General features: G+C 35.0%; 6 protein-coding genes across 7 annotated transcripts; 5 read left to right on the forward strand and 1 right to left on the reverse strand.

The window, feature by feature from the left end:
- Positions 1–14,991: 14,991 nt before the first annotated feature.
- On the forward strand, positions 14,992–17,058 carry LOC141386659 (uncharacterized). The gene is made up of 4 exons (XM_073955576.1): positions 14,992–15,163; positions 16,649–16,722; positions 16,791–16,902; positions 16,961–17,058. The coding sequence occupies exons 1-4, from the start codon at positions 15,142–15,144 to the stop codon at positions 17,056–17,058; spliced, it is 306 nt and encodes a 101-aa protein (XP_073811677.1). The 5' UTR covers positions 14,992–15,141.
- Positions 17,059–39,297: 22,239 nt separating this feature from the next.
- LOC141404809 (uncharacterized) lies at positions 39,298–109,413 on the reverse strand. Its single transcript, XM_073988529.1, has 4 exons — positions 109,385–109,413; positions 39,901–40,010; positions 39,690–39,828; positions 39,298–39,622 (listed from the first exon to the last, which is right to left on the reverse strand). Exons 1-4 carry the CDS (start codon positions 109,401–109,403, stop codon positions 39,465–39,467), a joined length of 426 nt encoding a protein of 141 aa, XP_073844630.1. The 5' UTR covers positions 109,404–109,413; the 3' UTR covers positions 39,298–39,464.
- LOC141387098 (uncharacterized) lies at positions 71,494–72,579 on the forward strand. The gene is made up of 4 exons (XM_073956235.1): positions 71,494–71,677; positions 71,802–71,899; positions 72,028–72,166; positions 72,236–72,579. The coding sequence occupies exons 1-4, from the start codon at positions 71,563–71,565 to the stop codon at positions 72,343–72,345; spliced, it is 462 nt and encodes a 153-aa protein (XP_073812336.1). The 5' UTR covers positions 71,494–71,562; the 3' UTR covers positions 72,346–72,579.
- On the forward strand, positions 100,446–102,083 carry LOC141404808 (uncharacterized). Its single transcript, XM_073988528.1, has 5 exons — positions 100,446–100,560; positions 101,156–101,355; positions 101,487–101,593; positions 101,729–101,867; positions 101,936–102,083. Exons 2-5 carry the CDS (start codon positions 101,241–101,243, stop codon positions 102,043–102,045), a joined length of 471 nt encoding a protein of 156 aa, XP_073844629.1. The 5' UTR covers positions 100,446–100,560; positions 101,156–101,240; the 3' UTR covers positions 102,046–102,083.
- Positions 109,414–109,531: 118 nt separating the features above from the next.
- Positions 109,532–117,248, forward strand: LOC141404807 (uncharacterized). The gene is made up of 4 exons (XM_073988527.1): positions 109,532–109,903; positions 116,482–116,588; positions 116,647–116,785; positions 116,850–117,248. The coding sequence occupies exons 1-4, from the start codon at positions 109,792–109,794 to the stop codon at positions 116,966–116,968; spliced, it is 477 nt and encodes a 158-aa protein (XP_073844628.1). The 5' UTR covers positions 109,532–109,791; the 3' UTR covers positions 116,969–117,248.
- Positions 117,249–126,284: 9,036 nt separating this feature from the next.
- Positions 126,285–128,113, forward strand: LOC141405280 (uncharacterized). 2 transcript variants are annotated; one of them, XM_073989462.1, is made up of 4 exons: positions 126,285–127,007; positions 127,075–127,478; positions 127,551–127,689; positions 127,760–128,113. In XM_073989462.1, the coding sequence occupies exons 2-4, from the start codon at positions 127,239–127,241 to the stop codon at positions 127,876–127,878; spliced, it is 498 nt and encodes a 165-aa protein (XP_073845563.1). In that variant the 5' UTR covers positions 126,285–127,007; positions 127,075–127,238; the 3' UTR covers positions 127,879–128,113. The 2 variants fall into 2 exon arrangements, with proteins under 2 accessions (XP_073845563.1, XP_073845562.1); XM_073989461.1 differs by having other exon boundaries at positions 126,292–126,525; positions 127,372–127,478.
- Positions 128,114–140,514: the final 12,401 nt, after the last annotated feature.

Consider the following 140,514-nt stretch of genomic DNA (forward strand, 5'->3'; position numbering starts at 1 on the left):
TAATTTAAGCAATAGTGGGAGGCAGTAGGAGTCTATCCATTGTCGAAAAGTTGTTCCACCTAAAATTGTGAAAGGACCCTAATTATTCCATTTTAATTAAGACTACTTTATGGTGGAGGGTATAAAAAGTTCGGCCCAGCCGAACTTAACGACTTTTTACTTGTTTTTTTTTTTTTTTTTTTTTATTTGAAAATTTTGCCTTTTTTGGGCGAAGATCATTTTTTAGTATTAATTTTTAATGAATTTCTCATTGGAATCGAGCTTGATGATCAATGAATAATGCAAGTGAAAAAGGAAGCCGACGACGATTCGAACCCACACACCCACCACTATGTGACATGCATGTTTCGACTTTGGTAAAGTCTCCTCAGACATATCGGATGTGGAGCGGCTTCGATGTCCTCGAACTTTTCTTCTTCTTCTTTTTTCACTTGCATTATTCATTGATCATCAAGCTCGATTCCAATGAGAAATTCATTAAAAATTAATACTAAAAAATGATCTTCGCCCAAAAAAGGCAAAATTTTCAAATAAAAACAAGTGAGCCAAGGCTATAGTCGGGTCGGGGCCGACTATGTGATACCCTACACCACTTCCCCTGTGCATATTCTTTTGACTGGTAAAATTCAAAATATTAAAATTGGGATAGCTTAGCGCCTTTGCTCTGAATGTCTTCATTAATACAGGTCAATTTTATTGAAACGCGTTTAAGTGCGCCGTCAGAATAACTCAAATAAAAAATGGAAAAGTGGGATGTATGCCAACCATCAACCATCACATTCCGACCCCTGAATATTATCCGACCATTACCAAAATCAATAGGTTTATTCCTCTGTGGGACCCCCATTAACACCCAAAATTTCGTGACGATCCAATCAAAATTACGACGTGTAGCGTGATTACAAAAAATTAAAAAAATAGGACTTATTACCGACTATTGCTATATCTCCGTTATTTGGCCACATACGCCAACATGCTTTACATCATTGTAAAGATGGGATTTTCTACTTTCATACTCGGACTTTGCTTTTGGAAGGTCCCCAACCAATGCTGTGCTATTCGTCATTATTATTAAAATCGCAAATATGAGAAGTTGTGTTTTAATAGCGGCTATTGCGATATTTCCATTGTTTTACCACCTACGACGACCTACTTTACATCGTTGCAAAGGCGATATTTTCTACTTTCATCAGCAGGTTTTGCTTTTGATATACCCCTTATAGAAGCGGAGATATTCGCTTTGAAATAAAACGTTGACTTTTTCTCCAAATAAGTTGTTTGCCCATTCCAACCCCTGAATATTATCCGACCATCACCAAAATCAATAGGCTTCTTCCTCTGTAGGACTCTCATTAACCCCCAAAATTTCGTGACTATCCGATCAAAATTGCGACCTGTAGCGTGATGACAAAGAAATGGAAAAATGGGATGTATTGACGACTATTTCGATATCTCCGTTATTTGGCCACCTACGCCAACCTACTTTGCATCATTGTAAAGACGGGATTTTCTACTTTCATCGTCAGACTTTGTTTTTGGAAGGTCCCCAACCAAAGCTGTTATATTCGTCATTAGTATTAAAATCGCAAAAATGAAAAGTTGTGTTCTATTAGCGGCTATTGCGATATCTTCGTTGTTTGACCACCTACTTTACATCGTTGCAAAGGCGATATTTTCTATTTTCATTAGCAGGTCTTGCTTTTGGCATACCCCCTATAGAAGCTGAGATATTCGGATTGGAAAAAACATTGTCTTTTTCTCCAAAAAAGTTTTTTGACCATTCCGACCCCTAAATATTATCCGACCATCACCAAAATAAATAGGCTTCTTCCCCTGCGGGCCCCCCCATTCAACACCCAAAATTTGGTGAAGATCCGATCAAAATTACGACCTCTAGCGTGATTTCTTTAAAAGTGGAAAAATGGGATGTATTACCGACTATTGTGATAACTCCGTTATTTGGCCATCTACGCTAACCTACTTTGCATCATTGTAAAGACAGGATTTTCTACTTTCATAGTCTGGTTTTGTTTTTGGAAAGTATCCAACAAAAGCTGTGTTATTCGTCATTAGAATTAAAATCGAATAAATGAAAAGTTGGGTTTTATAAGCGACTATTGCGATATCTTTGTTGTTTGACCACCTACGACAACCTACCATACATCGCTGTAAAGGTGATATTTTCTGCTTTCATTAGCAGGCTTTGCCTTTAATATACCCCTTATAGATACGGAGATATTCGCTTTGAAATAAAACGTTGAGTTTTTCCGCAAATAAGTTTTTTGCCCATTTCGACACCTGAATATTATCCGACCATCACCAGTTCCCCTCCGGGACCCTCATCAACATTCAAAATTTGGTGACGATCCGATCAAAATTGCGACCTGTAGCGTGATTACAAGGTTTAGACGGACAGACGGACGGACGGACTGACGGACGGACACACATAGCCAGATCGACTCAGCTCGTCGAGACATTCATTTTGGTATATATAAGTATGGGTCTACGACCATTATTTCGATGCGTTACAAACTTTTTGGCCAAAACCAACTTATAATACCCTCCCCACATAGTGGTGTAGGGTATAAAAAAAAAATTAAAGTTATTTCATTCAAATGTCATATTTGTAAGAGAAAATATGTTCTTATTCTCATAAAAAATCAAAATCCGCAAAATATTCCGAGATCAGGGGAGAAAACCCTTGAAAATATTGTTTAATGATAAATCTCTTGAATATCCCTATATCCTTGAAATATATATCCGTAAATTGGTCCATAATGGTACAGATGTGTGTGAAATATATTATGTTTACCGTACCTGATAAAAATTAAAAATATAAATAAGACATTTTTAATGGTAGAGGTCTAAAAATCATTAGAACAATTTTGTCAAAATACTTATGCCACGCAGTGAAATTTTGTTTCCATTACAAAAGTGCAAGCGTATATTTGCAAAGCTAGCTGTTTGCAAAACATGGTCCAAGCGGTTATTTTATTTTTTGTGTAATAATATTTTTAAATTAAGAAGTCAAATTTTAATCTCCAGCTTAAAACGTGTTTTTCTTGAAACCGGAGATGTGTCACTCTTTGAGTAAACGAACGATTTGTAAACAACTAAGTGGTTTATATTTTTACTGTAAACCAAAATTTTGGTCAATAACAGAACATATTCGGTGCTTATAAAACACGTATCGGAACGTTGTCACTCTTATCAATAGGGTCAAACGTGATATACTTTTTTTCAAAGCTATGGAACATTAATTCCAATTAAGATTTGAAAAAAACATTTAAGAAATTTTGAAACAAAGAAATGCATACATGAAAGCCCAAGGTTCATCTTCTATATTTCGGCATTGTTAAATGTTTAATTTTGCAAATAAGAATATAGTTTTAACAAACTTTGTGCAGTTTATTTTTAGCGCTCAGGTGGTATTGTTTACAGGAGAGTTTTCGTGTTTGTAATTTTCAAAATGGCAATGGGTCCTCTGTCTTGGCATTGTCTAATATTGGCAACAGCGTTCCTTGCATTCGATATATTTTCGGTGAAAGACTATTTTGTGGATCTTCAATATTATGCAATAAATGAAACCGTACGTGCTGTTGGAGATTTGGAAAAACTACACATTGGTAATAAATGGAATTGTGCATTAAAAAAAATTCTGGAATTTATTATTTATCTATAACTACCGCAGGCAAGCGGTACAAGGATAAAAGATATTTAAAAAAGAATACGTTCATCTTAGGCCATTAACTTGAATATTTTCTGTTTTTTTGTTGTATTTTCAGAAAGTTACGTACTGGGTGGCTATTATTTGTTTTCTAAAATATTTGTGCTGCTTATGATTTGGGGCATAGTCAAGGTACCAACAAAGAGTATATAATCAAATCAAAATGTTTCAATAATATTAATAATTTTTTTCTTTTATGGAATTCTTTAGAGAAATGTTCATTTGATGATACCCGTATTCTTTTCTCTGGCATTTGGTCTATTTTATAATGAATCATGGTATAAAGAAGGTTTTAACAAAAAAGTGCTGGTTGTTGCAGTAGGTAAATTGACTATTTATTTATTTATGTATGTTCACAATATTTATTTAGTCCACAATATTTACAGCCCTGTTTGTGATTCTTAATCCCATCTTCATTGAGATGTATCAAATCCACAAGGAAAATGTTAAAAAACGAAGGCGTCAAGTAACAGTATATAAATGAACACAAAAAGTGTAATAATTATGAAACGAAACGGAATGCAAAATGAAATTAAATAAATAAAAACGAAACGTAGATCTATAACTACAATTCTCTTACTAATATTTTATAACCCTATTTTTTGTATTTTTTTGTTTAAAGTTTGATATTTTTTTTTTAAATAACAAGAAACCTTAAAAAATTAAAATAATTTTTGCTTTTCATTTTGAAATAACATGCAACTTCTTTTCACTTTGTTATTCTACCGATATTCGTCGCTAAAATACTTGTGTCGATAACATTGTGTTACAGAATATCACTTTCGGTATTTCAACCGAACATTTTCGTTATCACGATATCGGTTCGGTAGAAAAAAATTACAGAATCCCACCACGGAGGCCTAAATATGTGATTCGATATCGAGTTGTTGTGAAATTGGGATGACAACATTCGTTATCGAGTAAAATTATCGAGTTGTAAAAGGAATTTACCCAAAGGAATGGACTAACATAGTCCATTTTGAAAGGGGCTATTATTTTGAGAGTCATTCCTCTTGATAGATATCGCTCCCACCCCCCATTTCCGTTGGTAACCATATAATTCAGAGCTTTTGGAGCATTATATCAGGAAACATGGACTTGCCCACGAAAAACATAATATCGCTGTAAAAACGGCCACTAAGAGTATCTTCGGTAAAAATTTCCCAAGGATCGTCGAACAGACCCTTAACCACACAAACATTTTGAACATTTTTGTGGATTTTACTCCAAGAAGTGGATTGATAGAGCCCACTTTTGAACATACACTAAGTATGGACAAAATATTTCGAGATCCAAAGTTTGGACCAAATCGATTGTTCCGTTCACGAGATATCGCGTAACATTTTAGCGAATATTTTCGAACTTTTGGTTCCGGAAGGAAGCGCCACCTTCGAATTTTATTCAATATTCGAAGAAATATTACGATATGCACAGTGTGTACCAACACAGTATTCGGTTCGAGAGTTGTCGTGCGCGTAGTTGGTGCTGAAATTCGAAGATGGTGCTTTCTGGCCGTTGGGGGTTCTTACATTTTTCGAGTCATTTTCTCGAGAAGTATGGACTTGCCACTCAAAAAACTTGTACCATCGTAATAGGGGCCTTACTGCAATATGTTGCAAAAAAAATCAAAACTTTTCGGGAGCAGGTCCTAAACTGCTCTTTTTCTCGAAATTTTGTGTGGGAGGTACCCGAAGGAGTTGACATATATAGCCATATTCTAACCAGATCTATGTTCAGTAGAAATATTACGAAGTACAAAGTATGAACCAAATCGGTTATTGCCGATAGTTATCGTTCGCACCATTATAACGTAAATTTTTGAACTTTTGTGGAGTAGATACCCAAGGAGTGGACCAATATAGCCCATCTTAGACTTGATTTAAGTTTGCGCAAGATATTACGACTGCCTAAATTTGTACCAAATCGTTTATCCGTTCGAGAGTTATCGTGCGCTCCATCCACTACACATGGTACCATAGCGGGTTTTTACAGCATTTGTGTCATTTTCTCAGGAAGTATGAGCTTGCCCCTGAAATAACTTGTTCCGTCGTAATGGGGGCAGCGAAACCAATTTGTTAACATAAAAATCAAAACGATTCTTGAGGATGTCTTAAACTGCACTTTTCCGAAATTTTGTGGAGGGAGGTACCCGATGGAGTGGACCGATATATTTCATATTCGAACATGATCTATGTCTGCTAGAACTATTACGATGGACTAAATCGGTTGGTGCCTTCGATAGTTATCGTGCGCGAGGGAGTGGGCCGATATGGCCCATTTTCGTTTGGACAAAATATTACGAAAGCTTTGGACCAAATCGGTTAATTCGTTCGAGAGTTATCGTGCACACCAGCCAAGCAAACAGATGGCTAAATCGACTCCAAATTGTAAGAAACGGATTTCGTTGGGGATGAAAGATACCAAGCAATGTGAATAACCGTTGACGATCCGATAAAAATTGGGACATGTAGCGTTATTACAAAAAAAAAATTAAATTGGCTGTCAACCTTGTTTGACCACCTTCGCCAACCTACTTTGCATCAGTGTAAAGGCGTTATTTTCGTTGGAATACCCTACCAGAAGTCGAGATATTCGCAACAGAATAAACCTTTGAATTTTTCTCCACATGAATTTTTGTCCATTCCCTGAATATTATCCGACCATCAGCAATAGGCTTCTTCCTTCTTCTTCAATTTAACTGCTCGTCTCGAATCGTTTTGATTTTTTTTTGCGCAAGTATTTCTTACAGACTCGGATTTTGTACGAATATTGACTATATTGGACCCCTCTTTTGGGTATCTTCCACACAAAGTTTGGAAAGAGTGCAGTTCAAGGACTAGTCGGGGAACGTTTTTAAATTGTTGGCAATATGTTGTGTACATGTTTCTTTTTCGGGACAAGCCCATACTTCCTCAGAAAAACTCAAAAAAACCTCTGTAGACTTCAGAGGTATTGTGTTAACTTATTTTTTTAAGGTCTGACGCTGAGGGTATTTCTCTGCCGACCAAGCTGACTGATGCTTTCTTACTTATACTATGCAACACTAAAAATGCAAACAACTTCTAGTATGCATTATTTGAAGGTACATACATATTGAGACTCCAAGAACCCTAGTAGGATTTTGTCCTGTCAGATCCAGTTCGGATTTTATGGCCTCATCTAAACCAGGCTAAAATACAGTTTTTTGCATTCATTGGGCCTTTATCTCAGAAACCATTATGAATTTCGCCATGCAGTCTTTGGGAATACTTAGCCCTAAAATAGTAGAACTTATCTTTTGAACAGGCCGCATAAGAAAAACTCCATCTAAAGCATTAAAATCTATAAAATATAGAAAATTTTACATAATCGCTAAAATTCTGGTCACTATCAGCTAAACTATTGGGAGTTGAACCAAATAACCCTCTGCAAAAATCGTCCAAATAAAGAACTCAGCAATTCTTCAGAACTTTCTGAAACCCTAAAATGCTTACTTCATGTGGTATTTTGCATCATAACTTTTACAACACGTATTTCAAACACAGTTCACATCAGCAGCTTATTCTCGCACTTCGGATATCACCTCATTATTGACATATTTATTAAATCGTCGTTGAAAACTGTACTGTAAACAACGTGATAAAGGCATTTTACAATAACGATATGTTCTGAAGTGTTGTGTATTACAGTTCAGCGAATATTTTTCCAAAAGAAAACATTAAGAAACAATTAAAAAAAGTATCAGTCGGCTTTGCCGACAGAGATATACCCCAGCCTATGTGAATTGAAACTTTAATCTACGGTCAGATCGAATGTATTTATGGTATTTTCATTACTTTGTGGCCTTTTTTGGACATTTGAACTTCCCGACGAAAATATGAACTAGAACTGAAGTTCAAAAGCGTTGCAGAGGAGGTACTTAAAGGAATGGACAGACATAGTTCATTATGGATCTTATTTTGGGAATCATAACTCTTCGATAGATATCGCGCCCACTAGTCATTTCAGTGGGTTATCGTACAACTTATGGACCAGTATGCCAGGAAGCATGGACCCGTCCACGGAAAACATAATACCGCTGTAAGCAGGACAAAAACGAACATCATCGGTATAAATTTCCATTGAATCTTCGAACAGACCTTAAACTGCACTAAGACACAAATGTTGAACTTTTGCGGAGGAGGTACACTAAGGTACCTCCATTTTAGAAGTTAAACTAAATTTGGACAAAATATTAGGAGATCCAAAGTTTGGACCAAATTTGTTCAAGAGATATCGTGTACACCATTTAAGTGGCATTTTTTAAATATTCTGGGAAAGTAAAGGAAGTTGTGGACCGGTATTGCCTATCTTCCAACTGAAAGTATGACAAAATATGAGGAAGGCCAAAGTTTGGTCCAAATCGGTTAGTTCGAGAGTTATCGAGCTCTCCAGTCACTACATATGGTTCCATAGGGGTTTTTACACCTTTCGGGCTGTTTTCTCAAGAAGTATGGACTTGCCCCTGAAAAAACTTTTACCGTCGTAATTAAGACAGCGAATGCAAGTTTTTCAAAATAATCAAAGTGATTCGAGAGCAGATCTTAAAGTTAACATATCCGTAATTTTGTGTGATAGGTACCCGAAAGAGTGGACAAACATAATCCATATTCGAACCTGGTCTATATTTGGTAGATATATTAGAATGTGTAAAGTATAGACCAAATCGGTCACTCCATCAAAAGTTATCCTGCGCACAATTTTTCCGAACATTTTTTGAACATTTGTGGGGGAAGTACCTGAAGGAGTGGACCGATATGGCTTATCTTCGAATTTAAACTATGTTTGGAAAAAATATTACTAAGGCCAAACTTTGGACAGAATCGGCAGATCCGTTCGAGAGTTATCTTGCGCTCTAACCACTACACACGGTGTCACAGGGCTTTTTTTGCAACTTTCAGGTTATTTTATTAGGAAGTATGGACTTGCCCCTAATGAAACTTGTACCGTCGTATGGGGGGCAGTGAATACAAGTTGTTTCAATAAAAAACAAAGCGATTCGAGAGCAGGTCCTAATGTGAACTTATCCGAAATGTTGTGTGGGAGGTACCCGATGGAGTGGACCGATTGAGTCCATATTGGAACCTCATCTAAGTCTGGTAGAAATTTCATGATGTGCAAAGTATGGATCAAATAGGTTACTTCCTTCAAGAGTTATTGTGCGCACAAATATTCCGAACATTTTGGAACTTTTGTGGTGGAGGTACCGGAAGGAGTGGACCGATATAGCCCATCTTCGAACTTAAACTAAGTTTGGGCATAATATTATGAAATCCATATTTTGGACCGAATCGGTTGATCCATTCAAGATTTATCGTGCGCTCCAGCCAGCCAGACAGACAGACGGACGGACATTGCTAAATCAACTCCAAATTGTCTGAAACGGATTTCGTCCAAACATACTTGGGGTCTAAAACCATTATTTCGATGAGGCACATTTTGCCCGTATGAAGGTGTATACACCCTCGTTAGCATAAATGCTGAGGGTTTCTTCAGCTTTCTAAATACAATCGTTGAGTAAATACGGTAAAGTGATTGAATAAATCAGACATTTGTTGATGAAGGTTTTAAGTTTTTGGGCTAAAGTTTTTGATATGAGCCATGTTTCACGCATGAGTTGAATATTTGTAATTTGGTATTCTGTGATATTTGTGTTGCTCTCCAGATTTTGTTTAAGCAGACCTGGCTTTTTTTCAGCAGGTTGTCAATCGAAATCATGCTCCCAGATAACAAAAACTTTTGACAAACTCGATAGGATGGTTTGAGATTGTGAAGCTGCAATCGGACGATTTGTTTATTCGCATTGCATAAGTTTTACCAATATTAATATCCAGCTTGTTTTGTCATTACAGCCAAGTCATTTAATTTTTGTTGCATATCAGAAAATTTGTGAGATAATAAGCAAATGCCATCTGCATATGCTAGGTATTCTAGGTGTTTGTGCATGTCCCATATTATTCCCCTTTTTGTGTGGGACAGCTTCGACATGACATTATCTAGTACTACGGCGAAAAGTAGTAGTGAAAGAGGGCAACTCTGTTTTATCCCAGTATTGGCGTTAAAAGGGGTCACTTATGTATTTATACTATATCTAAACATATATTTGTTTGCACCCAAACACACATTTGTTTGCTCCCAAATATAACTTTGTTTGTAGGACCCAAACATATGTTATGTTTGGAACTGATTGCAAACAAATATATATTTGCTGCAAAATATGTTTGGGACATATGTTAGAGAGGCCTTTTTTCCCTCAGTGTTGACGTCAGAAGTATTGTGCTTACTTCTTTTCTTTAGATCCGATGCTAAGGGTATATCTCTGTCGACACAGCCTGATACTTTCTTACTTGTTTATACTGTATTATACTGTACTTATCTTTAGAAACAAATTTTCATGTTCCGTTATATGTACTCTCCATATAACGGTACAAACAGATTTCAGGTTTTTTATCACTTTGTTATTTTTGTTTAGATATGTTTTACTTTCCATTTGTATAGTAATTAATCCTAAATTTAATTTTGTTGATATAAATTTAAAACAACAAGATTTTTAAAGCGAGTTGGGGTTGACGATTAAACTGAATTAATATACAAAGAAAATATAAAACAAAACTAACAAAGTGGATTTAAAAATAGACATAAAATAACTGTAAAGATTGGTGTTGTTGTTCTTGTTATAAAAATAAATTAAATTATGAGTTTATGTTAATTCTCTGTTACACGTAAAGGCATACAAATCAGACGATGTATTTAATTTGCATATACAGTCACGAGATTTTGTAAATATTTGTGACGAAATTCACCAATCACACTGTGTATAATTCTTTGAGTCTTGGAAAATTAACCATATTCTGACACCGCAGCGTAATAGAAGACGAAAAATAAGAAGACACGTGTCTCAACGTTTTTCCCTGTTACTTCGACTTTCGTGGTTATAGAACCCAAAACCCTGAGGCCTTGACGTCATAAAGGGATCATTTTGTCAGGCTCATATCTTCTAAAAAATTATAACGGAATTTTGAACTTAATTATTTTGACCTTGAAGATGAGGTTCATTGGATTTTATTTGTTCACATTTATTATTCTTTAATACAAGAGCTAAAACTTTGCTTCCACAAGTAAAACAAAATTTTTATCGTTTTAGAAGGCATGAGCCTGACAAAATGATCCCTTTTGATATCAAGGCCTCAGTTCTTTGGGGGGGCCTACAACCGCTAAAGTCGAAGTAACAGAGAAAACGCCGGGACACCACTTCGATGTTACCATTTTTTAACCACACTGCATTTTCAAATAGTTTCGAAAATGTTTATTATCATTTGAATGAACATTATTTGGCATTCATTTTTATACCCTCCACCATAGGATGGGGGTATATTAAGTTTGTCACTACGTTTGTAACTACTCGAAATAATCATTGTAGACCCCACAAACTATATATATTCTTGATCATCGTGCAATTCTACATCGATATAGCCATGTCCGTCCGTCTGTCTGTCTGTCCGTCTGTGGAAATCACTCTAGCGTCCGAACGGATTGACGTAGGTTGATGAAATTTTGGGAAAATATGTTATATTTACGTAGGACTTTTGGTATTGAAAGCGGGCTATGTAGGACCACGCTTTCGTATAGCCCCCATACAAAATGACGCGTGACGCGTCGTCGTTTTAAGGAATTTTTAAGATATTTGGCCCATTTTACCACCGAATTGATTGTAATTTGGTACTTTGTGTCTCCAGAGGCCAAAAAATATTCCTACCAAAGTTGGGTTATATAGGTCCACGTTTTGGTATAGCCCCCATATAAGGCCCCATATAAAGTACGCGTCATTTTAATATATTTTGAATGTATTATACCCATTTGACCACAGAATTGGTTTTAGTTTGGTATTTTATGTCTTCAGAGGCCAGAAAACATTCCGACCAATGTTGGGTTATATAGGTCCACGTTTTGGTATAGTCCCCACATAAGACCCCTTATAAAGTACGCGTCATTTTAATATATTTTGAATGTATTAGACCCATTTGACCAAAGAATCGGTTGTAACTTTGTATTTTGTGTTTCCAGAGGCTAAGAAACATTTATACCATAAAATGTTTATATATGTCCACGTGTTGATATAGCCCCCATAATACAATATCTCCCGATTTTCGATATTTTGAACGTTTTAGCCTCATTATCACACCGATATGGCTGAAATTTGGTATTTAGTCTTCTTTAGGCGTATAAAACTTTCCACCAGAAATTTTAAGGTATAGGTTGACGCCATCATATAGCCCCCATAGAACAGTACCTTCCGAATTTCGGTATTTTGAAGGTTGTGGCCACATTAATCCACCGAAATGGCTGAAATTTGTGGTGGAGGGTATAAAAAGTTCGGCCCGAACTTAACGCTTTTCTTACTTGTTCAAGTTTATGTCTGTCAAATGTTGACCGCGTCTACGTCTCAGATGGTTTGCCAGGACTGCTCATTGAAGTGTTCTCTTAATAAATCAATTGATTAATGCCATGAGGGGAAGTGGCGCCATCTTGTCGAAACCAAAATGTTGCCGGACCACGAGCTTAATTTTCAGGTAACAAAAAGTCGGATTGATGATTACTTTCTGACCGACATAATTTTTCAAGAAATATGGACCGATGATTCCACCTGCGGAAAACCCACATGTAATCTGGATGAAATGACAGCTCTTGAATTTCTTTAGGTTGCTATTCACTGAAAATGTGGCTGTTTTGGTGGATAAATTTTTGACAACTGGAAACCCCAAATACAAAGTAATAGCTTCAAAAACAAAAAAAAAGTTTTTGGATCACTGTTAATCCTAACTGTCAAATTGGGACGAAAATATTGATACAGCCACAATTATCGCTGGACAAGTTTTTTGGCAACTGCACATAGAACAAAAAGCCTCTCCAACATATGTCCCAAACATATTTTGCAGCAAACATATATTTGTTTGCAATCAGTCCCAAACATAACATATGTTTGGGTCCTGCAAACAAATATTTGTTTGGGTGCAAACGAATATTTGTTTAGATATAATATACATAAATACAAACCCAAAAGCCAAAAAAAAAACAAACACATGCACCAGTGTGCGCGTACTGAGAGCAAGCAAGCGTAAATTTCAATGTAAAACACATTGAAATATATGCTCACTTGCTCTCAGTACGCGCTCACTGGCTATCTCTAACATATACACACATTTATAAATGGTGGTGATTTATTGAAACGCATAGAAACAACAAGCACAAAAGCAACAACAGACACATACGTACATAAAAATTCCAAAGAAATACATAACAGACATTAATAAAAGAAAAACGGAATGAAATTATTTATAAAAAGTCATTCTTTTAAAAAGAAACAAGCAAGAACGGCGTTAAGTTCGGCCAGGCCGAACTTGTTATACCTTCCATCACAAACTGTATTGCAGTAAAATGGAACAATTAGTTTCCTTTCGTTTAAGACGAAGACTAAATGCGAAATATCGGCAAGTTCGGTAAAACAAAATACCGAAATTTCTGGCGGAAAGTTGTTAGACTCAAAGAAGCCTAAATACCAAATTTCCGATAATTCGGTAAAACCTCCAAAATACCGAAAATCACGAGGTACGCTTCTATGGGGGATATATGAAGGCTTTTCCCTTCAATATATGATCTGTTCTTTTACCTCTGAAAATGGTAAAACAGAGCTAAAGACTAAATACCAAATTTTAGGCATTTCGGTGAATTGCTGTGACCACAACCTTCAAAATACCGAAAATAGGGATGTACACTTCTAAGGGGGCTTTCTGAAGGCATGAACCTATACCAACAAATTTCATATGGAACCTTAAATACCCCAAATGAAGATCTAATACCAAATTTCAGCCATATCGGTGGATTATTCTGGCCACAACTTTCAAAATACCGAAAATCGGAGGTAGCGTTCTATGGGGGCAATATGAAGAAGTGGACCTATACCGACAATAGGAAGGTACCGTTCTATGAGGGATGTACTAAGGCGTGGACCTGTATCAACAAATTTCTGGAAGACAGTTTTATACACCCAACGAAGACTAAGTTCCAAATTTCAGCCATTTCTGAGGAATATTAAGGATACAACCTTCAAAACATCGAAAATCGGAAGGTACGTTCTATGGGGGCTATATGAAGGTGTGGACCTATACCGACAAATTTCATATGGAACGTTTAATACCCCAAATCAAGACCAAGTACCAAATTTCCGACATTTCGGTATACCTAAATGGGGCTATACAAAAAACATAGAGTTCTAGCTCAATTATTTTGGCCGCTAAAGTGATTGCAACAGACGGACTCGGCTAGATCGACTCAAAATTTTTTTCCTGATCAAGAGTACATACATATATTGAAATCGGACACTTTTTCAAAAAGTGTTTTTTGATGTCCTTTGTTTTTGCTGTGGTTTTCAGATATTTTTGACTAACGGTTCCAGAGATATCACGCCTTGAAGAAGTAAAAATCTGTAAAAACTATGTGTCGGTACAGGCCGACGCCTTAATATAGCCCCCATAGAATGGTACTTCCCGATTTACGTTATTTTTAAGGTTATGGTCACAATAGTCTACCAAAATGGCTGAAATTTGTTATTTAGTCTTCGTTTGGGGTATTCAACTTCCCCCTCTAAATTTGTCGGTATAGATTCACAGCTTCATATAGTCCCCCATAGAACGGCGTGGGGTCTTCGTTTGGGGTATTCAAGTTTGCCCCTTTAATTTGTCGGTAAAGGGACACGCCTTCATATAGCCCCCATAGAACGGTACCTCCCGATTTTCGGTATTTTGAAGGTTTTGGCTTCAATATAAAACCGAAATTACTGAAATTTGGTATTTAGTCTTCGATGGTAGTATAAAATATTCCAGAAGTGACTTATCAGTATAGATCTACGTCTTCCTATATCCGCCATAGAAGCGTACCTCTTGATTTTTTTATACTTTGAAGATTTTACCCACATTAGCTTTGTTCCTTTACTTTTTTAATGGTAAAAGTGGTAAAAGAGGAAAGTGTCAAAATTTCTCAAAATTGTTCTCTCATGAACATTTGTACCAGGAAAGTGAAGGAACGGAAAAATGATAGCAATGTCAAAAAGAAACATAAAAAATCAATTTTTATTTCACAGTTTTTAATTTAGTTTTGTCAGCGTTCGAATTTTTCTTCTGTTTTTTCGTCCATTTTTTTTTTCATTATTATGAAATAATCGTCAAACAAAAGTCGAAAAATCAGTTCTACCATTTTTTCTGCAGAAATTTTGCTGGTAGCCTGTGGTAGAAGAGAAAGGCATATGTGCTATCTCTCCTCTCTCACTCTCTTAAAAATAGCTGGCAGTTTTGCCACTTTTTGGGGTTAAGGAACGCTTTGCAGGTTGAAAATTGTAACAAATGATAAAAATGGAAAGCTCAGGTAAGTAAAGGAACACCGCTATTATCATAACGAAATATCGGAAATTTGGGATATAGTCTTCTTTGAGTCTGAAAAATTTAAGTCAGGAATATGTCGGTATAGATCGACGTTATGATATAGCCCCCATGGGAGTTCAGTTTTACATCAATACAACTCGCGGGTATAGGGATATAGGCAAGAGGTCATTAATTCGTGCAACAGGAAATAATTTTTTGAAAAGTCTTCGATATATTACAAACGGAATAATAAGATTTATATACCTTCCATCTTATTGTGAAGTGCATAAATTGAATAATGTGGCTAAGTGTTTAAAATAGCAAAATCAGGTGAACACTGTTCTGTGGGAAATACATTAAAATTGGGATCTTTGTAGTAATGTCGTATACTCAATGCCTAAAACCGTTTAGAAAATGAGGCTTAAACTTCAAAATTCTAGATACGGTGTGGTGCCATTGTACAGGTGGGGGCTACATTAGCCCTTTCAACGCCTAAATACCATCTTTAAGCCATTTTGGTTTGATAATGTGATAAAATTTTTCAAGATACCGAAAATCGAGAAATAGATTCAACGTGGACCTATTCCGACGTTTCTGTGTAGGCAAGTGTTGCATCCTTGGAAAATACTAATAACTAAATTTCAATCCTTTCGGTTGGATAACTTGCTAGAAACTTAAAAATACACATCCATTGCAAACGAGTGGTAGGAGACCCCATAAAACAGTGCCGCCAGAGAGTTTATCTAGAAGTATAAGTTTTTACTGTAAACGAAAATGCTTGTTCACAGCTTATAACAGAACATACACATTTTTTGTTGGCTATAAAACGCGTCTCCAAAAATGTCATTCTTATCAACAAGGGCATGCTAGAAAATGATAGCAATGCAATTAAACAATTTTAAAAAGGCACTTAAGAAATTTGAAGCAATGAAATTCATACCTGAAAGTTCAAGGTTTATCTTCTATGTATCTCGATTGTGAAATTATTGATTTTGCAAAATTAACAAAACACCGAAGTCATAAGCACGGTGGTTTAAAAATCATTCTGCAGTTTACTTTTTAGCTGAGGTGATATAATTTGCTGTACACTACAGGACAATCATTTTTAAAATGGTAATGGGCCCTCTCTCTTGGCATTGCCTAATATTGGCAACAGCGTTCCTTGGATTCAATATAGTTTCGTTGCAAGACGATTTGGTGGAGGTACATCTTCATGCAATGAATGAAACGGAAAGTGCTGATAAAGATTTGGAAAAACTTCACAATGGTAATAAATGAAATTGTGCTTTACAAAACGTGAAATGGGAAATTGTGAAATTTCCCAAGTTTTTATAGGGGAAATCGAAATCCTTTAAGTCTTATCCAAAAAAAAAAAATATCTGCTCTTTCCTGGCCACTTCCAATAGAACAAGCAAGTTAAGGATGGAAGAAACTCCGAAAAAGAAACGCACTTCTTGTTTAGTGGATTTAAATATTTTTTTATTTTCAGATAGCTATGTCATGGTCGGTTATTCATTGGTGTCTATAATATTTGCGCTTCTAATGATTTGGGGCGTAGTCAAGGTAAGCACAAAAATATATTTCAAATCAATATTTTTAAATATTTTTTTGTTTGTTTTTGAATTCTTTAGAGAAATGTTTATTTAATGATTCCCGCGTTTTTCTCTCTGGCATTTGGTCTTTTATATAATGAAGACTGGTATAAACATGGACTTGACAAAAGAGTGCTCGGTGTTGTAGGAGGTATATTTACTATTTATTTTTATTTTTTAGCAACTTTTTTATTCCATAATAATTTCAGCCCTATTTTTTGTACTAAATCCCATCTTCATTGAGATGTATAAAATCCACAAGGAAAATGTTGCAAAACGCAGGCGTCAAGTAACAATTTATGGCTGAATGATAGAATGTAAAATTTATGAAATGAAATAAACAACCCTATTGAACATAAGAAATGTCTTTTTATACCCTCCACCATATCAATATAATAATCTGCTGAAATCAAGATACAGCTCGCAATTTTTAAGATAGAGCTTTGTAATTTGCTATAGAAGTTTCTATTACTCCTAGGATGTTTGGTATTGCAAATGGTCTATATCGGTCCAGGTTTTGATATAGCGCCCATAGAACTGTACCACCAGATTTTCGGTATTTTGAAGGTTTTAGCTTCATTAGCCCACTGAAATGGCTGAAATTTGGTACTTAGTCATCGCTGGGGGTATAACACTTTTCCCCATTTTAGTCGGAATATATAGCCCCCATATAACGGTAACTCCCGATTATCGGTATTTTGAAGGTTGTGTCAATATTCCACCTAAATGGCTAAAATTTGGTATTTAGTCTTCATTTGGGGTATAAAACTTTCAGTATGAAATTTGTCGGTATAGGTCCAAGCCTTCATCAATTTTCCTCCGAAATAGCTGAAATTTGGTATTTAGTCTTCGTTAGTGGTACAAAATTTTCCCCCAGAAATGTGTCGGTACTGGTTGACGCCTTAATGAAATTGAAATTTGTTAATTAGTCTTCGTTTGGGGTATTCAACTTTCCCCACAAAAATTGTCGGTATCCACACCCTTCATATAGCCCCCATAGAACGGGGCACCTCCCGATTTTCGGTATTTTGAAGGTTGTGGCCACAATAACCCGCCGAAATGGCTGAAACTTGGTATTTTATCTTCATTGGAGCTATTCAACTTTGCCTCTTTAATTCGTCGGTATAGGTCCACGCCTTCATATTGCCCCCATAGAAAGGTACATCCCGATTTTCGGTCTTTTGAAGGTTTTGGCTTCAATATAAAACCGAAATTACTGAAATTTGGTATTTAGTTTTCGATGTTGGTATAAAATGTTCCAGAAGGGACTTATCAGTATAGGTCTACGTCTTCCGCCATAGAAGCGTACCTCTTGATGTTTGGTATTTCGAAGGTTTTAGCCACATTATCATAACGAAAGGTCGGAAATTTGGTTTTTAGTCTTCTTTGAGTCTGAAAAATTTCCATCAGAAATTTGTCGGTATAGATCAACGTTTTGATATAGCCCTCATAGGAGGGTACTTCCCGAATTCCGGTATTTTGCCACATCGTTTTAACGAAATTGCGGGAATTTGGTATTTAGTTTTTCATAAACGAAAGGAAGTTTTACTTCAATACAGCTGGTGGTGGATGGTATAACAAGTACGGCCGAGCCGAACTTGACGCCGTTCTTACTTGTTGGGATTTGAAAATGTACGGTATGCAAATATTGCGTTATTTTCAATAAGTCATAATGCTTTTTATTCCTAACACATTTTGGTTTCAACGTTGCATACAAACTTTTGCGACAGACTGTATATCAATTTATATCATATATAAGTTTATTCCATATATCATATCAATTGATATTTTGTAGACCTTTCAACGTCTAGATACAGCCTTTAAGCAATTTTGGTTTGATAATGTGATAAAATCGTTCAAGATACTGAAATTCGAGAAATAGATTCAATGTGAACCTATTCCGACATTTCTGTGTAGGCAAGTGTTGCACCCTTAGGAGATACTAAAAACAAAATTTCAATCATTTCGGTTGGATAATTTGCTAGAAACTTAAAAATTACTTAAAAATTCACATCCATTGCAAACGAGTGGTAGGAGACACCATAAAACGGTGCCACCAGAGAGTTTATCTGGAAATATACGTTTTTACTGTAAACGAAAATGCTTGTTCATAGCTTATAACAGAACATACATATGTATTTGTTGGCCATGAAACGCGTCTCCATAATTGTCGTTCTTATCAACAAGGGGCATGCTAGAAAATGATAGCAAAGAAATTAACAAATTTAAAAAAGGCACTTAAGAAATTTGAAACAAAGAAATCCAAACCTACAAGTTCAAGGTTTATCTTCTACGTTTCGCCATTGTTAGATTTCGGATTTTGCTAAATTAACAAATCACCGAAGTCATAAAAACGGCGTCTTAAAAAATTTTCTGCAGTTTACTTTTTTGCTCAGATGTTGTAATTTGCTGCGCTAGCTTGTTTGTAATTTTCAAAATGGCAATGGGTCCTCTGTCATGGCATTGCCTAATATTGGCAACAGTGTTCCTTGGAATCAGTATAGTTTCGTTCAAAGACGTTTTGGTGGAGGTACATCGTCATGCAATGAATGAAACTAAAAGTGCTGATGAAGATTTGGAAAAACATCACAAAAGTAATACATGGAATTGTGCTTTACAAAAAGTTATAATCGGAGATTGTGAATCTGATGCAAAAATATTTACCAGGCCAATTTCAGTAGAGAAAGCGATGGAAAAATTTAAATGTTTTTTTTTCTTTTCTTTTCTTTTCAGATAGTTATGTCGTGGTCGGCTATTTATTGGTGACTATACTATTTTTGCTGCTTATGATGTGGGGAATAGTCAAGGTACGTACTGTGAACATATATTTACATACATATTTTTAATTTTTTCTATTATTGAATTTCGTAGAGAAATCTTCGTTTAATGATACCGGTATTCTTTACTATGGCATTTGGTATGTTTTATTTGAATGAAGACTGGTATAAAGAAGACCTTAAGAAAAACGTGTCCGCTGTTGTAGGAGGTATATTTTCTATTTAATTTTTTTTTCTAAGCAAAATTATTTATTTATTCCACAATATTTACAGCTTTGTTTGTGTTTCTTAATCCCATCTTTATTGAGATGCATCAAATCTACAAGGAAAATATTGAAAAACGCCTGCGCCATGTAACAGTTTATGGCTGAATGAAAGAATGTAAAATTTTTAAAATGAAATATAATAAAACCAGTAAGGAAAGAATCAAAATCGGGCTGACTATATGATATTCTACACCACTGTGAATATGTAAAATATATACGGGAGCTTTATCCAAATCTGAACCGATTTGGATATAATTTGGCATATTTATTTCTAGACCAAATTTAAAGCGTGTTTGGTTCATCAAATACGTTAAATCAGCCTAAAATATGTATGGGAGCTATATCCACATCTGAACTGATTTGGATATAATTTGGCACATTTATTTCTAGACCAAATTCAGTCACTTATTCCAAATTGCATAGAAATCAAACATATATAGCGTGTTTTGTGCAGCAAATGCGTGAAATCGGTTGAAAATATTTATGGAAGCTATATCAAAATCTGAACCGATTTTCTTCTTTTAACTAAATCAGACAATAAATGCGACCTGTACGTTTCTAACGGACATGCATAAATCGACTCAGAAAGTGATTCTGTGTATATCCCCAAAGGAATAATGGGTCTATCTCGTTTCCTTATGCATGTTACATACAAATGTACAAAGTCATAATAGCCATTACCACAGTGTGGTGTAGGGTATAAAAATGTTCTTTATTCTATACTATTTACATGTGGTGCATGTTTAGGGATTCAAAGTACGAAACTTTTTTTTTCTGGAGAAGAAAATTTGGAGTGCCATGTTAAGCCATTTTTATACGATCTACCATAACATGAAGGGTATATTAACTTTTCCATTCCGTTAATAACACATCGAAATATTCCTCAGAGGTCCTATGAAGTATATTCTTTCATATTCCATTTCCAACAAATTTAAGTTTTTCTCTGCGCGCTACATCAACGATTTTTTGTACATGGGTTAAGAAAAAATTCCCCAGTACAAATGCGTTCGCAAGCACATTTGTGGTTTTGCGGACAAAAGTTATCGCGCTTTTACTTCTGTATTTAAGAAAAAATTGCTATAAAAACGCTAGTTATTTTAATGAGCACAATTGTCGCTAAAAAGTTATGACGAACAGACGTCAGTGAGTAAATTACATAATATTTTTAAAATGTTACTCAGTATTTGCGAAATTTACAAAAAATGTAAAAAAAATAATTAAATGTAATCCGACTTTTTTCAAAAAAATAGGTCCATTTACCCGTCAAAAATTACAAACAAAATTAGTTTTAAATCTAAACTGCACGGGGAACCAAATGATCGGAATAATAATTTGGATGTTACAGCCAAAATAGGCTCATATTTGGGTAACAAAAAATATATTTTGGTTTTAAAAACTAGTTTTCGCATGCATTCTAGAGTTAAAAGTATTAGAAAAAACTTTAAGGGTATTTCTTTTATTTATTTATTATTTATTTATTTATTATAATAATAACACTGTAGTAAATACAATGTTAATAAGAAAGGAAATAGCATTGGCTACAATGGCCATCAACTAAAACTAGTAACAAAATTTAAACTTAAAATTATGTTATAAAGTTATTTTAATTTGCTTTATGTAGTTATATATCTTATTGATGTTTGCAGCTGAGGGGCATTTCAGGATATTTAGTCCATCGTTGTTGAGGTATACGAGGCGGGCATTGTTGAAACAGGTACATGATTCCAAAATATGTTGAACTGTGAAGATATTTTTACATTTTGGACATTTATTGTTCACTTCATTGTTTCACAGGTGTTGATGGGTGGCGAAGGTATGTCCCATCCGAAGACGTGAAAATAGCCGAATTTGATTTTTATGGACATTGGTAGGGTATAAAGGTTTTATATTGTTGGGATTGACTTGGTTGTAGTGGGTGTGATTAAATAACAAATGCTCGTGTTTAGCTTTTTCCTTAAGTTCATATTTTATATATGTTTTCAAATCGATTTTTTCGATTATGTTATCGACCACCACAGGCGCTGAGCATGCATAGTTAGCAGTTTTGTCGGCAAATTCGTTTCCTTTCATTTATATGCAAATATGTATGTAATAGCTTATCATTTGCAACAAAGCCATACCTTCAAATATATACATATATATTTTTCGAAATAAAATTTGGCCGCTAAGATATAGCATGAAAATCTACATCGATAAATATCTATTTCAAGGCGATCAATCAGGAACCGTGGGTGTAGCATCACACACTATTTGTTGGCATAAAATGAATGTAGCTCCCTTATTACTGAAATTTTTAAATCTTTGTTTCCGCAAAAACGAAAATGCTGTACTAGTTTTTTCATTGTAGTGGAAACGCCGCACAAAAAACGCAATAATTTCAAAAACAATTTTAGGCGATTTTTCTACTTGGGAATTTCTCGTATCTCGCGTTTTAGTAGATGGATTTTCACGAGTATTGATTTATTAGATTAGCACCGTAAAAATCTAAGATATACAAAATACGAGGAAATTAGGTGACAATTGCTAAAATTAGGCACAAAAAATATGATTTTTAGAAAAAAATCCTTATTAGTATACAGAATTCTGTGGTTCCGCCCGTGGACAAAAATCGAAAAATTTATGGCGACAAATTTGATTTGACGCGGGGGCCCTTTTTAGACAAAATTTCTGCTTAACAGTATGTGATAATAAAGAAGAAAAATTAATTTTTGTGCGTCACTTAAAATTTTTCCTTATCATGAACGAAGTGTAATTGTAGCCCCTGTCTATAGGGTTACGAGATTATATTCACTTGGATACAATACAAATGTGCCTCATCGAGATAATAATTTTAGACTTCATATGAGGAAAAGTGAAATTTTTTTTAGTTTCCATCGAAAAAATTAAAGATACTAGTTTAGGTTGTCGCGTGCAAAAGTTATGCTGGTTTCAATTCTGATTATAAGAAAAAAACTTATAACAACGCTTCGTAATATGGTGATATATTGTTAATTTATGACTTCCTACGTACTATATGTTTACTGAGGCCCCATAACTTTATTGAAAATGTTATTCAAAAATTTGGTAGTTTGCAACTTGTTTTATAAAATTCAAGCTGTTTATGCATCTTAAAAATATGCGCGGAATCTAAACATCGCGAAGATTCAAATGAAGCCAAAACTATAAATAATCTGTTTAGCGGTTTGTATATTATAGTAAAAACAAAAACATATATTGATCAAATTTAGAAAATTTGTAAGAAAAAAAACCTTTTTTCAAATTTATTTTGTGAGATTGTTGAAGATGTTGTAGGAAAATAATTCGAAGTAATTTTTCTATTTTGGTTAATTTTCAGACAAAAAACGAACATTGTATCATATTGTAATCAATTTTCAGGATTATCTTTGGCGGCTAAGATGTAGCATCATCTACAGTCTAATGTGCAAAAATTTGCACTATCAACCATGAAAAAACCAGTAAGGAAAGGATCAAAGTCGGGCGGGGCCGACTATATGATACCCTACACCACTGTGAATATGTAAAATACAAATCGGATCTATATCCAGATCTTAACCGAGTTTGATATAATTGGGCACATTTATTTCCAGATCGAATTCAGTCACACATTCCAAATATCATTGAAATCGGACTAATATAGCTTGTTTGGAGCAGCAAATACGCGAAATCGGCCGTAAATATATATGGGCGCTATATCCAAATCTGAACCGATTTCGATATAATTTGGCACATTTATTTCTAGACTGAATTCAGTCCAACATTCCAAATTTCATCGAAATCGGAAATATATATCGTGTTTGGTACAGAAAATACGTGAAATCGGCCGAAAATATATATGGGAGCTATATCCAAATCTGAACCGATTTCTATATAATTTGGCATACTTATTTCTAGACCGAATGCAGTCAAATATTCCAAATTTCATCAAAATCGGACGTATATAGCGTGTTTGGTACAGAAAATACGTGAAATCGGCCGATAATATATATGGGAGCTATATCCAAATCTGAACCGATTTCTATATAATTTGGCAAACTTATTTCTAGACGGAATTCAGTCACATATTCAAAATTTCATCAAAATTGGACGTATATAGCGTGTTTGGTGCAGCAAATACGTGAAATCGGGCGAAAATATATATGGGAGCTATATCCAAATCTGAACCGATTTTCACCAAAAGCAATAGCGTTCTTCCTATGGCTAAAAAAGTTGTAGTCCCCAATTTTCAGCTGAATCGGACAAAAAATGCGACCTGTACGTTGCGAACAAAAATACATGGACAGACGGACAGACAGACAGACAGACAGACAGACGGACGGACATGCATAAATCGACTCAGAAAGTGATTATATGTATATCCCCAAAAGGAACTATGGGTCTATTTCGTTTCCTTTTGTATGTTACATACAAATGCACAAAGACATAATACCCCTTTCCACATAGTGGTGTAGGGTATAAATACATCGATTTAAACCTATTTCAATAAAATCCATCAAGAACCGTTTATGTACATTCATAATCAATTTTTGGAATAAGTCGGATACAGCTTCAGATTCCTTATCGCCAAACCTGTATTTCTGCAAAAAGCTCTTGATGTGTCGGCTTCTTAACTATGAAGGAGATGATCCACAGAAAACGCGATTAGATCCGCAATATTTTCAAAAATATTTTTGGCAAATTTGTCAATATTTGCAGTAGCCGTTTCCGCCGTTCTAGTGGATGGATTTTCATGATTTATGAATATGATCCGAACCGCGAAAAAAAACTAAAATATCGCAGGGTTCCAGGACAATCAAAAATATGTTGTATGTACTGTACCCTAAAAATAGGGTTTTTAGAAAAAAAAAATACCGCACTGAATTTTGGCTTTGGCAGTCGATTAATGTGATGCTACATAGTCATTACAGTATGTACTTATCAAGTTATCCGTAATCGCGAGTATTTTAATCCTATGGTGGATGCAGTGGAGGTTTTGAAAAGTGATACATTAGAAGTGGAATCTTAAAGTGGTATTCTTCTACTTTTATTTTTAATGGTTTAACCATCAATCGAAAAACAACCTAAAAAACCTCGTTAGCTTCAACGTGTTTCTACTTCCACGCAAATTAACTTTTTTAGCCAAATTATTGAGCTTTTTTAAAAAAACCTAATTTGTCCAGCAATAGTCTAATTACTGATAAGCTACTGTAGTTCGCGTATTATAATAATCCAAGCTTTGGCTTCAAGGAAACTATTTTTTTTACTTACTATTTTGCCTCGTAATATTTTGCCCAAATTAAATTTAAGTCATATCGGTACCTGCGACATAAAAGTTCAAAATTTTTAGCTTAAATGGTGCATTCGATATCTCTCGAAGGGAGTAAACGATTCGGTCTAAACTTTGTATATCGTAATATTTCATACAGACAAAGATCAAACCTAATATGGATTATATCGGGGCCTTCAAATATCTTAATATTACTTGCAAGTTACACCAAGGTACCTTCTAGACACAAGTTCAACATAACCGCATTCTAAAGACTGTTCGAGGATCTGGACATTTTGTTTGTATGGTCCATTTCCTAAATGGACTATGTCGGGGAAAATATTTTGGTTGTGTAGCCTGTATTCGATCTGTTCATAGTAGCAAATTCACGTAGGCTGAGGGCACATATCCGTCAGAAAAGGAGACTGACCGTTTACAAGTGGTAAATTGGAAAGGTTGGATTCCTTGTTGATTAATTTGTTTATTATAAACGAATAATTATGTGGGGTTCAGTAAGGATCGATTGTTATTTGTCAAAACTACGTGACATTTTAAGCAATACATTTAACTTTGGAAACATTTCAATTCCAGTTCCAATAAGTTGCAAGAACTGAGGTCAGCAAAGTGTTTAATGTCATCGTGTCCAAAAACTTCTAATCGTACAATTAAGAAAACTATAACTCTTCTCTTGTAACATTATATTAAAAGTAGAGAATACCGCCGGAACAATAATCATGGAATTTGTTCGACTTAAAGCATTTTGTCAGGATTTAGATAAGAGGTTGCCGATTGTTTTCTGATAAGAGGAAGCTGATCGGTTTATTCGTATTCGAACTACAGTGCAAACTGCTTTAGTAAAACAGTGTTTTGTAGGCGGACATTTATCAAAGAAACTAAGCAAGATTTTTCAACAGAAAAAATTTAGAAGGTAGCTAAAGGTGTAGCCTTTCAGTTAAAAAGTCTTCTAAGAAGTTTGGTAGATTTCTTGTAAAAAATTCATGAAAAATGTATTTTTTGATGCTTAATAAGTGGCCATAACCCATTAAAATAGTTTTCCGAAACGATACACAACATTTTAAATGTTCATGATTTTTGGTCAAGTTGGGCCGAATGATATTCTGCGTAAGTCGTCCCTGTCTCTAAACCAGGGACGAGCTTCTTTGCTTAGATCGTATAGTGAGGGCGCCCACTGAGTTGTTTTTGCATTTGCTACTCTCTCTCACGTAGAGTGTAAATAAATGAAAACAAACAAAAACATAATGTGGTTGTTGTTTTTTTCACTCATACTTTCATACATGTCTTCGCTTTGGTTGTATTTCTGTGGTCGTCGCTGCTCTAAACACATTAAATTTTTGATATTCATTATTATTTTTGCCAATTTACAGCGGTAATATGTCAAGTTAAGTCGAAGAAGTTGAGATTTGTATGTGGCGCCTTAAAAACGAAAAATCAACCCACAAATTATTCGTAGCTTATGAGTGAAATTATCAAAAATTGAAGAGGTAAATGTACAATTTCCAAAATGAAACTTACTAAAAAAAATCATAATTCGTTTTCTAACTTCCTTAAAAATAAATTCTTTATAAATGACTATTTGTGCTATTTTTAATATCATCGTCTTCTAACTTCCTTAAAAATAAATTCTTTATAAATGACTATTTGTGCTATTTTTAATATCATTAAAATTATAAATTTTTGTTGAGTGTTACTAAGGTTTGTCCCGTAAGGACAAGTCCGTATTTTTTTTTAAATACAGGGGAAAGTCTCTATTTGACGATAAAAAAATCCAGCTGCCCCCATCTGCTACACTGTAAGTTATTCCCCTTATACTACACCTGTAAAATCGCCAAAATTCCGAAAATCGGGAGGTACGTTTATATGTGAGCTATACCTAAACGTGGGCCTATATTGAACATTTTTTGCAAGGAGGTATGTTGTTCCCTCAGAACTCAAAATGCAAAGTTACAGCCAAATCGATTGGAAAATTTGGCTAAAATCGTCAACATAAAAAAGGGAGGTACCAAGGCCCGGTTAGAAAATCTTGCTAAAATCATCAAAATATCGAATATCGGGAGGTACGTTTATATGGGACCTATATCTAAAGTTGGACTTATAACGATTATTTTTTGCACGGAAGTATGGTGTTCCCTCAAAACACAAAATGCAGAATTACAGCCTATCGATTGGAAAATTTGGCTAAAATCGTCAACATATAAAAAAATCGGAAGGTACCAAGGCCTATACAAGGTCGGCCAATAAGCCCACCCAATTATTATGTTTGTTGTCAAAAACATTATTGTGATTTAAAATACAAAGAAACTCAAATCACAATAATTTAAAATCTATTATGTTTGTTGTTAAAAGTTGTTACAGAATTCTGAATAGCCGACCTTCTGTAGGCCTTGGGAGGTACCTTTATATGGGGGGCTACACCCAAATGGAGACCTACATCCATTAAATTTTTTTCTATCTTTTGGGCTCGTTTAGAACTATTTTTGGCACACCTTTCCATACAAGTGGGACCGCTTGCGTTGTCTTCAACCCATTTTTACCCACTTTAACATAAATATAGCCACTGCTTCCACGCAAGTTAAATTTTAAGGCCAATATATTTTACCAAGCCTAAAAACGTTTCATTTTATCCAAAAGCATTTAATTTGTTTAATATACAACCACAGTTCGCGAGTTATAAAAGGGCAAACCTTGGCTTCAACTTTGTTAAATTTTTAAAAATATTGGCCATATATATTCTTGATCAGCGTTACATTCTAATTCGATATATCAAAGCCCGTCCATCTGCTGAAATTATGATGCAGCTTTATAATATTTGGTACAGAAGTTTCTATTACCTCCATGGTGTTTGGTAATGTAAATGGGCTATATCGGTCCACGTTTTTAAATAAGCCCCTTAGAACGGTACCTCTCGAGTTTCGATTTTTTGAAGATTGTAGCTTCATTATCACACCGATATGGCTGAAATTTCGTATTTTGTCCTCCTTGGGACTATAAAACTTTTCCTTAGAAATTTGTCAGTACTGGTCCACGGTTTGATATAGTCTCCACCAGGGTTTCGGAGTCGAGCCATTTTTCCTTCGACTCCGACTCCTGGCCAGTTTTTTGTCACGACTCCGACTCCGGAGTCGACTCCGAAGGTAATTTCCTATACCACTAAAAATTAATAAAATTTGCTAAATTTTTCAACTTTTCCTATACTAGGACCCTATATGCTTATCTGTTCTTTTCTCTAAGACAATTTGTAATGCAATGCGATGTAAAATTGATGTTCCGTATTGAATCTGCTGTATCTTATATCAAAAAGAACAACAACAGCAGAAAGAATTTAGAAAGTTTCCGTAGATTTTGCCGAAATATATGTACGAGTATATTATCAATTTAAAACCAAAACAAGTAAAAAAGTGTCAGTCGGCTTTGCCGACAGAGATATACCCTCAGCCTGTATATATTGAAATAATTTTTCCCAAAAAACGTATGTATTTATTTAGGGGTTTTAAAAATATTGGGAATTTGAATCGACAAAAATGTTCATTAGGATTAGAGATCAAAAATTTTGCGGGGGAGATACTAAAAGGAATGGATCTACATTGACCATTATGGAAGTGATTTCCAGCCACTACATATGGTGCCATAGGAGGCTTTTACACCCTTCGGGATGTTTGCTCAAGAAGTATGGACTTGCCCCTGAAAAAACGTTTACGATCGTAATTGAGGCAGCGAATGCAAGTTGCTTCAACAAAAATCAAAGTGATTCAATAGCAGGTCGTAAAGTGAACTTATCCGAAATTTTGTGTGGGATGTACCGGATGGAGTGGACAAATATAGTTCATATTTGAACTTGATCTATATCTAGTAGATATATTAGGATGCGTAAAGTATGGACCAATTCGGCCACTCCCTTCAAGAGTTACCGTATGAACAAATTTTCCAAACATTTTTGAACTTTTGTGGGGGAGGTACCTGAAGGAGTGGACCGATATGGCTTATCTTCAAACGTAAACTATCTTTACACAAAATGTTACAAACGCCAAATTTTGGATCGAATCGGCAGATCCGTTCTAGAGTTATCTTGCGCTCCAACCGCTTCACACGGTGTCATACTCGTTTTTTGCACCTTTCAGCCGATATTCTCAGGAAGTATGGACATGCCCCTAATAAAACTTGAACCGTCGTATGGAGGGCGGTGAATACAAGTTGCTAAAACAAAAATCAGAGCGATTCGATAGATGGCCCTAAACTGAACTTTTCCCAAATTTTGTGTGGGAGGTACCCGAAGGAGTGGGCCGATTGAGTCCATATTGAATCATTATCTAAGTCTGGTGCACACTTTACGATGGGCAAAGTAACCAACTTGCCCGTATGAAAGTGTATATCACGAATATTGTCAATTATTTCATATTCCATTTCAGAAAAAAATTATAAATTATTTTCGCGCTACATCAACGATTTTTGATATGTCGGTTAAGAAAAAAATTCCCAGTACGAATCTGGTCGCGAGCCAATTTTTGGTTGTTGCGGACAAAAGTTATGGCGCTTTTATTTCGCTTTTTAAGAAAGAAAATATTATAAAAACGCTCATTATTTTAATGAGCACAATTGTTACAAAAAGTTCTCTCGAAGTGACTTCAGCGAGTAGATTGCATAATACCTGCAAAATGTTACACAGAATTCGCGGAATGTACATAAAATTGATAAATTATTGAATATAAGTCTACTTTTTTCAAAATTAAGGCCCACTTAGTGGTCATAAAATTACATAAAAAATTGTTGTGGATCCAAAATTTACGGCGAATCAAATGAGATTACAATCATACAGATTGGTGTTATCGTTTGGACTTTACAGCCAAAATAAGCACATATTTTGGTCAAAAAAAAATGTTTTGTTTGGAAAAATATTTTTTCACATGCATTATGTAGTGAAAAATATTGTAAAAATTTATAGGAATACTTCCTTCATTTTGCTTAAATCTCCCAACAAAATAGACGGATTTTGCTTTGTTGACATTCATATTAAAGCTTTCCTATTATGGAAGCTATTTGGGCTGATGAGGATATATGTTAAAGCTTCTGAAATGGAAATAGAGGTCAAATAACCCATTTTTATTTGTATGCTTTTTAAAATACGTGTAAATCGCATAATTATCAACATCATTTTGTCCGCATGAGATTTTCATGTACAGCAAGACCATATCTGTTAATTTGTATATATTTTTCGAATTTTAATTTGGAGGATAAGATGTAGCTCAGCTGCATCTTAGCATTAAATTACCTAGAAAATATCGGTAATTTAGGCAAAGTGCATACAATTTTTGTCCGCATCCGATTTCAATGTCCACCATGAAAATCTACATCGATATATATCTATTTCAAGGCGATCAATTAAGAACCGTGGATGTAGCATCACACACTATTTTTTGGGATAAAATGAATGTAGCTCCCTTATCAGTGAAGTTTTCAAATCTCTGTTTCCGATTAAATGAAGATGAGTTGTTTCAGATGAGTTGTTGAAGATGAATAGTTGTTTCATTGCAGTGGAAACGAACCGCAGAAAACGCGATATTTCCAAAAACAATTTTAGGTGATTTTTCTACTTTGGATTTTCTTGTAACTCGCGTTTTAGTAGATGGATTTTCACGGGGAATGATTTATTAGATCCGGAACGTAAAAAACTAAAATGTGCAATCAAGTACGAGGAAATCGAATGACAATTGTAAAAATTAGGCCCGAAAAATATGTTTTTTACAAGAATGTTCGCACAAAATATCCGCATTTAGATGTAGATTACTATGAAGCTGTGCAGACTACATTCACATTAGTCGTATCAAATAACTCAGAATCGCAAGTACTACAATCATATATATGATTTTTTGAAAAACCTGTTTGCGGAATGAAATTAGAAGAAAATTTCAAAAAACACTGTAAATCTGGCTTCAAAATGTCAGCATCATTTAATGGTAGAAGCAGTTCAAATTTTGAAAAGTAATACATTAGTGAGATGATCCTTATTTAGTTTGCTCCTATTTTTACTTTGACAAGAGAATCTAGAGACGTGTGGTTTACTCACAAATCGAGAGAAAACAAAAAAAGACATGGTGGCTTCAACCCATTTTTACTCATTTTTAAACATAAATATAGCCACAGCTTCCATGCAAATTATCTTTTAAGGCCAATATTTTTTGCCATGTCCAAAAACATTTAGTTTTATCCAAAAACATTTAATTTGTATAATATAGAACCACAAGTCGCGTATTCTAAAAGGGTAAACCTTGGATTCAGCTATGTTAAATTTTCAAAAATATTGGTGATATACCCTCGTTAGAATAAATGCTGAGGGTATAACAAGTAGAACTGACGAGTTTGATTATTTTTTTTTGTACGTCACCGTCACATATCTTTTTCGTTTTATTTTGTCGAAATATGAAGATGGGTATGCCAACAGTAATTTGTTACTTACAGATTTTACGAAAGCGAAAATTTTTTGCTGACTCATTTTAAAGTACATGTAGAATAGAATATGCGAACGGATAAAAATTAGCTGAGATATGAGCGTTAGAAAGAGAAAATTCATTGTGATTTGTTTGTAACATCGAAGTTTGAAACACAGTTTTCTCAAAATAGCATTTTGGGATTATTATACGTATAAAAAGATTGTACTTAAGCAAGAGACTTTTTAAAAAAAATTTGACGGAATTATTGCGCAAAAACTCTCAACTTTTTTAGGTAAAATCGAAATTTTGACTTCTACAGTTCACATTTTTCTTAAATGCATATTTTTTAATTCGTTTCGCTTAAGTACACGATTATTATGTTCTTAATGATCCCACAAAAACATATTCTGATCGGTTTATTCGTTTTCGAGCTACAGTGGTCACCGCAAACTGCTTTAGAAAAAAAGTTTTTCGTAGGTGGCCATTTGTCAGAAAACTGTGCAATATTTTTCAACAAAAAAAAAAAAAAAATTCTGAAAGTAGCTCAAGGTATTATAAATCAGATGAAAATAATATCTTTTGGAAAATATTGGTAGATTACTTGTAAAAATTCATGAAAAATTTCATTTTTCGTGCACAATAAGTGACCATAACCCCTTAATTGTGGACAAAATAAACTTATAATACTTTTTCCACATTATATTGTGAAGTATAAATATGTGAGATCTAAAACTAGTATTCCAGAGTGTATATAAGTTTTGTCATAAATGTGATGGTATATTAAGACATCGATTCATATCGAAAGATGCAATTATAATTCTATTGTCATGGAACATTACTGAATATAATAAATCCTTTGCTTACAAGTTTACTCATAGATTTCCTATAAAATGAATAAACGATTTATCAAAATTTTAATAAAGTTAATCTCTCTATCATAAAAAATAAAAACTCTTTTGATAAATGTAGAAAAAAAAATTTTGCCCGGAGTCGGAGTCGAGCTTTTTTTCACGACTCCAGACTCCGACTCCGACTCCAGCAAAATTTGCTAGACTCCGACTCCAGACTCCGACTCCGAAGCCCTGAGTCTCCACAGAACTATACCACCCTATTTCAGTTTCTTTTTTTAACTTTGATCGACGTTTTCGGTTCAATTTTGGTATTATTTGCACTAATGGAGGGTATATTAAGTTGTTATCACTCTAGCGTCGACAATAATTGAAATGGAACGCTATAATTTTACACCCAAGTGTATTTTTCTATAGGGAAAAGGGCTACATCGGTCCACGTTTTGTTCCAGCTCCCATATAACGGTACTTTCGGTATTTTGAGGATATTAGTTAAAATGTATAACCGAATTGCACATTTGAGGTTTCCAGTGGTCGCAAAACTTCTACACCAAAAATTTTCAACAAACAGGAGGTACCAAAACATGGACCTACTGATTTTAACTACTACTACTACCGAACTACCTATTACACTGTACAACACAACAAATAATTACAAGATAATTCGACCAGATTATGAAAGAGAAACGAAAAAAAGAAGACACATGTTTCGGCGTTTTGAAAGTTTACGTCGGGAAGTAACCTAAATAGGTATGACAAATTCCGCCCATTTCTACAGGTTTTGAAATATTCGACATCAGATTCTTTGGAATCCTTGCATTTTAGGTATAAAGTGTCTTTAGAAATATTACTGACAGCAGTGCGGGGAATCTTTTTATGAAAAAAATTAACCCTCATGCGAGTCACTAAAGGAGTCTTTTTAGTCTTTAAAAAAACTTTAAAAATTCCTTTTAAATGTAATCGTATTAGTTCAAAATACTCTATAAAATTATTTGTCATACAATTTTACTATAGGTCCCCGAATACACCTAAACTCTAGATCGTACCTAAACCCCAGGAATATGCCAAAAGAAGTTCTAAGTTTATTAAGTTTTGTCCCACAAAACTTCATTGTAGATAGAAGACGTCAACGACAAAAGTATTCTCCATCAAATTTTAATATAAGTCGCCGAATAAATGAAATATGTATTTGCAATATATATCAAGAAAATATATACATCAAGTTTGCCAACAAAACACTCAAATATTTTTTGAATAAATTTGTTTTGTTCTATTTTTAGACGAAAGGTCTTAAAAGTAGAAATATTCTACACAACATTTCCCTGTTAGTCCCAGAACAAACTAGATAACTAAGTAAAATACATACTTTGTTAAGAAAATGACGTTACAAAATTAGATATTATAGGTAGAATTTATTTTTTAAACTTTAAGACTCTTAATTAAAATCTCCTAAAATACCTCACATTTTGGGGATTGTGTCAAAAGAAGAAATGTTCCAAATCAAATTTCATTATGAATCTCTGAACAGAAGAAATTTTTAGCTATAATATTTAACATCTCCAAAAGCCTTCGCTTTTTATATATGATTTAGGGCCATATTCTACCGTTTTTATTCACATTTTCGATATATGCGGTGAGAAAATTTATTTTATTGATGTTTTTTCATAATAAATTCTTTCAGAAGATTATTTGAGTTCGATCCAAACTGTTTTTGAAATATCTATGGTCAATATATATGGGGAAAATATTGATAACCCAGATCGGACTTGATAAAATTACGCATTTTAGTACTATAAACTAAAATAACGTCATCAGGATAAGTTATAAGTTATAGGGGATAGTCCACGGCTATTGTCCAGTGAATATGTCCTGGGAAGGCTAGTTACGCAATTCCTAAGTCTTATCGTCCGATAAGCCTAACATCCTTCCTGCTTAAAACCATGGAACGAATAGTCGACACCATGATTAAGAGCAAGATTCCAAACGATATGCTTAAATACAAACAACATGCATACGTTAAAGGTAGATCAGTGGAAACCGCATTACATGAGGTTGTACACCACATCGAGAGCACCTTCGACAGGAAGATGTATACACTGGCGGTATGCATTGATATCGAGGGTGCTTTCAACAACGTCAGCACCGAAACCCTTATCCAATCCTTAGATAAGTTTCAGGTGAATCGGGCCCTCAGGGACTGGATAAGCCACATGCTAAGGAATAGATGGATAAGCTGCGGGCTACTTGACGTAAAAATAAAGGACAAAGTTGGTCAGGGTACGCCACAGGGGGGGATTTTATCCCCACTCCTATGGGTTACTACCATAAATAGTCTATTAAGGACTTTAACCGATAAGGGATTTGACCCAGTCTGTTATGCAGACGACGTTATAATACTTCTGAGGGGTAAGAATCCAAACTTGCTATGCAGAAGAGCTGAATCAGCCCTAAAAATAGCGTATAACTGGGCTAGACCAAGAGGTCTTAATGTAAACCCGGAAAAAACGGAAATATGTATGTTTACTAGGAAAACAAAACTGGGACACTTTGAAGAACCAGTTTTCCTAAACAAGACGATCAATATTTCCAATAAAGTCAAATATCTGGGAGTAATTCTGGATAGGAAACTTAAATGGAAAGACCATATTCAGGAAAGAGCCAATAAAGCTCACAGATGTTGGTCAACCTGTAGAAGGGCTATAGGCGCCAAGTGGGGTCTTAATCCTAAGATGACACACTGGCTATACAAAAGCGTAGTTAGACCTATTCTAACATACGCTTCAGTAGTCTGGTGGACAGCTATGGATAAAAAGTGTAATATTAAAATACTACAGAAAGTCCAACGAATGTGCTGTCTAAGTGTAAGCGGCGCAATGAGGACAACATCAACGAGGGCTTTAGAAACTATTCTATATATACACCCAATAGAAATCCAGATAAGGTATGAAGCGGCTGTCGCAGCTATTCGACTTAAAGCGATGGACGAGTGGATCAGTAAGGACCACGTAACATACCATCAAAACATTCTACAGGTAACAACGGGAGAGTCAATGGATAACATTGCATCGGACCGTATACCTGAAACATTTGTAGCTGCCTCATGCGAGGCATTAATTCCAGACAGAGACTCGTGGATCGGCGGAAATCTAGCACAAATGCCGACTGGAAACTGCTGTTATACAGACGGCTCAATGCTAGGTGGGAGAACGGGACTGGGTCTCTTTATTGAAGAACCAGAGACCGAAATATCTCTTCGTTTGCCGGATCACAATACGGTCCATCAAGCGGAGATCCGAGCGATCACAGAGTGTCTGAACTGGCTTAATGCCAACACGAGGCCAACTACTGTAAACGTCCTTACGGACAGTAAAACTGCAATCAAAGCAATAACATCCAAGACAGTAAAATCACAAACAGTCCTGGATTGTATAAATTCGATCAACAGCTATACTCAGCATGGCACGGTGCGTATAATATGGGTACCGGGACATGCGGGGAATAGAGGTAATGAGATAGCAAATTCTCTGGCAAAAAAGGGAAGGGAATTAGCAACTGTAAACCTAGCGAACGCAAAGCCACTAAATGCGTCTCGGCTAGAGTTAAAAAATTGGGCAAAAAATGCCCATTTATCCCTATGGAATAGAGAGGAATTAGGGGAAACCACAAAAATCCTATGGGGAGACCCAAATGAGGAAAAAACCAAAAACCTACTACTGCTAGGTAAAGCAGAGTTGAGTAGACTTACAGGTGTTCTTACAGGTCACCTCGGTTTACAAGCTCATCTGCACAAAATTAATTGTGCAGACAACAGCGTATGCAGGGCATGCGGAGAGGATGATGAAACATTGGAGCATTTTCTCTGCAAATGCCCCGCTTTCGCAAACATCAGATCCCAGTTCTTAGGGAACGACACAATACCAGATCTTAATCAGGTAATTGTAGACGACCTAAAACAATTACGGGATTTTGTTAAGGGAACAGAGTTCCTTAATTAAATTATAGTAGAGTCCCCTTCTTCAAAAACTTAGACTAGAGCGCACAACAGGCCTACTTCATGGCTTATGTGTATGTCCACCAGGACATGTGGCGAGTACTCGCCCCTCTTTTCAACCTAACCTAACCTAACCTAACCCTTGAAATCGAAGTAACTAGCTATATCCTAACTAAATTTGTTATGATCATTCATGATACACACATTTATGTCAGTTTCTAGGGTTAATTTCGCACACAATATCAGGATTCTATGACTTATCCTGATGACGTTATTTTAGTTTATAGTACTAAAATACGTAATTTTACAAAGTCCGACCTGGGTTATCAATATTTTCCCCATATATATTCACCATAGATATCAAAAACAGTTTGGATCGAACTCACATAATCTTCTGAAAGAATTTGTTTTGAAAAAACATCAATAAAATATATTTTGTGGCCGCAGATAACTAAAATGTGAATAAAAATGATGGAATGTGGTCCTAAATCATATATAAAAAGCGAAGGCTTTTGGAGATGTTAAATATTATAGCTACAAATTTCTTTTGTTCAGAGATTCATAATGAAATTTGGAACATTTCTTTGTTTGACACAATCCCCAAAAACTGAAGTATTTTAGGAGATTTTGACTCAGTGCGGAATACATTTTAATTAGGAGTCTAAAAGTTGAACAAATAATTTCTACCAATAATATCAAATTTTGTAACGTCATTTTCTTGACAAAGTATTTTACTTAGATATCTAGTTTGTTCTGGGACTTACAGTGAAATATTTGTTTAGAATATTTCTTCATTTAACACCTTTCATCTAAAACTAAATTTCATGTTGCTTTCATGCATCAATTCGAAAAAAAACAAAACAAATGTATTCAAAAAATATTTGAGTGTTTTGTTGGCAAACTTGATGTACATATTTATTTTCTTGATACATAATGCATATACATATTTCATTTATTCGGCGACTTATACTGAAATTAAATTGAGAATACTTTTGTCTTTGACGTCTTCTATCTAGAATGAATTTTTGTGGGACAAACCTTAATAAACTCATTAACCCTAAAGCGTGGTTTTACTTTTGGAAGATTCGTGGGGTTAAGGTACGATTTAGAGTTTTGATGTATTCGGGGACCTATAGTAAAACTTTATGACAAATAATTTTGTAGAATATTTTGATCTGATACGATCACATTTTAAAGGAGTTTTTAAACGTTTTTGAAACATGGACCAGAGTTAATTTTTTTAATAAAAAGATACCCCGCAGTGTTGTCAGTAGTATTGCCAAAGACACTTTATACCTAAAATGTTAGAATTCTTATTTTGAATATTTCAAAACCAGTAGAAATGGGCGGAACTTGCCACGCCTATTTAGGTTACTTTCCGACGTTAACTTTCAATACGCCGATACACGTGTCTTCTTTTTTCGGTCTACTTTCATAATCTGTGGGGGTTTCTTGTAATTTAAAAAAAGTTCAAGTTTTTTGTACTGTGTTATTTAACATTCGAGTTGCCACACAAATTCTACATCAAAAATTGTCAACATAGGCCCATATTTTGGTATAGCCACCACATAACAATACCTCCCGATTTTCTCTATTTTGATCATTTATGCTACATTTCCAACCGAACTACCTGTTATTTAACATTTGAGGTTCACAGTTCACTTCTCCATCAAAAATTGTCAATATTTGCTAATGCCCCCATATAACGGTACCACCCGAGTTCAGGTATTTTGAAGATAGTAGCTTTATTTCTGACTGAACTACCTGTTATCTAACATTTCAGGTTTTTAGTGGCCCCAAATTTGTTCATCAAAAATGTTCATCATAAGTCCATGTTTTGTTACAACACCGTACATACCGATTATAGGTATTTTAAAGATTTTAGCTACATTTTTAACCGAACTACCTGTTATTTGACTTTTGATGTTCACAGTGGTGACAAAACATCTCCATCAAAAATTGTCAAGATAGGTCCATATTTTGTTAATGCCCCCATATAACGATACCTCCCGATTTTCGTTATTTTTAGAATTATAGCTACATTTTAGGTTCCCAGAGGTCAAAAAACTTCTCCACCATGTTTTGGTATAGCCACAATATAACCGTAATATCCGGTTTCAGGTATATTGAAGACATTATTTGACATTTGTTCATCAAATGTTCAACGAACATACATAGGTCCATATTTTGGTATATCTCTCATACAACAGAGGATTATTTTTTAACCGAACTACATGTTATTTGAACATTTGAGCTTCTCAATGGTAAGAAAACTTTTCCATCACAAATTATCAACATTAGTCCATGTTTTGTTATAGCCCCCATATAACGGTGCCTTCTGATTTTAGGTAATTTGTAGAAATTAGCACCGAGCTTCCCGAAATTTGAAATGTAAAGTTACCTGCAGTCTCGAAACTTCTACACCAAAAATTGTTAACATATCGATCATTTACTCAAAAAGTGACACATTTCAAAAAATCAATTTTGACTTCCTAATAAAAAAAGGTTATTGTAAAAAAATTAAAAAAAAACAACTTGCACCATTTTTTGTAAATAGCTAGCCAGATGTCAGTGCTAAATTTCTGTGCAAGATCAAGCATGATTTGAAATATTTTAATTCTTAATAAACTCAAAAAACTTTTTTGATGATTTATGCAAAACTCCTAGAAAATAAGCTGTAACTCGTTGAGTTTTAAAATATCAAACTGAAAATTTGACACAAGATAAAGTAGAAGTCGCAGAAAAAATAGAAATTGGTAACCCCAAAAACCCATTTTTGAGTTATGCCACTTTTTGAGTAAATAAGCGATATAACTTTTCCTAACTTGTTCTATTAATTTTAATTTGGCAAATTTTTCGGTTTAGTGTGATGTTCGTCAAATTATGGACAGAATTAAGGTGCAACCAATGTGTTATCTTTTATGTTTTGTTTTAATTTTTATTAAATATTAAAGTATATAATAATATATTATAATTGTGTTATATGTATTATATGATACATATAATCAACCTGAGCCGCTGAAAATGTCAATAATAGACCTTTTATTCTATTATTACCTTCAACCCTCTAGCAAGGTTGGGTGTGAGTTGAAGCAAACATTGTACAATCCATTTAAAATATCATTTTAAATGAGTCAATGTTCTCTTCAAACAACTTTAGAAACTTCCTCATGCTTTGTACCAGCACTTGATTTTTCTCTAAATCCCTCATCATCTTCGATTTGTTTCTTTTTTGTCCTTGATCTTTCGATGCAAATTTGACCGAATAAAGAACAAACTGGAAAAAGAATTAAAGTTGTCAGACCTGTAATGAAAATTTAGAATTTATTTAATAAAAAGATAAATCAGAACGTATATTTCCATTAACTTACTGCCAACAGCCAATATGGGTATTAGCATTTCAAAGCCATAGTATGGAATAAACATTAAAAACGATACTCCCACATAGATTAGGAACATTGTACCGGCAAGTGCTGCCATCAACCAAATGCCCAAAAATAATAGCCTTTTCTGTAATTAAAAAAGAAATGAAAAGTGTTAACAATGCATGAATTTAATTTTATTTTGATTGTTTAAAATTACCTTAATCCCACCCACAATTAATGCAATCGAAAGTATTATACCAATTGCATACTCAATAATTTGAACAATTTTCTTTTGAAAATCTTCCGAACGGAAAGAGAATTCATCATCTGCAAGAAAAAGAGAATTAAGTTAGTTAAGAGTATTATTTTTTTAACTATTGCAAAAATTAAACATTTTCTAAATTTTTTTAATTTAAATAAGTCTTGTAGAATCCCTAATTCCAACCCATTTTTGGCTGTATCTTTTCTACCTCCTGGGATCCAAAAATAAAAAATTAAGAATTATAAGGGAAAAATGTGAAGAATATTGACGCATTGATAATAAAATATGTAATACAAATTACAATATAACCAAGGTTGTTGTGTCATTGTCATTGTGTCATTGTGTCTGTACTTCCATGATGCAAATGGATATAAAAACAAGTAAGAAAATACACAGCACAGCTGACTGAGATATACCCCAGCCACTGACCAAAAAAGGGAAAAAACAACAAAACCAAACACAATAATTATGCATTATATAAAATATATTGATTTTGTATCACGAGTTTGCTTTAAAATCTTTAGGTACCGTAATGTGGGGCTATACCAAATCATTGACATATCGTCAGTGTCATGCTTAAGTGTTCCATACGCCATTTTTGATTTTTTGAGAAATAGGTGGTTTCTAAGGTTTTTGCGTATGCTGATTTTTTATCGGCTTCTGCACTAGTTTCCAAGATATCCACTTTTCGACCACAAAGCGTAAGTTCTTTTCAGCTATGAAATTAATATTTTAATAACTTATAAATTTAAAAACACTTACAAAACTTAGAAGTTTAATTTTCAATTTAGAAGGTTTGAATTTATTGAGGCAAAGATGGGAAAAAATTTTTGTCACTTTGTTTCATGTGATTTACAATATTTTGCATTTGTGTCATAAGTGTGGATATGGAACAGTTCAACAAAAATTCTGTTTTTAAATAATTCTCTATAACTTTTATATTCCAACATACTATATACTATTACTAATAAACCTAGTTAAAAATATAAATATATTTTCTTCAGTAAGTTCCTAGCAGTTGTGACGCAAACATTAAAATGCGATGATCTCCAAGCAGGAAAATGACGTATGGAACATTTAAGCATGACACCGAGGATATTCCAAAGATTTTTAGTAACCAAACTTCTTCATAAAGGACTAAAAATATTAAATTATGTTAAACTAAGTTTGTAAAAAATGTTTGAAAAAGTTTTAGAGTCATCTTTCAGTAAGTGCTAGCCAGAACTCTGATTCACTCGCGATTGAAAATTTGGGTGCAGGTGGTAATTTTTTTTTTTTTTTGTGCAATATTTTTGGTGGATCTGTGGCAAGTTTATTTTGGGTGGGATAAGTTTTTGTTTGGTGTTGGGGAGGGGGCAAATTTCTCCCCTCAACTCGCGAGTGGAATTCGATCGAATTCGAGCGAGTATTCGGAGCTCTGGTGCTAGCAGTTTTGGAGCTTTTGGACCATTATCTCAGAAGGTATTGATTTGCTCCGGAAAAAAATTGTACCGCTAGAGCAACCTACTGAAAAAAGATAGGAGAGGAGCTCTTGAATTTCACTTTCTCCGAATTTTGTGTGGCAGGTACCCGAAGGAGTGGACCGATATAGTTCATATTCCAACCTGATGCATGACTGATATAAACGATATGCAAGGGCAAGACACCAATCAGAAACTCCCTATTTACTATTTTGGTTGGTGTCATCTGGGTTTCTTGGAGCGTTTAGGCCAATGTCTCAGGAAGTAAGGACTTGCGCAAGAAAAATTGTACCGTAGTAAAGGGAGCCGCAAGGACAATCTACTGAAAAAAACTTCTAAACGATCCGTGAGGAGCTCAATTTAACCGAATTTTGTGTGGGAGGTACCCGAAGGAGTGGAGTGAAGGAGCCCATATTCGAACCCGATCTATATCTGTGCAAAGTTTGGACCAAATCGATTGCTCCATTCGAGAGCTATTTTTCACACCATTTTACAGAAAAATTGTGAACTTTTGTGGGCGAGGTAACCGAAAGAGTTAACATATATGGCCTATCTTCGAACTTAAACTACGGTTGGACAAAATATTATGAGTTATCTTGCGCACCAGCCAGCCAGACTGGCAGACGGACGGACATTACTAAATCGAATTTCGTCCAAACATACGTGGGGACTAAAAGCGTTATTTCGATGAGGCACATGAGGCCTAAAGACAGAGGGTAGAAAAATTTGTTTGTTTTGTTTAGGGAAGATAGCCTAAGGAGTGAACCAATATGGACCATCATCGTACTTGCTCTAAGTTTGGACCACATACTACGAAGGCCAAATCAGTTGATCCGTTTGAGAGTTATCGTGCCATCAGTCTAAATCTACTCCAAATTACCTGAAACGGATTTCTTTTAAACATACTGTGTTACATTATCAAAGTGTATGTTAGGGTTATGACTTTTTTTACAACCTCATATTGCTATATCATAGAGTGATGACTTTCTACATAATATTACATAAAATCTTAATTATAGGGTGATTCAGTGGAAAAACCTTACACATAAAATGATTTTAAAATTTGAATTTATCAGAATTATTGGCAATTTTTTGAGTCACTGTAATCAGATATACAATTGAATATTTGCCCAATTGTTCACTAAATAGCAATTGTCTACTTTGGCATAGTCATGTAACTAGTTACTCATTGATCCTAGTTACTTTACGCCCAAAAATGGCACAAAAATAGCCTATAGCCTTGTTTTGTCACTGGAAATGGTCTTTCCTGCCTATCATGTCAATTCACTAGTTACAGGTACTGTAATGAAGAGACAATTGCCTTGACACGACTATCGAATTGGGTGGTTACTAGAGTTGTGCCAAAGGAACTATATGAAACTATGTCGTTCACTTCGCAGTTCCAATGCCCACATTTTTTCTGTGCACGAACTGCGTATACTTAACAGCACACGTTATATTTCATGATGTTACTCATACGTTTTGGAACTAGTACAAGGAACTAGGAACTAGATTACCCAACTCTAGTGGTTACTGGTAATGCAGTGAGGAGACAATAGACCACTTCCTATGACATTCCCATGTCAAATTCACCAGTCTATAACATTGCGAGTAGATTGGGTGGTAACTAGTGGTGTTTACGAGTACCCAGCAAAATTGCTAGTTATTCCTTAGCTACCCGAACAACTGGGTAGAGTAGGACTGCTCATACAACTACAAACCTATTTTTGTTATTGTGTTGGTTTTAAAACACAAACATTTTGATAGTTTCCCAACATACCATTCAGTCTGATTTTATAAAATTTACGAAAAACAATTCGTATAAATATATTCTACAATTACATGGATAAGCTAATAATTAGCAGACACATTCATTATTTTCAAGAGAATCAAGTTTCGTTTATTCTCCAGTGGCTACACAAGAATTTATAATTCAAATATGATGTTTTTTTCAATTGTGTGAGTGAGCAAATTGACACACACCGACAGCAGAAGTGCCCCCTTTGAACAGCCCTAATTTAAAGCCACATGCACAGAAAAAAAAAAAATCAGCGATAAAAAAAATTATCATAATGACGAAATTCGATAAAATTATTTGATACAATAAAATTTTAATATTGAATAAAATATTTATCGATGTTTTTATATTTAACTGATAAAATATTTCAAATATTTGTGTCAATAGGTGAAATATTTTATCATTTGTATTTTTACTTTGTGATCAAATAATTTTATTGAATTTTGTGAATATGATATTTTTTATCGCGGGAAAATCGATACATTTTTTATTGAATCTTGGCTAAAATTTGTTTCTGTGTGAGGTAACCGAACTGACATAACATCTGTTTCGTACTAATTTCTGCACGAATAATTTGCACGGTGGTCTTGAAGCAACTTTAAATGGAAGGTGCTTACACCTGAAAGTTGTTGCGGATTCTGAAACTACAATGGTCATAGAAATGAGAAAAAACAAAAAACAAAAAAAAAAAAAAAATCGCCGGAGCGCTTTTTAAATAAATCTCGATTCAATTGAATGAAAATTCTCTACAAGCTTGACTTTTATAGTATATACGCAGGTTTTACCGTTTTGAGATATAAAATATAAAATTGGGACAATGCACTGACTGTATCGTCTCCTTATACACAGAACGGCACCTCCCTATTTTCGGTATGTTGAAGGTTGTGGCCTCATTATCACACCGAAGTGGCAGAAATTTAATATTTGGTCTTCGTTGGATGTGTAACAAATTCCAACAGAAATTTGTCGGTATAAGTGTTCATATAGCCCTCCTAGAATAGGACTGTTTTCAGCGTCATTATCAAACCGAATATAATGAAATTTGGTACTTTATCTGCGATCGAAGTATATAACATTCCTGAAGAAAATTAGGAGTATAGCTACACTTCTTTAGCCACTCAGAGAACGGTACCTCCCGATTTTCGGTATTTCTAAGGTTGTGACCTCAATATCCCACTGAAATGGCTAAAATTTGGCATTTAGTTTTCGTTGGGGGTACATTGCTTTCAACCGTGGGTGTAGGTCCATATTTTGCAAGTTTTAGCCAGCTTATACAAGCGGAAATTGGTAACTAGTCTTCGCTAGTGGTATAAAACATCGCTTACAAAAAAAAAAATCAGACAGTTGAAATCCACGTTTTGATTTACCCCCCCCCCCCCCCCCCCCCCCCATATAAAGGTATCATCCGATTTAAGCTTTTTTGAAGATCTTAGTCACATTTTTCTACTGAATTGGTAGTTTGAGTTGTGCCAATCTAGGTCAATTAAACGATCTAGTTCACTATCTAATTCAATAGACTCCGGTCATTTGTCAGAAAGAACTATGTACAAGGGATGCACGAAAACTACCTGGTCAGGCAACACCGCGTATTGCCAAGCGCCATTAGAAAAATGTTTTTGGAGAGCTCGACAGTTTTTACCCTATTCTTACTCAGGGCAGTTTGTCGTGAGAACATGTTATGTGTTGTTTACAGTGTCTTCAAAAAATCACTTTGCAAAAAATCGAATTTACTTGTGAACATTTTCGTCCAAGAATTTTTCACAACTTTTGGAGTAGATAATCACCGCGAGATTGTATCGATCAAATTAAATCTTTGTATGTCGATAAACGACCATTTTATAGGACTATGAAAAAGTGGTCTAATGAATTTAACCGTGGTCGACACTCGCCAAAAAACGAATGTCGTGAGGGTCGCCCAAAATAAGTCGTTGTGCCAGAAAAATAATATGCCGTGCATGAAAGGATAATGCGATATCGCCACGCTAAATACCGTGAGATAGAGGCATCCTTGAGAATTTCTTCCATCAGCTAACATTTGATATTGCAAAAGTACATGGCCGCAAAAATGGATTTTTCTCGTTAGATCCAGCAAAATTGGACAATCCCTCAAAAAAAGGCTCCTGTGAATTGGTTCAAAGAAATGGTACATAAAATCGATCGCAGTGCTTCAAACGACGTTTGAAGATCGTCACAGACGAAGAATCTACGATGTATACTTAGGAGCCTGAAACAAAGCAAGAATCGGCCGTTTGGCTCATGGAAAACGAGGCAAATCAAACGAATTTTTTTCATGTAAGAAGCACTTCTAAGCAAATGGTTGCCTGTTTCTTCAGAAAAACTGACCGTGGCGACTATACGGCTTGAGAAATATAGGACGATTGATTCTGAGTGTTACACTTCAATTTGGTTGCCTGAAGTATCTTGAGAAATTCGAAAAACGACCAAGAGAAGACAAATCATTCTGCATCATGACAATGTGGGCTCTCAAACATCGATTCAAACCAGCGCCTGTTTGACCGGACAAAACGTGGAATTGATGGGTCATCCGCCGTACAGCCCTGACTGGGGATCAAATGACTTCATTTGATTCCAGCACATGAAGAGAAAAGGCGTGGTCAACGATTTTTGTTGGCTGAAGATGCTGTAAAAGCGTTCAAAAATCATGTTTTGGAGGTGTCTCAATCAGAGTGGAAAAAGAGCTTCGCCTACTTAAAAAAAAAACAATAAAACCGTTTTTGATGGTAAATATTCGCGTTTTCATTGTTAGGTCAGATAGTTATCGTTCAGCCCTCGTATACATATAAGGTCTGTACGATAACCCACAAATTCGTACAAGTTTTTACTGAATGCTGTTCGATAACAAAATTATCCACAGCGAGTTTGGAGAGATTTTTGGAGAGTTTTGTGACTGAGAACTTGTAAATTTTTGCTGGGAAAATTTGTCCCGCAAAAATTTGAAGGTCTGACCAGCTGACTTTTAATTGTCAGTTCAATGTAAAAAAACTCGAAATGTTAACATTTTTGACCAGGAAAATTTCACAATTGCACATTTTTATAGATTCTAAAGCGTTATGGATAGGATTAAAACATTAAATAAGTAAAGTGCAATTTTAAAATTTATGTTTTTGTTCCGTTTGGTTTAAAATATCAAAAGAAACAAAAACAAATTTCATACATCTTCGGAAACAGCTGACTTTCTTGCAAGTTTTTGCAAATTGCTGTTCGATAACTTTCTGGAATTTTTCTTGCTTGAGAGAGTAAAATTCTTTGAGAAAGGTTGCTGGAACTGACTGAGTAATTATTGCTGGGAAAGATATCGTACACACCTATTATCACATGTTAGTTTATATGACGTTACTCATGCTTTTTTGAACTAGGACAGTGAACTATAACCTAGATCAAACATTTTCGGAAACAGCTGACTTTCTTCGCTAACTTTCTGCATTTTTTTACAAATCATTGAGAGAAGTTACGTAAGTTTACTTCGTAATTCCATACTTCCTATACTTTCTTGGATGATCACAATGGACCAGAAGATCTCCGAGGTCTCCTCACATCCAAAAAATTATCTTCGATTACCTTATTTGCACACATGGGATGGATGATGGATATTGCTTCGGTGGGAAACCTTTGCTTTCCACCCAAATTTGGCTCTGTGGGAAATTTTGCTATTTCCCCCTTATACGCAGGTCCATTTTTTTCTGTGCTATTATTATTGTGGTTCAATACACTGACTAGACAACATCGAAAATTCTTAGAGGTGGCAAAGACCCCTAGCGTACTTTTCCAGAGTATTTTTCAGCCATGTAACACATCTCGAGTCGGTATACCTAGAACTAATTAGAACCGGTCTGCACTCATTGATATGGCAGAAAATTCACTACCTGTCACTTCATGAATATTTGTATTAAATATATTTGATATTATTGACACTATATCCAGTAAATTGCATATTTATTTAATAAAATTTATATTCATTTTAAAGGACTGTATTCAATAATTGAATTGTTTTTTTTTTTTTTTTTTTGTTTCACTGTGATTGAATTTCTGTAGATGTAGAATTAGTATGGTCGATTTTATATTGATTGATTTATATTGATTTCCATTTGTTATTACTTTGAATTTATGTAGATTGAAAAAAATCGCATGTGAACAAATCCAAAGTGCAGTTTGGATAGGGTAATTTAATTTGGCGAAAAATAATTCGATAATTACATTCAAATTTCATTTCTCCGATACAAATAAAAATATATTTAAAAAGTTGTTGATATGTTTAATTGAAACACACCGAATACACATTAGCTGTCTTTATCTAATTAGCTTTTAACAGTTCTTTTTTCACCAACTATTTATTACCTGATTCCAATGAATCTAGCAAATCTCGAACTTCAATTATTAGCAACACCGTACATATGGCAAATGAAAAACCGCCAATCATAATACACTGTTTGGATAGTATTTCAGTGGCCATTATTTGTTTTCTTCTGTTAACTGAATTTCTTTGCACCGACAGAGGTTTGCAATAGCAGCAGCAATAGCATTCGAATCAATAATCAAACTAACAGCCGTTATGTTTAAAGTGCAACGGTCAACTGACTTGATTTCTTAAATGCGCCCCGAAACATATGAAGAAATCGATCGAAGAAAAAAGTACGTAAATTGATTGACCTACAAAGCACACAAACAAATTAATACCCCACAATTCAGAAGAAATTTTTGTGCTTTGCACTAAAATCGGAGAGCAAGAATAGCCAGAGCCTTTCAAATACACTACATAACAATGTGACAATGTGAGGCGGTAGGGTGACAACAGAGTCAATGGCCTTTCTTTGTCCGAAAATAAGAAAATTCAATGGATGGATATATTGAGAGATGATATTAATATGTAGAACATATTCATAATATAATTTTACTAATTGACAGTTAAAGTTTGGCGTTCATGCGTACGTATTATTCTTGGAGTTATTAAGGGGGGTTTTCTCTTCATTGTGTTCAGCTGATGCTCACACTCGCATATGTATGTATGTGTGTGTATTTGTTCGTATTTGATACACATCTCATCACAATGAACAATAAATTAATTATGTTAATTAAGTAACCAAGGTTACGCATTTTGTTGATTTATGGAACGGGGAAATACAAAGAAGTTTTTTTGTTGTCGGTGAAATGGAATGAAATTTTCCGATATAGTGCATTTTCGAACTTTATCTAAATTTGGAACAAATATTACCATGTACAAATCGGTTGCTCCTCTTGAGGGTTATAGTGATAACCAACCAGACAGATGGATGGTGATTTGTCCCGAAGGTTTTTTGTCAGTTCATTTAAGGGGTGCGACCCCACCGGTAGATAGGGGAAGTAGATGGTCATACTACTCTGCTCTTAACGAGGGAAATCATTTTGTGACATGATCAGTCTGGGGTAGAGTGGTGCGATCATCTGGAAACTTTGCGTTTCCTATGACAAATATTTGGCTACTGGTGTTTTATCCTAAAACAAAGATAGAAGAAGTACATGGAAAAAAGTTTCGATGCAGGGTCTAAGAAATCTAGTATCGGCATGAACGAGTGAAACAAATATCTCAGAGGGCCACAAAATCAGTAGTACTATTCTCTAACTCATTTTTCGAATTACCGACAAAAATTGGTTACATTAAAATGCTTATAATTTTGGTAATTTAACGACCGTTGCACAGTGGTTCAGAATACCAAACTGGTATCGTTTAAACAACGTTAATCGGAATTTTAGGGTGACTGTAAGTGTTACTGAGTTCAGAACAAAACTTTTATTTGTATTTATTGAACGTTTGTAACATATTACGTCCATGACTTTGGCTTATAAACAACATCCAGAAAAAATATTTTTGCGATATTTTGTTTTTGAAATTTTTTATAAGAGCGATTCAACAATAAAAGATAAAACCGTTGCTTAATCTTTGTGGTTTTAAGTGTTTGTATATTTTCTTTAACACGTTTTTATAATGAACTATTTTGAAATTCATAACAATTACAAATTCTTTATTATGTTTGAAATTTGCAATAAAAAAAACTATATCAACCATTTTTATGATATAATTTCTGTTCCACCGCAGTGTCGGAAATGTCTATTGGACAAAAGGATTTTTCTGTCGAATTATTATGTTTTGTTCGACTTTTCGAATGTTAATAAAATCAAGATTATTGAGCTTGAGGTCAATGTTTATATTTTACTAGCTGAACCTGGTGCGCTTCGCATCGAATAAGGTAAAATATATTTTGAAAAATTTATTTGTATGCCAATTTTCGTCACTCATTCCAACTTTCATTAAAATCGGGTATATAAAGCGTGTTTGGTACATCAAATACATGAAATCGGACGAAAATATATACGGGAGCTATATCCAAATCTGAACCGATTTCAATATAATTTGGAAAATATATTTCTAGACCAAATTCCTGCACACAACCAAAAATTTGGAGACATTATTTGTTACCATTCTATAGACGTTTGCATAAAAAAATGAAAGCGCCCACCAGTCATTTCAGTTCGCCAGATTATAAATTTCACCTTTTGGTCCTTATGTCAGGAAATATGGACTTGCCCACGAAAAACATAATACTGTTCTAAACACAAGGAATACCTTCAGTAAAAATGCCTAAAGATTCTCTAATAGACCTTAAACTGCACTTAAACAACTATTTTGAAGGTTTGTGAGGAAGGTACCCCAGTATGGCCCATTTTCGAGCAAAAACTAAGTTTGGAAAAATTATTACTAAATCCAAAGTTTGGACCAAATCTGTTGCTCCGTTCAAGAAAACCCGCGCATACCACTTTAGCTAAAATTCTTGAAATTTGGGGGGAAAATACAAGAAGAAGTAAACCGAAAAGCACCATCTTCGAATTTTGTATATATAAGGCTCGCTGAATGATTGCGATAAATAAAGTTTGGACCAACGCAGTATTCGGTTCGAAAGTTGTCGTGCACTCTAGGCACTACACATGATTGCCATAGGAGTTCTTTACAGCTTTCGGGCCATTTTCTCTGGAAGTATAGACTTGCCTCTGAAAAACTTGTACTGTAGTAAAGGGGCCCGAGAACACTTGTTGCAAAAAACCAAAGCGTTTTCAGAGAGTTCTTTTTATTTATTTCATATTTTTACTTATAACAGCTTATCCAGGGAGGTCTTAAACTGCACTTCGCTGAACATTTCGGAAAATCTCTGCGGAAGTTTGCCGAAAGAGTAGACGATATGGCCCACCTTCGAAGTTGATCAAAATATCACGAAGGACAGAATCGGTTGATCTGTTTGAGAATTGTCGTGCTCTCCAGGCAGCTACCCAGACGAACGGACATAGCTAAGTCGACTCCAAGTTTTCTGAAGCAGATTTCTTCCAAACACACTTTGGCCCTAAAGCCATTATTTCGATGAGGCACATTTTGGCTAAAGACTAAGAGTATAAAAAATGTAGATTGGGAAAATTGTGTTTATGGATTTTTGCTAAAAGAATGTATATAGGTATAGACCTTGAATGGGGCGACATAATTTCATTTTAAAAGAATTTAAGACTGGATTCCAGAGTTTCCCTTATTTATGAGAAGATCCACGATAGGAAGCCCGAATTTCTATAAGTGAAGTCCTACGATTGGACGCCAAAATTAGTCTATTGACAGATGCATGTTTTGGCGACAGAATTTGTCACCGCGATTATGTGCTTGATGGATAGACTAACTATTGCCCAGCATTAGTTCTCGGCCTTCAGAAATTCTTTGTGATAAGTAGACATCGGATTTTTGCATATATTTGAAAATTAAATGTTATGATATTTTTAATGTTTTCCGATTGTATTCGCTGTCTTTTGGTCTTACCGAAGTGATATCACTGAATTTCATAAAAGTCACTATAGTTGTGAATTATTTGATAAATGATACGCCCAAAAATATATGGGATTATTAATATATTCATTGTTTTGAACATATATTAACTGTAAAATAGTGTCAAAAAAGTTCTAAAAACAAGGTAAAAGTCTTACGCCATTCGAATTAAAAAATAGTAATGAAAATTATTTCATCAGTAAAATAAGTCTAAAATAAGGTTTACATCTTTGCTAAGTAAGACATTTTCGTTAACACGAACTTTCAAAATTTTGATTCGGGAGCGGTTCCTAAACTGAACTTTTCCGAAATTTTGTGTGGGAGGTACACGAAGGAGTGGATCGATTGAGTCCACATTGGAACTTTATCTAAGTCTCGTGGAAATTTTATGATGAGCAAAGTATAGACCAAATTGGTTAGTACCGTCAAGAGTTATCGTGCGGACAAATTTTCCGAATATTTTCGAACTTTTGTGGGGGAGGTACCGGAAGGAGTGGGCCGATATAACACATCTTCGAACTTAACCTATGTTTGTACAAAATATTACGAAAGCAAAACTTTGGACCTAATCGGTTGATCCGTTCAAGAGTTATTGTGCGCTCCAACCAGCCAGCCAGACAGACAGACGAACGGACATTGCTAAATCGACTCCAAATTGTCTGAAACACATTTCGTCCAAACATACTTGAGGTCTAAAACCATTATTTCAATGAGGCATATTTTGCCCGTATGAAAGTGTATATGGCGAAAACCAAAAATCCTTTTCTATTCCATTTGAAAAAAATTAAAAAGTTTTTTGCGAGTACATCTACAATTGTTGGCATAGAGGTTAAGAAAACAATTCTGGTTTCAAATCTGTTCGCGTTCACAAAACTGGACGAAGCGCGCAAAATTATAGCGGTTTTTATTCTCACATAAAGAAAAAATATTTAAAAATATCTTATTTGTTGTTATGAGAAAATGTATACATAAATCGGTAACAGCATTCCATATGTATTCGTAGATGTTTAAATAATTATTACATTTATTATTATTTTCGCGGAAAATCAACAAATAATAAAAAAAATTTGAAGAAAATCCAAAATCCTGTCCCAGAGTCCGTACAAACCCTCAAAAAATAAATTAAAAAATATATGCGGAATATAGACAATGCGTAGAAAAATATGATAGCAAATTTATAGAGATTGGGCACATAAACTGCATACTATAGCAACAACAAAAGAGAAAAACTTATTGTTGGAAAATATTGTTGCAAATATATTATTTGGTTTGATTCCAAAAATTAGAAAAAAACAAGTAAGAAAAGTCTATAGTCGGACGGAGCCGACCATGGGATACCCTATACCACTATCCCTGGACAATCGCTCTCCACCGAACTTATTTTCAATGATTGTGAAAATTTAATTATCAAATATCACAGATGTAATGTATAATACTTATGACCAAAACCAAAAAGTTTTCTAGCATGACAAAGACATTTTTGTAGCAGGAAAGGAAAATTTAGTTCACACAAACTAAAATGTAATGAAACCCACTTATGTAGTACTACTACTTCCGTTGTTTAACCGCTACGTTATTGAAATTTTTACCAATTTCACACAAAAGTTTCAGTCCATTTAACCCGCTAAGTATTCTCTGATCTTCACGTTGGTTTGTACGCTTCTTCTTCATCATAAACACAAACTTTGTTCAAAAATTTGCGGGTTATTATTTTGACCTACAGAGCCGCTACAAAATTGGGTAAAATTTTGTTTTTGGTCCATCCCATCCCCTGAACATTTCACGATCATCACCAAAAACTAATCATTTCTATTCTGGCCCGAACCCAACCTCCTTAAAAAATTCGTTACAATCGGTCCATAATTGCGGCCTTAAGTTTGTTTACAAATTTTAATGGACGGGCACACATCGCTAAATCGCTTTATCTCGTCGAGATATGAATTTTGGTATACCAAATAAGGGGTCCAGGCGGACTTTTGGAGAGACAATATGTAGCATGGGATAAAAATGTGGTTCTCTACACAGAACCCATTATATATTAGGCAGTAGGCCCGTTATCTAGCAAACACTTTATTGCAATTTACATCAGAGGATAGGTCAGTAGTTTTTTCACATATGTAGGCTACTTTGCGAAATATATATGTCCTCAAGGAATTAAAATATCGACCAAAAATAAAATTTTTATATTTCTTACAAAAGTAATGGTCCATTTCACCCGCTAAAGAATATCAGATCATCATACAAAATTGTAGCCATCTTTTTCGACCTATTCTCTTACCCGGTGCAAAATTTCGTGACTATTGTTGTATAATTGCGATTTCTAGCGAGTTTATTATTACACTACAAATAAAAGACGGAATATATTAGGCTGTAACTCTGTTATCTGATCATGCACACCGATATAATTGGCATCAATTGAAAGGTCAAGCGTTCCACTTTCAAGTATATCTCTCTTGTCCGGAATGTCACTTCCAGGAATTAAGATATAAGCTGTATATTTAAAATTTTCACAATTTTCACACAAAAGTTTTGGTCCATTTAACCCTCTAAATATTATCCTATCGCCATCTCAAATCGCAAGCTTCTCCTTTGTGATATACTCTTACCTTATTTAAAATTACGCGTTGATCGGACTATTATGGAGACCTACAGAGCCGCTAGAAAATTTGATAAATATTATGTTTTTGGTCCATTTCACCCGCTAAATATTTCACGATCATCACCAATAAGAATAGGGATCTATTCTGATCTGAACCCGACCTCCATACAAAATTTCGTGATGATCGGTCCATAATTGCGGCCTGGAGCGTGTTTACAATTTATAATGGACAGACGGACGGACGGACGGACGGACTGACGGACGGACACACATCTCAAAATCGCTTTATCTCGTCGAGATATGAAGATTGGTATACCACATTGGGGGTCTCCGACGAATATTTCACGGTGTTACATGAATTTTTACCAAAACAAACTTATAATACCCTTTTCCACATTGTGGTATAGGGTATAAATATTTGGGAGTTCTCCAGCTATTTCGCTAAAATCCCATATAATAATTAATGTGTACTGCTAAAACTTCATCAAGAAAAATGGTTTACCATCGTGAAAGCTTATTTGCTTACTGTGATATCTTATAAGGATAGGAAATTAAGAGTAATATTGAAATTACAATCATTAAAAAAATGTGGAAATTAAAAAGCCTATTATTCGCGAATTAGTTAAAATCAGTTGATGCGCATCCGTTTTTGGATACAGCGAATCAATCTCTTTTAATATCTATGCATATTTCGATGTTTCACTCAGCGGTCAAAGTGTGTGCCGTTGCATCACACAATGCAAAACAACCTTAAAGTGGGTAAAAATTTTTGGTAAAAACCCATATTACTCGCGAATCTCTGTAATTTATAACACGCGTTTTCGCAAATATTATAATCGCGTATAAAGGATTTCATTTACGTAAAAAATTTTAATAAAAACCGCGGTTTGGTACTCGGATTTGTCAAAATAAATTTTTGCTGGTTTTCCTATTTTCAGGGTATCTATATCCGCAGTTTTAGCGGATGGATTCGATTGCGGGTGGACTCGTTAGATCCGTCGCGTAAAAAAACTAAATTTACGCGGGGTACAAAGGAAATTGAATGGCACTTGTAAATTTTAAACGCAAAAAATAGGTTTTTTATAAAAATTCACGCATCAAATATTGGCTTTTAGACTCCAATTACTAGGATGCTGTAAGTAGCACACTCATGAGATATGCATTAAACGACGTAAAATCACGAGTTTTATAATCGTATTATGAGTTTTGAATATTATATTGTTGCGCGTCCGAATTATTAAAAAATTCAAAAAACCTCGAAATTCCGGCTTCAAAATGTCAGCATCAATTTTATGTGGATGCAGTGGATATATCGAAAAATGATACACTAGTATCACATTGCCCATGAAGTATTCTTTGTGTCTTTCTTTGAGCATATGTCTATAAAATGTAAGGTTAGGCCAGAAATCGGAAGGGAGCATAAAAAACTTGTTGGCTTCAACCCATTTTTACCTATTTTCCAACATTGATGACAACACAGCTTCCACGTAAATTAATTTTAATGGTCGACCTTATGGGATTCCTCCTAAAACACTTCATTTTAAAGAATGTATATAATACTATATAAAATATGTTAACAGTTCGCGAATTCTGAATGGGTGAAATTCGGATTCATCGATTGTAAAACATTTTTGGTTTTCGCCATATACCCTCGTTGGGATAAATGCTGAGGGTATAAAAATGATCTTCGCCCTAAAAGGCAAAATTTTAAATAAAAAAAGAAAAAATATTTTTTTGATCCAAATATGTGCTTATTTTGGCTGTAACATAGAAACTATAATATAAATCTGTATGATTTTAATCTCATTTGATTCGCCGTGAAGTTGAGATCCACAACAATTTTGTATGTAATCTTATGACCGGCAAGTCGGCCTTTATTTTGAAAAAACTTGACTTACATTCAATAATTTATCAATTTTATGTACATTCCGCGAATTCTGAGTAACATTTTACAATTGTTTTGCAATCTACTCGCTGAAGTCTCTTCGAGATAAATTTTTAGTAACAATGGTGCTCATTAAAATAACACTGTGCTACAGTGAAAATTTGCAGGGGTTCTAATGCATAAATTCGGTTTTGTGGGAGTCCACAGAAAACGAAAATACCTTTGGTTTCTTTGGGTCACTTCGGGTTTTGATTTTATAACGGTAAATGTAGTGAAAAATGGGCTTTCTTGGATTTTCAATTTTAAACGGACATTACTTCTTTTTTCCTCAACCGATTTGCACACACTGTCTTTCATTATAAAGCGGAGAGTAATGCCTTTCGAACAAGCCATAGATTTTTAAAATCGGTTAACAAATGGCTAAGTAATAGTGGTTTAAGTGTGACAAAAACGCATTAAAAAAAGTAAAATGTTTTTCGTTGTGCTCTAGGCTGCGTAAACGACACCTAACAGTACAATTATTTGCTGTTAGCTAGTAGGAAATTTAGTTGGCTTTCCAAAATGGGAAAACCCAACAAAATCGGTTGAAAAATGAATGCGTTATGACATTTTTTGTGTTTCAACTTTTGGGTTTTTTTCATATTTTCCTTTATAAAACATTGATACCTTGTGCGTAATTGTTAAGCAGGATAATCACAATTAGAATCATACATGCTAAGATACCCATCTTTTATAAAGGAAAATATGAAAAAAACCAAAAAGTTGAAACACAAAAAATGCCATAACGCATTCATTTTTCAACCGATTTCGTTGGTTTTTCCCATTTTGGAAAGCCAACTAAATTTCCTACTAGCTAGCAGCAAATAATTGTACTGTTAGGTGTCGTTTACGCAGCCTAGAGCACAACGAAAAACATTTTACTGTTTTTTAATGCGTTTTTGTCACACTTAAACCACTATTACTTAGCCATTTGTTAACCGATTTTAAAAATCTATGGCTCGTTCGAAAGGCATTACTCTCCCCTTTATAATGAAAGACAGTGTGTGCAAATCGGTTGAGGAAAAAAGAAGTAATGTCCGTTTAAAATTGAAAATCCAAGAAAGCCCATTTTTCACTACATTTACCGTTATAAAATCAAAACCCGAAGTGACCCAAAGAAACCAAAGGTATTTTCGTCTTCTATGGACTCCCACAAAACCAAATTTGTGCATAAGAAATCCTGCAAAAAAATTTTGTCCACTTTTGTATCACAGTGTAATTAGCGTTTTTATAACATTTTTTTCTTGAAAGCCGAAATAAAACCCTCATAACTTTTATCCACAACAACCAAAAATTGGCTCGCGAGCAGATTCGTACTGGGAATTTTTTTCTTAACATATGTACCAAAAATCGTTGATATAACTCAAAAAAGAAATTAATTAAAAACAAGTAAGAAAAGTCTATAGTCGGACAGAGCCGACCATGGGATACCCTATACCACTATCCCTGGACAATCGCTCTCCACGGAAGTTCTTTTCAATGATTGTGAAAATTTAATTATCAAATATCAGAGATGTAATGTATAATACTTATGACCAAAACCAAAAAGTTTTCTAGCATGACAAAGACATTTTTGTAGCAGGAAAGGAAAATTTAGCTCACACAAACTAAAATGTAATGAAACCCACTTATGTAGTACTACAACTTCCGTTGTATAACCGCTACGTTATTGAAATTTTTACCAATTTCACACAAAAGTTTCAGTCCATTTAACCCGCTAAGTATTATCTGATCTTCACGTTGGTTTGTACGCTTCTTCTTCATCATAAACTCAAACTTTGTTTAAAATTTTGCGGGTTATTATTTTGACCTACAGAGCCGCTACAAAATTGGTTAAAATTTTGTTTTTGGTCCATTTCATCCCCTGAACATTTCACGATCATCACCAAAAACTAATCATTTCTATTCTGGCCCGAACCCAATCTCCTTAAAAATTTTTTTACAATCGGTCCATAATTGCGGCCTTAAGCTTGTTTACAATTTTTAATGGACGGACACATATCGCTAAATCGCTTTATCTCGTCGAGATATGAATTTTGGCACACCAAATAAGGGGTCTAGGACGAATATTTCGTGGTGTTACATAAACTTTTGGAGAGACAATATGTAGCATGGTATAAAAATGTGGTTCTCTACACAGAACCCATTATATATTAGGCAGTAGGCCCGTTTTCTAGAAAACACTTTATTGCAATTAACATCAGAGGAAAGGTCAGTAGTTTTTTCCATATGTAGGCTACTTTGCGAAATATATATGTCCTCAAGAAATTAAAATGTCGGCCAAAAATAAAATTTTTATATTTTTTATACAAAAGTAATGGTCCATTTCACCCACTAAAGAATATCAGATCATCATTCAAAATTGTCGGCATCTTTTTCGACCTATACTCTTACTCGGTGCAAAATTTCGTGACTATTGATGTATAATTGCGACTTCTAGCGAGTTTATTATTACACTACAAACAAATAACAGGATATATTAGGCTGTAACTCTGTTATCTGATCATGCACACCAACATAATTGGCATCTATTGAAAGGTCAATCGTTCCACTTTCAAGTATATCTCACTTGTCCGGAATGTCACTTCCAGGAATTAAGATATAAGCTGTATATTAAAATTTTTCACAATTTGCACACAAAAGTTTTGGTCCATTTAACCATCTAAATATTATCCGATCGCCATCTCAAATTGCAAGCTTCTCCTTTGTGATATACTCTTACCTTATTTAAAATTACGCGTTGATCGGACTATTATTGAGACCTACAGAGCCGCTAGAAAATTGGATAAATATTATGTTGGTGGTCCATTTTACCCGCTAAATATTTCACGATCATCACCAATAAGAATAGGGATCTGTTCTGATCTGAACCCGACCTCCATACAAAATTTCGTGACGATCGGTCCATAATTGCGGACTGGAGCGTGTTTACAATTTATAATGGACAGACGGACGGACGGACTGACGGACGGACACACATCTCAAAATCGCTTTATCTCGTCGAGATATGAAGAATGGTATATCACATTGGGGGTCTCCGACGAATATTTCGCGGTGTTACATGAATTTTTACCAAAACAAACTTATAATACCCTTTTCCACATTGTGGTATAGGGTATAATTAACCTTTTTAAATGGAATATGAAATATTTGACAATATTTGTGATATACCCTCGTTAGGGTATTAGAACTATTATGAGTTTCGTAGTGCAGTGGTTTAAAAATTGTCTAAAGTTCTCATAAATAAAAACACAGGGATATGATGTTGTAAAAAAGTCATAACGCTAGTGTATACTCCCCTTTCAAGTGCATATAAATTATGTGCCTTTTAGAACCGCTATATCTCAAGAATGGTTCGTTTTAGTTATTTTTTGGTTAGACCCTTAAATTTGACCTTTGATGCCGAATAACTTGCTGGCACACATTGGATCGATGGGGACTTTTTGAAAATTGCTTTTTCCATTCATTAGTTCGAAACCAAAATTCAGTTTTTTTTGAGAATTTTTCCAATTTGTATGTATATTTGTACTAGGCTGCATTGCCAATGTTCATAATTTTTGTATCATTTGATTCCTCGTGAAACTTTGATTCAAAATTATTTTTTATTTTAAAAAAACTTGGGTTACATTCAATAAATTATCAATTTTTTCCGCTAATACTAAGTAATATTTTACAAACATTATGCAATCTACTGGCTGAAGTCTATTCGTCATAACTTTTTCGTAACATTTATGCTCATTAAAATAATTAACGTTTTATAATATTTTTTAGCCCGAAACAACCAAATATTGGCTCGCGGGCGGATTCGTACTGGGGATTTTTCTCATAACTTGCAGACTTCTTGCAGACTTGATAACCTTTTTGAAATTTTATGACACCGCTTTCAATTCGATTTATGAGAATTAAAGTTCTCGAACCCTTTCTTTATTTTGGTAACAGGCACCAACACCTAAATGGTTTTTTATGGGTGTTAAGTCGTAAATTATATTCACCAATATTTTAAAACATTTTTCTTTAGTTCTTATTTTAACTCTTCTTTATTGAAAAAAAAAGAAAACAATATTTTCACAATCTTACGTCCATCCCCAACAAAGAATCGCAAAGAATTAGGCATGAACACGTTTCTGATTTTTGTTCTTCTTTTACTTGAATAACAAACACTTTTTGTTGTGCAAGAATAAATTTGCTACAATTTGTGTTGAATTCGATGCCAATTCTGTTGCAAACCCAGTTTTTGCATTAATTAATGTTTGCAATTACGCATTTTGATAAAATGCATGATAATTTGTTTATTATTTTGGACCTTCTAAAAAATCAACAAAAAAGTACGGTGATTTTCAGTTTCAGTTTTTTTACAAGTAATTTACAGTGTGGAGAAGTAGGTAACTGAAGGATTGGACCGACATTGTTTACCTTGGAGCATGATCCAAGTTTGGGAATCACTACTTTCATCTTCTTACTTTATGAGACCTTGACAAATCCTGACAAAATTGCGACCCACATGGTGATTGTATGGTTTGGATGGACAGAAGAACGGAAAAAATATAGCCAAAACCAAAGTATAGTACCCACCTGAATGGAGTAGGGGGATGCTTTAAACGGTGCCCGGACCTTCTTTTTACCTCCGAGTCCGAATCGCGTGTCTCCACGCAGGAATACCAACTTCCCAAATAAAAACAAATAAGTGTAAGAGGAACCACAAGACAAAAACGCGCTATAAACATCGTTTCGTACCATCCACCATAAAATATCTTAATTAAATGGAATAATTAGTTTCCTTTCACAATTTTAGGTGGAAACATTTTTCTACCATGGATACCCTAAATGCCTACATTATCTAATCTAATATAAACAATGTGTTCACTCAGGTGAAAGGAACCACCTACATCAAAGAGTTTACCTACCTTTACAATTTTTGGTGGAAAAGTTTTATTACTGCAGGGAACCTCAAAATTAAATTACGAGTAGTTCCGTCAAACAATGTAACATAGACCCTCAAAAAACCGAATATCGGGAGGTACCATTATATGAGACCTATACCAAAACATGGACCTATGTTGACAATTTTTAGTTAAGAAGTTTCGTGACCACAGAAAATTCAAATATCAAATTACAGCTAGTTCTAATTTTGATGGAGAAGTTTCGTGACCACTGAGAACTTCAAATGTCAATTTACAGCTAGTACGGTTAAAAATTGTTGCTAAAATCTTCAAAATACCGAAAATTGGGATGTACCGTTATATGGGGGCTATAACAAAGCAATGATCTATATTGACGATTTCTGGTGGAGAAGTTTCGTGGCCACTAAAAACTTCAAACGTCAAATTACAACTTACTTACTTAGCTGGCCTTTTACAGAACATTTGTTCCATAGACCATACTAAGAAAAGATCTCCAATTCTCTCTGTTGTTCGCTTCGCTTTCTGGAATACCACACCTTTTCATTTCTTGATACACTTGTATGCTCCAATGAAGCTTAGACCTGCCGATTCTGCGTGCACCGCCATGTGGCATGTATTCATACGCCTTTTTAGCGGGTTCATCATCGCTCATTCTTATGATATGGCCTAGCCAACGCAATCGTTGGATCTCGATACGTTTAACTATATTCATGTCTTTGTATAGCTGATATAGCTCGTGGTTCATACGACGTCTATATTCACCGTCAACGCAAATCAGCCCGTAGATCTTTGAAGAATTTTCCTCTCAGACACACCAAGCACTGCCTTTTCTGCTTGCGCAAGTACCCATGCTTCGGAGCCATACAGTAGCACGGGTAGTATCAGCGTTTTGTATAGTGTTATTTCTGTTTGACGAGATGTGGCTTTGTTTTTAAATTCTTCTTATTTCTCAACTGATGTTGTTTGTTGTGTTTATGGCAGTGCCGAGGTAGACGATGTCTTTAACTACCTCAAAATTATAGGTACCAACATCCACAGTTGGTCCGAGCTCTATGGACGCTTTGCGCGGCGACACCATCAATTTGGTCCTTTCGCCGTTTACCGCCAGACCCACTTTCGCAGATTCTGCTTCGACCTTCCTAAAGGTATCAGTTACTTCCTTTACTGATCGTCCCATGATGTCTATGTCATCAGCATAAGCAAGTAACATGTGGCTATTGGTGTAAATTGTGCCATTTCGTTTGCCATTGGCATCTCGTATTACCTTTTCCAGCAAAATGTTGAATAGGTCACACGAAAGGCTGTCCCCTTGTCTGAAACCTCTTTTGGTACTGAACTGTTTGGAGAGGTTCTTTCCAATTTTAACTGTGGACCTAGTATCAGTTAAAGTCGTCTTACAAAGCCGGATGAGCTTTGCGGAGATACCAAATTCAGAAATTGCAGGGAATACCTTTGATCGGAGGGGACTGTCGAATGCTGCTTTATAATCGACAAAAAGGTGATATGTGTCGATCTGCATCTCTTGGGTCTTCTCTAGGATTTGCCGCAGGGTAAATATCTGGTCAATGGAGGACTTGTCAGGTCTAAAGCCACATTGGTATGGTCCAATTATTACGTTGACCATCGGCTTTAGTCGTTCGCACAATATCCCTGACACTATAGTATAGGCAATAGGGAGAGGACGTATGCCCCTATATTTGGAGCATACAGTCTAATCTCCCTCCTTGTGGGAGGGACACAGGATACTCAGGTTCCAATCGTCAGGTACGCGTTCTTCCTGCCAGATGGTGCTAACAAGCTGATGAATACACCGTATCAGCGTGTCGCCTCCGGTTTTGAACAGCTCGGCTGGTAAGCCATCGGCTACTGCTGCCTAATTATTCTTCAGCCAATTTATTGCTGTCTTTACCTCATCTTGGCTGGGCTGTATACATGCAATACCATCTTCTGGGATTGGGTCTGTTGTATCTTCATCGTCTTCGCTGCTATTGGATACCAACAGTTTTGAAAAATGTTCTTTCCATATCCTGAGCACACTATCTGTATCAGCTACCAAATTACCTTTCTGGTCTTAACAGGAGGATGTGCCGGTGCCAAAGCCATCAGTTTGATGCTTGACTCTTTGGTAGAATTTTAGGACTTCATTCTGGTTCCTGTACTTCTCGATCTTTTCACTCTCCCGCTTTTCCATCTCCCTCTTTTTCCTGCGGAAAAGACGTTTCTCATCTCTCCTTTTCTCCCGATATCTCTCGTTGGGCCAAAGATATTTTCCTTTCCAATTTTGGCATTAAAATCGCCTAAAATAATTTAATTGTCATGGACAGGACAACGGTCATATGTTTCTTCTAAGCACTCATACAATATATCTTTGGTCAGTTCGTCCTTGTCTTTAGTGGGAGCATGAGCGCAAATAAAGCTGATGTTGAAGAATTTTGCTTTTATTCGAATTGTAGCAAGTCTTTCATTCACTGGTGTGAAGCTGAAGACCAGGTGTTTTAACCTCCGACCAACTACAAATCCGCAACCAAACTCATGCTTTATGTCATAGCAGTTATAATAAAGTGCGTCACCTTTAAGTGTTGTTGTGACGCCTTTCCCATTCCATCGTATTTCCTGTATGGCAGTAAGGTCGGCCTTGTAATTTTCAAATATATATGCCAATGCGTAAACTGCACCTTCTCTATAAAGAGTGCAAACATTCCAGGTGCAGATTCGCAGATCATGGTCCTTAAAACGTTTGCGGGGTCGTCCACTTTTAAGGGATTTGTGCTTCTTTTCTTTTGTTTTTTTCATAGTAGGCTGCTTTTTCTAGGGGAAGGTTACTAACCCTGCTCCCAAACCCAAGCTTTTAACGTTCTTATGGGTGAACGCGCGGCACATTTTAGCTCACTTCCTCTAACGAGTGTTAAAGGCAGCTACCACAGATGACACCACGGGGAGGTCAGTGTCCACTTGAGATGAAAGAGGGACCAAGATAAAACCTGGACTTTGCCATGTTAAAGCCGGTCAAGACCGTTCCTTGGTATCTTTCATCCCCTACGTCACCTCCACCACCAAAGTTTGAAAATGTTCGGAAAATTTTTGCGCACAATATTTCTTGAAGGGAGTTTCCGTTTTGTTCCATACTTCGTATCGTAATATCTCTACGGACATTGATCAGGTTCGACAGTACACGTTTTTTTTTCAGGGGAAAGTCCATACTTCCTGAGAAATGTCCGAAAGTTTTAAAAAATCCCTATGGCACCATGTGTAGTGGCCGGCCCAAAATTTGGACTTCGAATCCCTCTGGTTTTTGTTGTAACAACTTGTAATCGCATTCCCCAATAAGATGAACAAAAAAAAACATTGTTCCACAACATCCCATACGGGACAAGGGAGACTTCTCTCATATCAATGAGTGCACCCCGATTCATATTTAGCTCAATGATATGGGACCTACTGTTTATCGCCGAGTCCGAACGGCGTGTCTAAGACACCACTTGTAGAGAAGTTTTACAAGGCTGAAATACTCAGGAAATGTCGCCAACATTACTGAGGGGTATTTTGCCACCGTTGAAAAATGTTCGATGTTGCTTGGCCGGGGAATCGAACCCCCGACCTTCTGCGTGCAAGGCGGGCGTGCATACCATTGCACCACGGTGGCACCCAATAAGATGGTACATGTTTATTCAGGGGCCAGTCCTTACTTCTTGAGATAATGGCCCAAAAGTTCCAAAAAAAGCCTGTCGGCACCTACTAAACTGGGTAGTACGTAATATAACCCTCGAAGAGGGAAACCGATCCTGTTCAAACGTTGTACATCGTATTATATTGACGTCACTTCTTTTAAGTCCGAGGCTGAGGGTATATCTCTGTCGGCCAAGCCGATTGATACTTTTTTACTAGTTTAATCTATTAGCCAAATTTTTCAATCAATTTGGCACAGTGAGTTTTCAATATATATAAAATATCCCTGCAAAAATTTGTCAACATAGGTCTACGTTTTCTTATAGCCGCCATACAAGGTTACCCTGATTTCCAGTATTTATCCAAGCATGTGTATGGTACTTATATGCCGAACCAATTGACGTTGTGTGCCAAAATTTGGCTCAAATCCTTTTTACATCAACAGAATTGTCCATCTCTGGAAATATGAAGAAATATTCTAATGTTTATACCTACATACATATGTGTGTATTAGGGTGGGGCGATTTGTGTGGAACGAAAAATCCTTAATGGGCACTTCGCGTTTCTGATTCCTGGGTTTGAACTGAGCAAAAAAGTCCACTGAACCATATATCAATCGTGAAAATCGAGCCTCCCGATTTTGACTTTAAGTTTTTCGTTGACGTTTTTTGGATATGTTGGCATATAACAGCCAAACCATAGAGATTTTCGATCCACCACACAGACAAAAATTGTAGCCAAGAAAGTATGTAATTAAAAACTCTCTAATACATTGCAAAAGCATTGGAACGCTCCTTCAGGCAGTTTTGGTCTTGAGAATGTGCAAACTTTTCCGAAAATGTCGATAAATGGCATTATACCATAAAATTTGACCAGAAAATTATTCAAGCGTTCTGATGCCAAATTCTATCGTGTTGGGATCCATGGACAACCAAAATGAAAACAAAACAAAAACAAAAACGGTAAAAGTATTGAAAATCTGTGTTTCTTACATTTTTAAATTTAAACGGACATATCTTCTTTTTCTCACAACAAATTTCTATTGATCATTCTTACTTTTAAAGGGGCGAATAATATCTTTCAAACAAATTATTATTTTTTTAAATCGGTTAACAAATGGCTATGCTATAGTGGTTTTAGTCTGAAAACCCCCACAAAAAACTATAACTGAATTTCTCATAATTTTCAAAAATATTAGTTGTGTTCCAGAACCTGCAAAATAGTACTATTTAGTACTATTTTTCCAATTTTATGCTAAAAATGCGTTCCTGTACTCCAAAAAGTAGCAAAAGTTGCACTTCTCTTTAAACAAAAATGGCGCTGAAGGGCGCTCTCTTCTGCTATTTTCTACTACACAAATTTGGGTGAGCAGAAAGTAGCAAATCTAGCAATTTGGAAATTTGACATTTAATTGCCGGGGTTAAATAGGTTGAAAAAAGATTCAGTTCACAAACTATTAACAGAAAGGAAAAAACGAAAGATTGAAAAGATTTCTTAAGGAAACATTAAAAAATATAAACAGCTTTTTGTGACACAGATACTTATGAAGCAGATGGATTCAAAAAGTTGCTGTAGCAACGAAAATATGTTCGTATGTTTTATGCAGTTATCTGGTTCTGCTTCCTCTGAATCCAATTTCAAACATCCTGCAACTTGGACTGACTACGTCCATATAGAATCAGGAGACAGGTTAGTGGGGTTAGCTGGTAGCTAAACAGATGGCGGTCATGTGGTGGTGGGTATGTGAAGGAAAAATATACAAAACAAGTTTGGAGGGATAGTAAGTGAAAGAACAACGATCGAGAGAGAATCCTTTTTTATTAATGTTATCTTTTACCGCGTTTTCAATTTGATTCTACTATGTTCGGCTAAATTAAACATATTTGTTTTTCTTTTGTTCAGGAATGAAAACAGAAATTGGCGATTATGAAGAATATATGGTAGTGCATATAGCCAAGTATGTTGGTGTCGTCCTGGTTTGTTTATTGCAAATTTGGGGTATATTAAATGTAAGAACTCTGACAAAATGTACATTTCATTTAAAGCACTTTACCATAAACGACCATGGAAACAATTATTAAAATAACTTGATTTTAATATGAATACATACATATATAAAACTCCTCCCACCATTTGTTAGAAATATCACCGGGCTCTAATTCCGTTAATACTTTGCACCATTGGAGCAATATCGTTTTTAATTTTTTTCAGGATTAGAATTCCTTGTTCTATATACCACATGTGCCATGTTTAACAAAATAAGACGTCATAATATGGAAAAGCAAAGTAAACAAATCCCAAATTACTACAACAAAGTCTAATTTATTATTCGTCTAAGAGTTGTATTGGTATTCCTCATGATGAATAAAATATGAATAAATATGCAAATTATCAAATTTATTGCAAGGACAGAAACAATAATTATATGTAGGAGTACTCATTTTCTCGAAATATGCCTACCTTAGTTTTTCATTCCTCCGTTTTTTTTTTATTTATTTACTTAATTGGTCGAAGGCAGAATGTTTCTTGCATAAAACAAACTGGGAATAGACTTTTAAATTTTCGGATTCTTTTCGGCCGATTGTAACGATCCTCTACAATCCCCATTCGTTCGTGGCCAATGCTACCAACAATTTCGGACGTGATCAAGGCTTAGTGATTTGTCCAAAGAGAAAGAAAAACAAACATTTCAGGAACAATGATTTGCACATACTTGTTCGGACTCTATAGGGAAGGCAGATGCTTCTGTCGATATTACTGCCATACAGGAAATACGATGGATTGGAAAATGCCTTAAATCAACACCTAAAGGTGACGCACTATTTTTTTGCTGCCATGAATTTGTTTTCGGATTTGTAGTTGGTCAGAGCTTCTACACAGTGAATGCAAGAAATTCGGTAAAAGCAATATTTTTCAACATCACTCTTTTGTGCGCCTATATCCCGAAAACAAACAGATCAAATGTATATTTAAGAGCGGTGTCCTACCCACGACATTAATATCATTCTAGCCGATGTTAATGTCAAAATTGGTAAGGAGAATAATTTTTGGTCCAACAGTCGGGAAAAGTTTGTCATCAGACCAACAAATAATGACGCTGTTGTGAATTCACCTTGGAGCTGGAGTAGTTCAGTGGGGCCAGGGTCGTCACAAGAATTTATTTGTTGGGAACTTTAAAGAGAGAAATCACCAGTCTAAGTTTTTTTCATAAGCGTTATAATATTTAATTCTAAAAACACTACATTTCATAAAAACACTTTATCGAAATCTTATTATTCAGTTTCGTTTAGGCACAGTTCCAGAGGCTTCGGCAGCGTTGTTGATCAATCGTAGTTCCTAATAACAGGAGAGCTGAACATCCGACTATCCCTTTATTGTTCGCGGGTACGGGAGTGATTCTTGTTTTCCGACGGGAGCACGTGGTAGTAACTGTTTGGTGAATCACTATCTCTGTTAACTGTCATATGCTGCTGACTTAATAATCATTCGTTAGGGCGCAGACGTCAATATCACAATTTGTCGAAGGATGTTAAGAGATCGGTACGTCGATTGCTCTCAGTACCCCAATTCATTCACACACCGCCGCACAGAGTTAAGAGATCGGTACGTTGATTGCTCTCAGTACCCCAATTAACTCACACACAACACCAACGAGTTAAGAGATTGGTACGTCGATTGCTCTCATTACCCCAATCAACTCACACCAATGATGAACAAAACAGTACTCTAGCGTCGATTACTCTAAATCGCAGCCATAATTTACACAAGTACAATCAAAAATATACACATTGTTTTATACATATTTTTAAACAATATGCAACTTTTACTATTTTAGAATACAATTAAAGTTTTAAAACATAAAAGCTGTGTTCCAGAACTAAAAAGTTTTTACAATTTTTACGACTTTTACACATTTTACTCGAAAAAGCGTTCCCGTACACAAAAAAGTTGTAAAATGTTCACTTCTCTTTAAACAAAAATGGCGCTGAATGACGCTCTCTTTAAAAACTTTTTACACGACAAATTTGGGCGAGTAAAAAAATAGTAACATGGTTGCCGGCGTCTGATTGGCTGATACGCCGACTTTGACATTTGTTCCAGTTTTTTTGACGTATTTTCCATTTTTCCGTTCCCGAACTATTTCAGAAAACTTGTGTGTAAGAACAAATTTTTTGCAGTTCTCTCTTTTACGAGTTTTACCATTAAAAAGTACGGGAACGAAGCTAAAAATGTTAAGAAAAGCCAACAAAAATGCAGTGTGAAATATTTAAGAGAAAATGTGTTAGATTCTCTTTGTTCATCCCTGACTCACACACAACACCAAAGAGTTAACAGATTGGTACGTCGATTGCTCTCAGTATGCCAATTAACATACTGCAATAACTACTCTACAGAGTAAAAAGTTTTGTACTTATCATACCCCAGTTAAATCACTACTACCCCACAGAGTTAAAAGATTGGTACTTATCATACCCCAGTTAACACACCAGCGGTCAACAGACAACTGTTCCGAGTGACGGAAAGGCATCTCCTTTTATAGCGTGGCGGTAGTGGCTGCACCAACCAACTGCGACCAACTGCAGGTTAAAACACTGTTCCCACTAGGGGGGTTCATTGCTGTGGTAGTCATACCAGTTGGCACTAGTGTATGACATTCGATCCGTAATTTAAAATTTAATTCAAAAGTCCTTTGAATTAAGTTTATTTTTTAAAACATAATAAATTTCCTGTAACCAAAAACGAGAGATCCGAGATCAAGACTTTTGGGGCGTTAAGATGTACGATCGTTTCCAGGAGTAAACATCGACTCGAATCACCAGCTTGTTGCAGCAAAGGTACGTTCCCGATTAATGGTAGAACATCAAGTACGAACAAGCAAATCACAACTAACTTTAAATGAAAACCGCTTACACCTGGAAAGTTTCTGGGGATTCTGAATGCAGCAATGTTCACAGAAAAGAAAAATCCAAAAACAAGAAAAATTCGCTGGAGGCATTTTTAAATAAGTTTTAGTTTTTCAGGATTTTGCTTGGAAACGGCAAGTCTTATCGAAATGTGACTAAAGAAAATGTTGTAGAGAATTTTTACAGCTACAACATTTTCTTTAGTCCTAATTCAAGTAGAGAATTTTCACTGCTACAACATTATCTTTTATTTATAAAACTCTCCGGCGATTTTTTTTTTGTTTTTTAACTATGTAGTTTCTGAATCCACAAAAACTTCCCAGGTGTACGCGTTTTTCATTTAATGTTAGTTCAGGCGCAAATTGATAGCCACAGCATATTCCACTCAACTGTCCCAACTGCCTAATCAAAGCACTCCTAGTTCCGACAACATATTAACACAGTGGCAAAGTATTGACCACTCCATGCAAACAGCCGCAAAATCCATACTTGGATACCAGGGGATTACACCAATGTACGTATTGTATGACCGGGAGTGTCGTGCTGCTACCCAAAAAAGGAGAATTCTGCATTTGGGGGCTAACAACGCGTAGCGCAAGAAATATGTATCGGGAGAAAATTAGGGAGGGATACTTCTTTTCCACGTGAAAAAGAGAGAAGTGTCCGAAAATTCAACCAAAGAGTGATGGCTTTGGTACAGGTATATCCTCCTGAAGGGACGAGTAATGTAATCTGGTTACAGATAAAGATAGTGTGCTTAGGTTATGGAAAAAGCAGTTTCCACTATGTTGATATCAATGCCATAGACCCAATCCCAGAATATGGTATTGACTGTACACCGCTCGGCCAAGATGAGGTAAAGAACCCAATAAACCGGTTGACAAATAATAAAGCAGCACGAGCCGATGGATTACCAGCCAAACTGTTCAAAACCGGAGGCGATACGCTGATAAAATGTGTGCATCAGCTAGTTAGCAATATCTGGCAAAAATATCACGTACCCGATGATTGCAACGTGGACATCCTATGTCCCGCCCACAAGAAAGAAGATAAGACTGTGTGCTCCAACTAAAGGAGCATAAGTCTGCTCCCTATTGCTTATAAGATAGTGTCAGGGATTTTGTGTGAACGACTAAAGCCTATGATCAACAAAATAAGTGGGTCCTATCAGTGCGACTTTAGACCTGGCAAATCCACCAAAGACCCAAGAGATGGAGATCGCCACTTACCATTATAGAACAGACTTCGACAGCTCCTTATGTTCAAAGTTATTCCAAGACATGTAAGCTAGCACGAGGCGATTTGAAAACCTTAATGGGCCCTTCGCGTTTCTTATTCCTGGGATTGAAATGAGCAAAAAAGTCCACTAGACCATAGGTCTACGGTGAAAATTGAGCCTCCCGATTTTGATTTTAAGTTTTTTATACACTTTTTTTGACATTTTGGCATATAACAGCCAAACCATTGGGATTTTCGATTCAACAGATAAAATTGTAGCCAAGACAGTAATATATCGCGAAAGCATTGGAACGCTCCTTCAGGCAGTTTTGGCCTTGAGAAGGTGCTAACTTTTCGGAAAATGTCGATATGTCGATAAAATATTCAAGCGTTCTGACGCAAAATTCTATCGTGTTTTGATCTATGGACAACGAAAATGCCTTTAGTTCGTTTGGGTCACTTCGTTTTATTTTTTATAACGGTAAAAGTAGTGAAAATCTGGGTTTGTTACATTTTCAAATTTAAACGGGCATATCTTCTTTTTTTCACAACGGGTTTCTATTGATCCTTCTTCCTTTTAAAGGTGTGAATAATATCTTTCGAACAAGTTATTATTTTTTTAAATCGTTTAATAAATGTATAAATTATAATGGTATATATAAAAGTAATGTAATGTAATAAAGGTGATGTATAAATGTAATAAAATATAATATAAATGTATAATGGTTTAAGTCTGAAAACCCCCATACAAAAACTTATGTATTCTCTGTGATTGTGCCTTGCCCTCTCGTTTACCATTGCTCCCATCTTCGTAATGGGAATTGAATGCATTTAAAGGTATTTATCACAAACGTCTTATCATCAATATTGCGACCCCAAACGAGACTTTAATGATTTAAAGATTTGAACTAAAAACAAAAACAAAACATTGTTCCACAACATCCCATACGGGACAAGGGAAACTTTGAACCACAGATGTTTAAATGCACAGTGTTTCAAGGTCATGGACAAATGCAATTATAACAAGTAAGTCTGCTATAGTCGGACAGGTCGAACATGTGGTACCCTACACCACTTGCCTTGAGCATTAGTTTTGTACGAAGTTGTAAAAAAATCATAACCCTATTGTACATAGGTATGTCTATTATCAGCTATAATGTCATTTTTAAAAATAGATGTTGTACGAGTATTTGCATTTTACTTTCAGTTTATCATCAATCGTCAAAACAAAGACAGCTGACTGGATTTTGAGTTTCACTTTAACAAAAATTCGGATTTAAAAAATCATTACAGCAATGAAAACTCTTACAGTACAATGTCTAACGATCAGCATAACTGCTTTGGTGGTTTCTGTTGCCTTACTAACAATCGATGTGCAGAGTAAATATACAAACAAAAAGTGGATGGAAAGTAAGTGAACCAAGAAAGATCGAAGGCGAAACATTTTCTATTAACGTTATGCTTGTGCAATTTTATTCTACCAAATTTCAAAAATTAAATATCTATTTTTTTCTATATGTATTTCAAACAATAGCTATCATTCCCGAATATAAAGTATATTTGTTAGTGGATATAGCCAAGTATGTTGGTGTCATCGTAGTTTGTTTATTGCAAATTTGGGGTATATTAAAGGTAAAAACTCTGACAAAATGCATATTTCATTTCAAGCTCTTTACTATTAACCTCCATTGAAACTATAATAAAAATAATTAGATTTCAATATGAGTACATTCATATATCAAATTCCTTCCATCATTTAGAAATATCATTTGGCCCTAATTCCATTTATACTTACCGTCGGTGGTGTAATGGGTTTTACAATATTCCAAAATGGATTAATAATCTTGGTGAAGGATACTGATTACATTCGCATGGTTGAGTTTATTACGCCGTACTTAGGTAAATTAATAAAATATTCCATTAAATCCTATTATTTCTTCTAAAATATCATTTTCTTTTTCTTTTCAGGAATAGAATTCCTTGTGCTATATACCACATGCGTCATGTTTAACAAAATAAAACGTCAAAATGTGAACGAGCAAAAATATCAAATCACAAATTACTACGACAAAGTCTAATTTCTCATTCGTCTAAGAATTGTACTGATATTCCTCATACATAAAAATATGAATAAATATGCAAATTAGCAAAATTATTGTAATTATTTTATGTCACATTTCGAGATAATATGTATACTATGGTTATGACTTTTTGACCTTTTTTATCAAAAAATGATTTCCTGTAGCCGGAATGAATGAAATTTTGCCTATTAATGAATAAAATAATGTTTATTATATTTAAGTATTGAACAAGTAAGAACGGCGTTAAGTTCGGCCAGACCGAACTTTTTATACACTCCACCACGAGTTATATTGAAATAAAATGGAACAATTAATTTCCTTTCGTTTAGAAACTAAATACCAAATTTCAGAAAGTTCTGTAAAACAATGTGGCTAACCTTCAAAATACCGAAATTCGGGAGGTACCGTTAAATGGGGGATATATCAAAACGTCGATCTATACCAGGGGTGCTCAGAATGGTTGGTGTATTAGTAGTGGTAAGACACTCTCCCCATTGCTAAGCAATGGCAAATCAGAAATAAAGAGAGAATACGTGTGGTTTGTTTTTACGCTACCATAAGGAAGCGAGCACAAATGATCTATACCAGCAATCGGCACACAACAACAACAATTTGATCAAACACTGTCAGTGATGCCAGATTTGCCGATTTATCGGCATTTTGCCGATTTTTAGTCCAAAACAAGTAAAAAGTCGTTAAGTTAGGCCGGGCCGAACTTTTTATACCCTCCACCATAAAATAGTCTTAATTAAAATGGAATAATTAGGGTCCTTTCACAATTTTTGGTGTAACAACTTTTCGACAATGGATAGACTCCTACTGCCTCCAACTATTGCTTAAATTACACTGTGAACACAAATGTTGGGGCAGAGATAATTCCTTTTGGAGATGAAAGCCCTTGGTATGTGTATATTAAAAACCCCGAAGGACAGATGCGCCGTGAGTCGAACTTCCGCGTTATGGCGTGATGAAGTTTTTGCAAGAGACCCTGTAAGCCATCATGAATTAGCATTATATCTTTGTTGGTTGTTTTTGTAGAGCACTTAAGCAACAGTGAACAAAGATATAACGCTAATTCCTGATGGCCCACAGGGTCTATAACGAAAATTTGATAACGCCATAATGCGGAAGTTCGACTCACGGCGGATCTGTCCTTCGGGGTTCATAATATACTCACCAAGGCCTTTCTTCCCCAAGAGGAATTTTCCATGCCCCAGACTTTCACCTCCATTTTGTTGCACAGTGTTATCTAATCTAATCTAAAAAAATGTGTTCAGCTAGGTGAAAGGTACCACCTACGGGGCTATATCAAAGAGTCAACCTATCTTTAAATTTTTGGCGGAAAAGTTTTATAGCTGCAGGGAACTTCAAGAGTCAAATTGAGGGTAGTTTCATCAAAACAATGTAGACCCTCAAAAATGGACCCATGTTGACGAATTTTAGTGAAAAAATTTCGTGACCACTGAAAATTCCCGAAAATCGGGAGGTACAGTTATATGGGTGGATATACCAAAACATGGACATATGTATATTGACGATTATTTTTGAATAGACAAAATTGTAGCTAAAATTCTCAAAATGCCGATCATTACAGCTAGTTCGGTTAAAAATTGCAGCTAAAAATCTCAAAATACCGAAAATCGGGAGATACCGTTATATGGGGGCTATACTAAAACATGGACCTATGTTGACGATGTTTCGTTGGAGATGTTTTATGACCACTGAGAACTTCAAATGTCAAATTACAGCTATTTCGGTTAAAACTGTAGCTAAAATTCTCAAAATACCGAAAATCGGGAGGTACCGTTATATGGGGGCTATACCAAAAAATTGACCTATGTTGACGATGTTTCGTTGGAGATTTTTCATGACCACTGAGAACCTTAAATGGTAAATCACAGCTAGTTCGGTTAAAAATTGTAGCTAAAATTCTCAAAATACCGAAAATCGGAAGGTACCGACTATACCAAAGCATGGACCTATGTTGACGATGTTTGGTGGAGATGTTTCATGATCACTGAGAACCTCAAATGTCAAATTGCAGATAGTTCGGTTACAAATTGTGGCTAAAATTCTCAAAATACCGAAAATCGGGAGGTACCGTTATATGGGGGCTATACCAAAACATGGACCTATGTTGACGATGTTTGGTGGAGATATTTCACGACCATTTAGAACCTCAAATGGCAAATTACAGCTAGTTCGGTTAAAAATTGTAGCTAAAATTCTCAAAATACCGAAAATCGGGAGGTACCGATATATGGGGTCTATACCAACACATGGACCTATGTTGACGATGTTTCGTGGAGATGTTTCATGACCACTGAGAACCTCAAATGTCAAAATTGCAGATAGTTCGGTTAAAAATTGTGGCTAAAATTCTCAAAATACCGAAAATCGGGAGGTACCGTTATATGGAGACCATACCAAAACATGGACCTATACCCATATCCTAAGTGCCAAATTATAGCTAATTCGGTCTGCAAATATGGCGAAGAACGTCAAAATACCACAAATCCGGAGGTACCGTTATATGGGGGCTATACCAAAGAGTGGACCGATATAGCCCATCTTCGAACTTTACCTGCCTATGGAAAAAAGACCCTCGGGTGTAAAATTTCAGCACTCTATCTCAATTACTGCGGACGCTAGAGTGATTACAACAGACGGCCAGACGAACATGGCTAGATCGTCTTAGAATTTTATCCTGATCAAGAATATATATACTTTATAGGGTCGCAAATGATTAGTTCGATGTGTTACAAACGGAATGACAAACTTAATATACCCTCCATACTATGGTGGAGGGTATAAAAATAGAAATGCCGATTTGCCGATTTTTACCCCTAAAATGCCGATTTTTAGTTAAGGCAACTTGTTCACATAAAATTTCCGTTTTGTATGAAAATTGTAGTTGCTAGAACTAATTTGGTACAATAACAAAGACAACTATATTGTCAAGAGTAGTTTAATTAATAATAATAAAATTTTTTAACATATTTTATAAAAACAGTTTGAATTTTCCTGATTACCAAAACGTGTATTTCAGTATATACGCCAAGAAAATTGTTCAAAAAACGAAATTGTCGAAAAGTGGGTTAGTGGAAATAATTAAAAACTGCACAAACATTTACATTGAACTTTGTTGTCAGATTTTGAAGTGGTTTAATTTAGAAAATAAACTTAAGTGCCTAGCCTCAGTAAATCAATGTTTTATTATAAATGGCACAGAAGATTCATTTTTCGACATTATAAAGGAATACGAATGCTTTATAAACATAAACGAAAAGCAAGTATAACGCGAACTTTCACGTTTAAATTTCAGAAATTTGTTTAAAGATAAAAACGTAGAGTTGCTAGAATTTTGGAAAACAGTGTGTGAATTAATATGTGCAAATTCTGAACCATTATTTCCTATTTTGTCCAAATTGAAAGGACAAAAATGTTGATTAGGATTAAAGATAAAAAGTTTTCCATAGGAGATACTAAAAGGAATGGATCGACATTGACCATTATGGAAGTGGATCTCCAGCCAGTACATATGGTACCTATGGGCTGTTTGCTCAAGAAGTGTGGACTTGCCCCTGAAAAAAACTTTTACCATCGTAATTGAGGCAGCGAATGCAAGTTGCTTCAACAAAAATCAAAGTGATTCGATACCAGGTTTTAAAGTGAACTTATCCGAAATTTTGTGTGGGAGGTACCGGATGGAGTGGACAAATATAGTCCATATTTGAACCTGATCTATATTTGGTAGATATATTAGGATGTGTAAAGTATGGACCAATTCGGCCACTCCCTTCAAGAGTTACCGTACGAACAAGTGTCGAAATCGATTAGTTAGGGACTCGATGGAAGGAATTCTCTTTATTAAAGACTACTTAAAATTAAATAAGTCTAAGGTTAATTATTATATGTGTTCTTTTACTATCTGATGGATTTGAAAATTCAAAATAAACTAATTTGGAGACATTAAAAATATAATTTTTACATTGAAAGCGAATGCCAAGAAGCTCCTCCTTGAAATTCAATCATTACTTTCAACTTTAAGTTACCTGGAATGATATAAATCTGTTCGGTAAATCCAAACTATAATAAAAGAAGACTTATAATAATGGGGGTAACTGTTGTAATGTTGTCATTAAAAATGATTTGTTACAAATATTTATTACAAAATATTTATTATAGAAATTGAATTTAATTGTAAACCAAAATTTCAAAATTCCAATACAACTAGTAAGAAAGTGTCAGTCGGCTTTGCTGACAGAGGTATTCCCTCAGCCTATGTGAATTGAAACTTTCTTCTTCGGACAGATCGAATGTTTTTAAGGTATTTTCAGAATTTTGTGGACATTTTTAGAGATTTGAACTTGCCGAAAAATGTGGATTAAAATTTAAATTCAAAAGTGTTGTGGAGATGGTACTTAAAGGAATGGACCGACATGAGAGTTATATCTTTTCGATAGATATCGCGCCCACTAGTCATTTCAGTGGGTCATCGTATAACTTTTGGAATTGGTTGATCAGTTAGAGAATTATCGTGCTCTACAGCCACTACATTTGGTGCCATAGGGGTTTTTACGACTCTCGGGCTATATTCTTATGAAGTATGGACATGCCCCTGAAAAAGCTTTTACCGTCATAATGGAGGCAGTGTATACAAATTGTTGCAACAAAAACCAAAGCGATTCGAGAGCAGGCCCTAAACTGAACTTATCCGAAATTTTGTGTGGAAGGTTCCCGAAGGAGTGGACCGATTGAGTGCGTATTGGAACCTCATCTAAGTCTGGTAGACATTTCACGATGTGCAAAGTATGGACCAAATAGGTTACTCCCTTCAAGGGTTATCGTACGCACAAATTTTCCGAAGATTTTCGAACTTTTGTGGGAAAGGTACCTGAAGGAGTTGGCCGATAATGCCCATCTTCGAACTTAAACTAAGTTTGGACAAAATATTACGAAAGCCAAACTTTGGAAAAAAATCGGCTCATTCGTTCGAGAGTTATCGTGCGCACCAGTCAGCCAGACAGACAGACGGGCGACTCCAAATTGTCTGAAACACATTTCGTCCAAACATACTTAGACCCCAAGTACCATTATGAGGCACATTTTGCCCGTATGAAAGTTTATATACCCTCGTTAGCATAAATGTTGAGGGTATAAAAATAATCACCTTATTAATTATCCTCTTAAGACAATATTTGTATACGTTTTGTTTAGCTTGACTGAATTGAAAATATATTGATCTCATATATACATACACGTACTTATAAATATATGCATATGGTAAAACCATTTATTTTCATACATATTTTGAATTATTGCCTTGGTTTATGAATTGTTAATTGTTTTTTGTACTTAAAATGTTATTTTTTAAACTTATGACTATTAAATAAAGCGATAATTTGAACTGAAATAAATGTTTTTTAATTTGCCGATTTTTTGCCGAATTTGAAAATTTTTTGCCGATTTTGCCGATTTTGGCACCCGAAAAGTACCGACTTTCGACCAAACTTATCTGGCATCCCTGAACACTGTTGTTAGTGTGTGGCTTTTCAATTAGAGAATTAGTGAGAGAGCTCTTCTTGGTTGCTCGCGAGTAAAGGGTTGCGGAATGTTGATCTATACCAGCGTCGCCCAAGAGAATTTCATCAAACCAAAGCAAGTGTTTATGTATTGGTGAATAAACAACAACCGCCCTGCAAGCAATAACTATCGCGGAAGTGACTTAGGCGTGTTGGCCAGGGCGATGAAACAGTCGCGGCGATAGTCGCAGAAGTCACCCTGAAGTGACCTCCATTGTGAAGAAATGAACCACGCCGGCGTGTCGTCTTGGAAGTCACTCCAGCGACACTTCTAGAAGATCATTTCCGCGATAGTTCTAGAAATTTGAAAAAACTATTTTTTTATTTTTGTTCCTATTTATTTTTATTTAAATTTTTTATGTTTATTTATTTTTTTAATTATTATTTTTTTATTTTTATTTATTTTTCTATTTCTCTTCTCTTTTAGAAAAATTATTCTTTGCAATTTCCGCCTACATTAATTTTGTCATTTTAAAAATGTGATGTTTTGTTGCCTGACTTGGGAAGAGTGCAAAGCGAGTATGCTTACCACTGCACCACCATCTCATATAATCATCAGATAGAAAATGTTCTATATATGTTCAAATGCGTTGAATCATTAAATAAATGTAAACAATCGCCTTGGAAGTCACTCAGAAGTCACTCCGAAGTGTCGGCATACGCGATAAAACGCAATCACAATAAGGCTATAGAAATTGTTTGTGTAATTCACCAACGATCTTCCTTGGCGTGTCTCTGGAGTGACCTCTTAGGCGAGGGAGTGCGAAACTCACTTCCAATTGCTGGCAGGGCGAATGATCGTTTTTGCACACGTACACTGTGAATGAGAGAGAATAGCAAATGCAAAACAATTCAGTGGGCGCCCTCAGTATAGAGATGGGCGACCCAGATCTATACCAACAAATTTCTGGCTGAAAGTTTTTAGTCTCAAAGAAGACTGAATACGAAATTTCCGATATTTCGGTAAAACCATCAAAATACCAAAAATCAAGAGATACGCTTCTATGGTAACCCGCGGACATATACTGATAATTATCTTCTGGAATACTTTATAACGCCATGGAAGAGTAAATAACAAATTTCAGTCTTTCGGTGGGATATTGACGTTACAAACTTCAGAATTACGAAAATCGGGAGGTACCGTTCTATGGAGGGTATATCAAGGCGAGGTCTATAGCAACAAATTTTTATAACCCCAACGAAGACTAAGTACCAAATTTCAGCAATATCGGTGTGATAATAAGGCAAAAACCTTCAAAATACCGAAAATCGGGAGGTGCCGTTCTATGGAAGCTATATCAAGGCGTGGCCTATAGCGACAAATTTTTGGGAGAATGTTTTATAAACCCAACGAAAATTCAGTACCAAATTTCAGCCATATCGGTGTGATACTAAGGCTAAAACCTTCAAAATCCCGAAATCGGATGTTACCGTTCTAGGGGGACTATATCAGGGCGAGGACTTATACCTACAAATTTTTGAAAGAAAGTTTTATAAATCCAACGAAGACTAAATACCAAATGTCAACTATTTCTGAGGAACATTGAGGCCACAACCTTCAAAACACCGAAAATCGGAAGGTACCGTTCTATGGGGGCTATATGATGGCGTGGACCTATACCGACAAATTTCATATGGAATGTTTAATACCCCAAATGAAGATCAAATACCAGATTTCAGCCATTTCGGTTTATTATTGAGGCCACAACCTTCAAAATACCGGAAATATGGAGGTACCGTTCTATGGGGGTTATACTAAGGCGTGGACCTGTACTAACAAATTTCTGGAAGAAAGTTTTATGCACCCAACGAAGTCTAAATACCAAATTTCAGCCACAACCTTCAAAACACCGAAAATCGGAAGGTACGTTCTACGGGGGCTATATGAAGGCGTGGACCTATACCGACAAATTTCATATAGAACGTTTAATACCCCAAATGAACGTTTGGGGAACGTTTAATTCCCCAAATACCAAATTTCCGTCATTTCGATATATTATTGTGGCCACAACTTCCAAAATACCGAAAATGGGGTGGTACAGTTCTATGGGGGCTATATCAAAACGTGGACCGGTATAGCCCGTTTGCAGTACCAAACATCTATCTTAAATTAGCGAGCTTTAGCTTGATTTCAATAGACGGACGGACGGGCGGACATTGTTATATCGGCTTAGAATTTTACCCACAAATTGACATATGTGGACAATTTTTGATTGAAAAGTTTTGTGGCCACTGGGTGCCTTAAACGCCAAATAACAAGTAGTGCGGAAGACAAATGTAGCTAAAATCCTCAAAATACCTAAAGTCGGGAGGTACTGTTATATAAGGGTTTTACCAAAAAATTTACCTATTCCGAAAATTTTTTGATGTAGAATTTTTGTGACAACTGAGGCCCCAAATGCCAAAACCCTCAAAATACCAAAATTTTGGAAGTACTGTTATATCGGGGTATACCAAAACATGGACCTATGTGCCAATTTTTAATAGAGAAGTGTTGTGACCATTATGAAGCTGAAATGTCAAATTTCGGGTAGTTTGGTTAAAAAATTGTACTGTTATACGGGGGCTATACCGAAACGTGGGCCGATTAGCCTATCTTCGCTAGACGCTAGCGTGTTTACAGCAGACGGAAATGATGACTCTTAAAAGGAATATCGAGGTGCAGACGAAGAAAAGTCTTATTGCACTATTGCAAGAACTCCATACAAACAAGTATAAAAGTATAAATCGGCTTTGCCGACAGAGATATACCCTCAGCCTGTATATATTGAAAACATTTTTTCCAAAAAATATGTATTTAGGGGTTTTTAAAAATTTTGGGAATTTGAACCGACAAAAATGTTCAGTAGGATTAGAGACCAAAAGTTTTGCGGAGGAGATACTAAACGGAATGGATCTACATTGTCCATTATGAAAGTGGATCTTCAGCCACAACATATGGTGCCATAGGGGGTTTTTACACCCTTCGGGATGTTTGCTCAAGAAGTATGGACTTGCCCCTGAAAAAACGTTTACCATCGTAAGTGAGGCAGCAAACGCAAGTTGCTTCAACAAAAATCAAAGTGATTCGATAGCAGGTCTTAAAATGAACTTATACGAAATTTTGTGTGGGAAGTACCGGGTGGATTGGACGAATATAGTCCATATTTGAACCTGATCTATATCTAGTAGATATATTAGGATGTGTAAAGTATGGACCAATTCGGCCACTCCCTTCAAGAGTTACCGTATGAAAAACATTTTTGAACTTTTGTGGGGGAGGTACCTGAAGGAGTGGACAGATATGGCTTATCTTCAAACTTAAACTATGTTTGGACAAATATTACAAATTTTGGGCCGAATCGGCAGATCTGTTGTAGAGTTATCGTGTGCTCCAACCACCTCACACGGTGTCATAGGGTTTTTTTTTTTTGCAACTTTCAGGCTATTTTCTCAGGAATTATGGACTTGCCCCTAATGAAACTTGTACCGTCGTATGGAGGGCAATGAATACAAGTTGCTAAACCAAAAATCACAGTGATTCGAGAGATTACCCTAAACTGAACTTTTCCGAAATTTTGTCTGGGAGGTACCCGAAGGAGTGGGTCGATTGTGTCTATATTGAAACATTATCTAAGTCTGGGACACATTTTACGATGGGCAAAATATGGACCAACTCGGTTATTCCCTTTAAGAGTTACCGTGCGCACAAATTTTCCGAACATTTTTGAACTTTTGTGGGGGAGGTACCGGAAAGAGTGGACCGATATAGCCCATCTTCGAACTTAAATCAAATCTGGACAAAATATTTCGATACCCAAAATTTGGTCCGAATCGATTGATCCGTTCGAGAGTTATCGTGAGCACCAGCCAGCCAGACAGACAGACAGACATTGCTAGATCTACTCAAAATTGTCTGAAACGTATATCGTACAAACATACTTGGGGTCTAAAACCATTATTTCGATGAGGCACATTTTTGGTCGTATCAAAGTTTAAATACCCTCTTTAGCCTCAAGGCTAAGGGTATAAAAATTGGGAACTCGGACCACAAGTCATAAACTGGATGTAAGTACCCGTGATTCTGCCCATTTTAACCTATGGCGGACTTGTCTGGTGCCATATACTTGGGAAAAAGCATCTTGGAAATATCATAGCGCCTAATAGGCTTACTCATGTGTAGTAGAGATTTTGTTTGTTTCGTTGATGACAGATGATTTTTGATTTTGGTTCATTGTTCAAATTTTTCTTTGGCACTAGTGACAGGGAGTCTTGATAGAGTTGGATACTTTTAAGCTAAGATATTTCTATGGATGTTTATAAGCTTGTTGACTGTGAGCAATTTCTAACTTGCTACCCTCGATGTCACCGTGTCTTTTTATAAAATCCAACATTTGTAACACATCGAAATAGTTGACCGAGATCCTATAAAGGACAAATATTTTTTATCAGCATACAGTTCTATTTAAGACAGAGCTTTATAATTTGGTATCAAATTGTCTATTACTCCTAGGATGGTAATGAAAATGGGCTATATCGTCTACATTTAAATATAGCCCAAATAGAACGGTACCTCCCGATTTTCGGTATTTTTAATATGTTAGGCTTATTATCACACCGAAATTACTGAATTTTGGTTTTCGTTGGGAACATACAACATTTCCGCAGAACACACGTCTTTGTGGTATGTTCCTCGTTCGGTTGGTTCACTGCTTCGGATACCTATCCAACAAAAATTCCGAATTGTTCTGTAAAATGTTGCGCGTGATAACCCTAGAGGAGAGTATGCGATTGGTCATTACTTTGTACATCGTAATATTAATATAAATAAGGTTCGGATATGGAATATATCGATCCAATACTTGGGTACCTACCACACAAAATTTAAAAAAATTCGGAAAGGTGTAGTTTAAGTCCTGCTATCGAACCGTTTTATTTTTTGCAACAGCTTGTTTTCTGGGCTCCTGTTATGACGGTACCATTTTTTCCCCGTGGCAAGTCCATATTTACTGGGGAAATGAATGGTCTGAAACCGTAAAAAAACATACAACAACCATGTATAGAGCGGATGAGAACTATAATCGTTTGGATCGTTTGGAAATTTGTTTACCGCAGGTACTCCTTGCAGTTCTGTATACAGAGACATTATGTTTTTTCTTAAATGACTGGAGGGAAATTACGCCTAAAATAGGATCCATATCCAAAATGGGCTATGTTTGCCTTTCAGGTACCTCCACCGCAACATTTTTGAGCTTCATCCAAATCTACATTTTTTCAACAAGTTCGTACGTCCAAAACGGACACAAAATTCTAAAAACTCCCTAAATACATAATTTTTGGGAAACATGAGTTTGGTTGTGTTGTAGCCCGTATTCGATCTGCTATAGATGAAAGTTTCAATTCACACAGGCTGAGGTTATATCTCTGTCGGCAAAACCGGATGATACTTTTCTACTTTTTTTCCTTATCGTTGTCTCCCCGACTTTTGATTTTCTAATTTTGTTTTCCAGCATCTCATCAATCCAATTAATCAGGTCGTTATACGATATAAATATAATCAATATATGTATTTAATAAAGTGTATTAAATTATCACAATCCAAACGCTGTAACTTCGTCGATAAGCTCTTGATAATAATGCTGCAATATTGATCTTCTTGATATGAGGGTAATGTGTTCGTAAGAACCTAATATAATGTATAAAACATTAATTCTTGTATTCTCACACAATTAATGATGTTTTCGGTTGAATTTTATCTGGAAAATCCAAAATTAGATGGCTTGTTAAAAAGTTTATATTTTTAGTTTTGAATTTTTATTGGTAAACGAGAAAATCCCAAAAACAAAACAAAAAATCCCGATCTTTTGAAAGTTAACCGCATTGCAGCAGGGAATTCCCTAAATGGATAAAATGAAGCAAGTAAACAAAAGATATTTGGAATTGATTTAAGGCAGATATGGCGTGCGTTCATTATCAGGGTTTTTTCCATTGGAATATGTTCAACCGAATTTGGTATAATTGTATATGGAGATTTCTGAGTGAAATCGGAAACTTTTTCAGCAAGTGGTTTTTGATTTCTAGCAAAATATTTTTTTACTGACGGTTCCAGAGATATCGCGCCTTGAATAAGTCGAATTCTGTACAAAATGCAAAGAAACACCGATAACTTCTTTAATATTGGTCCAGTTTGAAAAAATCTTATTTTGTATTATTATATATATTTTGTATTATTTGTAGTTTTATCAGCTATTTAATAAAAAGTAGGAAAAAATTTGCCATGTGGGCTTGGATGCAATTTTCGCGATTTAATATTTAAAATCAATTTTTAACAATGGCGGTACTCTTGGAATAATTACAAAAATTTTAAGTCCCATTTGGTAGTGGGATTCGCATGATTACTGGGTATTACTGAATAACATTTATTTTGTACTCGTGATAGGTCTAACCATTGCACATTTCAAATTCAAATCCTCTTTCCTATTTAAATAATTATCTTCTGAAGAAAATGTCACTTTAATATTTGGTAGATCATTCGGCTCGGATGTCCAGTCATATAATTGACGAGCTGTAGTTAATTGATCATAATTTAGTTAGTTTGTTGTCCGACTGTGGTGATGATTTTTTGTATAAAACTACGATCAATTACAAAAGATTTAAGTCCACTTTGGTATTGGGATTCGAATGATTACTATTTTTTCTAAATTTTTCAAAATACGTCACTACAATTTTTCCTTTATACCAGTGTGAAACATTGGTTATTTTACAAAAAAAGAAAAGAAAAAAATTATATTTTTAAACTTTTGTTTTTTGTTGTTTTATTTTTATTTTTATTTTTATAGGAATTTATCTTAAACATCTTAAAAAAATTCTTTTTTTTTTGTTTTTGATTTAAAAATAGATAGAAATGAATTTTTGTATTGTTTTTTTTTTTTTTTTTGTAAAATAGCATATATTTCACACAGGAATAAAGGACAAATTGTATTGACAAATTTTAACAAATTACGAAAAAATATTAAAAATTCAATCCCACTATTTGGGACCTAAAGTTTTTGTAAGTAATCGTAGTCTAATAGAAAAAATTTTCAAGAAAATCGAAGAGTACAATCATTGTTAAAAATATATTTTTATACCCTCCACCATAGTATGGAGGGTATATTAAGTTTGTCATTCCGTTTGTAACACATCGAACTAATCATTTGCTAGCTATAAAGTATATATATTCTTGATCAGGATAAAATTCTAAGACGATCTAGCCATGTCCGTCTGTCCGTCCGTCTGTTGTAATAACTCTAGCGTCCGCAATAATTGAGATTGAAATTTTGCACCCGAGGGTCTTTTTTCCATAGGCAGGTCAAGTTCGAAGATGGGCTATATCAGAGATCATCAATGAGTTACTTGCCCCCGTAAGCCAATTGAGCACGCACAAGTTTTTTGGGCCTTTTGCTATTTTAACGCATGTGTTTTCTCGCACTCGGTATTTTTTCCACCACCACCAAAAATACTTGCGACGCATCAAGACCGTTGCTTGTGCGTAATAAGTAAAACAAGTATTCATCATATTTTGCACTGTTACAAAACTCGCAATCGTAGATAGTTTGCCAAGTGACTTATCAAGTGGAAGCACACACACAACACTACAAAAAATAAACAATTGTAATTTTATTTGTTGTTGTTTCGTTTGTGTATGCTTTTCTTTATTTGCTTGGAATGATATGTGTGTTTTTGCATGTTCTTTTAACGTTTGAAAATCAGTGATCTTAGCTCTCATTCTCTCGGAGAGCACGAGACAATCGGTTGAATTACAAGGGTTGAAAACAATACTTGATGTGCAATGAGCAAGAAAGTAAGATAGAAAATGTTATTGCGTATTTAAAACTACTTGGCAAAGCATACGCAAGTGTCAAAAAATATCCATTTTTAAATAACTTATTTTTTGAGTGGCTAGCCACACTCGTACATATTTTGAGAATGGCAAGCAACACTTGCATTTATTTTTTAGAGTAGCAAGCCGCACATACGCTTGTTTTTCAGCATATGGCTTATGAGTGTCAAAATCAGCTACTTGCGCACTTCTCTGGGCTATATCGGTCCACTTCTTGGTATAGCCCCCATATAACGGTACCTCCGGATTTGAGGTATTTTGACGTTCTTCGCCACATTTGCAGACCGAATTAGCTATAATTTGGCACTTAGGGTTCCTAGTGATCAACAAACTTATATCCCAAAGGATATGGACATAGGTCCATGTTTTGGTATAGCCCCCATATAACGGTACCTCCCGATTTTCGGTATTTTGAGAATTTTAGCCACAATTTGTAACCGAACTATCTGCAATTTGACATTTGAAGTTCTCAGTGGTCATGAAACATCTCCACCAAACATCGTCAACATAGGTCCATGTTTTGGTATGACCCCCCTTATAACCGTACCTCCCGATTTTCGGTATTTTGAGCATTTTAGCTACAATTTTTAACCGAACTAGCTGTAATTTGACATTTGAGGTTCTCAGTGGTCATGAAACATCTCCACGAAACATCGTCAACATAGGTCCATGTTTTGGTATAGCCCCCATATATCGGTACCTCCCGATTTTCGGTATTTTGAGAATTTTAGCTACAATTTTTGACCGAACTAGCTGTAATTTGTCATTTGAGGTTCTCAGTGGTCATGAAACATCTCCAGAAAACATTGTCAACATAGGTCCATGTTTTGGTATAGCCCTCTTATAACCGTACCTCCCGATTTTCGGTATTTTGAGAATTTTAGCTACAGTTTTTAACCGAAATAGCTGTAATTTGACATTTGAAGTTCTCAGTGGTCATAAAATATCTCCAACGAAACATCGTCAACATAGGTCCATGGTTTGGTATGGCCCCCATATAACGGTATCTCCCGATTTTTCGAATTGTAAGAATTTTAGCTGCAATTTTTAACTGAACTAGCTGTAATGATCGGTATTTTGAGAATTTTAGCTATAATTTTTTCTATTCAAAAATAATCGTCAATATAGGTCCATGTTTTGGTATATCCTCCCATATAACTGTACCTCCCGATTTTCGGGAATTTTCAGTGGTCACGAAATTTCTTCACTAAAATTCGTCAACATGGGTCCATTTTTGAGGGTCTACATTGTTTTGATGAAACTAAACTCAATTTGACTCTTGAAGTTCCCTGCAGCTATAAAACTTTTCCGCCAAAAAATGTAAAGATAGGATGACTCTTTGATATAGCCCAGTAGGTGGTACCTTTCACCTAGCTGAACACATTTTATTTAGAATAGATTAGATAACACTGTGCAACAAAATGGAGTTGAAAGTCTGGGGCACGGAAAATTCCTCTTAGGGAAGAATGGCCTTGGTGAGTATATTATGAACCCCGAAAAACAAATGCGCCGTGAGTCGAACTTCCGCGTTATGGCGTGATTAAATTTTTGTTAGAGACCCTGTGGGCCATCAGGAATTAGCGTTATATCTTTGTTCACTGTTGCTTAAGTGCTCTACAAAAACAACACACAAAGATATAATGCTAATTCATGATGGCTTACAGGGTCTCTTGCAAAAACTTCATCACGCCATAACGCGGAAGTTCGACTCACGGCGCATCTGTCCTTCGGGGTTTTTGATATACACAAACCAAGTGCTTTCATCTCCAAAAGCAATTATCTCTGCCCCAAAATTTGTGTTCACAGTGTAATTTAAGCAATAGTGGGAGGTAGTAGGTTTCTATCCGTTGTCGAAAAGTTGTTCCACCTAAAATTGTGAAAGGACCCTAATTATTCCATTTTAGTTGAGACTATTTTATGGTGGAGGGTATAAAAAGTTCGGCCCGGCCGAACTTAACGACTTTTTACTTGTTAATATTATAAATATATTGCATCCAAGCCCAGTGTGTAACATTTTTTTCTATTTTTTATTAAATAGCTGATAAAACAACAAAACCTATCAGAAAATATTTTTTTTTCAAATTGGACCAATATTAAAGAAGTTATGAGCATTTCATTGTATATAGTTGCTACAGAATTCAACTTTTTCAAGACGCGATATCTCCGGAACCGTTAGTCAAAGAAAAACTGAAAATATACTGAAATGTTTTGCTGATGAGCAGCAAAAATAATATAGTGCAAAAAGTAAAGTGTCCGACGTCACTCAGAAATCCCCATATGTAGCTTTAGTGCAACACGAAAATTATTAACCATATTCTGACACCGCAGCCTGACAGGAGACCAAAAAAGAGAGGCTTTGATGTAAAAGGGGTCATTTATTCAGGACTATATCTTCCAAACCGTTAGGAACTTTGAATTTATCTCAGAGGCTTAGTTGTAGCTCTTGTCTTACAGAACAAAAATTGAGAACACTTATAATCCATCAAACTTCATCTGCAAGGTCAAAATCTCCAAGGTCAAATTTCGTTTAAAATGTTTTCTCATGTTTTGCTATACAGCTATCAAACCGATTAATCTTGAAGCAAACAGCCAATCACGAAATTGTACCTCAGATCTCAAAAAACATCTTTCTAGAATATTCGAACTCTGTAGAAACGGATCTTAATGGTTAAAAAAGCAAAACAATTGCGATTTTTATCCTATTTTCTCGGCTTCTGTTTTATAGATACTAAACCGTTCAAAATTCAAGAAAACAACCAACCACTATAGTGTAGAAAAGACATCAATAAACAACTTTCGGGAACATACGAAATGTCTATGAACGGTTCTTAATGGTAAAACTAGCAAAATTCTTTTGAAATGGTGCTTCTTGAAACCCATTCCAAAGGAAAGGCTGTTTTTTGAAAAACTTTCCAAAGATATAGCCCCCATAGAACAGATACCACCCAATTTCAAATATTTAGGAATTTTAGATGTATTTTCCAACCAATTTTATAGAAGGAAATTATCCCTCCCTATCCGTTCAACTACTCTGAAGCACTTATCGCTGGTTGTGATTTTACGCACTTTGTTGTATATAAATGTGGGCAAAAGAATGCAAATGAATGCTTTATTTATGAATATTGCCATTATAGCTGTTTTTTACATATATAAACATACACATGTATGTGGGTATATATCGCCTGGTTGCAGGCTTGTTTATCTTTGTGGAATATTGTGAACAAAGCTTAAAATTCGATTTGATTTAAGAGAATTAAAATTGTTGTGCTCTTGAAACAACTTTAAATTAAGGTGCTTACATCTGGGAAGTTTTTGCATATTCTGAAACTACAATGTTCATAGATGAGAAAAATCAAAAAACAAAAAATATCGGCGGAGCGCCTTTTAAATAAATCGCGATTCAGCATTTTTAAGGGTTTTTTTTTAGGTTTTCACGATTTTGCTTGGAAACCGCAAGTCCTATCGAAATGCGGCAAAAGAAAATGTTATAGCTATGGTATATTTCGCAGGTTTTACCATTTTTGAGATAGAGAAGTTCAAATTGGGACAATGCACTGACTGTAATGTCTCGTCATAAAACAGTGTCATGGCTGCAATTTCCCAATTTAAACTTATATATCTCAAAAAATGGTACAACCGTGGAAAAAGATACGAATGCCAATCTTGTAGAGAATTTTCACAGCTACAACATTCCGATAGGACTTGCGGTTTTTAACCAAAATCCTGAAGACTTGAGAAAAAATCTGAAAGATTGATCTGAACTTCTATATCTGAAAAACGGTACAAGCTACGAAAATATTATGCAGCCCAATCTTGTACAGAATTTTTACTGCTACAACATTTTCTTAAGTCCCATTTCGATAGGACTTGCGGTTTCCAACTAAAATTGTGAAAACCTAAGAAAAACCTAAAAATGTGAATTTTGACCGCAATTTTTTGAAAAATCCCTAAAGCGATTTTTTCTTGTTTTTGGATTTTTTTTTCACCCATGAACATTGCTGTTTCAAAATCCGCAAAAACTTCCCAGATGTAAGCGGTTTTCACTTCAAGTTAAGGCGCATCATGTATAACATTGTTTTATAAGGTAGCGATACAGTCAAAGCATTGCCCCAATTTGAACTTCTATATCTCAATAACGGTTATCACTTACACACTTATCAAACCATTTGTTCGGTTTTTATGGGTGTACAAATGTAAATTAGTCCATATTTATATTAGGCAATTTTCCTTGCGTTGATTGTCAGTTTGATGGTGAGAGAGGTGAGGTATATGGTAACCCTTTGCCTCTCAACGCACAAATCACTGTTAACAGATATATAATTGAAAGTAAACTTTACAGCCACATGAGATAACCAAACTGACATAACATGTGTTTTCAACTAATTTTCTTTAATTCTGTGAATCATAAAAATATCGTGAAAGGTTTTTTCAAAGACATAATTTAAAAAAAAAAGTCAAAAAGTTTTTTCAAAGTGTTACGTGCATGACCCTGATTGGAATACACGTTATTTTAGTTCCCGTGCCAAAGAAAATTATTTTTGAGAAAAAAATATCCAAAACCAACCAACTTGGAACTGAGTTAACTCTCTTCTGGTCATTTTGATTAGCAGGTTACATGTTTTACTGCACCAAATAGAAGCAGAGGCATTTGTCATTAAAATAAATATTTAAAAATATTAAAATTGGCATAGCTAAGCGCGATAACTCCGATATTTGCCATTGATGGTCAATCAACACATATGGTATTGATTTTGAAGCTCAGATGCTGTAATTTCCCCTGCTCCTAGCAAAGCTGGAATATTCGAGATTGCAATTAAAATCCCATAAATGGAAAAATGCGATGGATTAGCGATTATTGCGACATCTCCGTTGTTTAACCACCTACTTTGAAAGTTAGGATTTTCTGTTATCATGGTCAGGGGTTTCCTTTGGCACGAACTATTTAGCTTCTGATAAGAAGTGTTGAAACAATCATTTGACTTTCAGTTTTTTTTTTTATTTTTGGCCAATGGCAGCAACCATTCTTCTGTCCTTTCAGTATTGTATTATTCGCCGCACATTTAACAGCCGCTAAATAATCTCATTAAAACATAAAAAACTTTTCGTTTGACGTCAATGAAATAATATGGTGTTTCTTAAGCAAAGTCGGTTATAATCAGTTTATTTGGTTTGGTCCTTTGTCTTTAATATGCAGCAGTTGAAACCATGGAATTTTCCATAAAAGAAATTTGAGAATTTGCGTCAGAAATTTAAGTGCATCACTATTAAAAACTACTTGTAATATTTTTATTCAACAATAATCGGTATTATAAGTTGGTTTTGACCAAAATGTTTGTATCACATAGAAATAATGGTCGTAGACCATACCTACATACAGTTTGTCAAGTAATTGTTTTCAAACTGAGAGAACGAACACTTTTCATACATAAATTAGTGAAAAAACAAACAGTTGTTTTAAAAAATATAGGGATTTTTGCAAAAATTTGTTGGTCGAATTGTTTAAGAGCAAATTGAATGGATAAATAAAAATTAAGCCACTTGGTTCTACAATAATAACCAAAAGAATAATTAACTGTTAATGTGGCCTGGTACTTTTTAGTCGATCTGGCAACACACCTGATCGAGTTCTGCTGTAGGTAGTATTTATTGTAATTGATGGCAGTACATCTGGTGAAATAAAAAATCTCATAAAACGTCTTAGTTTTCAGGTATTCCCGGCATGAGACCTATAGGATATTGTTTACATGCAATATGATCCGGTACCACCTTGGTCCATATGGTAACTCTCTTAGTAGGGATATTCTATGCCTAATATTGTTGATACTTTTTAGCAGTTAATCCTTGTTAAGAATAAAATTCATAAAATGTCATGATTTTTAAGTATTTACCAAAAACGTGGGGTATTTTGGAACCTTAATTGCACCTTGCATTGTATGTTAATTATTGTTGAACTAATTGGGTTAATTTCTTATTTATCCATTCAATTTGGTCTTAAACAAGTCGACCAACTTACTTACTTAGCTGGCCCATTACAGAACATTTGTTCCATAGACCGAACTAAGAAAAGATCTCCAATTCTGGAATACCGCGCCTTGTCATCTCTTCATCCACTTGTTAGCGCCACATATTCTTTGGCCTGCCAGTTCTGCGTGCACCGCCATGTGGATGAAATTTATACGCCTTTTTAGCGGGTTCATCATCGCTCATTCTTATTATATGGCCTAGCCAACGCAATCGTTGCATCTCGATACATTTAACTATATTGATGCCGTTGTATAGCATATACAGCTCGTGGTTCATATATCGCATGTTGGGGCAAGATTGAAAAACGGGTCTTAATTGAAAAATTGAAACACAAATTGTTGATAATCTGCCATGGCAGGGTTAACGAGTACAAAATTCTACCTCACTAGCCAAAATAGCAAAGTCGTATGTTGTTTACTTTTCGCGTAGCACAGTGTTAAAGTTGAACATATTTTTAAAATTTAAGAAACAGGTGAAATGTATTACCTTTTGCTGCATTTAAATCGATATAACGTAGTTTTTGCCACATAAACTTTGTAACGTGACAATATGTTCACGTACATAATACAACAACTATTACCAAGAAACGCCCCTACATCCATCGCTTCGACAACACTTTTCTACCTGACACTAGTGGCATCACAGGTCACCCACTGCTAAATTTAACTCCAGTGTATTTTTGCAACCGTCGTAATTTATGCTTAGGGCGAATAATTCTCATTCGCTTCATACTCATAGTTATTAAAGTATTTCAGTTTTGGAGGCAAATGGCGAGCTGGCTACTGCAGGGAGTTAGCTACAAGGGTTGGAACTATAGACTGTTCTAAATCCGCCAACGTACGCCTTGGTGTTACCGAGTTGGGAATACTTTTGGAAGCTACCCATTAAATTGTGGTAGCTAATAAATTGCACTGGACCTTCGGGTTTTTCAGTTCTACAGGGCCTTCGGGTCATCTGTTCCATTCGGCACTGGACCTTCGGGTTTTTCAGCTTTACAGGGCCTTCGGGTCATCTGTTCCATTCGGCACTGGACCTTCGGGTTTTTCAGTTCTACAGGGCTATCGGGTCATCTGTTCCATTCGGCACTGGACCTTCGGGTTTTCAGTTCTACAGGGCCTTCGGGTCATCTGTTCCATTCGGCACTGGACCTTCGGGGTTTTCAGTTCTACAGGGCTTCCGAGTCATCTGTTCCATTCGGCACTGGACCTTCGGGTTTTTCAGTTCTACAGGGCCTTCGGGTCATCTGTTCCACTGTTTGAGTGGTAGTAGTACACTGTAGAAACTAGACCGTAGTCCTAGACTAACACCCGAGCGACGAACTTATCGCGTCAATATCCGAACGCCGTACATATCGTCTTCCCGAACACCGATACCCGAGCATCAACACCCGAAGCCGTGTTCCTGATCATCTGCAGCCGAACACCGAATTCATCGTCTCCCGATCATCTGCATCGTCTTCCCGATCATCTGCAGCCGAACACCGAATTCATCAGCTTCCCGATCATCTGCAGCCGAACACCGAATTCATCGTCTCCCGATCATCTGCAGCCGAAAACCGAATACATCATCTTCCCGATCATCTGCAGCCGAACACCGAATTCATCATCTTCCCGATCATCTGCAGCCGAACACCGAATTCATCGTCTCCCGATCATCTGCAGCCGAACACCGAATTCATCGTCTCCCGATCATCTGCAGCCGAAAACCGAATACATCATTCACACCCGAACACACAAAGCTAATTCAACACGAACTCATCAACTGCTAAACCGCAGCGAGTCTGCATAATACTTACGGAAACTATTAATCCAAATATATACCCATTGAATTCATTCTTATCGCAATTAAACACAAGTAGATTGTAAATTAGTATTTAATCAATAAATCCCCGATTTAGCCCCCAGGGAAGGGAGAATACTAGTCTTTTCATTTCGTAAGGTTTAGTGGGTCCTTATGGAGACCCTGGACGCGACTGAAGTTACCCCAGCCGACGAGAAAACCGAAATTTTGGTTTTCGTAATATTTTGCCCTAACTTAGTTTAAGTTCGAAGATAGGCTATATCGGTCCACTCCTTCCGGTACCTTCCCCACAAAAGTTCGGAAAATTTGTGCGCACGATAACTCTTGAAGGGAGTAACCGATTTAGTCCATACTTTGCCCATCGTGAAATGTGCACCAGACTTAGATAAGGTTTCAATATGAACTCAATCTGTCCACTCCTTCGGGTACCTCCCACACAAAATTTTGGAAAAGTGCAGTTTAGGGCCATCTCTCGAATCGCTTTGATTTTTGCTTTAGCAACTTGTATTCACTGCCCCCCATACGACGGTATAAGTTTCATCAGGGGCAAGTCCATACTTCCTGAGAAAATAGCCTGAAAGGTACAAAAAGCCCTATGACACCGTGTGTAGTGGTTGGAGCGCAAGATAACTCTCGAACTGATCTGCCGATTCGGTCCACAATTTGGTCTTTGTAATATTTTGTGCGAACTAAGTTTAAGTTCGAAGATAAGCCATGTCGGTCCACTGCTTCAGGTACCTCCCCAACAAAAGTTCAAAAATGTTCGGAAAAATTGTGCACACGGTAAATCTTGATGGGATTGACCGATTTGGTCCATACTTAACACATCCTAAAATATCTACCAGATATAGATCAGGTTCGAATAGGGACTATATTTGTCCAATCCTTCGGGTACCTCCCACTCAAAATTTTGTATAAATTCACTTTAAGGCCTGCTCTCGAATCACTTTGATTTTTGTTGAAGCAACTTGCATTCGCTGCCTCAATTACGGCAGTAAAAGTTTTTCAGGGGCAAGTCCATACTTCTTGAGAAAGCAACCCGAAAGTTGTAAAAAACCCCTATGGCACCATATGTAGTGGCTGGAGGGCTCGAACCGAATATAGCTATATTATGTTTTTCACAGGCTAGTGTGATAAAAAATCCCTACCTATCGATATCCCGCAAATTTTTGAGCTTTAATCCTATCCATATTTTTGTCGGTGCATAAGTCCAAAGTTTTGAGAATCCCCCTAAATATATACGTTTTTTTTGGGAAAAAAGTTTTTCAATCCACACAGGCTGAGGGTATATCTCTGTCGGCAAAGCCGACTGATACTTTTTTACTTGTTTACTTCTACAGTTACACTGTGATAAAGCTAAAGAATTTTTAATACTTTGAAGAGCACCATAAAAAATTTAATTTTTTGGTGTAATATTTTTTACGCATCAAAAGTGGCAATTTTAGAATGGAATTGTCAACTTCAGGTAGATATCTGAATCTTAGAAAAATATATTTATGGCAAAAGAAGTTTAGAAACATATTAAAAATTAATTTAAAATGTATCAATTTTTCCCTATTTTTGAAAAATATTTAGAGTTAAAAAAGTAGCTGAATATTTTATATGGAGGTTATTCCAAAACGAGAATATATAGAGAATAAAATCAGCTTGAGCCATGCATGGAAAAAGTGTTGTCACGGCGTGTTAGTGTTCAGAGCCATACTCATAATATGAGTTATAACTTTCAAAGACTTCGCTAAGCGTTTTTCATGAAAGCCATACAATGATTGAACAAATATTCAGCGTTGTAAACAAAACAAATTGCATTTGAAAGAGAAAAAGTTAGATGATATCTATGCCGCCCCACAGCGGATATGTCTGAGGAGCTTTTACCGAAGGCGAAACATGCATGTCTGATAGTGGTGGTTGTGTGGGTTCGTATCGTCGGCTTTCCTTTTTCACTCGCATCATTAGGTCATTAAGCTCGTTTCTAACGAACAATTAATTAAAAAATTAATATTAAAAATGATCTTCGCCTCAATAGGCAAAATTCTCAAATAATAAATAATCATTTTTTGCCAACTATTAGCTTAACCAATTATTTATCATATTAAAAGATTTTATATTCATCAAATAAGAAATGTAGGCAAAACCGTAAAAACACTTAATAGCTTCCATTTATGAGGGCATCTCCAATCCCTCAAATTCGAAAAATATTAACATTAGATCACTCATATGCTTCCCTGAATTAATCTCCGTTTTTTGGAATCTTGCCCCAATGTGTATGGTTGTAATGGTGATATTTTCTACTTTCATTGCCAGGTTTTGCTTTTGGTATACACCTAATAAATGCAGAGATATTCGCTTTAAAAGAGGTGCGTTCAAATTATGGAACAAAAAATTATGAACGGAATTAGTAAAAAATTAATAATTTTGTTTTTTTTTTTTTTTTTTTTTGTGTACGTTTTAAACTTCCCAGAAGATAAAAAATTATTTAATTCATATATAATACTGATATCTCACAAAATATTTAACATTTTTACTAGTACTGGGTTCTGTTGCATATGTTTTGACCATTAAATTATAATTTTATTTTTTTTAAAGAATCTAAAAAATCCAAAAACTAACGCTTTACAGTTTTTTAACATTTCCAGATAAAATATCATTGGAATACATTCCACAGTTCCAACGGACTTTCTTACTAATCGGAGGTCTAATGAACTAATTCCTTTAGGAACACCCAACATCGATTTATAAGCGAACTAGGCTACCCAACACTACGTTTCAAATACTGATGCTTATTCAACACAGTTATGATGATTCTCTGCACTGTGGAGACGCATAACAGTGGGAGTAGTTAATTTGGTTTGCATATGTGGCTACGAGAGTTTTTGAATGTTTCTGTTGAATTCGTATTTAAACGAATTCGTCGGTCACATTTAGTCTTGAGCTCGAGTCGTCATAAAATTGGGGAAGAGTTCTTTGTTTCAATGCAAAGAACTAAGAGAACTGATGAGTCCAAGTGGCGTTGGACGAAACTAGTATTCTCTCCCCTTCCCTAAAGTAAATCAATTTTAACTAAACAATTTGTATTTTTACAACTTGTTGTTTTTTTGAAATTTGTAAACAACAAATCTGTGATTAAGCTGGTTCTTATTTTAAAAATAAAAACAATTTCATTTGTTTGTTTTGTAGTTGTTATAAAAACAAACAAAAAATTTAACAACTTTTCAATCGATAAAAATTAAAGAATAGGCCTACAGGCCTTTTAAAATATATTGTATTTCCAAAATTCTCATGTAATTTTCAGATGATGTATAGGGATGTCCCCTATATAGTATTTTGTCGATTTTCGGCAGAGCGGAGTTTGAAAATTAATACTATAGACAATGGTGGTTGTGTCTCCGATCCGAGCCACTTATTTGTGGCCTTAAGACCACACCACGCACACTTTTTTAAACTTGATATATCTCCAAAACATCCAAATCGATTTGCATGTAATTTTCAGATGATGTACTGGGATAGCCCTTTGTGGAAATAGGCTGTATATTTTGTTGAATTTCGGAGGAGCTGGTTATCCCCTATGCCCTACTGTTTTAAATGCGCTATATATGTAAAACTAAAAAAACTAAAAACAAATAAATCGCCAGGAGAAGATGGTATACCCCCGGAGCTTTTACAGTCAAACCCAATCGCTTCGGCCGAATTACTATTCCCACACATATTTGAAGCATGGTCCAACGAAATATTTCCCAGCCAGTGGACAAACGGTGCCATTATAAAGCTACACAAGAAAAACGACCGGAAAGACTGTAACAATTGGAGAGGCATCACGCTACTTAGGTTAGGTTAGGTTGAAAAGAGGGGTGATTCAAGATCACCACATGTCCTTAAAAAGAAAGGGCATACACTGAAGCCAGAAGAGGCCTGTTGTGCGCTCTAATTGTATGTGTCCTGGAAGTTGTTAGTTTAGGAGTTCCGTCCCATTGACGTAGTCCCTCAAGTTTTTGAACCCGATGTCCTTGATATGGTCGAGTCCTGTAATTATGTCGTTTCCCATTAGCTGAGTTCTCAAGTTTGTGAAAGCCTGACAGTGGCAGAGATAGTGTTCCAACGTTTCGTTGTCCTCGCCACATGCCCTGCATTCACTATTCTCTGCACAGCCTATCCTGTGCAGATGCGCTTGTAGTCCTAGATGCCCTGTGAGGACACCGATCAATCTACTGATATCCTTTTTACTCATCACTAGGAGGTCACTTGTTTTGTCCTGGTCTGGGTTTCCCCATAGGATTTTTGTAGTTTTTCCCTTTTCCTGGTTATTCCATAGGGATACATGAGCATTCTTTGCCCAAGCTTTTAGTTCTATACGCGCCGCCTTTAAAGGTTTGGCATTGTCTAGACTTACTGTAGGTAGCTCCCTGGCTTGTTTTGCTAAGGAGTTTGCTACTTCGTTTCCCGTGATCCCTATGTGTCCTGGTACCCATATAATGTTTACCAAGCCAGAATGGGAATAGTCGTTAATTGCATTTTTACACTCTAAGACAGTTTTCGATATTGTTGCCTTACTTGTTATAGCTCTAATCGCTGCTTTACTATCCGTAAGGATGTTAACTGTGAGTGGCCTTGTATTTGTTTTAAACCAGTTCAGACATTCTGTGATCGCTCGGATTTCGGCCTGGAGGATCGTGTTATGATCCGGCAGACGAAGGGAGATCCTCGTTTCCGTGTCTACGATATAAAGACCCAGTCCCGTTTTCCCCCCTAACACAGCCCCGACCGTAAACCCCCAGCTTCCAGCGGGAATCTGTGCAAGGGTTCCATCGATCCACATATCTCTGTCCGGTATTAGAACTTCAAACACGCTACTTAACACAGTATACAAAATAGTAGCCACTATAATCAACAACAGGTTACACTGTGTGGAAGAATCTTTACGCGAAGAACAAGCTGGGTTCAGACCACATCGCAGTTGTGTGGACCAGACTAACACACTGTGCATCATAATCGAACAGTCAGTCGAATGGAGGTCCCCACTTTACTTGGTATTCGTCGACTTCAAAAAAGCATTTGCTTCTGTACGACGAAGTGCAATTTGGTCGGCATTGAAGAAAATGGGAGTACCCCAGAAAATAATAAATCTAATTAAAGCTATGTATTCAAACACAAAACTACATGTGCGCCACAACGGAACAACCAGCGAATTATTTGAAACAAATACAGGAGTTAAACAGGGGTGTCCGCTATTCCCGCTCCTATTTGCCATCACGTTGGATCAAAAAATGCTACAACTCGAATCCAAGAAAAGAGGAATTGTTTGGAATTTATATAGGAAACTAGAGGACCTTGACTTCGCAGATGGCAAGCTCGTTGAGTAAGAGCTTGTCGAATTGGCCAAAAAACGGGTTTAGAAATAAACATAGAAAAGACAAAAGCAATGCGGATAAACTACACTACAAATATGCACATACATATAGAGAATCAACAGATAGAATACGTATCGTCCTTTTGCTACCTGGGTAGCGTAATGTCAGAAGATGGAGGAATCGATAATGATGTTAATAACCGTCTGAATAAAATATGCGAGGCACACAAATTTCACTGAAGACGAAACTACGAATCTTTAACGCTTGTGTAAAATCCACCCTACTTTATGGTAGCGAAACTTGGAAAACTACGACAAATGTGACCCATAGACTACAGGCATTCGTGAACAAATGCCTCCGTATAATATGTCGTATATTTTGGCCAAACCGAGTCACAAATTCTGATCTGTGGATAATGACAAATGAAGAACCCATAATCCGCCAAATAACAAGAAGGAAGTGGAAATGGATAGGCCATACGCTACGGAAGCCGCAGCATAGTATTGCTAGAATGGCCCTAGAATGGAACCCCCAAGGTAGCAGACGTCCTGGACCACCAAGAAGCACATGGCGTAGAACGATATTGCATGAAATGGAAAAGCAAAACACAAACTTTGAAAATTTAAAAAATATTTGTTACGATAAAGTGAGATGGAATTCTCTTGTAGAAGCCCTATGTTCCCAAGCGGAATAAATAAAGGAATAAAAAAAATATATATGTAAAACTTACGAACGTGCCCGATCCTGGGTACATATTTTAGCCATAAGACCCGATCACTCCCACTTTATTTAATATGCTACAAATCAATGGAAATACAATATGTTAGGCATAACGAAGCTTTGGTCTTATTGGAAAGCAAGTGAAGGCAACATATCGATAACTATAGCTTCATCAGCTATATAAGATTAATTATAAGAAGGTGGACGGACGACACAGTCGGCCCTTAAGTTGCCCCTGGACACGTGCAATATTAAATAGAAGTTATCATCTGGAGCGAATATCTATTCTTGAAGGATTTAAGAAGCAATTAACGTTTCGATTTCAGACAAACGCTTACAGTTATACTATTCCAGCAGATGATATAAATGCTTGCCTCAAGTCATCAGTTCTTTGGCGGTATGTTAAAATTGCATATCGACACCAACATTTCTGCAGATTTTGTATTTATAGTCACTTGCAGATCCCGACTAATCAGCGATGCAAGAAAAATATAATTGACTTAAGAATAGGTAACATAAAACTGTTTCAAGGGCCAGCAACTCGGAGATGGTCGGCTAGTAAAACAATAAAACGAAGTGAGACAAACAAACCAAAGTATTTTCTTTGTCCACGGACAACAACACGATAGAATTGTTGCATCACAACGCTTGAATATTTTTCTGGTCAACTTTTGTAACATTTATCGATATTTTCCGAAAAATATGCACGGTTTCAAGGCCAAAACTGCCTGGAGGAGTGTTGCAATGGTTTTGCTTGGTACTAGGGAGTTATTAATTATTGTCTTGGCTACAATTTCTGTCTTCGTGTTGGATCGAAAATCTCCATGGTTTGGCTGTTTATATGCTAAAAGATAAAAAAACGTGGATAAAAAAACTTCAAGTAAAATCGGGAGGCTCGATATATGGTCTGGTGGACCTTTTTTGCTCAGTAAAATTCCAGGAATCAGAAACGCGACGCCCCCATTAAGGTTTCTTTCTTCCATACAAATCGCCCCGCTCTAGTACCTACATATGAGGACTACATCAAATCGTGCACTTGTATTGAAGATTTTTGACATAGAGGATTTCAATTTACTAAGAATTCAAAATACCAATATTTGGGGAAATTACTTGGAAAATATGGGTACAACGTAAAAAATATTCGAAATCGGGGTATACCTTTATATCGGATCTATACAGCGTTGGCGACAGTTTTTGATGGAAAATCGTCAGAAAAAATCGCCAATAAAATTTGAAAAATCGTCCACATTTTCCCAAACTAGGTTTGGTTACCGTTTAATGCGATTTTTTCGCGGATAGTTGTGGAATGAGACTGACTAACTTTGTCATGTTAAAGCCGGTCAAAACCGTTTCTTGATATCTTTCAGTCCCTTCGTCACAATTGACATTTTTTTCTAAATTTGCATAATTATATAAATCAACTATCAACGCTAGTGCTGTGTTATATTAATGTCGAATTTCCATTCTAATTTCAGTTTCTTATCAGTCTTCGAACAAACAGCAGTGGCTTGCATTTTGGTTTTCAGTGTCAAAACAAAACAGAAGATTTAAAAAACAGCAATGAACACTCTTACAATACAGTGTTTAATAATTGGCTTATCTGCATCGGCATTTTGCATCAGTTTGCTTTCAAACCATGCGTATGTGTGGTATAAAAGAACAACATTGAAAGATAGTAAGTAAAGTAAAGATAGTAAGTAGTAGTAATTAAAAAAAATTGTAAGTAAGTAAAAATGAAATGAGCATTAATCAGTTTAATTAACTTTACCAATTAAGAAAATTAAATATATATTTTGATATTTGTAGCACCTGAGAAATATGTTTATAGTTATTACGGAAAGATTGTAATGGATTTAGCAATATATGCTGCTGGAGCTCTGGTTTGTCTATTATATATTTGGGGTACATTAAAGGTAAAAACTGTAAAAAAATTAATACATATTGACACAACTCTTTTTTAGTTTAACTCAATCAAATCATAGAGAAGCAAACAGAAATGAAATTTGATTTTAGCTTTAATATAAAACTTATAACTTCACTTATTGCAGAAACATCACATGGCCCTAATTCCATTCCTACTATGCATTATTGGTGCAATGGGTTTCACAGTAGTCTATATTGGCTACTCAATGCTATGGATGGATCATGGATATTTTCAATTACTTATGAGCTGTTTGCCGTTTATAGGTAATTTGAAGATACATTTCATTTAATTATTATAGTTTGTACGATAATAAACTGTTTTAAATTTTTAGGAATGGAATTGCTTACTTTTTGTACCGTATGTGCCATGTTTAAACAAATAAGACGACAAAATTTGGCCACGCAAAAGAATCGAATATCAACTTACTATGACAAAATTTAATTTATTTATCGTTTAAAAATTGCAATAAAAATACCAAATACAACAATACAAAAGTGAACTTCGATTTGAAAAAAATAATAGCTTATTCGAAAGATATTATTCTCCCCTTTCGAAAGGAATAAGGATTAATAGAAATCCGTTTTAAAACCAGTAAGGAAAAGATAAAAGTCGGGCGGCGCCGACTATATGATATGATGTGAATATGTAAAATATATATGGGAGCTATATCTAAATCCGAACCGATTTCGATATAATTACCCAGCAAAAAATATCGGAAGAAACATCCGAGTTCGGATGCGAGTTCGGTCCGAACTCTGGTCGAAAGTCATATAGCCTGGTTGACGTTTTCTCTGACCGAAATTCGGATGGAAATCTGACGTTTTTCCAGACTTTCGGACCGAATTCGATCCGAATTCTCATGAACTATCGTATGCATTTCTGATTTATTTACCAGCATTCGAACAGAATTGGTTTTTGTTATTTAAATACAAGAAATCGGCCGAAAATATATATGGGAGCTACATCCAAATTTGAACCGATTTTCTCCAAAACCAATATCGTTCTTCATATGGGTTAAAATGATATTCCCCAATTTTCAGCTGAATCGGATAATAAATGCGACCTGTACGTTGCGAACAGAAATACATGGACAGACGGACATGCATAAATCGACTCAGAAAGTGATTCTGTGTATATTAGGGTTATGAATTTTTGAAATTTTTTCTCAAAAACGATTTCCTGTAGTGAGAATGAATGAACTTTTGCTTATTAACCCATTAGTGCATAGCGTCCAATTCTTTATTCAGGCTGATGTACTGTATAAAACTGTTTGGGATGATGATGACAACATATCACAATTTATAATTATGAAGTGATTCCCTCCAAATTTCAAGTTTATAGTGCTTGTTTATTACAAACAAGTAGAAAAGTATCAGTCGGCTTTGCCGACAGAGATATACCAGCCTATGTGAATTGGACCTTTCATTGGACAGAGTCATATCTTTTCGATAGATATCGCGCTCACTTGTCATTTCAGTGGGTTATCGTACACCTGTTGGACCAGTATGCCAGGAAGCATGGATTTGTCCACGAAAAACATAATATGGCTGTAAAAAGGACCACAGAACATCATCGGTATAAATTTCCAAAGGATCTCCAAACAGACCCTAAACTGCACTTGGACACATATGTTGAACTTTTGTGGGGGAGGTATCCTAAGGAGAGGACCGATATGGGCCATTTTAAATTTAAACTAAGTTCGGACAAAATATCACGAAGGCCAAATTGTAGACCAAATCGGTTTATCAGTTCGAGAGTTATTTACAATCCAGCTACTACATACATACGGAGCCATAAGGGTTTTTTATAACTTTCGTACAACTTAAACTAAATTTGGACAACATATTACGAAGGCTAAATTTTGGACCTAATCTACAGATCCGTTCGAGACATATCTTGCGCTCCAACCACTACACAGCCTCATAGGAGTTTTCAGCTCCTTTCAGGCTACTTTCTCAGGAATTATGAATGTGCCCCTGATGAAACATGTACCGTCGTATAGGGGGCAGTGAATACAAGTTGTTACAACAAAAACAAAAGCGATTCGATAGTGGGTCCGAAACTGAACTTTTCCGGAATTTTGTGTGGGACTTACCCGAATGAGTGGACCGATTTAGTCCATATTGGAACCTAATCTAAGTCTGGTAGAATCCGTTGGAGAGTTATTTGCGCTCAAACCATTACATACGGTGTGATAGGGGTTTCTTGCACCTTTCAGGCTATTTTCTCAGGAAATATTGACTTCCTCCAGATGAAACTTGCACCGTCGTATAGAGGTCGCTGAATATAAGTTGCCGATTCAATCCAAAATTTGGCTTTCGTAATATTTTGCCCAAACATAGTTTACGTTCGAAAATAATCCAAATCGGTCGATTCCTTTAGGTACCTCCCCCGCAAAAGTTCGAAAATGTTCGGAAAATTTGTGCGCACGATAACTATTGAAAGAAGTAACCGATTTGGTCCATACTTTGCACATCGTGAAATTTCTACCAAGCTTAGATTAGGTTCTAATTTGGACTCAATAGGTCCACGGCTTCGGGTACCTCCCACACAAAATTTCGGAAAATTCAGTTTAGCACCTGCTCTCGAATAGTTTTGATTTTTGTTGTAGCAAGTTGTATTCACGGCCCCCATATGGCGGTACAAGTTTTATCAGGGGCAAAATCATACTTCTTGAGAAAATAACCTGAAAGATGCAAAAAGCCCTATGACACCGTGTGTAGTGGTTGGAGCGCAAGATAACTCTCGAAGAGATCTGCCGATTCGATCCAAAATTTGGCCTTCATACTATTTTGTCCAAACTTAGTTTAAGTTCGAAGATAAGCCATATCGGTTCACTCATTCAGGTACCTCCCCCACAAAAGTTCAAAAATGTTCGGAAAATTTGTGCGCACGATAACTCTTGAAGGGAAGGGCCGATTTGGTTCATACTTTACGCATCCTAATATATCTACCAGATATAGATCAGGTTTGCATATGGACTATTGTCCATTCCTTCGGGTACCTCCCACACAAAATTTCGGATAAGTTCACTTTAAGACCTGCTCTCGAATCACTTTGATTTTTGTTGAAGCGATTTGCATTCGCTACCTCCATTACGACGGTAAAAGTTTTTTCAGGGGCTAGTCCATATTTCTTGGGAAAACAGCCCAAATTGTGTATAAAACCCCTATGTCACCATATGTGGCGGTCGGAGAACACGATAACTCTCGAACTGTTCAACCGATTTGGTCCAACATTTGGTCTTCGTCATATTATATCCAAACTTAGTTTCATGGGCAATACCGGTCCACAACCTTCGGTACTTCTCCCAATATTTAAAAAATGTCACTAAAATGCTAGGACGACATCACTTGAAAGGGGCAACCAATTTGCTCCAAACTTTGGATCTCCCAATATTTTATCAAAATTTAGTTTAACTTCTAAAATGGCCCATATCGGTCCTCCCTAAATGGCCCATATCGGGTACCTGCCTAAAATGGCCCATATCGGGTACCTGCCCTACAAAAGTTCAATAAGTTCACTTTAAGACCTGCTCTCGAATCACTTTGATTTTTGTTGAAGCGATTTGCATTCGCTACCTCCATTACGACGGTAAAAGTTTTTTCAGGGGCAAGTCCATATTTCTTGGGAAAACAGGACGAATTGTGTATAAAAACCCTATGTCACCATATGTGGCGGTCGGAGAACACGATAACTATCGAACTGTTCAACCGATTTGGTCCAACATTTGGTCTTCGTCATATTATATCCAAACTTAGTTTCATGGGCAATACCGGTCCACAACCTTCGGTACTTCTCCCCAATATTTAAAAAATGTCACTAAAATGCTAGGACGACATCACTTGAAAGGGGCAACCAATTTGCTCCAAACTTTGGATCTCCTAATATTTTATCAAAATTTAGTTTAACTTCTAAAATGGCCCATATCGGTCCTCCCTAAATGGCCCATATCGGGTACCTGCCTAAAATGGCCCATATCGGGTACCTGCCCTACAAAAGTTCAACATTTGTTTCTTAGTGCAGTTAATTCCTAATCCACATTTTTGTCGGCAAGTTCAAATGTCCAAAAAGGGCCACAAAATTCTGAAGGGACCTTAAATACATTCGATCTATCCGGAAGTGAAAATTTCGCTTCACATTGGCTGAAGGTATATATCTGTCGGTAAAGCTGACTGACACATTTTACTTGTTTTTATGTTAGAACATATTTTTTATGGGTGGAGAGGATTTTTGTCAAAGAGAGTAACAACAGGGCTCTCGCAGCTGCGGAATGGTGGTTTATAATAAAGAGCTGTGTGCAAGGTGTAATGCGTAAAACACATGTGTTTCGTGCTTTGTTGTTGTTAACCAACGTAGCAAGCGAAGACGGAAACAAAAAAATGGTATTTATTATGTTGGTATTTTTTCATCAGTGTTCTAGGTAACCTCGTTGAGTAAAGACGGTAAAGTGAGTGGATAAATCAGTGTTTTGTTTTTCTTAAATAAATTGTGATTTTCAATAAATAAAATGTACAATATATTTTATAATTGAATCAAAAAGGTGAATGGAAATATTTTAGTGGACAAGGAAGAAGTCGCATTTAATATTCGTAATTACATCAATAAATTTTTCGTACACATACATACATATGTATGTATATTTGAAATATGGATGTATGTACCTATTTGTTACATTATATAATCATTTGATTCCAGATGCCGATTTCCCGCTGATGATTTCAACTTTGAAGAAAATGTGTTTTATTTCACACTTCTGTCGGCACAGCGGAGGCAAACTTATGAAAATTCATAACGTTTGATTTCTGGAAAAAAAGAAAAAGTAACAGTAGGGTTTGCCCACAGAGATATACCCTCAGCCTGTGTGAAAACGGGCTATATAGCCAATTTTTGTTCTGTAAATTGTATTTCGTCTCCTTTTTTGGACGTATAAACTTTCCGACAATAACTTTGAAATATTTGGGGTGTACAACTTCTCGATTGTTGGCGTTATGATCAAAAATGTGACTTCGGTGAAAGCGCAAAAGTTTTGCATTTTTAACAGACGATACTTGAAAGAATCGAATGAATGGAAGTGGACCTAATTTTGGAAGTCAAATTAGTTGGTCGGCGTAAGATTTAGAGCTTTTGGACCAATTCTGATATAACCATTGACTCACTCACGAAAAATACAATATAGCTGTAAACAAGACCTCAAGTGAATCGATCCATATTCGAACCTACTCCAATCGAATTGGACTTTGCTCAAGATTTTAGGGAAGCATTTTGAAATCAGGCTGGGGAAGTGTCCAAAGAAAGTTTGAACAAAATATTGCGAGATCCAAATTTTGGTCAAAATCTGTTGATCTGTTCGAGAGTTATAATGGGATCGAGCCATACAGACTGACGGACGGGCGAACTGGGATAAATCGACTCCAAATTGTAACGCTGGTTACATTTTTATTATTAGCCTAACGGCTGAGGGTACAATATCACGGTGCTCTTGAACCAACGTTAAACTGGGAAGTTCTTGCGGATTCTAAAACAGCAATGTTCATAGATGAGAAAAATCAAAAAACAAAAAAATCGCTGGAGGCATTTTTAAATAAATCACGGTCAAAGTTCACATTTTTAGGTTTTCGCGACTTTGCTTGGAAACCGCAAGTCCTATCGAAATGGGGCTAAGAAAAACGTTATAGCTTTGAAAATTCGTTCCTAGGATTTATCATTTTTGAGATATAGAAGTTCCGTTCACATTTTTAGGTTTTTTGTTAGGTTTTCACTATTTGCTCAAAACAATAAGTCTTATCTAAATGGGATTACAGAAAATCTTATAGCTGTAAAAATTCTCTACAAGATTGGGATTCGAACTTTTTTCCTCGGTTGTACCATTTTTGAGATTTATAAGTTTAAGTTGGGAAATTGCAGTCATTACATTTTTTTAAAGGAGACGATACAGTCAGTGAATTGTCCCAATTTGAATTTCTATATCTCAAAAATAGTAAAACATAGGAAAATATCATAAAAGAACAATAACTTTCACTGCTACAACATTTTCTTTAGTTCCATTTGGATAGGGCTTGTGGTTTTCCAGCAAAACCGTCAAAACCTGAAAAACCGTAAAAATGCGTTTTTTTATTTTTTCATCTTTGAACCCAGGTGTAAGCTTCATTCTTTTAAAGTTGGTTCAAGAGCACCGTGATATACAATACAAATAACAGCAGATTTTAATTCAATATCAAATAACCAAAGTTTGAGCATGAATTTCGTTTACGGTTGTTTTCAGCTACAAATTTTTTACTGATAGGAAAAAGGTGATATTAGAAGATATTATCACTTTATGATGCACAACAATAAATTTTTCTCCATTATTTTCTCCCACTGTTTAGCAATAAGTTAATATCAAATAGGAATACAACATTTTGATTAATAGTACGGTTACACTAGAGTTTTTTGCCGGTTTAACCCACTTCGAGAGGATTTATTTCAGTAGAGTCAATAATGAATCTATTTACAAAAATAAATATATTTTAAAACACAAAATGTTCCTAAAAATAGCTTAAATGTGATATAGGCGTCTGAGTTGCAAATGTTTTCAGCAGCACTGCACATATAACATTTTATATCATATATAGCTTTATTTCATATATCCTATCAATTAAAAGTGGTTTATGCGCGACCTTTTTCAACATTTAAATGGAATATAAGCTATTTTAGTCATTAATAGGCAAAAGTTAATTCATTTCTGCTATAGGAAATCATTTTTGAAAAAAAAGGTCGAAAACTCATAACACTAATGTGCATATGTATGTAAGGGAAAATATTCTGTAGACTTAATAAATAAACACTTCTACTGATTCTTTTTTCAACTGAAAGTGATAATGGGGTGTGACACAACATCCGCATTGAATTTGTAATATTTGTATTTCACCAATACTTGATGTCAGTCGAATACACCGACTTTTTTAATTAATCTAGGATTAGGGATAATTTGTCAAATATGTTTGTTGTTTTTAACAAATCTCGTTATTTATAACTTTATACCACTATTGACATGTAAAACAATTTAAAGCAATAATTAGATGTACGGGGAAATACCACGGAAAGATACCCCTTACACAACACCTTACTAAGCCATTAATATAACAAGGCCTTGCAAGGGCGTTAAAATAAGTAGTTGCTAAAAATCGGGACTACTTATTTAACTATACATTTTAGTGGTAAAAATTAACCACTTATTTCGGACGACACGCAGCACTAAAATAATTGGTTATTAAGAAGTTTTTGTGGGTATGTATAAGTACCTCACATTTCACATACAAATACCTCACCCTAATATACTCCACTCGGAAGAGCAGAATTTTACAACAGACAATGAAAAAACAACATGTATTGTATTTCAAATTGTTTAGCTCATTCGCCGCTTTCATTCAATATTGGTTGGCATGTAGATGCTGCACTGTGAGTCCAAGGGGCACTTAATGTGCCGGAGTATTTTTCAAATTGAAAAAGCAACAAAAATTGTATGCTATGATTATAACATTTTCGATCAAAAATTACGGAAATAAATGAAAGCTTTTCCTATTGTTAACTAAACGTGAGATTGTGATTAGTATTGGAATTGTGAGAAATATTAAAAAACTAGTGATACCGAAGGACACATCCATCAAATTACATTATTTTTACAAAATAAAACTAATAATAATAAAAGCAGCAACACGGATAATAACGAAAATGTTACATTTTTTTCAATAATAAAGGTCAATAATACTGGACAATAAAATACAATATTTTACATTACTTATTATCTTATCACACATTTCGAACCAGCCAATTTATTGAGAAATTACTCATGCAGGAGCACAAATTCACATTTCAAAATTATACTAATTAAAATATTTGCTTATTAAAAAATATTCCAAGAATTTTCATATTAAGGAAACAGTCGTAGCACAAATACGGTAAGCGAGTAAACAAGCCGACATTCAAACCACATTTTCGTTTTTGCTTTTTTTATTTTGTTTTTTTTTTTTTGTATGCATATCATATTGTCATGATTGCATTTTGTTTTGTAGTCAGTTTATTGTTAATCGTCGAACACTAACAGTCGCTTGTGTTTTTTTTTTCATTCAACAAAGGGCGAAAAAATAAATAAAATAAAATATTTTTGTTAGAGAATTTGCAGTGAAAGAAAAAATAATTACAACAATGAAACACCTTACAAAACAATCGGTTATCATTGGTTCATTTGCTTTGGTTTTTTGTCTTGCGTGTATTGCCATTGAATTTGGTGATATCTATGTGAAAATTAGTTGGGCGGGTAAGTATACATACATACTTATAAATAAAATGTTGGTATAAAACGTTGGTGGTGGTATGTCTTTGCAAAAACAATATTCAATGTGCAGGAACACATAGCTATTTTGTTGTTGTCTAATTCCTTAGAGATAGTATTTTTGCAAAGACATGTTTTTTCTTGTAGAAATGTTTAAAACCGGTTTTACACATTTATGAATACGAAAACAAATTGTAATAAACAATATAAAATCCATCAACTAAATTCAGGTTTATTCAAATCGGGTGCTTCAATGGCCTTTTTTGACTGATCACGTGTGAGTGGTGACATGTTCTCATGTTATTTTTGTTTAGTATTGTTTGGCATTTTATCGTGGAATGCCTTAAGCTGGGTACACATTGTCAGTTTTGAATGACAGCTTTGTTGTTGCTTGCTAGTGTGGCCGTTCATTTTTGTCATTCATCATGCAACCGCAAAATGTTTTGTGGTTGCTGGACGGTTTGACAGTTATCGATAATTGCAAAAAATCGTCATTCAAAACTGACAATGTGTACTGTACTTTACGACTGAACAATGTTTGCAAATCGTTCAACTTTTTTACGAAAATTCACGTTCTTTGAGTAATATGTTTCGAACCAAATTTTGTTCAGCTATGAGGCTTAATGGGTATGTAAACAAGGAAAGTAGCAGCATTTGGTTTAAGAGCAACCTAAAGAGATTCAAGAGGTGTCACTTTATCCAGATAAAAACACGGTTTCGTGTGGTTTGTCCCCTGGTATAATGATAATTTCATTGTAATTGTTCCACAAACATCCCAGGCGGGACAGGGGAGACTTCTCTCAATGATATGGGACCTACTGTTTATCGCCGAGTCCGAACGGCGTGTCTAAGACACTACTTTTAGAGAAGTTGCACAAGGCTGAAATACTCAGAAAATGTCGCCAACATTACTGAGGGGTATAATGATAATTTCATATTTCCTCAAAAATTATGTCGGTGAGAAAGTAACCTTCAATGGCGACCATGATAGCCGACTATTTGATTGATGTCTGAAAATGAAGCTCGTGAACTCGGCGACATTTTGGTTTCAACAAGACGACGCTACTTCTACACATGGCATCAATCAATACATTTATAAAACAAGTAAAAAAAGTATCAGTCGGCAGAGATATGCCCTCAGCCTACGTGAATTGGAACACTCATCTACGGTCTGATCGAATTTTGGACATTTGAACTTGCCGACGAAAATATGGATTAGGATTAAAGTTCAAAAGTGTTGTAGAGGAGGTACTTAAAGGAATGGACCGACATAGTCCATTATGGTAGTGGACCTTATTTTGGGAGTCATGTCTTTTCGATAGATATCGTGTCCACCAGTCATTTCAGTGGGTCATCGTATAACCATGCATTTCCAAAGGATCTTCGAACAGACCTTAAACTGCACTTACACACAGAAAAAAAACCGCCTGTCTAACATATGTCCCAAACATATTTTGCAGCAAACATATATTTGTTTGCAAGCAATCCCAAACATTACATATGTTTGGGCCCTGCAAACAAATTATATGTTTGGCGGCAAACAAATATTTCTTTGGGTGCAAACAGATACAAACCCAAAATCAAAAAAAAAAAAAAAAAAAAAAAACACATGCACCAGTGGGCGGTTACTGAGAGCAAGGGAGCGTAAATTTAAATGTAAAGCACATTGAAATGTATGCTCACTGGCGTAAGCGCTCACTGGCTATTTCCATTATATACACACATTTATAAATGGTGGTTGTTTATTGAAAGGCAAATCAACAACAGACACATAGGTACATACAAAATTCCAAAGAAATACATAACAGACTTTAATAAAAGGAAAACTGAATTAAATAATTTTTAAATAGTCACACTTTTAAAAAGAAAAAATAATATATAGAAAAATCGTTGAACACTTCTCCTTAGTTGTGAAATAAAACACATTTTCCAAAAAGTTTAAATCATCAGCGGGGAATCGGCATCTGGCATCCCCTTCGCTTCCTACGTTGGTTAACAAACAACAAAGCACGAAACACACGTGTTTTACCAAATCGGTTGAACAGTTCGAGAGATATCGTAGCCGCCACATATGGTGACATAGGGTTTTTTACACCTTTCGGGCTGTTTTCCCAAGAAATATGGACTTGCGCCTAAAAAAATCAAAATCAAAAAATCAAATCGCTTCAACAAAAATCAAAGTGATTCGAGAGCAGGTCTTAAAGTGAACTTATCCTAAATTTTGTGTGGGAGGTACCAGAAAGAGTAGACAAATATAGTCCATATTCGAACCTGATCTATATCTGGTAGATATATTAGGATGTGCAGAGTATGGATTACATCGGTCACTGTCTTCAAGAGTTATCGTGCGCACACTTTTCCCAACATTTTTGAGCTTTTGTGATGGAGGTACCTGAAGCTGTGGACCGATATGGTTTATCTTCGAACTTAAACTATGTTTGGATAAAATATTGCGAGGGCCAAATTTTGGACCGAATTGGCAGATTTTGGTTAGACATTTATATTGCGCTCAAACCACTACACACGGTGTCATAGGGTTTTTTTTGCACCTTTCATTTTATTAGCTCAGGAAGTATGGACTTGCCCCTGATGAAACTTGTAGCGTCGTATGGGGGACAGTGAATACAAATTGTTACAACAAAAATCAAAGCGATTCGAGAGCAGGTGCTAAACTGAACTTTACCGAAATTTTGTGTGGGAGGTATCCATGTTGGAACCTCATATAAGCCTGGTAGAAATTTAACGATGTACAAAGTTGTGCCAAATCGGTTACTCCCTTCTAGAGTTATCGTGCGCACAAATTTTCTGAACATTTCGAACTTTTGTGGGAGAGGTACGGGAAGGAGTGGACCAATGTAACCATCTTTGAACTTAAACTAAGTTTGGGCAAAATATTACTAAACCCAAATTTTGGACCAAATCGGTTGATCCGTTCGAGAGGTATCGTGCGCTCCAGCCAGCCAGACAGACGGACGAACATGGCTAAATCAACTCCAAATTGTCTGGAACACATTTCGTCCAAACATACTTGGGGTCTAAAACCATTTTGCCCGTATGAAAGTGTATATACCCTCGTTAGCATAAATGCTGAGGGTATAAAAATACAAGACCGACATTACTGCCATACAGGAAATACGATGAACATCTGGCAATGCACTATAGGTAATTTGCCCAGTTTTTGAGGCAAAAAGTCGATTTTACAACTTTTAATAATAATAATTTTTTAGTTGGAATTGAAAAAAGAACATGTCAAAATTTATAAATATGAATGATATTTTTCAAAATAGCGTCATTATCGCGGTTTAAACTGCAGTCAAAGTGAGAATTTCGAAGAAGAAATAAAAAAATATATATTGAAAGGCATATTTCAATGTATTTAAAACCGCGGAAAAATAGACCAAATATAAATATATGTAAAATGGAATAGATTGGCAATTGCGAGAGGAATTTATTTAATTTATAATATAGCTTAAACATTTTGTGTAGGGACCAAAAAACACAAAAAGTCAGAAATAAATATTTTATTTTTCTTAAACTCACTTCATATAGACTTATACTAAATTGGCCGTGTTTGGCCGTGATTTTGCCACCTAGAACACATTACTGAAAGTCTTCTGCATTGGTATTACTAGGTTTCAAAACCCGATTTTGCCCGTTTTTGGAAATTTATGAGATTTTATTAGGTTACTTCTCAATAAAAAGTCTTAAAATTGTGGAAGTTTGGTTTGAGGAAATAAACAATAAATGTAAAAAATATTGGTGTTTACAATTTCATTGCAAGTAAAATTAGTAATGGCGACAAATTGTTCGGTATATCCGTGGTTTTCTATAAACGGTGAGGCAGTAGTAAGCTTTATTTTATCTCTCTATTACATATTAATCATTGATACGGTTTAAGGGAGTACTGAACTCGTCGTTATTAAAGTATATTCAAAAAATATACAAAACTGTAGTAACAATTCGTTGGAAAATATACTCGCGGGGGCAAAATTTGTTTTACTTACTACCGTGATCGTTTTCATCAATTTGTTGTGTATAAGAAAACTAATAAAAATGGCATTAGGAAAAATAGCTTTGTTCGTTATATACGTAGTTGCTTATAACCGTTGTTCCTTATATCCGAATTTATCTGTAAAAATCTTTGTTTTATATCACTTTTACATATAAATAATTTAAAAAGTTAAAAAATCCTTTAATTCCGCTGTTATTAATTTTTGTCTCAAAAACAGGGCAAATTACCTATAGTGCAATGGTATGAGCCTGATGGACTTCGCAGCGACAAAAACATGAGCTTTGTTCCAGAACTAAAAAGTTTTTACAATTTTTACCACTTTTACACATTTTTCCCGAAAAAAGCCTTCCCGTACACAAAAAAGTTGTAAAATGTTCACATCTCTTTAAACAAAACTGGCGCTGAATGACGCTCTCTTTAAAAACTTTTTACTCGACAAATTTGAGCGTGTAGAAAATAGTAACATGGTTGCCGGCGTCTGATTGGCTGATACACCGACTTTGACATTTGTTCCAGTTTTTTTGACGTATTTTCCATTTTTCCGTTCCCGAACTATTTCAAAAAACTTGTGTGTAAGAACAATTATTTTGCAGTTCTCTCTTTTAAGAGTTTTACTATTGAAAAGTACGGGAACGAAGCTATGGTACTTAGCATTACCAGCTTTAAGCATTTCGATATTCTATAGCAGGGATGCGCTTTTTACAAAGACAGTATACTCAGCGACCCCACTGATTTGTCTTTGCATTTGCTTTTCTCCCTCATTTGCATTTGCTTTCACGTACAGTGTGAACAAAAACAAACGATAAACTTAATTTGATTGTTGCTGTTTTCACTCATACATTCAGTCATTTCGATTGTATTTTGTTGGTCTCCACTGTTCTATAGAGTGCCTAGTTGTCTCCAGAGCAGAAAACAAGAAATCAAATTGATCAAGATGTAATATACGGAAGACATTCATCGTGTAGAATATACGATCGTTCCGAGGAGCAAACATGTCCTCGGACCATCACCTTGTTGCAGCAAAGGTACGTACCCGATTAAGCGTAGCAAATAATATACAAACAGACACAACACGGAAGTGGGACATTATTAAGCTGCAATTACTTCAGATGGTCACAGCATATTCCACTCAAAGTACTCCTCGTCCCGATAGCATATCAGCACAATGGCAAAGTATTGTCAACCCATGCAAACAGTCGCAAAATCCATTCTTGGATACCAGAGATCTCCACCAAGGAATCCATGGTATGACCAGGAGTTTCGTGCTGCTACCGAAGAGAAAAATGCGGCATATAGGGCTACTCTACAATCAGTAGCAACAGGAGGGAGGTATCGGGAGGAAAGGAGAAACGTCGTTTGCCCACAAATAAGAGAGAAATTGCAAAGCGGAAGTGTGAAAAAATTGAAATGTACAGGAGCCAGAATAAAGTCCGAAAATTGTACCAAAGATTAAGTCATCCAACTGATGGCTTTAGTACAGACACATACTCCTGTTGAGACCAGCAAGCTTATTTGATAACTGATACAGATAATGTGCTCAGGATATGGAACGAACATTTTTCCAAACTGTTGGTTCCAATAGTAGCAAATACAAATTTTGCGAGTAATGTCCGAATTTATTGACGGACATAAATCCCAATATAATTTTCGGAGTTATATCCGTAAGAGTTCTGCCCTGGCACCATTAAAACCTATGGAACGAATATCTTTAAAAAACCTTCTCTATAATCACACCCAAAATGTATTGCTTAATTCCCGTCCCAAATTTTATTGAATAAATATTTTGGGTCGTAAATGCGTTATTTGAGGCTTTTTTCCATTGTGGTGTTTGGTGGTGTTTCATAGTTTGGGGCGTATTTGTATTGGGGTCATTTTTTTAAATTAAAAAAAAAATCCCAAAAATTGGAGTTTGGAGTGTTATTTCATGGGTCCTTATTTCTGTACGCCCTTTTGGTATATCCCCATACAACTGTACCCGGGATTTCAGGTATTTGTTTTTTGTCGATATTTTCGGCCCAAATTTGATGTAATTTCTTATTCAAGCTGGTCAAATCGTGGATCAAATAACGATATCCCCGGTTTCTGATAGTTTTAAGTTTTTCCATGTTTTCGAATAGCCCACATATAACGGTACCTATTTCACGTATTTTGAAGTTCTCTGCCCGAATTAGATTGATATTTGGAGTTAACCAAAAATCTCCACCTAAAATTGTGGGCATTGGACATAGACCTCATATAAAGACACCGCCCGATTTCAGGTACAGTCGAAATCGCTCATAACGTCGTCGTTTATAACGTCATATCGGTTATAACAAACATATCCAAAAGTCCAAAATCTCTGGGGCCCTTTAGAGCCCTATCGCTTATAACGACATATCGGTTATAGCGAACAATTCCGTCTGTCCCTTGACCGACGTTATAAGTGATTTCGACTGTATTTTGAAGTTTTATTAGTTTCATTAAAAACCGCATTCGCAACCCTTATACAAGTATGAAACTTGAACATTGATCTTAATTGATTTCCACTGACTTCGTTTCCATTTTATTTCAGATGAAGGAGACCATCATTATGATTTCATGGAAAGGAATGCATTTCATTTAGCAGTGTTCATTGGTGGGGCCATAACTAGCCTTCTTCTAATTTGGGGAGCAAAAAAGGTAAACCAGATATTTATTTATGTATCGAAATAAATTAATACATTTTTAATTTTCACAGAACCGACATTGGGCCATTATTCCATCAACATTGTGTGTTTTTGGTGCAATGGCGGTTACCATATTTTATGTGGGTTACAATTTACTATTTATGCCATTCGGACATTTCGAATTGTTGCAAATGACAACACCGATACTGGGTAAACTAAAAACTGATTTTGTTCATGCAATATTTTAAAATATTGTTTTAACTATTTTCTTTAGGTGTGGAGGTATTAATATTTCATATTTTAACTACAACTTTTGGTGAAATAAGACGTAAACGATTGGAACAAGAAACCTCGAGAGGACCTCAACATCCCAACTATTATGATAAAATATAAATTGTAAATATGTTAGTCAATTCAATGAATTTCCCTTATTGTTGGTAAATTAAATACGAATTGTATTTTATGAATATAATTATTTTTATAATTTATACGCATTGCTATTGAAAATTACTTAAGTTGCGAATTATTTATTTAAAATTGCAAAAAAAATCATGTGTAAGATATTTGAAAAGCAACGAACAAAAGTTCTATTCTAGAACCTATAAGTATCTATGTATTTTTATTTGGACAGATTTGCAACTTTTTTTTAAACAAATACTGTGTCATTGCTAATTACTTGGCTTTCGGTTAACTTTAAATTTGGAGAAACTTTTTATATTTAAAAAAACAAGTAAGAAAAGTCTATAGTCGGACGGAGCCGACCATGGGATACCCTATACCACTATCCCTGGACAATCGCTCTCCACGAACTTCTTTTCAATGATTGTGAAAATTTATTTATCACATATCAGATATGTAATGTATAATACTTATGACCAAAACCAAAAAGTTATCTAGCCTGACAAAGACATTTTTGTAGCAGGAAAGGAAAATTTAGTTCACACAAACAAAAATTTAATGAAACCCACTAATGGAGTACTACTACTTCCGTTGTTTAACCGCTACGTTATTGAAATTTTTACCAATTTCACACAAAATTTGCAGTCCATTTAACCCGCTAAGTATTATCTGATATTCACGTTGGTTTGTACGCTTCTTCTTCATCATAAACTCAAACTTTCTTTAAATGTTTGCGGGTTATTATTTTGACCTACAAAGCCGCTACAAAATTGGTTAAAATTTTTTTTTGGTCCATTTCATCCCCTGAATATTTCACGATCATCACCAAAAACTAATCATTTCTATTCTGGCCCGAACCCAACCTCCTTAAAAAATTCGTTACAATCAGTCAATAATTGCGGCGTTAAGTTTGTTTATAATTTTTAATCGACGGACACACAACGCTAAATCGCTTTATCTCGTCGAGATATGAATTTTGGCATACCAAATAAGGGGTCTAGGACGAATATTTCGTGGTGTTACATAAACATTTGGAGAGACAATATGTAGCATGGGATAAAAATGTGGTTCTCTACACAGAACCCATTATATATTAGGCAGTAGGCCCGTTATCTAGCAAACACTTTATTGCAATTTACGTCAGAGGTAAGGTCAGAAGTTTTTTTTTCCATATGTAGGCTACTTTGCGAAATATATATGTCCTCAAGGAATTAAAATATCGACCAAAAATAAAATTTTTATATTTTTCATACAAAAGTAATGGTCCATTTCACCCGCTAAAGAATATCAGATCATCATTTCGCGGTGTTACATGAATTTTTACCAAAACAAACTTATAATACCCTTTTCCACATTGTGGTATAGGGTATAAAAATACGAAAATTGTGGGTAAGGGGCAACCACCAGACAATATTTATACCAGACATTTTTTCCATTTGTATACCGTCCTCCATGAAATGGCGGAAATATGTATTAAGTTTGCTTTTTTTCATTTGTAGCACATTAAAATGATCCTTGGGACAAGGTAAAGTATATATTTTTGATTGGGGCAAAATTCTGAGTCGATATAAGCTTTATTCCAGAACTAAAAAGTTTTTACAATTTTTCCCTCATTTTACCCGAACCCCCGTTCCCGTATACCAAAAAAGTTGTAAAATGTTTACTTCTCTTTAATGAATGACGCTGAATGATGCTCTCTTTAAAAACTTCCCGCTAGCAAGATGAACTAGTTCGGTATCGGAAAATCGTCGATTCTCTGGGTTACAGTACCCGCTTGCAAGATGAACTAGTTCGGCATCAGTAACTCGTCGATTCTTAGGGTTACAGTAATTAGTTCCACTTTAGACCCCTTACAGTGCAATCAACTGTAAACTTTAACATGGGGATGTCATAGGAGGTAACCAAAATTGACTTTTTATGCATTACCTGTAGATAGTATTGTACTATTTCCAAGTTTAAAGTCATATACCAGTTTATTTATCATTCGACTCTTCTGTTGTTGTTTAAAAAGTGTTGGATTTTATTTGAGAGTAAATAGTCGAAACCGACTCCACGTCGCACAGTGGAAAAAAGTACCGATTTAGCGCGCCAAAAGTAAAAGTCTATGTTTTATTGTATGTTTGTCCATAAATTCGATATGAACAGCTATAAATTGACAATTTTACTTCATTTATTAATACATTTGGTAAATTTGTATTTTTACCGTAGAATGGTACCTATCGATTTTCGGTATTTTAAAGATTTCTACCACATTATCCAACCGAAACGGCTAGGATTTGGTATTTAGTCTCCGTGGGGGTTATGCATACACTCCTATAAACATTTTCGGTATAGGACCATGTTTTCATATAGCCCCCATAGACCGGTACCACCGATTTCGGTAATTTTGGAGGTTTTAGCCATATTATCCAACCGATATAGCTGAAAGTTGACATTTAGTCTTCGTTGGTGGTATAAAATATTACGACGGAGAATTTTCGGCACAGGTACACGCATTGATATGGCCCCCATAGAAAGGTACCGTTCTTATTTCAGCATTTTTACATAAAAAATGATATTAATACAAATACTAATAAAATAAAATGTTGCAGTTTGTTGCAGCTAAAATTTTACAAATTAGTTAAGAACTATGTGTACTAAAAATAAAATAAAAAATCTACGCGCCATCCCGGGACACTCCTTAGTAATAGCTTTAACAAAGTGCTCAATTTGGAAAAAAATCGGATGTCACATGTTTTAAGTGTAAAATCCGAATTGCAATAAATAACATCTTATATTCAACATTTTTTAAATCACCTGCTTCACGAAATGTTAAATTCAATAAAGCTTTAAAATTTCTTTGTAGGAAGAGTGCGTGCGACGATCACAAATTTACTACTAAACTATATTATGAAAACTAGTTAAAAAAATATCAACCAAAAACGGGCCGTTATTCCGCTTAGACTGATGCAAAACAAATTATTTTAAATGCCGTTGCATTCTGTGGACACCTTAGATTAATACTGCAACAACCATTTTTAAATTGGCGTATGTGATTTTTATGACTTTTGGCGCGCTAGATAGGTATTTTTTTCCACTGTGCGTCGTTTACTTGGGGATAAAAAAGATGTCAATTGGTTCCCATTGTATTACTTACGGGTTAATTGTGTACTAGTACCGCTTAGACCTAGTTTTGTACTAATTAAATTGTGACATTTGGAATTTTCATTTCTAGCGGGTTGCTACACGACAAATTTGAGCTTGTAAAAATAGTAACATGGTTGCCGTCTTCTGATTGGCTGGTAGGCCGAAGACTAGGAAAAACTATTACAACAAATTATGATCTGGATCGCAGCAACTGGAACCAACCAAATAACAGAAACGGCACCGTAATGTGAAATAATAAACAAAGATATTCAATATTCCGACTATTTTCGGACAAGTTAATCCAAACGATTTTGGTTTGATTTTGGGTATCTCAATGCCAGACCAACACGATATTAAAATTTAAAACAGCATCCGGCAAAAAGGGGCACACGTGCCCTTGATGAGAATAACTACAGAACAATGGTGGGCTTTCATACACGCCAGCGTTGATTGTTAACCCTCACGCATTCTTACGCTCTTCGAATCAGTTGCTGCTGAGAAGCCGAAGAATGAACACACATATGGGGTGTGCGCGTGGTTTTCTTGTGTACACACAACGAAATCTACGATTATTTTTAAGGGAATTATATTGTTAGAAATGTATATAAAAACATAATAAAATTTTTGTTATTTTACAAAAAGTGTTACACGTTTTAAGAAAAGATTTTTGCGCATATTATCATAAATTAAATACGCATAATGTTATGGAAAAATGATATTATGATGAAAAAAATACAAAAGTTTAAATATTTTTTTTAATTTTTCTCTAAGCAATATAAACATGTGTTTAAAATAATATTATTATTTTCTTATTTAATTTTTTAAATGCACAAATCATACAATACCATGTACATGTTTACGGATCATTAAGACAGCAACCACAAAATGCTTGCACTTAATTCCTTTCAGTGCATTTTCATTCTCTCTCTCACTCATACTCTCAATTTAATTTTGCCCATCTATGCTACAGAACAACCACCACTCAGTCTTCTTTCAGAAGTCAATGAAGAAGGTTCTGCTGTCGGTTGTTTCAATGATTTTTAATTTTAGCAATGTATTAACGCACACGCTGTTTGTGGAGAGAGCGAGTCGTATGCGTGTGACCGCAAACAATGCGTTTGTATTAGTGCCGAACCTGATTTAAGAGATCGCTTTTATATTGTAGAATTTGGCGGTGTCGTCCACAACGAATAACGAGAGAGTTATGACTATCGCTTTTTCAATTATATTCAGGGAACTGGCGAGTAATGCCAGCCACCAAAAATCCATCGTTGAGTACAAAGTGACCGCACTGATCACCACATCTTCCCAGGATTGCCATCCCATTCCATTATGCCTCATAATCTCCTGACGAAAGTGAACATTCCGGCAACCTTTCAGTCTTTTGGTTTGAGAAACGACACGAAAACGGCTCACCAGCATGAAAAAGAGACAAAAATAAAGAAAACAAGGATTAGTAAAATGTTTTCTTATGTGCCTCCAAAATAAGGCACTACTCATTGATTTCACTTCTAATTCAAATAAAGAAACCAATGAGGTATTAGGAACAAAATTCCAATGCAAAATTCAAAAATTCAATTTATTAACAAAAAAAACTCTTAATAATAAAGAGCGCAAAAACCAACAAAGATAATTGCCAATTCGACTTCAATTGGAATAAAAAACAGTGTACAACAAAAGTGAACTTTTTTTTAAAGAAACCCCGCACAGATTATAAAAGAGGACCGAAAAAAAGAAGACACATGTGTCGGCGTTTTGAAAGTTTACGTCGAGAAGTAACCTAAATAAGCGTGGCAAGATTCGCCCATTTCTACAGGTTTTAAAATATTCGACATCAGATTCCTTGGAATCCTTGCATTTTAGGTATAAAGTGTCTTTGGAAATATTACTGGCAACAATGCGGGGTATCTTTTTATGAAAAAAATTAACCCTCATGCGAGTCACTAAAGGGGTCTTTTTGGTCCATTTTTTAAACATTTTTAAAAAGTCCTTTAAAATGAGATCGTATCAGATCAAAATATTCTACAAAATTATTTGTCATAAAATTTTACTGTAGGTCCCCGAATACACCAAAAATCTAAATCGAAACTAAACGCCAGGAATCTGCCAAAAGTAAAATCACGTTTTAGGGTTAATGTTATACTTTATCTGACTTTATTGGGTTTTGCCCCACAAAACTTCATACATGTGTCTTCTTTTTTTCGGTCCTCTTTCATAATCTGGCCGAATTATCTTCGATATTATTATGAATTGATCATGGTTAAAGCTTATATTGATGTCTTACATCCAATTTATGGGCTACACAATCCCGATACAATATATCCAAAGATTGTGAATTGTGCTAGTGGTTTCCAAAGGCACCTCTACTTACGCCATTTCGAATAATTTTCGAGTACAGGTCACCTCCTAAAGTTACATAAACAGGAGCTGAGGTATGAAAATGCTCAACTGCTAGTTGTAGTCCAGAGAACTCTTCGGTAATACGCACGTCAATAGAATTCATCGGTGTCACCACCTTGTAATTTCGCCTCACCTCACCATAGGTCTCGACTGTCGTAGACACACCATGATTACCACTAAGTCGGAGAAGACATCTGGTTCGGTTTCCAATTCTGACGACCTTTTGACCCATCTTACTAACCAATGATTCAGATATTATTGAGTGTTTACTACCAGGGTCAATTAACACTCTTTCATGAATATATCGGTCTCCACATATAATTTTTACCACCGCCACACAGTGGTTCAGAATCGTTTTTTCCTGGTCAAAATTCTGTAACTTTTGAACGGATAGAGATATATTCATAATCAAAATATTCTACAAAATTATTTGTCATAAAATTTTACTGTAGGTCCCCGAATACACCAAAAATCTAAATCGAAACTAAACGCCAGGAATCTGCCAAAAGTAAAATCACGTTTTAGGGTTAATGTTATACTTTATCTGACTTTATTGGGTTTTGCCCCACAAAACTTCATACATGTGTCTTCTTTTTTTCGGTCCTCTTTCATAATCGGGCCGAATTATCTTCGATATTATTATGAATTGATCATGGTTAAAGCTTATATTGATGTCTTACATCCAATTTATGGGCTACACAATCCCGATACAATATATCCAAAGATTGTGAATTGTGCTAGTGGTTTCCAAAGGCACCTCTACTTACGCCATTTCGAATAATTTTCGAGTACAGGTCACCTCCTAAAGTTACATAAACAGGAGCTGAGGTATGAAAATGCTCAACTGCTAGTTGTAGTCCAGAGAACTATTCGGTAATACGCACGTCAATAGAATTCATCGGTGTCACCACCTTGTAATTTCGCCTCACCTCACCATAGGTCTCGACTGTCGTAGACACACCATGATTACCTCTAAGTCGGAGAAGACATCTGGTTCGGTTTCCAATTCTGACGACCTTTTGACCCATCTTACTAACCAATGATTCAGATATTATTGAGTGTTTACTACCAGGGTCAATTAACACTCTTTCATGAATATATCGGTCTCCACATATAATTTTTACCACCGCCACACAGTGGTTCAGAATCGTTTTTTCCTGGTCAAAATTCTGTAACTTTTGAACGGATAGAGATATATTCATAATTATTTTTTTGTTAGACAGATAACACAATCAGCTTTCAAACGAATTATGAGCGGTCAAGTTCGGTCTGGTAGTTGCAGAGAAATTTAAGGTCAAAGTTAAACTTTTGAGTTTTTTAACTATTTTTCATCAAAATATGAGTGTTTTTGTGGTTTTTATATCTTCCTATGTATTAAAGATGGTCAAACACCAACAAATATACAAAATAATTACCAAAAAAACTAAAAAAAAAAAATTCGAAAAAATGTCGAAAAAAATTTTTTTCAAAAATTTGTAAAAAAAATTTAATTTTTTTCAAAAATTAAAAAAAAATCTGCTTGGGTTTTAATAAAACTTATATAACTCGTATAAAAACTCATATACTCAAAAAAGTTGTAATTTGTGTCAAAATACTGTTATTCATATGGAAACAGTATAGAAAAACACACATTTTTACCCATGTAATTTCAATAAATTGAAAAAAGTGTTAAACGGACGGAACGGGACGGGTACAAAAGTATATATGGGCTGAAAGAGGAGACCTTCGGGCATCTTTCTGTGAAAACAGAACTTTGTTCCATGTTCTTCCACAAAAGTTCTAGTCCACTAAATTTGGAATTTCATAAAATTTAGTACCCGAGGAAAAATAAAATAGATCATGTTGTGTAAACGCTACGGTAATTTACTAAAACGATTTTTAAAGGCCACAATCCTACCTACCTTACAAAAGAACAATGAACACAATAACTGTTATAGTTTCAGAGAAATAGCTTCGTCTTTCTCCAGAAATTTGCAAAAATGACGTATTTCCCAAAAATGGGGAAAATGCTCGATTTTAGGGGCACGCCCACACCTTCCAATATTTGGGCCTAATTTTTTGGTTTACTTAGTTTCAATATGTTTACAATCGAATCCTATATAGAAATTAGATATCTTTGACAAAACAAAATTTTGATTTTTGGCCAGGAAAATCGATTCCTGAACCATTGTGCGCCATAGGTTTTAAAAGTACAGTCTCCTGCAAGCTGTATGTAGGAATGACTTCACCAGACTCCTCTTTCCTCGTATGGTACATAATGACTTCAATGGGCTGTTCCTTACTCTTATGATACGGATGTGCTTTTCGCCCACGGTAAGGGCTACTTCATTTGACGCCCTCTCTCTTGACTGGCTGTGAGCATTCTTGAACGAACTAGGTCTTTTTGGAACATTAGACTTTGACGAACTAATCCTTTTTGGACGAACTAGGTCCTTTCTGCGATGTAGCTTTGGACGAACTAGGTCATTGACTGTTAGACGTCTCTGATGTGGACTTGGATGTACTAATCTGCTGCCCTGCAGCAATTTTCTTAGCAACGACATTTGTTAAAGTTCTTTGACGTTTTTTCCATTTTTCCGTTCCCGTACTTTTTGAGTAAAGTTGTATGTGTATCTAATTTTTCGCAGTTCGCTCTTTTACTACTTTTACCATTAAAACAGTACGGGAACACACATATAGATATGTCACGGTGAGCCTTAACTAATTTTAAATGAAAGGTGCTTACACCTGGGTAGTTTTTACGGATTCTGAAACTGCAATGTTCATAGATGAGGAAAATAAAAAAACAAAAAAATTGCAGGAGGGTGCTTTTATAGCGGTTCTTAAAATAAGGGACGAAAAGGACATTAAAGGAAACGAGTTAGAAGGTCGAAATGTTCTACGAAAATAATCCTTATTCGATTTGACTGAAGACATGTCATCTCATAAATAAGCTAAAACAACAGTTAACAAATGTCAGATGCCTTACAAGGTCTTCAGAAACTTCATCACACCATAACTCGGAAGTTCGGGATTTTTAATATACTCACCAAGGGCTTTCATCCCTAAAAGGAATTACCTCAGCCCCAAAATTTTGGTTCACAGTGTAATAGGCACTCACTACAGGAAGCCATTTTTAAGAAAAAATTTCAAAAAGTCATAAACCTAGTGTATACACTAGGGTACTAGGGTATAAGAGGGTATAATTAACGTTGTCATTCCATTTGTAACACATCGAAATGTTCGTCGGACACTTTGTAAAGTACATTATATTCTTGATCAGCATAAAATTTTAAGTCAATACAATCATGTCCATCCGCCCGCCTGTTTTAATCAAGATACAGCTTGCAATATTTAAAATAATTTGGTGTAGTTTCTATTACTCCTAGGATGTTTGGTATTGAAAATGGGCTATATTGGTCCACGGTTTTATATAGCCTCCAATCAGACAGAATAGGTCCAATGATTTTAAGATTGCATCCTATAACATTGAAGAGTCCTTCAGTAGTTCATATTATCTCCAACGAACCACAATAAACGCATATGTCAAATTAAATTTAAACTCAAACACGGACACAACCTAACCTTCTTATCAAAATCTATAAAAATATCAAAACAAATTAGTCATCTCAATGCAACATCTCACAAAGAATTCCATCGAAATATATTTATAATAAAAATGTCAAGTATTCTAAGAATTTCCATGTAGTTATTGATAGAATAAAACCGTATTATCTTTGTATGTGATGAGCAAAACAAAAACCCAAAATAAGCCGAATAATCAGAGTCGATTGATTTTTAAACAACAGTCAGCCAGTTTTGCATCTTACAGTCAGTTCATTTGTAATCGCGAACCATTAACCTGCCGTGTAGAAGCAAAACAAAAAAAATCTAAAAAACATTTGTCAAGTAATAACGTAAATTATAAATAGCAATGAAGAATCTTACAAGACAAGCTGTAATAATTGGCTCATTTGCTTTGATATTTTGTCTAGCCTGCATTGCAATCGAATGCGGTGACTTGTATGTGAAATTAAGCTGGGATTGTAAGTGATGTTTCGAAGAATATTGTTTGTTACTTCATGTCGTACCAATAACTACGGTGAAAATTTTAAAATGATCTGAAAGCAGCCTTTTTTTTGTAATTTTTGCATGTTAGGGCAGATATCATTTTTAAAATTAATTTTAATACATTTCTCGTTTGGCTCCGAATTCGTACCGAAATCGGAAGAAAAACATTGGTTTATTCGAAGGGAAATTTTCTTCCGACTTTCTCACCGTAATCGGAACGAAATCTGAACGACTGGTCCTACGAAAAGTCGTATAGAAATCGGAAAGAAATCTGAACGATTTTGCTTTCGAAATTGTTAAGATGTGTCGAACATCCGACATTTGGCTTGCTGGGCGACTACAAATCCTAGGGTTGTGTTTTCAACGAATCTTGAGTTGTTGAATCTTGAGTGACATGGGTTTTGAATTTCAATACCTTCAACGAAAGCGCTGTTCCACATGCTTAATGTATAAGGACGTATGTATCTTTATAGCTCAGTGTGCGGGTATTGTAGCTTATTTTTAAGATGACATTCAAATTTCAGAATCTTTTCGTAGAACAGTTGGATCTTTTCCATCGGTAAAAGTACCTCAATAAAATGAAACAAAATAATTCTTTACGAGTCAATGACGTTTACGCTAACACATTAGCATGAGTGTGGAAGAAGACCAACTAAGCCTTATCTAAAATATAATAATAAAATAAAATATGGAATTATTTAGCAAATGGCTGATGTCTTATCATTATTGTAGGTCTACGCATTTTTCCTTACATGCGTCGGGCTATAGTCTTTTCTTACTTATATTTAATAAATTCTATATATTTTTACTTCGTTTTACAGTACCAGAAAATCGTCGGAATCACTATGTCGAAAAAATTGCTTATGCTTTAGCAATGTATGTTGCTGGAGCTATTGCCAGTTTGTTACTAATATGGGGTGCAAGAAAGGTAACATACCATACCAGAGAAGCATATAAGTTATGAGACCTAAATACGCTTGAATTTTGAATTTTTTTACAGATGCGTCCTTTTGCTATGATTCCGGCTATACTATGTGTTGTGGCTGCCATAGCCTGCACCATTTTTTACCTGGGTTTAAATTTAGTAACTATGCCATTTGGCCACTTCCAATTGCTAGAACATCTCGTTCCACTCTTGGGTATGTCAGAAAATGATTTATTATTTAATATTTATGTATATTCTTTTTTAATTATCTTCTTTTCTTTTAGGAGTTGAAGTACTTATTTTCTACGTTGTGGTTGCCTTGTTCCGTGAAATAAGACGTTTTAAATTGGAACAACAAAAACACGAAGGTCCTCAAAATCCTAACTATTATGATAAAATATAAATGATCTTCGACAAATGTTCATTGAGTGAAATTATTTTAATAATTTTGACTGATGTTTTAGTGATTTATTAAAAAAATATTTTTTAAATTTTAAAAGTTTAAAATACATTAATTTATCCTTATCGCTCTAAAGCGACAGTTTTGTATACCCATAAAATGTATTTATTATTCTATATAAATTGTCCCATTGTTTGTTTCGACATTCAAGATTAAAACAAAATAACACAAAGAAAAATATATTTAAAAAGCATTTTTTTTTATTTTAGAATTTGTAAAAAAAAAAATACTTACACTATAAAGTATATGGTTACACGCAGAAAAATATATGTTAGAAATATGTTTGGATCCAAACAAATATTTGTTTGGGACTGATTGCAAACAAATATTACCAAACAGGACTATAGGAAACGTTTGGAGTTTCAATTAACTGACATAATTTCGCATATACATTTATCTAATGAAGTGCGATATATATACTAGTTTCCAAGCTTTGCCTTCGTCTGCCACAACAACAACATCCTAATACACCTGAAGATCGGCTTTACCACCCGTGAAACGTAGTGTAATGGTTGGATGCGTGGGACTTCGGTAGACTCCTAATTTTTCAATGTATCTCTAAAGGCCTTACAGCTCAACTCGAAAGAGAATTAATTAAATAATTTGTTTGTGTCAAAACAAATATATGTTTGCAACATTTTGAAACATATCTAAATTTTATTTGTTTGGGGTGGAGAGAGGATTTTTGTCAAAGAGAGTAACAACAGGGCTCTCGCGGCTGCGGAATGCTGTCTTATAATAAAGAGCTGTGTGTATGGTGTAATAGGAGACGCAGAAGCTTTGGTGGTTTGTATGCGGTAAAACAAGCGTGTTACGTGATTTGTTGTTGTTAACCAACATAGCAAGCGAAGAGGAAAAGAAAACAATTGTATTAATTATGTTGTTCTTTTTTCTTCAGTTTTCTAAACGAAATTGTTTAGTAAAGACCGTAAAGCGAGTGAATAAATTAGTGTTTTATCGTTTCTTAAAGAAATTGTGCATTTTAGTAAATTTAATGCCCAATACATCTTATAATTGAATCAACAAGGTGAATAGAAATATTTTATTGGACAGGGAAGTTATCGCATTTAATATTGGTAATTACGTCAATACATTTTTAATAAACATACATAAATATGTATATTTGAAATATGGATGTACCTATTTATTACATTATATAATCAATTGATTCCAGATGCCGATTCCCCGCTGATGATTTCAACTTTGAGGAAAATGTGTTTTATTTCACAACTAAGGAGAAGCGTTCAACGATGTTTCTATCAGGGCTTCGGAGTCGAGCCATTTTTGGTCAGACTCCGACTCCGACTCCAGTCCAATTTTTTTCTCGACTCCGACTCCGACTCCAACTCCGGAGTCGACTCCTAAAATAGATAAAATAAAATTCACAACTTAACTTATAGTCATTTCAGTTTTAACTTTCAAGATACATTACATTGGGAGGATACCAAAACATAGACCTATATTGTTCGTTTTTTTTTTTCGTTGACAATACGGAATACAAAGTAACAAGCACTTCAGTATACTTCACACTTCAGAACATGTAGAAAAACCTTTCAAAGCAACTGCAATAGGACGGTATCGTTACAAGGTTTCTCTACCTAAACACCAACATACGAGTAAACATAAAAAACATTGTTCCACAACATCCCATACGGGACAAGGGAGACTTCTCTCATATCAATGAGTGCACCCCGATTCATATTTAGCTCAATGATATGGGACCTACTGTTTATCGCCGAGTCCGAACGGCGTGTCTTAAGACACCACTTGTGGAGAAGTTTTTCAAGGCTGAAATACTCAGGAAATGTCGCCAGCATTACTGAGGGGTATTTTGCCACCGTTGAAAAATGTTTGATGTTGACTGGCCGGGGAATCGAACCCCCGACCTTCTGCGTGCAAGGCGGGTGTGCATACCATTGCACCACGGTGGCACCCACCAACATACGAGTATATTTACAATTTTCCGAATTTGACTTATGTACTCAATAAGACTCGAAATATCAAATCACCATAATTGCTGTCCGGTAACACTCTTTGTAATTTTTTGAGTTATGGAAAATTAACGATATTTTAACACCGCATCGTGATAGAAGACCAAAATAGCTCATTTCCCCTTAACATACACTTTCGTGGTTAAGGTTGCTTGAGGTTCACATTTTTAGGGGTTTTTATGTTTTCACGATTTTGGTTGAAAACTGTAAGTGCCTTCGAAATGGGGCTAAAGAAAATATTGTTTCTGCAAAAATTCACTAGAGGATTGACCTTTATAATTTGTTCGTAGGTTTTACCATTTTTGAGATATAGAAATTTAGGTCACATTTTTAGGTTTTTATTGTTAGGTTTTCACCATTTTGCTTGGGAACGGCAGATCTTATCGAAATCATATAGCTGTGGAAATTCTCTACAGACTGACTTTTGCAATATTTTCCTAGGTTGTACCATTTGTGAGATATATAAAATTAAGTTGGTAAATTGTAGTCATGGTATAGTTTTATAAAGAGGCGATACAGTCAGTGCATTGTCCCAATTTGAACTTCTATATCTCAAAAACGGTAAAACCTACGAAAATATCATGAAGGTCAATCTTGTAGAAAATTTTCACTGCTACAACATTTTTTTACACACATTTCCATAGAACTTGCGGTTTTCAGCAAAATCGTGAAAATTTAAAAACCCCCTACCGGTGTGAAGTTTGACCGCGATTTATTTAAAAAGCCCTCGGTTATTGCAGTTTCAGAATCCGCGAAAACTTGGCAGGTGTAAGCTCCTTCTATTTAAATTTGGTTAATGAGCACCGTGGTAGGTCTTTCGTATGATTTCCCTTAAAGTACTACAAGGTCTTTCATAGAAGTCCAACAGTTTCTTTTACAGCAGACATAAATGACTTCTAATAAAAAACAAGAGAAGACCAGCGAGTCTTCCTTAAAATGACCTACAAATCTTCCAAAAGATCTTCCCCAAGTATATTTGGAGCATGCAAACATTATTCCAATCAATTGACCCAAAAATACTTCCGATACGCATTTCGTAGTCAAAATAGCGATTAAGAGATTTTTTAACTATGATCATTTAAATAAATTAAATTGATTTGACAAATTTTGATAAATGTAGAACAGATTGTTGCCCGGAGTCGGAGTCGAGCTTTTTTTCACGACTCCGGCTCCGACTCCGACTCCAGCAAAATTTGCTAGACTCCGACTCCAGACTCCGACTCCAACTCCGACTCCGAAGCCCTGGTTTCTATATATTTTTTTCTTTTTAAAAGTGCGACTTTTTATAAATTATTTCATTCACTTTTTCTTTTATTAAAGTCTGTTATGTATTTCTTTGTTGTTGCTTTGCCTTTCAATAAACAACCACCATTTATGAATGTGTGTATATTAGGGTTATGACTTTTTGACATTTTTCCTCAAAAATGATTTCCTGTAGCAGGGATGAATGAACTTTTGCCTATTAATCACTATGCTATCGTTTATTCCATTGAAATATAAAAAAAGTTCACGCACAAATCGATTTTAAAAAAATAATTTTTTGAAAAAATATATGAAATGAAAAAAATTTTTTTTTCAAAAAATTATTTTTTGTTGCACAAATTAATAAATTTAAGTCCACTAATAACTATAATAACGTTTATTTCATTCAAATATGAAAAAAGTCGCGAAGAAAGTCACTTTGAAAAAATTTTAATTTTTTTGTTTTTTGTTAAAAAATTATATTTTTGAAAAAAAGCGTTTACGACATTTTTACGATTCTCAGAATTGAAGAAAAATAGTGAGAAATAACTTTTATGTCATTTTAATTATCTCATGTGGCTCTAAAGTTTATTTTCAATTATATATCTGTTTTCAGTGACTTAACAAAAATTGTCCATAATTTTGATAAATTCAAATTTTAAAATCATTTTGTGCGTGAGGTTTTTTCACCTAATCACCTTATAATTAAGATTCTATGTAATCTTATGGCAAAACTCATCACGCTATGATACAGGGATATGAGGTTGTAAAAAAGTCATAACCCTAATGGGTATATTCGTTTATAGTTCTTTAGTAATATATAATATAATAATTCGTATGAGAGCAGTTCACAACTTTTGCTACTTTTGCCGGTTTTACCATTTTCAAAAGTAAAGGAACAGACCAAAGGATTTTATGTAGTTAAAAAAGTATTCATAGAATACAAAAAAGAATATTCATTCATTAAAAACAGAAATTAAAACCCAGTGGGAAAATTGGGAACATATTACATTGAAAATATATTTATTAACGCATTATAAGCAATACGTTCCAAAACGTATCCGTAAGAATCGAGAAAAGAATATAATTGGACAAAAAGTTAAATTATTAAATATATTATAGAAGATGCGTTATATAATATACCGTAAAGGATCGAACGAGTAATTCCACTTGACAAAAAATTCATATTAATTACCTCTTACATTCCCACTGGATACGACAAGGGAATGCAATGTTTCTTTTTGTATTTTTTTTTATTTTTTTGTAATCCCGTTATCTGCCGACGCCTTTAAGTCGCAGCATAAATTTGCCAGTTTTGTTTGTGTCGTGTAACAATAAAGACGTAATTTTGTAAAAAAATGTAATGAACTATTCCCAGTGGGAAAATGTAATCGATGGGAATCGAACGGGTAATACAGAGCCACTATGATTTATTGATTACCGAATACATTATTCGTAACACGGTGCATGTCCTAGGAAAATAATATATTCCTTTATAGTATCCATAGAAAGCATCGTGTAATCAATGGGTATATTCGTTTATAGTTCTTTAGTAATATATAATATAATAATTCGTATGAGAGCAGTTCACAACTTTTGCTACTTTTGCCGGTTTTACCATTTTCAAAAGTAAAGGAACAGACCAAAGGATTTTATGTAGTTAAAAAAGTATTCATAAAATACAAAAAAGAATATTCATTCATTAAAAACAGAAATTAAAATAGTTCATTACATTTTTTTTACAAAATTACGTCTTTATTGTTACACGACACAAACAAAACTGGCAAATTTATGCTGCGACTTAAAGGCGTCGGCAGATAACGGGATTACAAAAAAATAAAAAAAAATACAAAAAGAAACATTGCATTCCCTTGTCGTATCCAGTGGGAATGTAAGAGGTAATTAATATGAATTTTTTGTCAAGTGGAATTACTCGTTCGATCCTTTACGGTATATTATATAACGCATCTTCTATAATATATTTAATAATTTAACTTTTTGTCCAATTATATTCTTTTCTCGATTCTTACGGATACGTTTTGGAACGTATTGCTTATAATGCGTTAATAAATATATTTTCAATGTAATATGTTCCCAATTTTCCCACTGGGTTTTAATTTCTGTTTTTAATGAATGAATATTCTTTTTTGTATTCTATGAATACTTTTTTAACTACATAAAATCCTTTGGTCTGTTCCTTTACTTTTGAAAATGGTAAAACCGGCAAAAGTAGCAAAAGTTGTGAACTGCTCTCATACGAATTATTATATTATATATTACTAAAGAACTATAAACGAATATACCCATTAGGGTTATGACTTTTTTACAACCTCATATCCCTGTATCATAGCGTGATGAGTTTTGCCATAAGATTACATAGAATCTTAATTATAAGGTGATTAGGTGAAAAAACCTCACGCACAAAATGATTTTAAAATTTGAATTTATAAAAATTATGGACAATTTTTGTTAAGTCACTGAAAACAGATATATAATTGAAAATAAACTTTAGAGCCACATGAGATAATTAAAATGACATAAAAGTTATTTCTCACTATTTTTCTTCAATTCTGAGAATCGTAAAAATGTCGTAAACGCTTTTTTTCAAAAATATAATTTTTTAACAAAAAACAAAAAATTTAAAATTTTTTCAAAGTGACTTTCTTCGCGACTTTTTTCATATTTGAATGAAATAAACGTTATTATAGTTATTAGTGGACTTAAATTTATTAATTTGTGCAACAAAAAATAATTTTTTGAAAAAAAAAATTTTTTCATTTCATATATTTTTTCAAAAAATTATTTTTTTAAAATCGATTTGTGCGTGAACTTTTTTTATATTTCAATGGAATAAACGATAGCATAGTGATTAATAGGCAAAAGTTCATTCATCCCTGCTACAGGAAATCATTTTTGAGGAAAAATGTCAAAAAGTCATAACCCTAATACCCATTGATTACACGATGCTTTCTATGGATACTATAAAGGAATATATTATTTTCCTAGGACATGCACCGTGTTACGAATAATGTATTCGGTAATCAATAAATCATAGTGGCTCTGTATTACCCGTTCGATTCCCATCGATTACATTTTCCCACTGGGGTATTTTACATTGAAATTTACGCTCCCTTGTTCTCAGTAACCGCCCACTTGTGCATGTGTTTGTTTTTTTTTTTTTGTTTGGATTTTGGGTTTGTATTTGTTTGCACCCAAAGAAATATTTGTTTGCCGCCAAACATATAATTTGTTTGCAGGGCCCAAACATATGTAATGTTTGGGACTTCTTGCAAACAAATATATGTTTGGGACATATGTTAGAGAGGCGTTTTTTTTTCTTTGTGTATAGCTAATATTAAAATCTGACCCGATTTTCAAAATTTTTTGTAGGATTACTTGTTTATCCTATACTACAAAGAACAGATAATCTGTTTTCATCGATTGTACAATAAATGTGGTCTGTAGAGTGATTTTGTGAAAATTCGCCTTTGGTCCCATACAAATTCGGCTTTGGCCCAATAGTTTAACACCAAAAAATTGATGACACTTGATTTTAAATAGCGAAGATTGCATTCAAGCCCACTGTGAAATTTGTTTTCTATTTTGTGTTAGATAGCAGAAAAAACAACAAAATGTTTTTTCTATTTGGGCTAATATTAAAAAAGTACACGGTGCTATTGAAGCTACTTTAAATGGAAGGTGCTTACACCTGGGAGCGCTTTTTAAATAAATCGCGATTCAAGACGACTTTTTAAGGGTTTTTTAGGTTTTCACGATTTTGCTTGGATACCGCAAGTCCGAAATTTTACAAAAGAAAATGTTGTAGCTATGAAAATTCTCTAAAAGATTGTCCTTCATTGTATTTTCGTAGGTTTTATCATTTTTTTGAGATATAGAAGTTCAAATTGGGACAATGCACTGACTGTATTGTCTCCTTATAAAACAGCATCATGACTGCAAATTCCCAACTTAAACTTATATAACTCAAAAATGGTACAACTGAGGAAAGCCAACCTTGTATAGAATTTTCACTGCTACAACATATTCTCTAGTCCCATTCCGATAGAACTTGTAGGTTTTCAGCAAAATCCTGAAGACCTGGGAAAAAAATCTGAATGATTGATCTGAACTTCTATATCTTCAAAACGGTAAAACCTACGAAAATATTATGCAGGTGAATCTTGTACAGAATTTTATTAATTAGTGCTACAACATTTTCTTTAGTCCCATTTCGATAGGACTTGCGGTTTCCAAGCAAAGTCGTGAAAACCTAAAAATGTGAACTTTGACCGCAATTTATTTTAAACTCCATCCAGCGATTTTTTTCTTGTTTTTGGATTTTTCTCACCTATGACCATTGCTGTTTCAAAATATTATAGAAATATTAATTTTTTACTAATTCCGTTCATAATTTTTTTGTCCATAATTTGAACGCACCTCTTTCAAAGTGAATGGACACATTTTTGTATTCATGTACACAATACTATTTTCTCAAAAGTATGAATGCTTTTCTAAAATACAAAAATAAATTTTCTAGTTTCCCCAACATTCACCATTATTATTATTATTTTTTTTTTTTCTGGCAAAACCCGGTTTTTGTGATATGCCTATAAACAGCATCCGGCAAAAAGGGGCACACGTGCCCTAGATGAGAATAACAACAGAACAACCACCACTCAGTCTTCGTTCAGAAGTCAATGAAGAAGTTTCTGCTGTCGCTTGTTTCACTAATTTTTAATTTTAGCAATGCATTAACGCGCACGCTGTTTTCAGAGAGAGCGAGAGAGAGTCGTATGCGTGTGGCCGCAAACAATGCGTTTGTATTAGTGCCGATACCTGTTCTATTGTTTTTGTCTTTCCTCCCTTCCATCGTATCTACAGTGTAGATCAGAGTGAGGCAGAGAACATGTTTGGGTCTCTCTTGTGCTCTCAATGAGCGTAAATTTGTTGTTGTTCACAACGTGTTAGCATCTACACAGGCTGTGAGCGATAACAAATTTACGCTCACTTAGAGCACAAGGGCTCTCTTGTGAGTCACAATGCCTCCTCCTGGTGTAGATTCTACACGCACATTGTCTCCGTGTCAACAAAGCACACCAGCCTAAACAACCACCACAGATTTCGTTTGTTGTCGGAAAACACTCACTATATCAATAGCATTATTTCGCACATACAATTTTTGAATTTCTTTAATGTAAATGCAACATATAATAACTCAAGCTGGTGCTGCTGGACTCAATATGTATCTACATATGGTTCAAATTGTTCTGATTTACAAGATACATAAAATTCATTAGGAAAAATCAATTAGAAACATGGCTGCCAAATTTGATGATTTATCGTCATTTTGACGATTTGTTGGTCAAAAATTGATAAATGACGATTTGACGATATTTTGTTAATTAAGTCATAATTAATTGTGTAAAACACGATTTTCTAAAAACTGCTCAAATATTCTTAGTTAATTTTAATAATTAATTCGTAGACAATAATTAAATATATTTATGTGTATACACAAAGGAATTGTTAACAAAAAACAAAACAGGATTCAAGTGAGACAAGCAAAATATACAATTGCTAGGCTTCAGAGCCTGCAAAAATCTATTATTTTTGAATTTTTTTTTTGGAAAATTTATGAAGGAAAATTGGTCAAAATTTCAATAATAGTAGACTCTTGTTCTGGAACAGAGCAATTAATTGAAAGTTTTATAATTGAAATAAATTTGATTGTCAAAGGAATTTTATTAGTTTTTCGAAATCTTTAAAGAATTTTCACATTTCGTAAACATAGAGGAAAAACAAAAAATGGATTCAAAATTTCGTGAACTAAGATTTTTGCAATATTCAGTTTGAAGCGTGGTGATGTCTCATATGCATTTCCTATAAGAACAAAATTTGTAAAGAAACCCACCAAAAATACCCCTTACAAATCCCATTCCTAACCCTTTATTTTAAGAAGGGCATGTCGCGCGAAATTATGGTTATTTTTGACCACTAAAATAAGTAGTTAAATAAGTAGTCACGACTTTAAGCGACTACTTTTTTAACTACTTATTTCAATGGTCAAATTATAACTAAATACTTGGCGCGACAGGCTCTTCTTAAAATAAAGGGTTAGTAAGGGGTTTTGTAAGGCGTATTTTTGATGGGAGGTAATGATAGGTATTACCTCATTCGTCAGCAAATGTTGAATGTGTTCTCAGCTAAGTAAATCTTAATAAAATAAAGTATCAAAATTCTCTTCATAATGATTCAATGGAGGGTATACTTTATACCAAAGATGATTTAAAACTTAACAAAACATATTGTTATGACATATTTATTAAGCCCGATCTCTTAAAAATGATAAACTCAAATATTTATTTAAAAAATAAATAACTTAATGACGAAATGTTTATTCACATTTTTATTTATAAAATAAATAGCTTAAATTTACTGATTGAAGTAAAAACATGTTTAATAACTTGAATATCCATTTTATGTTTCTTTTAATAAGAAATATATTAAAATATATCTAAAAGTGCGTATTTTAATATTTGACGATTATATATATATATATATATATATATATATATATATATATATATTGATTTGACTATTTTTAAAAAAAATCGTCATTTTGACGATTTTCCATAAAAATAATCTGGCAGCTCTGATTAGAAAAGAAACGTTTTAAGAACAATAATTACAAAACTAAGTAAAAACAAATTTCAAAATAAAAATAAAAAAATCATTTCAAAACAAAAATAAAAAAAAAACAAAATTGTTATAGAAAAAAATAAATTTATAAAAAATGTAAACAGCTTTAAAGAAGATTATTTTGAAATAAATGAAAGTTTCAATATGTACTTTCAAAAAGTTCATACTAGAATTTGGCGTGATATTGCCTTATGCTGAAAGTGGTTAAGGAGTTATTCCAAAACAATTCGACAGAAGTTCTCCATTGGCCTGTCCAATCCCCCGATCTTAGCTCTTGATTGGGACTTTTGAGAGATCTTTAACTAAAAAATCAACCAAAAATATTGCACAACCAAAGACAATTTATTTTTGAGTTTTTGCATTTTTATGGGCTAAGGTCATTATTTTTGAGATTTTAATTAATCGAGCTTTTATGACCTAAAGAGACTTCATTGAAAAAATGATATCTAGCGAAGTCCTACACACACATCAACCGCTATGCGACGATCGTTTCGTTAGCTGGTTAGGCTAACATCCTCAGACATATTAGATGTTGTTGTTACTAGACAATTTTCGTTATTTGGAGCCCCTATTTATACATCCAAGATTGCAAATTTGCATTTGTGAATTTCAAATTGAAGCTTTTTATTTCCAAAGACGACTCATCTATTCCAGAAATCAATTTTTCAATATTACGTTTATATTACAGCCAATTTATTTGAAGCCGCAAAAGTAGTCTGGGAAGCAATACCTCCTGCAATAGTTAATAATTTAATATCCTCTATGCCTAAAAGATGTGCTTGTGTCATCCAGAATAAAGGAAACGCAACGAAATATTGATTTCAATAGTTTTTGTTGTACTTCAAATTGGGGTGTGCTTTAGTTTTTTCCGCTTATATTTGCGACCTAAAATGTTTTTATACCCTACACCACCTTGTGGTAAGGGGTATTATGTCATTGTGTATTAGTTTGTAACATGCAAAAGGAAACGAGATAGACCCATAGTTCCTTTTAGGAATATACATAGAATCACTTTCTGAGTCGATTTACGCATGTCCGTCTGTCCATGTATTTTTGTAAACAAAGTACAGGTCGCATTTATTGTCCGATTCGCATGAAAGATAGTTTTGTTGGCCAAAGGACGAACGCTATTTATTTTGGTAAAAATCGGTTAATATTTGTATATAGCTCCCAAATATCGTCTGTGTCATGCTTAAGTGTTCCATACGCCATTTTTGACATTTTGAGATAAAGGTACCTTACAAGGTTTTGAACCATGCTCTTTCAGATTTTTTGGTCGGATTTTCTCTATCTTTTATAGTTTCTGAGATATTCAGATGCCAGTATGATCCATATCCGCTTTGTGACCCAAAAAATCTTGTCGTTTTGTTCCATATCCATAAAGCCTGGCGTATGGAACAAAACAACTTTGAACTTTTTAGTTCCATATCCATGGTGTTTGGCGTATGGAACAAAAAGAGACAAAAACGAATTGTTCCGCACCAAAAATGATGGCGTTTGGAACAAAAAATTGCCAATTTTTGCCAAGTTACGAATAATGTGGCGCATGGAACAAATTGTCTTAAAGGACTTGGTATAAAAACAGATGAATAATAGTTTCTAAATCCAAATAATTTTTAAAATTGTATTGTTATATGAAAACGAAAATGTATCAATCGTTTAAACAAAAAATCCCTGGCTTAAAAACAACATTTTGATGTAAGTCCACATAAATATACTTAAAAACGTCCATTCGACCTGAAGCTAGTATGGACACCGACTATAAAAATGGTATTATAAGAAAAATGCGTTTAAATGTTTTATGTTACCTTAGAAATGCAAAATATCAATCCGTTTTGTCCGATCGTAATTTTTACCACAAAAAAATAGTGATAAGTGGAGGCAAACCCTTAAATAAATGTTAAGGAAACCTATAATAATGGTCCGTATTGTATTTATATGAGAAAAATAAATATTTCATTTAAAGTCCTGATTTTTAAACTCCACAGTAGCACTTCATATAAGGGAGGTGGAACACGATTGATAAAAAGTGTTTTGGTTGAAATGTGACAAAACGTGTTCCATGTGACGCAAAATGCCAAAAACATGAAAAAAAGATTCCATGGAACAATTCAGCAACCTTTTACAATTATAAAAATTGGCCATAACTTCTAGACTATCACAGATATCTGATTAAAATAAACTACTGATATATTTTATGAGTTTAGCTAAGTAGAACTGAGCTCTTAAAGTATTGGATTATAGCACCAGTTTTATCCTGTATGGCCTTAAACATTAACTTGCGTTTTTCTCGAATCAGGCAAATGGCGTATGGAACACTTAAGCATGACACCGACGATATATCTTCGCCCGATTTAAGGCATTTGGTGCACGAAACACGCTATATATGTCCAATTTCAATGAAATTTGGAATGTGCGACGGAATTTAGTCTAGAAATAAATGTGCCAAATTATATAGAAATCGGTTCAGATTTGGATATAGCCCCCATATATATTTTCGCCCCCAATTTGTGCCAAATTAAATAGAAATCGGTTCAAATTTGTCTATAGCTCCTATTCTCGGCCGATTGTAGGTATTTGATGCACGAAACGCGCTATATATGTACGATTTAAATACAAATTAGAATGTTTGCGGGATTTGACCTAG

Source organism: Musca autumnalis, unplaced genomic scaffold, assembly GCF_047663935.1.
Source record: "Musca autumnalis isolate F117 unplaced genomic scaffold, ASM4766393v1 scaffold_5, whole genome shotgun sequence".
Lineage (NCBI taxonomy): Eukaryota > Metazoa > Arthropoda > Insecta > Diptera > Muscidae > Musca > Musca autumnalis.

Coding starts and splice junctions, on each gene's coding strand:
- LOC141404809 (XM_073988529.1), bottom strand. Junction 39,829..39,900: donor TAATTGTGGGTGGGATTAAG/GTAATTTTAAAC, acceptor TTTTAATTACAG/AAAAGGCTATTATTTTTGGG. Junction 39,623..39,689: donor ACCCATATTGGCTGTTGGCA/GTAAGTTAATGG, acceptor TTTTCATTACAG/GTCTGACAACTTTAATTCTT.
- LOC141386659 (XM_073955576.1), top strand. CDS start 15,142: ATGATAAAAATGGAAAGCTCAG. Junction 16,723..16,790: donor TGATTTGGGGCGTAGTCAAG/GTAAGCACAAAA, acceptor TGAATTCTTTAG/AGAAATGTTTATTTAATGAT. Junction 16,903..16,960: donor AGTGCTCGGTGTTGTAGGAG/GTATATTTACTA, acceptor TAATAATTTCAG/CCCTATTTTTTGTACTAAAT.
- LOC141404808 (XM_073988528.1), top strand. CDS start 101,241: ATGAACACTCTTACAATACAGTGTTTAATAATTGGCTTATCTGCATCG. Junction 101,356..101,486: donor AAGAACAACATTGAAAGATA/GTAAGTAAAGTA, acceptor TGATATTTGTAG/CACCTGAGAAATATGTTTAT. Junction 101,868..101,935: donor GAGCTGTTTGCCGTTTATAG/GTAATTTGAAGA, acceptor TTAAATTTTTAG/GAATGGAATTGCTTACTTTT.
- LOC141404807 (XM_073988527.1), top strand. CDS start 109,792: ATGAAACACCTTACAAAACAATCGGTTATCATTGGTTCATTTGCTTTG. Junction 109,904..116,481: donor TGTGAAAATTAGTTGGGCGG/GTAAGTATACAT, acceptor ATTTTATTTCAG/ATGAAGGAGACCATCATTAT. Junction 116,589..116,646: donor TAATTTGGGGAGCAAAAAAG/GTAAACCAGATA, acceptor TAATTTTCACAG/AACCGACATTGGGCCATTAT.
- LOC141405280 (XM_073989462.1), top strand. CDS start 127,239: ATGGAATTATTTAGCAAATGGCTGATGTCTTATCATTATTGTAGGTCT. Junction 127,479..127,550: donor TAATATGGGGTGCAAGAAAG/GTAACATACCAT, acceptor ATTTTTTTACAG/ATGCGTCCTTTTGCTATGAT. Junction 127,690..127,759: donor ACATCTCGTTCCACTCTTGG/GTATGTCAGAAA, acceptor CTTTTCTTTTAG/GAGTTGAAGTACTTATTTTC.
- LOC141387098 (XM_073956235.1), top strand. CDS start 71,563: ATGAAAACTCTTACAGTACAATGTCTAACGATCAGCATAACTGCTTTG. Junction 71,678..71,801: donor AAACAAAAAGTGGATGGAAA/GTAAGTGAACCA, acceptor TTCAAACAATAG/CTATCATTCCCGAATATAAA. Junction 71,900..72,027: donor AAATTTGGGGTATATTAAAG/GTAAAAACTCTG, acceptor TCCATCATTTAG/AAATATCATTTGGCCCTAAT.